This window comes from Clarias gariepinus, chromosome 28, assembly GCF_024256425.1.
Source record: "Clarias gariepinus isolate MV-2021 ecotype Netherlands chromosome 28, CGAR_prim_01v2, whole genome shotgun sequence".
NCBI classification, from domain to species: domain Eukaryota; kingdom Metazoa; phylum Chordata; class Actinopteri; order Siluriformes; family Clariidae; genus Clarias; species Clarias gariepinus.
The window spans coordinates 15,552,672-15,656,057 of record NC_071127.1 but is presented as its reverse complement, the minus strand read 5'-3'; the positions used below and the strand labels follow the sequence as shown (position 1 = coordinate 15,656,057).

The 103,386-nt window shown below is 37.6% G+C and overlaps 5 protein-coding genes across 8 annotated transcripts; 2 read left to right on the top strand and 3 right to left on the bottom strand.

Moving 5' to 3' along the window:
• Nucleotides 1-5,046: 5,046 nt before the first annotated feature.
• LOC128515710 (uncharacterized) lies at nt 5,047-26,012 on the bottom strand. The gene is made up of 8 exons (XM_053489844.1): nt 25,795-26,012; nt 24,169-24,420; nt 13,008-13,094; nt 10,312-10,532; nt 9,983-10,157; nt 7,659-7,764; nt 7,381-7,432; nt 5,047-5,099 (listed from the first exon to the last, which is right to left on the bottom strand). The coding sequence occupies exons 2-8, from the start codon at nt 24,301-24,303 to the stop codon at nt 5,093-5,095; spliced, it is 783 nt and encodes a 260-aa protein (XP_053345819.1). The 5' UTR covers nt 24,304-24,420; nt 25,795-26,012; the 3' UTR covers nt 5,047-5,092.
• Nucleotides 26,013-28,137: 2,125 nt separating this feature from the next.
• si:dkey-240h12.4 (death-associated protein kinase 2) lies at nt 28,138-52,841 on the bottom strand. 2 transcript variants are annotated; one of them, XM_053489948.1, is made up of 12 exons: nt 52,744-52,841; nt 44,252-44,405; nt 42,783-43,004; nt 41,306-41,444; nt 40,526-40,655; nt 38,775-38,823; nt 38,292-38,318; nt 35,006-35,158; nt 34,155-34,200; nt 33,956-34,045; nt 32,746-32,832; nt 28,138-31,438 (listed from the first exon to the last, which is right to left on the bottom strand). In XM_053489948.1, exons 2-12 carry the CDS (start codon nt 44,311-44,313, stop codon nt 31,358-31,360), a joined length of 1,086 nt encoding a protein of 361 aa, XP_053345923.1. In that variant the 5' UTR covers nt 44,314-44,405; nt 52,744-52,841; the 3' UTR covers nt 28,138-31,357. The 2 variants fall into 2 exon arrangements, with proteins under 2 accessions (XP_053345923.1, XP_053345922.1); XM_053489947.1 differs by having other exon boundaries at nt 52,726-52,838.
• A 12,379-nt stretch (nt 52,842-65,220) lies between these two features.
• si:ch73-109i22.2 (uncharacterized) lies at nt 65,221-77,555 on the top strand. 2 transcript variants are annotated; one of them, XM_053489963.1, is made up of 9 exons: nt 65,221-65,556; nt 68,556-68,761; nt 71,261-71,424; nt 71,593-71,682; nt 71,765-71,945; nt 75,011-75,280; nt 75,370-75,712; nt 76,552-76,739; nt 76,843-77,555. In XM_053489963.1, the coding sequence occupies exons 1-9, from the start codon at nt 65,529-65,531 to the stop codon at nt 76,990-76,992; spliced, it is 1,620 nt and encodes a 539-aa protein (XP_053345938.1). In that variant the 5' UTR covers nt 65,221-65,528; the 3' UTR covers nt 76,993-77,555. The 2 variants fall into 2 exon arrangements, with proteins under 2 accessions (XP_053345938.1, XP_053345939.1); XM_053489964.1 differs by having other exon boundaries at nt 65,222-65,556; nt 76,555-76,739; nt 76,843-77,553.
• A 500-nt stretch (nt 77,556-78,055) lies between these two features.
• On the bottom strand, nt 78,056-85,287 carry LOC128515790 (translocon-associated protein subunit beta). The gene is made up of 6 exons (XM_053489965.1): nt 85,199-85,287; nt 83,662-83,822; nt 81,239-81,337; nt 79,270-79,378; nt 78,867-78,944; nt 78,056-78,526 (listed from the first exon to the last, which is right to left on the bottom strand). The coding sequence occupies exons 2-6, from the start codon at nt 83,820-83,822 to the stop codon at nt 78,416-78,418; spliced, it is 558 nt and encodes a 185-aa protein (XP_053345940.1). The 5' UTR covers nt 85,199-85,287; the 3' UTR covers nt 78,056-78,415.
• A 2,765-nt stretch (nt 85,288-88,052) lies between these two features.
• Nucleotides 88,053-92,646, top strand: LOC128516068 (uncharacterized). Of its 2 annotated transcripts, none has more exons than XM_053490367.1 (6): nt 88,053-88,083; nt 88,573-88,695; nt 88,872-88,915; nt 89,101-89,489; nt 89,569-89,703; nt 89,821-92,646. In XM_053490367.1, the coding sequence occupies exons 2-6, from the start codon at nt 88,622-88,624 to the stop codon at nt 90,220-90,222; spliced, it is 1,044 nt and encodes a 347-aa protein (XP_053346342.1). In that variant the 5' UTR covers nt 88,053-88,083; nt 88,573-88,621; the 3' UTR covers nt 90,223-92,646. The 2 variants fall into 2 exon arrangements, with proteins under 2 accessions (XP_053346342.1, XP_053346343.1); XM_053490368.1 differs by having other exon boundaries at nt 89,569-89,719; nt 89,821-90,027.
• Nucleotides 92,647-103,386: the final 10,740 nt, after the last annotated feature.

The following is a 103,386-nucleotide window of genomic DNA, read 5'->3' as shown; positions in this document are numbered from 1 at the left end:
ACACTACCCAAAATCATATAAATATTTTTTTATAGGTTCTGGGTACAGGAATGCTGGTAGAAGCATGCTGAGACTAGGAGACTGTAGTGGGTGGAAACACAGGTAGGAGGTCTGTCAGTCATTTTTGGCATCAACCACTTGGGAGGATGACAGGCCAAAAACACACACACACACACACACACACACACACACACACACGCACGCACCAAAACTCCAAAAAGAGTTTCTGATCTTATAAATGACTGTAAAATATGTCTAGCTTTGTAGATTCTGCTTTTTCACAGTGATATACTTTACATCACCTACACACTATTGTCAGTATAAATCTGTAGGTCTACGTTTAAAAGCCATTCATTCATTAATTATTAGTATTACAGACTGGATTCATCCTTGCCACGAGCTTATAAGATTCCTAACATATTATTGTAACAGAGTAAAACGTTTAAGGTGGTGTCACCAGCACCTCGGCTCATATTACACCTACAGCTCTCTCTCTCTCTCTCTCGCTGTTTTTAGTGAACGCAGTGTGCTGAAGGTTGAGCTTCCTTTATGTAATACACTTTCAAAATTGCTAAATGAGAAGCTCTGCTGTTAGATATCAGCACGACTGAGCTGTACGAGTCGTGCTGCAAATCATTCAGCAAAAACTGTGGGACGGTAAACAAACAGCATGTTTGTGTTTATTTTGTTTCTTTACTGTATGTTGATCTAATGAGCGTCATTAACCGTATTAATGCGCTCGCATATGGAGGGAATCAAAGGAGACAGGCGGTGCTGTTTGCCGAATTACTGTCACGTTTTTAACATAACATATAGGAGTCACTGTTACCGCATAACGCAGATTATTTCCCAATGTATTTATTCCTTATATTTTAAACAATACCAAAACAAGCTTACGATTAATACAAAACTGGGGTGGGGGGGGAGTTAAATTTCATCATCTTTCTTTTTTAAGAAATGAGAAGCTGCACACTGCATCAGTTAGGATTAAAGATCAGTTGCCAGCTGAACCACATTAATCACTGCAGTAATTACCCAAACCAAAGACTCTTAAGTATTTGCTTATTTAAATCCAAATGACCTGAATGGACTACAGAGTGTGCGCTTCCCTCGCACACGCAAGTGAAATATATGAGGGTGAGTCAAAAATTAGCCGTATTCTGGCTGCTTTCAGAAAAGACAAAGACATCATTCTTGAAAAATTGCTTTTCAGTACACTTCTGTCCATCTGTCAACAGGCTTGTATTTCCTCATTAAAAAAATTTTAGGCATGTCCGTGAGCCAGTGAATGCACCGCTGTCTTCCCTTCTTCATCAGAAGTGACTCTTCGTCCTCGCATGGCTGCTTTCAGGGGACCAAACAGGTGAAAGTCTGATAGCGTGAGATCGGGACTATAGGTAACAAGGATGCTTTAACATCTTGAAACAAAGTTTTTGCAGAGTCTCGACAGTGTGGGCAGAAGTGTGCAGACGTGTATCATCAGGCAAGACCAAGACGCCCTCGGATATCAGTCCTCTGCAATTAATCCAAAGTTCAGGCTTCAGCTCTTTAATAAGTGTCTCACTGTAACAAGCACTGTCGATTGTTGAACCTTTTTCCTGATAATGTTTCCATAATTGCGCTTATGAATCCCAGAAAACTGTAAGCATTAATAAATAAATGTATTTATACATTTACTGTATATCCCAGATGATGGTTGACTTTTAAACGTCTTCTCGGTGGACGATTGAGGTTGTTTCCGTTCCATACTCTGCCGAATGTGACAAATCCATATTACTTTCACCTACCTTGGAATACTCTGCCGAATGTGAGTCTCCTCCATATTACTTTCACCTACCTTGGTATATCAAAAACCGATATCGAAACGCTTCTGTTTATGCTCTTTTGTGAGTTGTTTCAGCACCGGGTACACCTTTAGACCGCAAAAATATAACAAATCACTGCACGCTGCTCTTCTTTCGCACAAATCACGAGTTGGAAATCCACCATGCTCTTACCGTAGTTAACAAATGAACTGATGTAACACATTCACACCAGCACAGCAGTGACTGGAAAGAACGTAGCCTTAAATGTAAAACGCTGATAAAACAGTGCGGCCGACGGAAGTTTTAATATTAGCGGATCATTTTTGCCCCGCGCTTGTAAATTGGTTTAGCACATAAAACCCACATCATATGCTGAAAATCCTTTTGCTCACGTTAGTAAGTTACATAAAAGGGAGGGGGGGGGGGGGGGGGGGGGGGGGGGGGGGGTTGTACCCTTTTGAGGTAGTAAAATGGTGCCTTTTCTTTATAAGCCTACAGGTGGCGCACTCTAAACTATTTACACATTGACAGGCAGCACAACATCTGGTGTTGTAGTCGCAAAAATTATTTACTGTGTTTATTCAGAAGTGTAACATAATCGAAAAAAAAAATAATAATAAAATCATTATTTATAAGATCGTGACCGCGATATAAATGGAATCATGACCCAGGTATTGTGATGATATCGTACCAGGTGGTCCCTGTCGGTTTAAATCCCTACAGGTTAGTGGTGTCAGGGAACAGAGTTGATATAAACTCTAATATTAAAATGGTTCCAATGAAGCCAAGCTTTTCTGCTTCGTATGTGAGCTGCTTCTGAAACACTGACTTGTTTTACATAATCATCCTTCCAAATTACTAACACATACTTCTGATGACTAATTAGTGCGCACAGGCCTTCTCCTCAATACGCTGGATTTTCAAACAGGAACTGCAAATAGGCAGACATTACACATCTGTCTCCTCACACATGCTCCTTTTCCCCTCATAAGTCCTGGTGTTGTTGCTTTTGAGGTCGGATCAAGTGTTTAACAGCTGATGTGTGCGTATGTGTGTGTGTGTGTGTGTGTGAGCATGAAGTATAGGGATGAGGAGGAATTAAAATAGATACACAACAAAGGAATCGCTCTGGACGTCTTGTCACATGCTCTCCCAAACAAACACAAGTCTATTAAATGTGATTGAAGAGATTTGTAACATAAATCATGTTGTAATTTATCACACAGAGCTACTGTAAAATAAATTCTCTATTAATCTTACACTAGTCTTGTTGTGTTGTGCCAGTAGTTCTGGCAATGAGAATCTAGTCCCCCGGTGCCTGTGTGTGTGTGTGTGTGTGTGTGTGTGTGTGTGTGTGTGTGTGGTGTATGTGGGTGTATTATGTAAGAAGCAAAACTGCAACAGGTTATACTGTTACAGGAAAATAATCAATGGTGAAGTGGATTATTTTCCAGTCGCATCATGTCCAACACTGTTCCATTTCTCTTCCATCACAGCAGCGTGCCAAAGCTAACAATGTTTATTTTAGCTATTAAAGAACAGCGTGTCATCTTTTATGTAATGTCTGTGAAACGAGTTAGTTCCTGTTTAAATTTGGCCAGCGCTCCCTTAATAAGACAAAAACCACAGCTTGTCAAGTGACTGAGAAACCACAACGTCCCCTGTCCCCAAAGCGTTCCTGTCTGGAGCGACTTATAGAGTCGTACTGTAGCTTTACCTGTAAAGCACTGAAACTGGAGACTCCTTACAATGAAGCTTTACAGAAACCTTCCAAAGTGTTCATGGAAACCTTCAAGAGCTTGGGTTCTGTGTGTCTCCTTCATAACGGATCAGATTTCCTGTTGACTGACTGTTGACCTGAATGCTTTTGAGCTGTCACTGCTGAGGCACTTACAAAAATCTTTCATACAGCGAGTGAAGCAAATACACTCCGATGGCCAAATATGTCCCTGAACGCTAAACTACTAAATAGTAATAGATACTAATAGATATTTCTGTACATGATGTGTGTATGAAGTAAGCGGCAGATTCATATCTTCTGGTGACACAAAAAAACTCAGCTATCTGTGTCGCTGTTATCAGGTTAGAAATCAATGCAAGTCTTCACAAGTCTTGATAATTCATGGGAAATAGTGAGGGACAGTAGGGTTTTTTTGTGTACAAAAAAAAAAACAGTTTGTAATGCTTCAGTGTTTGGATACCATCAAAGTAGAAAGTTTCCTCAGTACTCGGACTGCCTGTCTGATTCACGTCTGAAACGCTGGCCTTCCAGGAACTCCTTTAAAGGCTCAAACATGTGGAAATGGCTTGGGGTGAGGTCAGGACTGTACAGGGGATGTGTCAATAACTCCCAGCCAAGTTCCTGAGAATGATTATGGGTAGAGTTCCCACACATGCGTCTCTTCTGCATGTAGGCTACAAGTTATCCATTCATTTAAATGTATCAGGTGTTTCACCTGCTGAATGTTAATGGGAACGACTTTAGTGGCCCCCTGGGGGAAATTACATCACGAGTCCCAGTTTGACTTGAACAGAAAAGCTTCGTAAGCTAAAAAAAACCTACAGTAAATTACAGAAAGTATATAAAGTTTGTGTGGTAAATGACACTAAACTAGTTGGTTAAAACTCCAGGACAATAGGAGCTTGATAATAGAACGGAAATTCAAATGGAAGAGGTTTGAAACCCACCAGCTTTCATGGTCCCGCTCTTAATTATTTATTTAAAGTTATTACAGCCCAAAACAAAACGATAAGAATCGAGCACTCTACTCTACACGAGTTTTCATTGAATTACAGTTGCAGGCTTGTGAGAGACACAGGACTCCACATTTAGGCTGTTTAGTGAAAAGTACACACATTTCTAGCTCAAACAGAAGTTTCTTAAAAATCTGGCTTACACTCGAATTCCATTTCTTAGTCGATTTAAATGAGTTTCCTGCTTGCGGTTGCAAATAAGCATTATGAGTAAGAGCCTGGTTTGCAGACAGGAATGAGTAACTGTCGTTTTGACTCATCAGTCAACTGGAGAAGTGAACAGATGAGGTGTGTGTGTGGGGGTGTGGACATGTGTGTGAATGAGAGAGGGCATACAGTATTTCTCGTTACTCTTACTGTATTCAGTGTTATTCTGCCCACTGCTGGTAAACACCAGTATTACAGTATTATTTTGAGGTTGTACCTTCCGACTGGAGGTCATCTTGCACAGGAAGCTGAATGTTCGGACAAAAGGGTTGCCTTTATCTTCATCCATTTCTCCATTTGTTTCGCTCCCGACATCCCACCGAAGATTACGGTCTAGACTGGGACGGAGAAACTTAAAGATAATCCAGGGATCTACACCTAGCCTAACACTGTCTTGCCTAGAATAATTGATGTTACATATTAAAGTTGTTATCAAACTAAAATGACATCACATCTAAAAGACAGGCACCCCAGGAGCAATAATTTAAAAAAAAGGCCCGGTCCTTCTAGCTTCAGGCTCCTTCTACTACTATCATACATTATACTCCTACGAAGAATATCATTTCTACTACAATTCGCTAACTCCTACGATTCCTTTTAAAAATAATTGTTTTTACAAGTTGATACAAGATCTAATCTTGTTTGTCATTTAGAAATGTTATAAGTCATAACACTGAAATATGCCATATTTAAACTAGTAGAAGAGTATGTGCTATTAAAGTCTTTTCCATTAGCATGACATGCTGTACTAAAGTAGGAGCTCATTAATAAAAATACATAAATTCCCCCTTCAACCTATCTTTACTAGTTACTCGATAATCATCAAGTGACTCCAAGTCAGTGGAATAACTACATCTGTTTCTATTATTAATTCTAGTACTTCTACCCATACCAGTAAACCTGCTACCCCAATTCATCTATACTTATACTACTAGCTCTACCCCTACTAGTAATACTGCTAGTACTAATCTTACTAGTAATACTATTTACTAACTATGATGAAACTCCAACTATCATTACTACCTCAACTCCTACTAGTAATCCAACTGTCTACCCCACTAGAAATTAATACTACCCTCTCTATTCCTACTAGTAATATTGCTACCACTAATCTCACTAGTAATACCACTAACTTTCACCTAGCTCTAACGCTACTACCACTAATTAAACTATTTATACTACTACATCTGGTGACACAACTATGTATACCACACTAGTAATGAATACTACAACCTCTACTCCTGCTAGCAATACTACTACCTCTACCTTGACCAATAATACTCAACTATTACGTCTAATTCAACTACAGTATGCATACTGTGCTCATACCTTTGCTTTTACTATTAATACTGCTACTTCAAATCCCACTAGTTATGCAACTGTCTACCATAGTAATGAATACTTCAACCTCTACTCTTGCTACTCACACGACTACCTACAGTATACTCTGATCTCCAATCAAACTACTGATACTCAGTACCTCAACTCTTCCTACTACAAATACTAATATATCTACTCCAACTATCATTACTACCCCGACTCCTACTAGTAATCCAACTGTCTACCTTACTAGAAATTAATACTACCATCTCTATTCCTACTAGTAATATTGCTACCACTAATCCCACTAGTAATACCACTAACTTTCACCTAGCTCTAACACTACTACCACTAATAAAACTATCCATACTACTACCTCTGGTCCTGCTACTAACATTACTACCTTTACTCCTACTAGTAATACTGCTACTTCTAATCCCACTTGTGACACAACTATGTATACCACACCAGTAATGAATACTACAATCTCTACTTCTGCTAGTAATACTACTACCTCTACCTTGACCAATAATACTACAGTCTCTAGTTACTAATACTATTACCTTTAATTCAACCATAGTATACTAATACCTCTGCTTTTACCATTAGTACTGCTACTACTAATCCTACTAGTTATGCAACTGTCTACCATAGTAATGAATAGTACAACCTCTACTCCTACTAGTAGTAATACTATTAAGTCTAGTAATAAATACTACTACATCTACTCTTGCTACTCACACGACTACCTACAGTATACTCTGATTTCTAATCAAACTACTGATACTCAGTACCTCAATTCTTCCTACTAAGAATACTTATATATCTACTCCAAATATTAATACTACCTCTAGTCCTTTTACAAATACTGAAACCTGCAGTATTCCTTCAACTGATGCAGCTGAATCTATTCCTATTTCTATTAAATCTACTTCCGTTACGCCTGCTACTAATATTACTCCTATCAATACTTATCATTTACTGAGGGAAAGGAACTAACAACCTCTGCTTGTACTACTACTATTCCTACTACTGCCCCTCCTGTTTCTACTAATAATAACATTACCCCAACAATTTCTCCTACTAATATGATTTATTATTAATAGAATTATTACTAATAATTATTCCTCTACTCTGACTTCTAATACCGTTAACCTTGTCTTCTACTAATAATTATTTTACATCTGCTACTATCTACCCACCACTACTGATACTAAGATTAATCTTTGACTCTTGTAAGCTAAGTAACATTAACGGGAGCAGTAATATAATGAAAACTTTTCAGTTTACACACCTCTGAGTTGAACCACTGCCTTGGGAGTACAGGATGCTTTCTGCATTTTGATCTGGAAACAAAAACATATTGTGTATTCTAAAAAAGAAAAAACAACTAGGCTGATACATTCCAAATATTATCAGTGAAATTTGGTTCTTCATTTTTTAGAAGTTTAACTTTAACAAGCGCAATTGTAAAGACTAAAACTAGATTCGTTCCCCTGGTTCCACAGGTATTCGAAAGGACCTTTCGGAGTCAGAAGATCAGAAGGAAAGTGGAAAACAATGCTTCCTTACCATAGCAGTATGAGCGAGGACGAGGAGCAGAAGATTTGGGGGTGCGTCTCATCACGCAGAGGCTTGGAGCTGAGACACTGCAGCTGTACATCTGACTTGCCTGCTCCTAAATTTACAGTCCATTTAATTAACACACAATTAACCACACCATAGCAGTAGTGTATTCTGAAACCTGATTGGTCAGAAGGTGATTAATTTGTTTTAACAGTATGGCTCTGACAAAGAGTTTTTTTTACACATTTGCATGTTGTTAAATGTTATTTATTGTTAGAAAGTGATTGCTCCTTGATAATTCCCTAAACACGTTTACTAAGCCTGTTTTACAAAAAAAAAAATTAACAGGACCAGGACCAAACATTTTTGATGGTCGTTAAGATTAAGATCATTTAACTCATTGTGGTTAACCAAAGCTATTTATTTATTTATTTATTTTTTTTGTGACGTGGTAAAACTTAAAGTTAGATCCATTACTTATTCGATGATGACAGCCAGCAACAAGTGATGTAGCTAAAAGGTAATTGGGTTTGCTTGCGACTTTTCACTGTTTTGCCTCCAGATTCATCTCCAGTCCGGTCCAGCACAGTTTGTAATTCGCCAACACTTAAACAAACCCACTGAACCTGGAAATTAACAGATTAGTTGACTCAGCTGTGTTTGAGCAGAAGAATCACACCAAACTGTGTTGGACGTCGGCCAACAGTTGACTGGAGTCGAAGATCCACTTGTGTAGGGTCTAGAACCATTTCAAACAACTGTGATAATATGAACCGGCGTTTACGTAAATTGTTTATTTGTCAATATATTGTGTTAATGTTAATTTGCCAATGTTAAATACAATGGGACGGCGTTGGTATTAGGTTGGCATTAGTTTGCACAGTATGCTTTTGATGATCGTAAATAACAATGAGTGCCACAAAAAGTAAAGTTGGGAGTTTTGGGATCTAAGATGCTAATATTTCCACCGTGAGCATGAAGCTGTTGTATCCGTCCCGATCGAAATTCTAAATCCAGTAAAAGGGCAGTGTTATGCGAAAGGTTGTTAATTATCATAAATGCTCCAAATAAAGGTTATAATTATGTTGTTTTACTGTTGTATTTCCATTATTAATTTCTTTGGATCATTTGTTCAATGTTATCTCATCATCATTCTATCAAAGTCACTCTAACTTTCAAAAACAATGTTGTCCCAACTGTGATGTCACTATGACGATATTGCAACAGTCTTCCAGTGTTAGGGCTGAGATGGCTTCTCTAAGAGCTAATTACCAGTAAAAAAAAAAACCAGTGTTTTTCACAACCTTCTGGGCAAACCGTCTCAAATAGACATCATGTGTTTTCTCTACCTGCCAACTGTTGACCACTGTACATTTTTCAGATTTATATGAAGGTGGGAAATAATTATCTGCACTCTGGCTGTAGAATTTATTTTAATTAACTTTTAGAAAAGACGAAAAAAAAACAGGAATGCACCGCTGTCTTCACTTCTTCATCAGAAGTGACTCTTTGTCTTTGTAAGGCTGCTTTCAGGGGACCCAACAGGTGAAGGTATGATGGAGTGAGATAAGGACTATAGGGAGGATGCTTTAACACCTCAAAACAAAGCTTTTGCAGTGTGTTGACTATGGGCAGAAGTGTGCAGACATTCATCATCATGTAAGATCCAACGCCCTTGTATATCAGTCCTCTGCATTTAATCTGAAGTTCAGGCTTCAGCTCTTCAACAAGCGTCTCCAAGTTACGAGCACTGTTGACTGTTGAACCTTTTTCCTGATAATGTTCCAAAACTGGTCTTTGAGAATCCCAGAAAACTATAAGCATCATTTTCCAGCTAATGGTTGACTGATGTTTCCATTCTACGCTCTTCCGATTACTCTCTGGCTCATACTGATGAATCCGTGTCTCGTCACCAGTAATGATTCTCTTTAAGAAACTTTCAACAACCGAGTAGCGGTCTAAGTTTTGTTTGCTGATAAGACCAACAGAAGTTCTAATATAACCGGAGTGCAGATAATTTTTGACTCACCCGAGTAATATAGGATTACTGCAACATTTGAACATACTATATTATGTACTTAAACTGACTAAAAACCAAAGGAATATTTATTGCACCAACTTACTTGGAAGTAAGTTGGGAGCGTGAGCATTAGCATAGATTTCTTGATTCAGCTTTTAAAAACGTTTTTTTAAAAAGCGTGCTTAAATGAGCGTTTGTTTTTCCACTGTCGCGTTCATTGACCCCTAGTTCAAGAGGGCTTTGGGCTTCGTCGATTTTATTTAAAAACCTACAGTGTAAACAGTGTACAGCATTCACAGACAGTACACACCTCCAGTGATGAGCAGAGCTGTGGCTGTGTCTCAATCCCAGCTTCCTCTTCAGTAAGTGAGGACAAAGAGCCCTCACAAGTGACAGACTTGCGCATGTTTCTAGCTCTGCTGCAGCCCAGAGCACCACCCAGTACCAACGCCATCTCCTCCGCGTCCAGATCTTCCAAACTGACACTGCCAGTGTGAGAGAAAAAAAGAGAAACCAAACAAAAGAGGGAAAGAGGTAAAGTGGTCAAACCTGTGTCCGACAATATGATCCAATTAAAAGTGCACACTGCCATGTCCATCCATGCACAGTGGGTGAATAAGTGTGTGGGTGTGAGTGTACCTGCGTGTGTCGTTGGGTGGGTTTCCCTGCACGACTGCACCCGGCTCCCAGCTGTGCCTCCTCCAGGCATCGAGGTGGGCAAGGTGGCGTGTGGCAGGAGAGCGAAAGATCACGACCCCTGACCTCACAGGAGAAATGGGTGGCGAGGGGATTGTAGAGCATGGAGAGGGAGCAGGAAAGCACCCGTGGGGGTGAGGGGAGGAAGGTGGAGAGGTTGACATCTGGACAGACACAGAAGAACAGCAAGCAATAAAGTAGAAATAAATTGCACTGTTAAATTATACAATGCAAGGCAAGGCAAGTTTACAAGGTTCAAAAGTTGCGAGCCATGCCCTCTCTTTCTGAGCACCATCGTTGGACTCTACACACACAAGTCATTACACACACATGTCTTCCAAACAACAGTCACGTCCCCTGAATCTCTGAATCACATATGACATCAGTGATAGACTCATACTCAACAATGCCAATTATACCTCAGTTCTCTTTCCAAACCTAAGCCAGACACCTAAGACAGAGACCTTTAACCTCCTGAAACAAGTGTTTCCTCTACCCTGTGGTGGGTGAGTGAGTATATACATTTACATTACATATAGGCATTTGGCAGATGCTCTTATCCAGAGTGACCTACAAAAGGTGCTTTGAAGTTTCCATCATTGAGAAGATACGTACACTGGGTTACTACTGTAGGTTGCTAACTAAGTGCCATCAGTCAAACACAGTTGGGAAGGTTTTTGTTGGAGGGGAGATTACTTGAAGTATTGAAGAAACAGATAGGTCTTGAGTCATCATTTAAAGATTGTCAAAGACTCAGCTGTACGGACATCTATAGGAAGTTAACTCCACCAGCTAGGTGCCAAAACAGAAAAAAAGTTTGGATGAATGTCTCTCTTGATCCCTGAGAGATGTTGGGACGAGGTGAGCAATGCTGGAGGATCGGAGGAAACATTGTGCGGTGCGAGATGTGATTAGAGCTGAGAGGTAAGTGGATGCAGCGAGCAGCTACAGGAAGCCAGTGCAGGGACCGGACAAGTGGGGTGGTATGAGAGAACTTGGGAAGGTTGAAAACAAGATGATCAGCTGCAGAGGGCGAATGGTGGACAGAGACAGACCTTCCAGGAGTGAGTATCCAAACTCGTTACAGATGATCTAACCAAGATTAGGCTTCTACAATAAAGAACAAAAGAAAGAAAAACACTCGGTTTGAGGACACCATCATGAGTTGTGCATTGGAAACACTGAGATGTGATTCTGTCATCAAGATGTGGTTCCCATGACAACAAACATTGAAGAACTATGTTTAGGTTTTCCCTTTTGATCCTGGCTCTGTCCCCATTTAATCATTGTTCCTTGTTTTAGTGTCCTATGCTTCATGTTACAACTCATGTCTGTGATAATGCTGAAGACATTATTTGCCATTGTTACCTTAACAAATACTGTATCAGCCTTAATGACCATTTTTAAAATTTCTCCTCACTCACTCCGTAGGGTCACTAGTAGGCGGCTTCCCCTTCAGCAGGTGCACAAAAGGTCGGGGCCACTGGAAAAGGGCACAGCTGGATAAAAATCAACGTTAATGGATCTCAGGAGGAGTGTTGTTTGAGGTCCTGGAGGTCTTCAGAGTAAAGTCGCATGGCAGATGCTAAATGCGGATGGGTGGCATGCGAGTAGGGCGATGTAACACGTCCCAGGAACTACAAAGGCCATAGAATTAAGTGCAGCCGTTTGATCTCCACATGAAGGACAGCTGCGAAGAGATTGCACAAGCTCCCGCGGCACTCACACTCTTGTGTAGTGCCAGCCTTCAGGATCATCTCGCTGAAGAGGAAACAAGGCCGCTAGGCTTAATGTTAGGGCCGCCGATCCCAGCCGGGAAAGCCACCCAGCCGCTGGATGTCAAAAGGAAATCCTGCCTGAGGCCCTGCGCCCAATGGAGAGCTGGGAGGGGCCGGTTCTCCAAGACAGCGGGAGGAGTTGCTTAAGGAGCACGCAGGAGCCCCTGCCAATGTGGGCCCACGCTGACACTCTGAACGCCGCCATCACTGCTATTATGTCTTTATGACATAAACTTATCTAATGAAAGTAAAAACATTTATTCATAGTTTTTTTTGTCTATATAGCTTGTTGGGTCAACACCCACACAAGCCAGAGCAAGATTCAAACCCGTAACTCTTGATATGTTTTTATCTACAGCGCCTGCTTTTTTAGGGTGGTCTTCCATCCAAGTACTAACCAGGCTATATATTTTTTTTTTAGTTTAGTCAGCTATTATGATTTATTCTTTTACAGCTTGAAATACTCAGAGAAAACCCACAAAGCACTAAAGAACATGCAAACTCCATGCACGCGCACAAACCCCAAGACAAGAACCTTTGACACTGGAGGTGCGTGGCCACAGTGCTAACAACTACGCCACCTCAAGGTAATAAACTGATCAGACTGTATACTACAGTGGTGTATGTTTATTGTGGTCAGAACACAAAAGAATGCTGTTGTAAAATGTTTATTATCCTGTTAATAACTCGTACATGTACAGGATCATCACACCTGTACGTCAAAAGAAAATTATTTCTACTGTTGTTCTATTGTTAAATAAACTATAAACATAAATATTGAACATAGCATGGGCAATAAGGCACAACATCATAGAGAAACACACACACTCACACACACACGCACAATCACACTCTTCGTACCGTGTCTTTTCGGAGGGGCGACTCATCGGGACCCATTCTCAGACAGATCTCCAGAGCTCCCCCTACAGCTCCCGCACCGCTGTGACCCTGCAGGTTAATACAATATTGATATCAAATTCCAGTTCCGTCACTTTTTGCGCCAGTGGCTGGTTTGAATCAACAATAAAAAACCTACTGCTAATTTTTTTTTATTCCAGCGCTAATCTGAAACTTAACTTCAAATCAGTCTGTACTACTTCGTTATCAACAGGAAGTGATAAAGCTCCTCATCAGATAATCTCAATGACAAATAAACTCAAGTCCACTGGAGCATTTCTCTCAGTAATAAACCGATTATCTTTCTTTACGCCAGTAAACACAAGATCAGGTGATCTGCTTCATCTCTTCGTTGTGTCAATAGAGAAGTGTCTGAGAATCACAAATGCCCAGAGCTATCACATGCACTCATGCTGTTACAGTTTGTTAACATAATAAGGGTGTGCACTTATAGCATTCACTCAATAACAATGTATCAACTCTCTAAAATGTACTATTTTGCAACAAAATCACATCTAAAAGTATTTGATTCATTTTTTACAAAGGTAATTTTCAATGATGAGTTGTTGTTTTTTACTGTTACAGAAAAAAAATCTGTAGCTTAGATTTTAATTTTTATTTGCCATATAAAATATAAAATATACAATTTTGTTACAATAAAATAAAATGTAAGAATGTAGAAAAGAAAGATCTGTATAAATAAACTCACAATAATCAGCAGTACGAGATGCTCATGGAGTGTGAAATGAAAAGATGAGCAGCGGTAATATTGTTCACCTTTAAAGCATCTCGAGCAATGTTCAATCCAGAAGACAAAGAGGATGCCTCGCAAGTCTCATGTGCCCAATCTTCCATCATCCTTTCCTCTCTTGCACTTTGTCTTGTCTTTTTTTTATAGCTCTAATATAGATTTGTTAATTTAAGCAAGTTTAGTTTAATTTACATTTAGGCATTTGGCAGACGCTCTTATCCAGAGTGACTTACATTTTTTTATCTCATTACACATCTGAGCAGTTGAGGGTTAAGAGCCTTGCTCAAGGGCCCAACAGTGTCAACTTGGTGGTTGTGGGGTTTGAACCTGGGATCTTCCGAACCGTAGTCCAATGCCTTAACCACTGAGCTACCCCTGGCCCCATAATAATTTATGTTGCATGGTCTTGGAGGAGCGTTGTTTTGTTTCACCGTGTACTAAACTGTATATGGTGGAAATGACAAAGCAATTAAAAACCTACTTGACTTGACCTTTAATCCCTGACTCCCACCCCATTGAGTGCATCATTTACATTATTATCTCATTATACTGTACCTGTGAGCATTAGAAGGTTAAAGGCCTTGCTCAAAAGCCCAACAGGGACAACTTGGTGGTCATGGGATTTGAACCTGGGACCTTCCGAACCGTAGTCTTGGGTCATGCCTTGACCCATTTTGGCTTATGCCCTCGTCTAAGGCTACGCTCCATCTCCATGATCTACCTCAGACATTTTTCTATGTTCGCCCAGCTCTGCTTCAGACGTTGCCCCACTGGGCAGCCCGACCTCTGCCAAGGTAACTTCTCTGTTGTTTTGCTCCAGATCGGCCTTTGACATCACTCAACCTCCCTGCTCTGCTAAGATGTCTCTGTCACTACCGTCTCTCACTTTGCAAAGAATGTCGCTCCCTCCCTCTGGATTCATGGAAAACCTACTTCCCCCTGGTGGAATTTGCTTCACCTTCTGACTCCACTTCACTTCACCCCCTCAAATTGCAGTGGCCCACACGCCTGGCTTGCATGTCGTGCCATGTCTTATGGCTTATCACCTCGTCAGCCCAAGGAAACTTATCAGCAAAGACGACTCCATACAAGACTGTTCAGAAGGCCATTTTACTCTTTTCAGAGCCCAGCGTTGGGAGTCATCATGATGGTAGTGGTAAATATTACCCATCAGCACCAGTATATAACAGCAGATAACTTGTTTAGCACCCATATTCAAGTTCCTGTTTCAGTGTCTTATTGTCCGGCTTGTTTGTTGTCATGTGTTTCAAGTCAAGTAGCATGTATAGTTTATATGTTTTTGCCTTTTTATGTTTTTAAGTTTCATATGTTATCACGTTTGTTCGTAACAAGAGATTTCCACTCGCATGTGTCTTCGAATCCACTAATCCCACAGTTAACAAGAAACAGCCAGGTACAAAGTCCTCCGTCTTGAAGACTCTCCCACGTCAGGACACTGAGAACTCCTTCGATAAATGCTAAATAAACATCAGCTTCCTTATAATGGAAGTTTCACTTTATCAACAAATTGCCACAGACACAGATTTTAAAAGACATCCAGAAATGCGACATCTGCTTTCTATTGGAAATAAACCCACCCATTTGACTAATACAAAGTTTGTTTGTGCTTTTTCTCATGCCTCATGTCATGTCAACGTGACTTCTTAGCACACTAACTAGCAGCACAAAATCACCCCTGAAACCCCCCCCCCCAACCACACACACATATACACAAACATACACAGCTACGCGAAAGCTATCATTTGAAGAATCGTGGGTTAATAAGCACGTGAGTATGGACGCGTGTGCATGCAAACTTGCAATGAGCACACCATTTAATCAGTCAGCAAACATACTGGCGATAAGCCTGTTATTACGTCCGTGCACACACAGATACAATCAAACACATACACACCTAGAGACAGAATACAGATAGATGAATAAAAGGCTCTTGGATAAAAAGTCTCACAAACAAACAATTAAACAAAAAACAACAACCATGACGATTAAATGTTTACCTTACTATAACGCTTACTGTGGAATGCAATTCAATTTTAATTAGGTTTAATTAGATTAAGTTTAATACAATATACTCTGCTAATTCAGCTAATTAGTTAAGTTTAACAATACCGAACATGCTAAATCAAGGACAATTATAATCAAATGGCACAAAAACAAATATTCATTTACTTCAGTAAAAGAAAACTTCTGCATTACTGTGTAGTTAAGGAAAACTATGTCACGATAATGTAATCAGGTTACCTCACTGTGAAAGCAGCCAGCATGCTTCTCCTTACTTCTCAACACACCCAATCTCACACTCACTATCTTTACCCCGGCTTATCTCCCCCTCTTTTCACCCTTCTGCTTTCTCCTTTCCTCCCTCCCGAATGCAGTCCCTCTTCCCATTCCTTCCTCAAACATTTGCTCTGTCTTCCTTCCCTGTGCTTCTCCCTCCCTCCCTCCCTCCCTCTAAAAATTCCTAAAATCTCAGCTGAATTTTAAACGAAAAGGCTGATGTTCTGACTCAGTATCTATTCCACAGGGTCCTGCATTTTGAATGCAGCCTTGCCTTTTCCCTAAACTTGATGTTCCACTTTAATACATCATGTTAGGCTGAAAGTCAACAACTTACCAACTTGATTCCTAGAAATGTTGCTTCTTCTTCCTGTTATTTTTTTTTCTTCTCCTCCTCTTCCTTTCTTTCTTTTCCTCCCTTCATTCACTATCCATCGATCATTGTTCTGACGTAACACTTACACCGGTGTCCCTCTCCCAAAGTGCAAACACTCGGTGGAGGCCATGATGTGTCAGGGCAAACTGTAAGACGCCCACAGTCTGCGTGAGTGTGTGTGTGTGTTCCAGGTCAGTTGAGCTTGCAGGTGCATCATGAGGACATTAAAGCTCCATTCATGACTCAAGCTACGCTTGTCTCCTTAGAAACCAGATTAGCATTGAAAACAGAGGCGGATGAATATCTATTTAATCGGGGTTCGTGTTAAACTGGAGCTCACAAACCCAGTGCTATTTTTTTAACCAGCAAGAGTTTCTTCTAAACCATAAAGCAAATTTGGGAAAACATAAGAGTAAATACAGTATATCATTAGTATCTGCTTACTGTGCTTCAGCAAACAGGGTGCCATTAAATAAAGGGGCAAAGAAAAGTTGGAAAAGAGAATAGGAAAAAAAAAACAAGACGAGCAAAAATTATAACTGCTAGCTATGTCTACGTTACGATTTTCTACCCTAATGTGATACGGATGTTTTGGGCGTTGATGGGCGAGTTTTGGCTCGCTAATCTACGACTAGTGAACGCAAAAGTCAAATTTTTGGGGTAAAGTCAACATGTTCAAGCGAGTTCAAGTGCCCTTCTTTAAGGTGTGTTACACCGCCCCCTATTGCTGGGTTAGAAAAAGATAGTTAGCTGGCCTCGAGGAAGAATGTGACAACCTTCACTCTCCCTTGTTGGTACCTGTTGTTTGACAGGGAAGAGCCATAAAGACAGTTGGGAATTTGCCATGAATAAATTAGGGAGAAAGTTGGGGGGTATTGGGGGGTGGGGGGTATTGGGAGTGTCTAAAGTGAAGTGAAACTAACCATCTGTTATGTCCCATAAACTTTCCCCTTCACCTCTCTGTAAATTTGATTCTCATACCGCCACAAAAATGGCAAACGTTTAAACAAAAGAAATAAGTTCGAAAAGAACCAGCGCTTGTTTTTGTTCCCCAATCTTCACTTATTCAGTCCGTTTTGTTGAATCTGTACCTGCACAGACTCCAATTCCCAATCTGATCTTCAGCTGTTGTTTGGTTTCCTTGTTCTACATTCACAGATGCTTTTCTGCTCACCGCGGTTGTAAAGAGTGCTTATTTGTTTATATTACTGTAGCCTTCCTGCCAGCTCAACCCAGCCTTCTCCTCTGATCCTGCTCAAAAGAACTGACGCTCATATGATGTTTTCTTTTTCTTCCCCATCATTCTACACACTGAAAAGTCTACACTGGAAAAAAACAACAGATCTGTTCTATGGGCAAATAACTTGCTCATGGTATGCATTTATTTGTAGAAAGAAGTATTAACGTGGCAAAACAGTAATACACAGTATATCTAGGAAATAGGCTTCGTACACTGGACACGCTGACAAACAGACTTTACTGAAAGTGTGTGAGGAAATCTGTTGCCTCAAATCGTTTAAGTTTTTTAACAAAGTTATTTTTTCGAAATTTTATGTTGTCTTTAAAACGTGCAAAAATTTAAGTAAAATGGACTAAATGTAAAAATGAGTAATTACTACTTAAAGCTAATTGTAGTGTATGTTTACACTTCAATTTTTTCATTGTTCAATTTTATTTATATAGCGCTTTTAATAATGGTCAGTGTCTCAAAGCAACTTTATAGAACTAAAAGAAATTTTTTAAACTACAATTTGTCTTGCCATTGCAAAAGAATTCAATTTTAAAGTCGATTCATATTAAACATACTATTGCAATGAGTGATAACCATTTAATAATAATTTATTGTATAATAAATAATAAATGTACGTTTGATTAAGTCCTTTGATCTTGAACCTAGTTCAATTCATCCACTATTTATTAGTATTGTATAAGATCACTGATTAGTTTGTGAAAAATTTAAATACTGATTTCATTTTAAAATAATTTTCAGGTGATAAATAATGTTTAGTGGATAAATACATTTGAATATAAAATGATACGTTTAATAGTTACGATTTAAATTGCGATCACAGTTCAGTATGCGTCAAAATAATCGCAATGCATTTTTTTTATCAGCTCTACAATTAACCAAATATAAGATTATTAAACCTATTTCTAGACATTTCTTCACTATTTTAAGCATACATTTTCTGTTCTATGGGCAGATAATTTGCTCATTATATGCACTTATTTGTAGAAAAAAGCAAAATGAGTGAAATTACATTTAAAAATGTAAAATTTTAAATAGTAATATACAGTATATCTAAGAAATAGGCTTTGTACACTGTGCGCGCTGACAAATAGACGTTACTAAAAGTGTGTGAGGAAATCCGTTGACTCGAATCATTTACAGTAGGTTTTTTAAGACTGAAGTTGTTTGTAATTTTATATTGTCTCAAAAACATCCACAAATTTAAGTAAAATGGACTAAACACAAACTTAAGTAGTTACTAAGGATGTTTTCACTACAATTTATGTTACAGCAGCTTATTACAGCACATTGAAACTCGCTTGACACATTCCAGCTTGTTATAAGGCAGAGTCAGCCGTAATACAGCATCCCTGTAACAGTCCAAGTGTCAGCTCGACAGTGTCGGGCTTGAACCCCCAACCTTGTTTTAACCGAGCTTATATTTCCAAACCTCACTTGTACACTATTTGTACAGTACATCTAGTTCAGTAGCATCCATCAAACAAGACTTGCCTGAGTTAACCACTGGCGATCTGAATCAGAGGTCCAGCCAGTTAAAAAATTATAACCATTGTACAATACATTACGATTGGTTCAATAATGCAATAAAAAAAAAGTTTAAATGTTTGCTTAAGTGGTTTGTAGAAAATATTTTGTTTTACCAACAGTGTGATGTAAGGTTTGTTGTAATCTTTAATATGTAATAGTAGATGTATTTGACTAGATTTCAGATATTTTTACTTGTTCAGTTGACATTTCTTTCCCTCTATTCCAGTATGTGATGTGGTGATTAACTGAATCTTGAAATGTGCATAATTTTAATGCATTATGTTGCTGCTATGTGTTTGGTTGCTAAATCTTTGCATAAATACAGTACACCACCTACTGTAGCACTTGCCTTCATCCACTATGCACCTTTTGCACTGTCCATAATATCTTCGCAATATCCGCGACGCCATCGGACAGCAGTCCTCCGCGTTTAAGCTGAATTTCAGGCTTTAACGAGCGCCTTTTTTCCTGATGATGTTCCAATACTTCTGGCCCTTGAGAATCCCAGAGAACTGTAAGCGTCGATGAATTTCCCAGCTGATGGTTGACTTTCTAACTTATTCTACAGGATGTTTCCGTTCCATACGCTGCCGCCGTTCACTCTTGGGCTCTCAGGTGAATGCGTGTCTTGTCACTAGTAAAGATTCTATTTAAGAAACGTTCACCTTCCTCCGAGGTATGGGTCCAGATTTTGTACATAGAAATCCAAACGTTTCTGTTTATGCTCATCCGTGAGTTGTTTCGCCACCTGGTACACCCTCAGACCACAAAATAAAAAATTACTGCACGCTGCTCTTCATAGGTGTAAATCACAAGTGGGGCATCCATTTTTGCTCAGCTACAAATAAACTGGTGTAACACGTTTACACCTGCACGGCACCGACTGGAGAGAGAGTAGCCTTGAACGGAAAGTGATAATAAGACGATGCGGCCGACAGAAGTTTTAATATAACCGGACCAGAATTTTTGACTCATATACTGCTTTATGTCCTATTTTAAATATCTACTGCACCTTCAGCAGATAAAACATATGAACTCATGATGTTATTTACTGTAAACAGGCCACTTCTGCACTTCTGGTTAGATGCTAATGGCATTTCACGTGTACTTTGCACAATGAATCCAATCAAATCTAATCTAAATTAACAAATATAACCTGCAACAACACAATCTACATGTGGTAACCTGTTCAACAACTCAGCTGACACGATCTCAGTATCCTTCTGACTATCATAAAAGCACTAAATATAGAGAAAAGTCTAGAAAAACTCACCACTCATCATCGTCCTCCCCCCTGACCCTCCAGTGGGTTTGTGCTGAGATTTTTTTTTGTGTTCTTCACCTCTGCTACAGTGGGTCCATCCCCCGGTCACCTCCTGTGCCGTCACTCGCTCCGTGACCGTAAACGCGCCCTCCCCCGTTCCTCTTTTGTGTAGGACTTCTCCCTTCTCTTTTCTTATTCAGTGAAAAAGAGGGCGAATGTTAACACTAGGGGGTCCTAAGTAGGTCTGCTAAAAAACGTTTAAAAAGTTGCTTTCATATAAAAAAAAATACGAGATCTTTTATTTAATAACTTAAAAAGAGTCGAGAAGAGTTCATTCATCTCGTTCTCATTCTCATCAAAGGAGTTCGTTAAAAAGTAACAATTCTTTTTTTTTTTTCAGACGAAAAAAACGGCATGTGGTGCGCACTAGTAGAGAACTGATCGAGAACGTAGGTCTACGCTAAAGTTCTTGCTCTGTCCTGGGTTAGGATCAGCTGCTTGGCCGTCCTTATGTTTTGACGCCTCTCCCACTTGTAAGTTCTCCGTCCTGATGCCAATAAACCCCCCAAGCGGCTCATTACCTCACTATCATTTCCTTTTACGGCTTTATCTCGGCTAGCACGCACCACACACACTTCCAAACACAAACGGTTCAGGGACACTATAAGCAAGAGATTTCCATGAACAAATCTGTTTTTGTTTTTTTCTCTTCATCAACTTTCTAAGATCAAATTTCCTATTCATCCCGTTTTCCCCCCCTAAGAGCTGGTAAAGAAAGGTTCAGTTTTGCAAATGCTGGAGTCACTAGTGAGAGTGCTTGTACTCAGACATGTTACAACCGAGTCTACTTTTATTGTCATTCCATCCATAGACGGGTGTCGAGCCGAACAAATAGAAAAGGAGCGAGCGCAACAAAAACCCAAGCCGAATGCGCGGCTACAAGCAGACACATGATGCGTGATAACTGAAGTGCATGATGATTCAAATGGAAAGGAGTCATGTTTATCACGTTCTCTTCTGTTCCCGGCTCGATCCCTCGTTTCCTCTGGAGCTGAACTCTTAACTTAGTCTCTCCATGAGCTCATGCTTTTTTAAATACTGTAGGAAGCTATCACTCACATAGCAGGAGGTTCAGGCTCAGATTTAGCTTTAATAATGTAGCATCTCACAAATGGAAACCTCAAATTAAACAATTTCTGGCTAACAATTGTTGTTTTCAAATTAAATCGTCATGTTTAGATAAATGGTCGATAAATAATTGCATGCATGATGATTTAAAATAATTAGTCCCTCACAAATCTACTGTAATGAACCTGACAATTTATAATAAGTAAATTGTTATATAATGTGTTATTTTTCATATTCGGTACGCAGCTTTAATATAGCAAACAATATTAAACCATATAATAAAGGTTTTAATATTATTATTGGTGTCATCTAATGGCTGAATGTATGCTTCCATGCTCAAAACTCAAAAAGTTTTACATGTTAAATCCAATCAAGAGATTTATTTCAAAATAAGCTGAAAAAATATATATATAAGAGCCCACTGCAAAATAATTCTTAATTTTAATTTAATCATTTTTTTCCTTACAGATGCATGTGTTGCTGAGAGGATCAGTTTTGTTTCATTTTTTTTTTTAGGAAATGTTGACAATATTTCTCCTAAATTCAAAATATAACCATTGTTACTTAGAGTGTATATTTAAAGGAAATGACATCATCACAACACATCAAAAATAACCTAAGATTATGCTGTATTTGCAGGGCTTAATAACACAGATAAAAAAAAAAAATGCAAATAATTTTTAATTAATAACATGTTTTTTATGCCTTCTGGCGTGCTCTCCACTGGTTCTTCACATTGCTGTTGGGTAACTTTATACCAGTCTTGATGGTGTGTGACCCTCCATCATCCTCTTGATGACATTCCAGAAGTTTTCTGGAGTAAATTTGTAGTGGTCTCTTTTTTTTTCCAGAGCTGTTTTTTAAGTACCATCATGAACCATTTATTTTTCTTAATAAAGCAGTATGACGCACTTTTCTTAGTTATTTCACCATGCTTGAAAAATCATCTTGTATATTCTCATTAAATAAGGAATAACGGTGGGAATTAGTGGATTTTTTTCCCCTCATCAATTGACGGAAGCCTGTGGTTCAAATGGTCAGTTCTCCCAGCATCTCAGTTTCGGTCCTGTCCCTTCACTGTCCACTATACAATGTTCTCACAGATCATCCTTCACCTCAGTGGATTCCACGTTCCTTTCCGATGCTTATGTGGGCAACGGGTTAAGGGCCTTGACCGAGGGTCCAACAATGCAACCCGGCATTGGTGGGGCCGAAACCCTGACCCTCCCACAATACATTAGTTCCTTAACACAACTATCAAGCATTCATCGTAATAGAGAATAGGAAGACGTAATGTAGAGATTTAATAAATACAGTTTAACTCCCAAGCTATGGATTAGACACATTATCCTCATGCCTGGACACTTCAAAAGTTGCTCAATTAAAACTTTTTGAAAAAGTTCAAAGGAAAACCACAGACCTGGCAACATAGCGATAAGGCGGTCTTTTGATGTTGTCAAGGACGCATCGGGACTCCTTACTGTTTACACTACAAGTGATGTGGTTACATGTGTCCCAAAGTTCCTCGCGTGTTCCCGAGCATTCAGGACATAAAGACCGGATTTTAAACATGTTCACACCTGTATCCGTTAGGGCTCCAACTACCTACGATGCATATTAATACCGTGCATGAACTGAGCCGTGGTAAACCTTAATTACATGGTTGCTACCTCTCTCTGGCCCCTTCATGAAGTCTAAGTTCCCCCACACAGTTTAATCACTGGCTCTTCCACTAGAAAAAAAAAAAAAAAAAGCTTCAGTTTGCACACACTGTAATGTCTTCACAACTAAATTGCTCAACGGCAAATGGACACAGAGACCGACAACAGATGTTCTTGTTTATGCACACACAAGTGTCTCACTATCCTTATGAGGACGTTTCACTTACATGATTACTAACACCAGGCCAAAATCTAACATTGACCTTATTACCTAATAACCAAAGAAAAAAGTATAATTCCCGCCTTTTTTTTTTTTATACATCTATACACTGTCACTGTTTTAGGAGGGTCTAAAGTCTGCATCAACTTTACAATAAATCTAAAATTATCGAGATCATCATACAAATGTTAATAATACACTAAGACAACCCGAGTAAACACAACATGTAGTTTTAAATGACTTCATGCTGGAGTCCGTAAACCATAGAAATGTAACCCTCTCCAGACCCTCGTCAGTTACTGTACTTCCTTATTTATATCTCTTTTTGAATTGCATTAGCTTTTTGAGATGTTTTAACGTGACTTACTTTGTCAGAAAGGTTATATTTAGATGACTTATTAGTTTCAGAAGATCTGGCAGTAATTAGGCCTGTGTGTGGCAGGTGAAATTTTTTCTTGGCTTTCGAAAAATCGCAGTTTATTCATGATTTAGCAATGCGATGAGAAAAATACTTTCAACTTTATTATGTTTTAACTTGCTGGTGCACCTTATCTACAGTTACTTAAGTTCCCACCTAAATACATAATCATCATGTACACGTACATAGAAACAGTATATTCTTATTATGTTTCAACATTTGTACCGCACCTTAAATTGTAAACAATGATTCATCAGTTTAGGCGACAGGGTCCGGGTTCGATTCCCGTCTCTGTGTGCATGGAGTTTGCATGTACTCCCCATGCTTGGTGGGTTTCCTCCGGGTACTTCAGTTTCCTCCCACATTCCAAAGACATGTGAGTGTGTGTGTGTGTGTGCCCTGTCGTAGATTGGCACCCTGTCCAGGGTGTACTCCGCCTCGTGCCCTAAGACTCCTGGGACAGGCTCCAGGCCCCTGCGACCCTAAATACAGGATAATAATCAGGTTTTTTTTTTTTTTCACTTTACCCTTTTCTCATTGTGATTTTTGCTTGTTGCTTATATGAAGGGCAATCTGTGAACCAGCTGCTGTAACATTACAATTTCCCTTTGGGATTAACAAAGTACTCAATCAAGCACAGGCAGTACTGAACCTTCAAACTTAAGCCCTAAGTGAAGTTGTATTGCAAAAAAAAAAAAAAAAACGAAGAGTAGAAACCAGAGCTATGTTTAATAGTGAAACTAAAAGCATTGTGGTAAGCACACAATGTAATGAGAACTCGAGGGATTAGAGAAAAAAGGTTATGTCCAGATTAACCCTATTACAAAGCAATGGGTGCGTCAGGGTAAAAAGAGAAGTGCATGTATAATATCCACCCACTGTACAAGTCTCTGGAGACAGTGTTATGATCCGGGGTTGCTTTAATCGCTCAGGTCTCGGCTCGGAAACGTTATGCGGCGATAAAATGAAGTCAGCTGACGTACTGAGTGACCAGGTTATCATATGTATGTTACGACACGGGAATACTGTCTCATCACTCACTCATCCTGTTTACAGGGTCACGGGGGGGTCTGAAGTCTATTTCAAAAGATTTAGGGCACAAGGGTGCCAGGGCACACACACTACGGGAACGGCAATTAGCCTAATCCGCATGTCTTTGGACTGTGGGAGGAAAACGGAGGACATTTATCAAGCACAGGGGAAACATGCAAACTTGGTGCACACAGACCCTGAAGCGGGACTCGAACCCGGCCCAAGGAGGTGTGAGGCAACAGCGTTAACCACTATAACACACACACACACACGAATCCCAAAAGGCCCTGGATGATTGAAAAAAAAATAGTAATGAAAAAAATCATTAGAAGAACAAAAGGGCACATTTATGACATCACAAACAGCATTATCAGAGCGATGACGTCATAGCTCTGGCGTCATCGTGCTGTGGTCAAAGTTCTCGGATCCTAATAATAATACAAATGACAATCATTTAAAAGTTTGTCAGCTTTTATTTTCTATAAACATCGCACATGAAATTCATGAAGTGTAGCAGTTGTCATGGTAACGGGTATTCCGCCTGGTGGAAAAGCGTTTTTAAGTTCATGATGTTTTTTTTTTTTTTTGTGACCTTTAGAAACCGAGAATCTGTTTACATTATGCTTCTGTACATTAATTTTCACTAGTGTTTAAACTTCCAGGAAGCTCGTTAAAGTATTTTTCAGACACGGTCTTCTACATGACACTGTAAAAGTGCTCAGTCACGCCTTTAGTGTCGGCTTAGTGTGTGCAAGTGCTAAAGCAGCATTTTCTGTCATTTATTTATATCGAATGTACTATTTCTAATGTAAGGATAACGTTACCTGTAACGCTTCTGGAAATTTCTCCAGGTGTCTCGTGCGCTCCCTGTGATCCCTCGTTAGTCCAGCGAAATGAGCTCATTAATTAGTTAGTTCATTCATTCATTTAAAAAAAAGTCCTCAAAAGCCGCTGAAAAGTATTCTTCTCCCGAAAAAAAGTTCTCTGTTCATGCTGTGTGCTCCTCTTCATCTTTACTTGAATAGAGCAGAGGAGGGATGTGTTTAACCACACACTATTTGTCGAGGTTGCCAGATTGACCATTACTGCTTCGAATCACACCTAACAGAGTATTACCTCAGAGTAATGAAGTTCATCAGTTAAAGCCCTGATTTAGTTTATCAGCATGGTGTCTATAATACATTCTTGAGAGCTGAACCAAAATTCAAGTAACTGTTTAAAAATTCAATAAAACAAGGGTAAATATAGACTATATGGACAAAAGTACAAGTACTTGTATACAAATGAAAGAACAAATACTGTCATTTGTAAATAAATACAAATAAAAGCAATGTCGTGTTCACAGTGGTTGATCTGGTGGATTGTTTTTCATGCCGTTATTTGATACAACAGTACTCTTGCTTGTGCAATATTGCTTAATTATGTTGTCAGGCTTATCTTGCTGGTCTCAACAAAATAAGAACATCCCTGTTTTTCTTTTCGTTTTTTGCAATATAGGACAAATCAGTCTATTGACTTATGTTCTTCTTCTTCTATTTACATGCAGAATAAACATCGTAAACTTAAAATAATCTGTGTAACATACAGTATGCATGAGTACTACATAGATTAACATCGCTATGGTACTACACATACCAACATAGTCACGTATGGACTTGTCTCATTTTGTGTGTATGCCCTGTATGTGTGTGTACATTTTTGCATTGCGTGATGTATGTAGATTTGGGGAAGCTGATATTATCCCAGGCAGATCTTTATTAACATTACACAGTATCAAACAATACAAGTCTGACATTTTACAATAAAAACAAACTCATGCTCTTAATTGCATCCTTACAATTTATGAATCGAAATACAAAAATAAAAGAATAAAGACAAAAAACAACAACACTAGACTCAAACCGCACAATTCAATACTGCTAAAGAAAATCCTGTAAAAGTAAAACTGCTGTGAAATTACAGCTTCATTAGTCAGTATCACTCGTGCATTACGGAAAGCTCACAATTTGGATTAAATTAAACACTACAAAAACGAATGAACAAAAATACACATATTTGGTTATATAGACATAAAATATATCATAAGAAAATAATCTGCTTAACATCCATGCAAAAGACCTGCACTTTTCAAAATGGAAGACTTTCCAAAAAAAAAAGTCCCTTAATACAGATCACTATTTAGCAAATTTGTCATTTTTAACAGTCCAGACTGAATAAGTGATTAAATGTATCTACTGTATGTCCATCTAAATTATAAGACTTGCCTGACATGGCTGATTTCCAGCCTGTTGAACGATATCTTAAACAACACAATGTGTTAATTTTGTGATAAACAATGTACAGTAAGTGTAATAATTAAGATGAACTTTCATACCAGGTAAGACATTCTACCGTTACAGTGTACAATTAAATTGTATTGTTACTGTTAGGCGACATGGTGGCAGAGTGAATGGACAATTACTGTTGTGCTGTACAGTATAAATAATAAAATATTACCAAATATACCATTATATTTACAATTCAGTGTAGGCTTGCTTTGTCCGCTGTAAATATTCCTAATATACACAATATATGTGTTTGTTGCTTTAAAAAACGACTTCTTCATTGCATTACTTATCGCAATATACTGAAAATGTAAGCTTACTTACTATAGTCCTATAATTGCCCCCCATTAAATATTAACATGCTGTGTAACTTGCTGACTGTTTATTGTTTAACAATTGTCTGGTACAGTTATAAACTATTCCCAGTTTTCTGCACAACACTCCAGTCCACTAGGTGACAGTATTTCATCTTTTAACTGCCTGAAACTGCCTCAAAAGAAAGGATAATTTTGCAAAACAAGCGTATTTTATAGCGCTTGCAGAAAAAATAAATGGAAGCAGATTATATTTTGTGCAGAAGCTGCAGTATATTTTTCAAGCTATGTGGCAATTTTTTACATTTTTAGTATACTGACAAAAGATCAATTAAATTGCATAATCGATAGACTTTGCGATCCAGTGGTACCTCGGCATACGAAAGCCCCGCCTCACGAATTTTTGCCTTAAGAACTAAAATTTTGCAAGGAATTAGCCTCGGCATATAAAACGTATGTCTGGAAGCCGTTCAAAATTTGTTTGCATCGGTGGAAAGCCAAGTGAAATGTGGTTTTGTTTTTTGGGGGGGGGAATTTTGTGCAAGATTTAGTAGACAAAGCACTATTGATCCCAAGATTGTTAGCAAGGACAGTAGAAAGAAGAAACCAGAGTCAATTTCAGTTTGGTTTTTAAAGCAGCCGGTGCCAAGAGAAAATCATAAATTTAGGTTAAGTGATGTTTAATGTCTATTTATTTAATATTTTACTTCATTTACATACCATTTCTAAATGTTTTTGGTTGATTTTATATACAATGAACATGGTTATAGTGTTGGACATGAGTAATAAAATAAAAGTGTCAAAATAAATGCCAGGTTCCAAACCCAACAGCAACAACGAGGAACTTCAACAAGGCTTTGCAAGCAGTTCTCCTGGCTTAATCGTTAATATAATGCATTTAATCCACCCATTGCATATTGAGTCCATTTTTTACAGACGCCGGTCACAAACTTTTCGTTGGTCGTGATTTACCTACCTCTCCCCGGCCCCTGGTGTAAGCGATTCTTCGTTCTAGCCCAGAACAAAGTGCTGGTGCTGCCACGGAACCGTTTCTTTTTTTTCAGGTCTTAATAGAGCAATCAATATCTAACTTGTCTTTCGACAGCGAAGGCCTCTATGAAGCACACAAACAGCTGGACCACATCGCATTCGAGAACTTACAGATGGACGCTGTTATATTATATTAGGTCAGATCTCAACATAATAAAATATTTTTAAGATTTCGGTCCGAGCTGTTACGCAGAGCTTATCACAATCATGATCTAAACAATGGTGAACCTACTGATACTGACAAACAATCAGAATCTGTATTTCTAAAGCAAGGCAACTGTGCCAAATTCTGCATAATGCCAACTGCATTCCAGCAGAGTAAAACCACTCACTCGTCTCATTCCAGGAGGCAGAACAGCTGAACCTTTTCAGTTTCTGTTGCAAACCTGCAGCAAATGTTACATTTATTTCCCCAGTTGGCTCAAAGCAGTGTTTGTTTCACGCCCTGCTACGAACAAACAGCTTAAGAGGAAGGATACTAACAGACAGCAAGCACTATTCCACATAGTCTGAAGTCTTAATGCAATACTAACGCCACTATGCTGGTCTTTTGGCAAAGGAAAGGATTCAAAGATGATCCAATTCCAACTCATTTGCACATTGATCCATTTGGTCCACCATTAGTGTCTGGCAAAAACAAGAATTTGACGTACTAGCCTGAGGATAGAATAGCTCAACAAGTTGCGACATTATGAATAGACCACATGTCTGCTAGAATTATAGTCTTCCTTTTTTTTTCTTTTGAAGATTGATATGCTTTAATGAACATTCATTCAGTAGTGTAGGTTTACCATTGACGAAAAAAAGACCTGAAATATTTTAAAGAACAACTCTAACCAAACTAAGAATAGAAAAAACATCAGGTGGCTTTGCTATTTGTATGTAACAAGGAAACAGGCACATGAGAACATCCCTGGCGGTGTGGAATGTGAGTTACTAGAAAGACGAGACTGGGTTGTATGTAGTCCATGGTACAAAAATATTCTATCCGATCTAATCGCTGCAATAGTTGCATTGGGTTTAACGAGATACTGGTGATATTGGTTTGTCTGCATACCGTAAGTCAGGCTGTTTGCATAAGCTTAATTTTTGATTCCTGCCTAAAAGTTCGATATTGTGATGTAAAACCTAAGTGATGTTACCTTAAGTTACATTGTTCCCATTCACGCTAGTCCTGGGACCTAAACCGATCAGCATTCCACAACGGGCGGCTAATATAGGAATGCATAAACACACAGTGTGATAATCCTCAGCTGGAACTTTTGGCTTCGAGCCAAACACACACACACACACACACACACACACATATGAATAAAGCAATATTTCTTAAAAAAAAAAAATAATAATAATAATAAAAAGATGGTTATATTTTATGTCAGTTAAGGCACACAACTTTAAAACACGTCTGTCCGTTCCGGAAGGCATTTTATCAAGTAAAGGTTCCTTTGAGATATTCAAGTTTGGTGCTTTATGAGCACAGATGTCAGGACCCAGACAATTCCAGGATGTTCGGATCATATCCAATCTGACTCGAATGTTGACTTTCCTCCGGATTTTTGAGTTGTTACAGAAGTGAGGAACTCTTGCAGCCCAGAGAGAGACAGGATTAAATGCGATATTAACGCGAGCAGTTTTGGCACCATCGACGCACTTAAGAGACTTTGCTGTAGTCCATGTGTATGTGTACAAAAAAAATACAAGATATATCCGTATCGGCATGCATTCTAACTATCTGGCATTCTTACGAGTTAGAATGCGCAACAAACTAGCTGGCTAACTGGAACACTACGTATAAGCAAATGTTTTGATACGAGGTCGTATCGAAAGGTTTCAAGACTAGTTTCGTAACACGTCAACAGATGGCAACGCAAGATCACAAGATACAGGGAGCACCAATCTTTCATAAGTCAGCGTGCCAAAAGACATTGTTCTGTGTACATCGGGAGCTGGTGCTATACTTAACCACGTCTGCGTTTTCACAATGGACAGGAAGTTAGAACAAAGAGCAAATGTGAAATTGTGTGTAAAATTGGGCAAATCTGCCTTAAAGACCGTTAACATGATTCGGCAAAATGTTTACGGTGATGCTGCAACGAGTCGTTTGAGGTGTTTTGAGTGGCACGCATGCTTCAAGAATGGAAGAACGTCACTGGAAGACGACGATAGATCCGTTGAAAATCGTTACCCACCCTACTCGCCAGATTGTACAAAGTATTCTCTTGTAAACAAAGCAATCTTGAAACCTTTTTATACCACCTCGTATATGAAATATTTTTAATGTTGCTGTTTAAAATTTAAAAACATCTTCATTTGCTTCCTTGTTTGAAATGGAGAGCTCAAAAAGCTCTTATAGTCTATAGTGATTTGATGTAATGGCACTTGAGATGCTGTTTCCCAAAGGAAACAGGCGATGGGAAAAAGTTCTGGAGCACGGCTCTGGGGGTTTATGAGACGGTGACGTGTCCTGTGTCCTGGGCACATCAAGCTGAATCAGCTTTATTTATGTAGCATTTCAGAGGTATCTGTCTTTGAATAATCTTGCATATCACTTTAAAGAACGTTTTGGGTTTGGTCCACTTTTCCAAACTTTCGTCTCCTGGTATAGCAGGAAACGCTGTGGGTTCAAGATGAGTAGGACAATTCCTTCAGTCTGTAAAGCTTGACGCTTCCTGGTCTGCCCTGCAGATCGCTGCTCTATTCTAGGAAGTGTTGCTAAGTCGGCGCCGGAAGAGAGAGGCGGGTTTTGTCTCTATGTCTTCTTGATCACTCTCGCAGTCTCTCTAAAGGATGAGAATAAACAGACATGAGGAAGAAAAAGAGAATTGGAGAGACGGTAAGGAAAGTCAAATGCATTTGTTTTTTTGGGGTAATTAGTCGTAGTTTTAGACGAAACAAAAGTACAAATTTTTCAAGTAATCCAAACATCTATATGAATGAAAGAAAGGTTTCGTCTGTACATTGTTTAAAACTCGCTCCTTCAATGATCTCTTTACGTTTTATACGTTGGAGAACACAAAACCAGACCAATCTCTCTTTCTGTCTGTATGTATGTCTGTGTGTCTGTATGTCTGTCCAGCCAGATCTTGTCACAGCATCACACAAAACTGGCTGGACAGAATTTAATGTAACTTTGACAGTTCTTAGGTATCTGCCTAAAGTTCAACCTGCATCATAAAGGAAAGCAAAATGTTGAGTTAAGGTGAAATTATTAACACTTATGTGCCAGATTATGGGCAGTTATGGATGTTTTGAAAGCGTACTACGCATACATCATTCGTGGACGTGTCTTAAACCGACCGCTGGACAGAAATTTTTGGCAGTACTTAAATATCCAAGTTTAACCTGCAGCAGAAGTGAAGTCAAAATGTTGAGTAAAAGCAACGTTATGAACAGTTATGTGCCGGATTTAATAACTGCTTTAAAATAAGCTACAGAAAAGCTAAACTGAATATTTTTACTGGAATTAGTTCGTATTTTCACAACTAAAATACCAGCGTTGAAGTGGTACTGTACAGTATAAGTGAATTTTAACATGCTGTAGTAGTTTTAAGAGAAAAGTTTATCTTTTTTATCATCTTTATCCGTTTTACTTTTTCCATTCCTCATCTGTGATTCACTCTCCGATTACCGAACAGGGAGTGTATTTGGGTGACGACGAAAGAAGTACAACTTGGGCTTCATCCTGTAATAATATCAATATCACTGAGTACATTAAAGCGGATCAGCTTATTTTTAGCTTTAACTTTTTAACTATTATCTTTGACCGTCAACGACTGGTGCTTTAGCTAGAAAAAATAAGAATCAAGTTAAAAAAAGACACATAAACACAGATGAAAAATATAATGAATTAAAGCTATAATAGTATAACAAAAAAAAATAAAAATAATAATAATAATAATAATAAATATCATACAAATAGTTAAAATTCAAATTGTTGTTTTTATTTTAAAGTGCTTCATATTTCTTAATTGTGTTTGTATAAGACAAGAATTATACGGATTTATTAATATTTATACTTAAACAGCTGTAAAAGTATTTTTTTATATTATTATTATTATTATTATGATCACTTGTTTTGCCATCTTACCAGTTCTTGTGTTTCCAAAGCTGTAGGCTTACACACCAGCTTGAGCTTGCACAGGCGATTGCAGGCCGACACCATGTTATAGGACATCTACAAATAAAATACAATATTAGCAATTACAGTCAATTTTATATCAGAAACTACTGACCAAAAAAACATTGCTGTCGACTAATTCATCTCCGACCCACCAAATCACACCCCATATACAGTGACTACACCGTCATCCTAACATACAGTACACTTCTGATATAAATCAGCTTCAGCGCCTTGTTTAATCTATGTGCGTGTTATCTAACAGAACCATGACCTGGAGCCCCAAAGGTCAAAGCGAAAGTAAGGACAGCATTAGTCGAAGACACAACCAAGAGGCCATGGGGACAAACATGGGCTAGAAAAAGACAGAGCTGAACAAATACAACATGAAAAAGCTCAAGTGGGGTAAATATTGTCCTTAAGCAATGTATTCTATATATGGCTGTCAATAGTAACGCATTAATGCATGCGATTAATCTTGTGTTGATATTTTTTCTACTGCAAATTAATCATATGACTAAGTATGACCCCAATGGCTCCCCCATGGCTTCCCTAATGGCCATAATGGCTTTCCGTTTGATCATTTTAAAATTGCGATTAATCATGATTAATCACAACCAGATAAATTTTTTTTAATCGATTGACAGCACAAATTTATACAGATTGCAATTTATTTACATTTAAAAATAATATTCCATAAATGAGGTGACTTTGGTTGACGTAGACGCCTACAGCATACGCGAGGAGCGTTCGAGTCAAACCGGGACTTTTGATTGTGCAGAAGAACACAACACAGTCATGTGATTCAAAATAAAAAGCAATGAAACTTTTTTTGATTCAGTAGAGTTACGATATAAACTCCTTCTAACAGATCTGTTCTAATAATATTACTGCATACAGTTAAATAAATGTACAAAATAATCTCAGTGACTACAGTGATTTTCTTTTTATAGTTAACCCTCCACACCCTTGCAAAAGTGTGCATAAGGTGCAATTCCGATCTTAAAAACCTAATAGATATTGAACAGATTGTAAAACTGCTGAAAGAAGATGAATCAGAGAGCTTTATCTACCCAAGAAGTTAAACAGAATCGGCGTGCACACCTTCTGCAGGTGATGTTTACGCAAGTGGTGCTGTTGAATGTGTGGTGATTCAGAGCCAAGAGCAAACATGACCCACCTTCCACTTTCTCTTAGCGTTAAACATCCTAAAGTTCTTCATGTTGATGGAAGAGCGATTCCTCTTCGCAATCTGTGTCCTGGTCAGAGGCTGGAATAGACGTCATATTGAAACGTCATGTACCTGAGGAGATTATTCTCAGGGAAAATGGTGTGTGTGTGTGTGTGTGTGTGTGTGAGTGTGATGGGGTAATTCTTACTTTAATCCAAGGATGAATCAGGCATGCCTCGGCAGTCATCCTTTCACTGGATCACACACACACACACACACACACACACAAACATGACAGATAATCAACCATGATGCAATAGTAAACCTTAAAAATATCAATTAACGAAATCTCCTACATTTCCACTCATTTCCACTTTGATATGGAATATCAGCCCCCTGCTTCTGTGGTTGAATCCTAAATAGTATTAAATGCGCTAGGGTGTACAATCCCTTGTGATTCGGCCAAGGGAGTGGGTTCACTGGACAATTTTGCCTAAGAACACAGCCATGAATAAAGAACGGTACAAAAAACATCCTCCAAGAGCAACTTCTCCCAAACAAGAACAGTCTGGTGACAAACAATGCCTTCTCCAGCATGATGCTGCTCTTTAACCATATGGCAAAAATGACAACTAAGTGGCTTGGAGAACAAAACGTTGACATTTTGGGTCCATGGCCAGGAAACTCCCCAGACCTTAATCCTATGGAGAACTTGAGGTCAATCCTAACACAAACTTCAAGCATTGATTATGCAAGGATGGGCTTCCATGAGTCAGAAGTTGATTGACAGCAAAGGTTGAATTTTGAAAAAGAAGGGGCACGACTGCAAGCAACATCTACACCCTGATTACTGTGTAATAATACAGTAGCTTGCACATACAGAAAACAGTGACGACATCAACAACTGGTACACGTCATATTTTAAACAAACAGTATCATTTCTTAGTTTATTATCCACCCTTGTGTAAGACTGATAATAAAGTGCAGAACCTTACCGTTAAGCTAGACATTTCCTAACGGCAAGGATGAAGGATTTAAATGTTTGCCAGATTGTCTTACCTCTGCTCGCTGACTAGCAGTTTCTGGATGAAGTCTTTGGCCATACAGCTGGTTTGGCTGAAGTAGCGCGAGTCGAACTCGTACTTTAACTCCACAATGTTCTTCAGTGTCTCCTCATCTGTATCGCCTTGGAATGGAGAAAGGCCGCTCAACCTGGAGGAGACAATAAAGCATTACATCAATCTGAGCGATACACACCGAGTAACTTTGTATAAACCCTCATTCAATTCTTGTAATATAATTTTATTATATAAAATAATCTTTTCCCATAGAGGTGCATTTTTTTTTTTTTTTTTTTTGGCATTTCCTTAACCTGAGAATAAATTCCTACATTCCAGCATGGGTTCCACCATGAAGCTCAGGGTCCAGCACAGGTTGGTGATCCTTCTGCTCAATCACATTCGATTCAACTAATATAAGTGCTTCCTAAATGACGGATGGAAGGATGCTAGTTACTGTATTTAAGGGGTTGCCAGCTTAACACCCGATTGTCATTCACACACTATGGGCAGCTTGGGAACGCCAGTTCGCCTAATCTGCATGTCTTTGGACTGTGGGAGGAAACCGGAGTACCCAGAGGAAACCCACCAAGTACGGGGAGAACATGCAAACTCCATGCACACCGTCCCCGAGATGGGAATCGAACCCGGACCCTGGAGCTGCAAGGTGTAGTGGTAGCCACCGTGCTGCCTTTTAGATGATTACGTGTTATTACAAAAATACTGGATGCTAAAATCTCTGTAATGGTCGACTTTGTACTACATAATAAAATAAAAGGCATTAACAATAAACAAAATTTAAACCCTATTACAAGACTGAAAAATTGAAATATTGTACTTATTTGTTATAAATGAGGTTTGGAGGCTCACTTGCATTACCTGTATGGCCCACTAGAGGGCAGAGACTCACACCTTGTTAAGTGATTTTGAACCAGAATTTAACTTCTGACTGAATCAGATACTGTAGTCAGTAATATAGTAGAAAGTTTCAACATTCGATCATTTCTTCAATAGACAATAGTTATTAGGCGCACTTCTCCAGACAACCACAAGAGGTCACCTTCCCTAAAGACCTGCACCGTCTGCACACCTGTTTGCAATTCACCACATTTTTCCTTTTGTTGCGCTTCATCCGTTGTACCTGTCTATGTGGCGATTTGCAAGTCGTGACAACGTCAGTCATGCAAAGCGGAGGAAAAAAAAACCTGGATGCCACTACGAAAGTATGTCTTTTGTCTGCCCTGTCAGAGCATGTAAAGCTTATAATAATAAGCTACTTTAAACTTCACTATTAGAATTACAGGCCTGAGTGACTACTGCTACTGTTTCGCTAGGCTTTAACTATTCATGCAAGATTTTGGGCCGAAGCACCCTGTGCCATCGCCAGCCGGTTGCACCGCACAACTTGCACACATCACACACTATACAGAGCTAATGTCAGTTTGGGCCAAAAATATTTGTTAAGTGCGTGTGTGTGGGTGTGTGTGTGTGTGGGTGTGTGTGTGCGGGTTAATGTGTGTGAGAGTGAGGAAGACGACTGACGAGTAAATGTGTTTTTGCATGTTTTTGTGTGATGTGTGTGTGTGTGAGACATGTGACTTGTTACTGTGTGTGTGTGTGTGTGTGTGTGTGTGTGTGTGCTTCTGCGTGCGGGCGTGTGAGAGAGATGTGAGTGTTAAAATTTGTGATGTGTGATATACAAGATTATGAGTGTGTTTGTACATTCGTGCGTGTGTAGCGTCTGTGTGAGTGTGAGAGTGTTAAAATTGTGATATAAGTGTTTGTGCGTGTGTGTGCGTCGTAAGAGAGGTGTGTGTATGTATTCCTGTGGGTGTTAACATTTGTAATGTGTGCATGTGTGTGATGTATGTGTGTGTGTGTGTGTGTAAGAAATGTTTTTGTGTGTGTGTGTGTGTGTGTAAGATATGTTTGTGTGTGTGTGTGTGTGTGTGTGTGTGTGTGTGTGTGTGTGTGTGTGTGTGTAAGATATGTTTGTGTGTGTGAGTGTGTGTGATGTATGAGTGTGTGTGTAAGATATGTTTGTGTGTGTGAGTGTTAACATTTGTGATGTGTGCTTGTGTGTGATGTATGAGTGTGTGTGTGTGTGTGTGTGTAAGATATGTTTGTGTGTGTGTGTAAGATATGTTTGTGTGTGTGATGTTAACATTTGTGATGGTTACGTGTGTTCAATAGGCCACAGATGCTGGAAGTAAAACATCACACTATGATGTCACTGAATATAATGCAATAACATAAACACAGGAAGTTATTAATCATTTTTCAGCATAAGTTTAAGACATTACCATGGCTGACGCGTTTAAGATATCAAAAATCCCTCTACAATTTTGCCGCCTCAATGTCTTTAGATCACATCGGCCCAGTTTAATGACGATCATATAATTTCCCTAGGAGGAGTATATCAAAATCCATCGGGTGCGTTTTGCGAACGACCTAAAATAACCTCCTGTTGAGTTGAGCCCGGGACATGTGAACGTTGTTCGGCTCAATAAGCTTTAAATGTGTACTGAGTTTCGTGTGCTTACGTGAAAGTGTGTATAAGCTATCCAGCAAAATCGCGTGGGGGGGCCCTGGGGGCCCCTGGGGGCCACACGACTCTCAGGCATCCTGATGGCCGCAGATCCCAACCTGTCTGCCAATTTTCATGAGTTTTTGAGAATGTTAAGACCCCAAAAAGCCCAAAACGTGGAAAAATACATAAATAATCCTTAGAAAAACAAGAGGATCCTGCGCACCCTATAGTGCTTGGGCCCTAAAAATGAAAAATTGTATTTAACGACCAGCCTGCAGTACCACCACGGCCCACCAGGGTGCAGCGGCCCTCAATTTGAGAAACGCTGCTTTACACTCATCACAGTTTTGATCTGATTACACTTTGTAAACCAGGAAGGAGCTGCCAGTGAAAAAGATAACCCCAGGTCATCACATAGGCGTGAAAGTCTATAGCAATTGTAACTTCCCTTGAATGAAGCATGGAGTATTACCACTGCTTATTGAACTTCCCTTATCTATGTATAAAGAGTGTGAATTTTATGCTAATCTACTGTGAGAATGCCAGAGCACCCGGAGAAAAAACCCACCATGCAGACGGACCCGAAACGGGATTCGAACCAATCGTGCAAATTCACGGCTAATTTTTTTTACTATGCTCACTAAAAAAGTTTTCATTATCTAGAAGCATTATTATAAAGCATTATTCCGAACATGATTTTTGGCATTTGGAATTTCATTTGTGTGTGTTTTCAAACGGTAAGAAAACGTGTACTTACAGGATGTAAGTGATGACGCCGATGCTCCTGAGGAAAAGAAACACACATGAGAGAACACTCTTTCACTTCTCGCACCCCGGCTTCGAAACAGGTAGGACGGTTAAACAGAAGCAGCACTGAAGAAGTAAAAACATGCACAATACTTCAAATGTACAGGACGTTACTCACGGTTTCAAGTGCAAGGGATTGAGGCTGACTTCCCTTCGCAAACGAAACAGCGAACACGGAGTTCTTTTTGTTGTTGATGTTTATCATGTGTGTGTGTGTGTGTGGAGTGGAGTGGAGTGGAGATGTTTCAATGCTCTTAACGGTGCACAAAGTTAAGCTGAGGGTCTAGAAGGGAGTCAGTTTGGTGCAGACGTGGTCAGGTTGCAGCATGCCAAAAATGCTCTCTGGGGCACTTTGACACGTGTGTGTGTGGTGAGTGTGTGGTGTGTTTCTGTGTGTGTGTGTGTCACTGGGCATGTGTCTACATGTACATACCACATATCTGCTGCTGTATTAAGCGGCTGAAAGTTGATGATCTCCGGTGCTGAAAGGAGAAATAAATAGTGTCTCGATTTAGAAGACGGACTAAAGCTTTACCTCGCTCTTTAATTTTTAACCAAATGTAATATCTTAACTGCCTTGAAACCAACAGTGACTGTGCTTCAACAATCTTATCATCGTGATTATTATTCCAGCTTGCACGGTTCAACCTTCAGCTCTGGATAAAGAGTGAAGGAAGGCCAACAAGAGGTTCTCAACTTAGATCATCACTTAGAATTACGGTATCATGTATACTACTCCAGTATACTGTATTTAACAGCTATCTATCTATCTATCTATCTATAGACCCATATATGGATAGATATTCCATTATTGCATCCATCTATCTATCCATCCCTACTGTATATACTACACACATTGTTTTTCAATGTTCAAAAGTATAGTAATTGACTGTTTACCCAATAACTTTGTTGTTCGCCCTCTGCAATCAAGCATTAACTGCCAGTGGCAGTGAGTCTTTAACGTTGCTTTGGAGAAATTTTGGCCCAATCTTCTTTGCAGAATCGTTTTAACCCATCCACACTGGGGTGTTTTCAAGCGACTCAATCGGCCACACCAAAACCTTCATTCATTTTGTATTCTATGTTTGTTCTGCTGCATAACCCAAGTCCGCTTGAGCTTAACAGCTGGAACTGACGGCCGGATATTCTCCTTCGAGATTTTCTTGTAGAGCGAGAAATTCATGGTTCCATCAAAATTATGGCTGGTTGCCCACATCATCACGCTACCACCACCATGTTTGACTGCTGGTCTAATGTTCTTTATATGAAACGCTGTAGTAGGTTTACACCAGATGTAACAGATAGATTTCGCTTTGGAATTCTCCCACGTTTGCCCAGTCTTCTTCTTCTTATGGATGAATTATAAACTAAACATGGAACTTACATAAAGCAAGTGAGGCCTGCAATTCTTTGGATGTTGCTCTGGGTTCATTTATGAGCTTTATTATTTATTTATTTTTTTATAATTTTGGTATTATTTTGGTTATTATTTGGCTATTATTTATGAATGTTTTCTCCATTTGTCACTAATGTCCCTCAATGGTTCTCTGGAGTTCCAAAGACTTAGAAATGGCTTGGTAATCCTTTCCAGAGTCATACATGTCAATTACTGTGTTTCTCATCTGTTCTTGAATTTCTTTGGATTCATGTTGCATTTTTAGATCTTTCAGCATGCTTCACTTTGTCAGACAGAGTCTAGTTACATGATTTCTTGATTCAACAGCTCTGGCAGTAATCCAGCCTGGGTTTGGCAAGATGAAATTTAACTCAGCTTTCCAAAAATCACAGTTCACTCACGATTTAGCAAGGGTGCAATTACTTTTTCACATAGGGACAACTTTTTTTTCCTGAATAAATGAATTTTGCATTTTGTATTTACTCAAGTTATCCTTATGTCATATAAAAATCTGAATCATTCAAGTGACACAAATATGATAAAAAAATTAAAAACAGGAAGAGAGCAAATACTTTTTCATGTTACTGTACATCTCCATCAGAGACCTAACTGAATCCATTTTTCTCTTCCCGTTTCACTCCACTCATCTCTCACAACTGACCCTGACCATGTGACTTCCACTCATCACTATCAGACCTGAAGAACCCTACATACTCTTTTTCTTTTTTTCTTTCTCTTAAGGATGTTCACTCGATTAAGCACAATTAATCCTTCACTGTGCCACTTACCAATATACTGAGGGGTGCCTCCCATGCTCTTATACTCCTCTCCTTGTAGAAAGCAATGTGCCATGCCAAAATCGATGATCTTAATATGCGGATTGCGGGCATGCTTATCAGATAGCATGATGTTCTCAGGCTGATGGAAGACAAGAGAGTATATATATATATTTTCTTATGCAAAAAATAAAAAAAACCATTTCCCCTCACCAAACATGCAAGGATCTATAAATGTAGATGAGAGTCAAACTAAAAGCAGCCTCGTTTCCTCCTGACATCCAAACCCTCAACTGTTCTAACTGCTGCCCTGGTTGATTTTTACTCAATTCTTCGACTAATACTTATAAGACTTTACCTTCTTCTGAATGCTGATTTCTTATTCCTACTCAATATTAGGCAGGTGGTCATAATGTTATGGCTGATCTGTACTTTATTACTGTGTTGTTGTTTTTTTGGACAATAAATACCCCTGGTTTCTGTCTCTACATTTTTATTCCCATGACAATTAACTCTTCCTATTATTTTCACTTTCATTTCACTGAATGCCATGCTTTCATTTGAATTCCTGAATAATAAGCTTTAACATTCTTAAGGCTGTCATGCAACGTTTCACCACCGACATAGAAACCACCGAAAACAAATAACATAGCACATTCAGGTAGAGTCATGGCCAACTTAATATAAAAAGGTGAAAGGTGCTTTATAAAATCCGAGGAATTCTATAGAGATAATGTAGAACATGTAAGGCAAAAACAATGCATTGACAATGTTATTTCAATCACAAAGCACCTTTAAGTCGAAGTGCCCGATGTGTTTGCTGTGCATGTAGTTTATTCCCTCTAGAATCTGCTTGAGGAAGTCAATGGCGTCCGTCTCAGTCAGGTTCTCCTTCTCAGCGATGAAGTCAAACAGCTCACCGCCTCGAATACTAGAAGGAAAAACGATAGTAAAAGATTTTTTTTTAATCAGAAAAATGGTATAAATTAAATTAACAATTAAAAAAATACAGAACTGGTTATTTATGACCAATTGGACGAGAGGTATTCTATGAGTGCTGATATAGAATATATCATAACTGGGATGTTTAACTTATTTGAAGTCTGAATGGTGCACACGGACACCTCCCTCTTTTTAGGGTATTTGGTGCATTCCAACTGGAGAGCGCTAGCATAGCATAACGCTATATGTAGTATAGTATAATGTTATCGTATAGTATAACAAAGTATGAAACAAATATACAATATAGTATAGTACAGTATAATGCTGTAGTATAGTGTAGTATAGTGTAGTGTAGCGCTATAGTAAAGTATGCTATAGTATGGTCTAATATAGTATAAATTCTTAATTCAATTTATTTGTCACATACACAGCCATACACAGTATGTATAAGTCGACGTGTATAAGTCGAAGTATAGTATAGTATAGTATAGAGTAATATGGTATGATATTGTATAGTGCAGTATAATATACAGTAGTATGGTATAGTATGATATAGTATGGTATAGTATAGTACAGTACAATATAGTAAGGTATAAAACAGCATACAGTAGTATGGTATAGTATTCAATAGTATGGTATGATATAGTATAGTACATTATAATATAGTATACCATACAATATAGTACAGTATAGAGTAGTATAGCATGATAAAGTATAATATAGTATAGTATAGTGCAGTAGAATATAGTATACAGTAGTATGGTATAGTATTCAATAGTATGGTATGATACGATATAATACAGTATAGAGTAGTATAGTATAGTATTATAGTACAATATATATATTATAGTATAATATAGTATAGTTTGATATAGTATAATATAGTCTAGTACAGTATAAAATAGTATACAGTAGTATGGTATGATATAGTATATGGTATAAGCAAATGATATCTATAATTATAAATTTTGTAACAAAATCTGTTCTTAAAAAAAGAAATCATATTGAGATATTTATAAAATCGTGATAGTTAAAGAATCGAATCAGCCCCTAGGTATCGTGATGATATTGAACATATTGAGCACCTGTATGTCCTCAGATTTGTATATTTGCATTTACGCTGTTTTACTTCCAGTTTAATTTGTATGTAAATGTATTCAAACCGTTTTAAACCCATCCTTCTTATCGCCCCATGCACTTCCTCATCGTGCATGCAATAGCACTGCATTCAGAGCTTCCGTCATGGTAAAGTAGAACTACTATATACAGAACATCAGACTCTTTATGCTTAGAGATTTTGTTTACACACACAAACACACAAACTTACAGCTCTACAATAAGGACCACCTCCGCCTTGCTCTCGAACACATCTTTGAGGGCCATGATGTTCTGGTGTTGGAGTTTCTGCAGGATCTCCACCTCTTTCTCCACACTTGCCCTCTCCAGGCCCAGGCGGCTCCCCACGCCACGCTGCAGCTTCAGGAACTTTCCCGCCCACAGGATGCCGGTAGCCCGCTCACACACCTCACGCACCTGCCCGAAATGACCACTGGGGTGGCGGGAACATACTGTCAGTCAGTTCAGCTGAAACCAGTTCTCCATGTTCATACAAAGCAATGGCCTGACCAGGGAAAAACCCTAAACCAGGAACTTTTGTTCTATCAGTAAAACATTTCATGACTTGTTTATTTTGCTCTGTGTTTGACGTTGTCATGTTTCTTTCTTTATACGTCTTTTTTCTTTACAGCGTCAGTACCGGGTTGATGCAACACCGTTAAATACGTGACGATGGGATAATGTTGAATAAATAACGCCCGAATAGATTTTTCTCTGGTTACTATGGTAACAGCACTGCATGATTACCATCAGATCACTCTTGATGAGGAATATGCTCTTGATGATAGTAAATGCATGCCCATAAGAGCATCGAGCATGACAAATAATACCAGACAACAGGTGGTTTTTTAATCATTCATTCATTCATTTATTCATTCATCTTCTATACAGCTTATCCTGTCACAGGTTCGCGGAAACCTGGAGCCTAAAACAGGAGAGGCGGGATACAACCTAGACCATCCATCACATTGCACACTACGAGCCATTTGGGAACGCCAATTAGCATGTCTTTGGGTTGTGGGAGGAAACTGGAAAACACGATGGAAAACCCAACATGCCACAGACCCAAGGCGGGGATCGAACCCTGATCCTAATAATAATTATAATATTACTTTGGAACGCAGGCAAAGTGGTTAAAAAAACAAACCCTGCTTAATGTCTGAGATCTGTTCTGTGAAGCGAGTTTGGATGCCGTGCCAAGACAGAGGTAACGTTACAACATTAATAAATGCGAGACATGAGATACACACGATGTGTGCGGGAAGCTGTTTTGTCCATCAGGATCCCTGAAACGTAAGGGAGCATGGATGCAGTCGGACGCTGTGTGAGTGGATGTTAATCGGCATAAATGCTCTAAATAATGGTTCATTGTTTGGGTCGTTCGTTCAACATTATCTCAATGTCATTTTTATCAAAGTCATTCTAACCTGGACGTCTTTACAACGTTGTTACAACTCTATTACAATGATGGTCGTCCATCATTAGGGTTCCGATCAGCTCGACCCTTATAATATATACATATAAGGCATTATGAACATTACTATATGTCAGAAATTAGATGTATTACAGTTCCATACTCAGCTTATGACTGTTTAATGGTATGAAAAAAGTCAGATACTAAACTTATAAACTTACTGTACATCGCTATATAGAAAGCACATTAATATGGAAAATCCTTACCTGCCCAGGACGTCCTTGATTTCATACAAATCCTCAACATTATCTGGTTTAAAAACCGCCATGATTCTTCCTTTTCCTCTGTTTTCTTTCCTATTAGAGTCAAAGCCCGACCGACTACAGCATTTTTCCTGATATGAACACTGGAATGTTCAGTCTGAGAGAGAGACAGAGAGAGAGAGAGAGAGAGAGAGAGAGAGAGAGAGAGAGAATGCCTTTGTTTTTTTTCCTTAATGTAAATTATCTAGATACTGGATGAGTAACACCCATCACCCATGAGTTCAAATTAGGTTCAGAGATTTTAACATCATGTTCCAGAAAACAAAGTCATCATGATCAGGACATTTTATTCATTTTGAATCATCTAGAAGAAAAAAAAAAACACATATGAAGAAATAGTCATGCAGTCGTCACTGTCACTGTAAAAGTAAAAGCCTTTATCCTGTTTGTACAGTAACTTTGCCAACATTATTACAGATTACACAACGCAGCTTCCCGTGTAGCACAAGGGCGTGTTTGCTGATCCTTACGTAATGCAACCATTCCCCACATACTCTCACACTTCTTTCATTCAGACTTTGTGAGCGTTTTTTTTTTGTTTTTTGTTCTATGACGAAAAAAACATAGAACGAAATGACCAAGTTAGATCCAGAAACCCGATCAGCTGATTCTGAACTGAACGTTGTGTTTTTAGTGGCAACCTTTTATTCCTTTTATCATATATACACAAACATGATGTACTTTCGAACCATTTACAACTACACTACCTGTCCAAAGTTTAGCATGGACACACCGCTTTTCTACATCCACGCTCTTTCACCATTTTAATTTCGTTTTACATTGTAAAGTTTACTGTAGATTTTTGCTAATTTATAGAAAAGAATTTAAAAAATAAAGAAAGCACATGTACGTAGGTATTCACAGCCTTTGCAAATTGAGCTCAGGCGTATCCTGTTCCCCCTGATCATCCTGTTTCCCCTGATCATCCTTGAGATGTTTCTGCAGCCTAATTAGAGTCCACTTGTGGTAAATTCAGTTGATTGGACATGATTTGGAAAGGCACACACCTGTCTATATAAGGTCCCACAGTTGGCAGTTCATGTCAGCGAACAAACCAAGCATGAAGTCAAAGGAACTGTCTGTAGACCTCCGAGACAGGATTGTCTCAAGGTACAAACCTGGGGAGGGTTACAGAAAAATTTCTGCCGCTTTGAAGGTCCCAATGAGCACAGTGGCCTCCATCATCTGTAAGTGGAAGAAGTTCGAAACCACCAGGACTCTTCCTAGAGCTGGCCGGCGATCGGGGGAGAAGGGCCTTAATCAGGGAGGTCACCAAGAACCCGATGGTCACTCAGAGCTCCAGAGGTCCTCTGTGGAGAAAGGAGAACCTTCCAGAAGGACAACCCTCTCTGCAGCAATTCACCAATCAGGCCTATATGGTAGACTGGCCAGAGGGTCTCATCAGACCTGAGAATTTTGTTTCTCATGGTCTGAGAGCCCTTCAGGTGCCTTTTGGCAAACTCCAGGAGGGCTGCCATGTGCCTTTTACTAAGGAGTGGCTTCCGTCTGGCCACACTACCATACTAGACTGGACTCCCTGACTAAGGCCATTCTCTTTGATTGCTGATACAGGGTATCCCAAAAATGTTGACATCATTTCATAGTTTAACAACATGGCCAATTCTCACTCAAACAATCTAAAATTTTAACAAGCGACGTAAAAACTAACTAAGTTCAATGTTTTACTTTTGGATGTGAGAATGTGCTGTTGAAATGGTCACAATGTTCACCTGACTTGACACCTTGACTGGTCTTTATCACCCCCGCCCCCAACCGCCCCCTTCCTACAAGCCTAGAGGAACTCAAGCAAACAATGGTTGAGGCGCTGGAGAATGTTACATAAAATATGCTGTAGCGTGAAACTATTTAATTTCGTTTGCCTAAGGCATGTAGTTACTCTGATAATCATATATATACAGTATGTTTGCATTCATCCATCCATTCATCCAACACTTTTCCTTGGTTTTAGACAGGTAGAATTGATTGATCAATATATATAATTGTATAAGATAGATAGATAGAAAAAGGGTGATAGTTATAAGGTGTATGTGGTTAAAGCGGTTTAACGGTGTAGTGTAAACTTTAGCAGTGTGATGGTTGTGGGAAAGAAGATGGACCTGACCCTGCTGGTTCTAATGCAAATACTGTAATCCTGACCTGCCGTCCCATCAAGGATGTCCTCCCAAGTCACTCCCAGTGCACACTCTATGTATAGTACCTTCATCCCACACAAGTCTAACAAAGACTTCACAAGTACATTTTGTATTGATATAATAACGCAGCACATTTTCAATGAACATAATGTGACTCGTAGAACTCCTTCTTCTAAAATTGGGCGTGACATGCGGTGAATGCTCTTTTATTATCGTGGTTGGGATTGGGGGATTGTGTGGTTTCCACTCGCACCAGTGCATGTGCTCTGTGCGCTACAACATGATATGGAAGTGCATATACATTTTTATAGATCAGGAAACCCATATTTATTTTAATCCTCAGTGGTTTTAATGTTATGGCTGATCAACGTTTATTCATGTACAGTACAGACTTCCTGGTGAAAAAAGTCACACTTTATTGTTGATTACGGCGCACGTTTGCTGTGGCAAATTTTTGGCCAAATGCTTTTATTGATGTCGAGAGACTCTCTATATATATACTGTATATATGCATGTCGGTGTGTCTAAGATGCAGTCCATCCACCAAAATGTCTTTGGTTTGTCACACGTTCACCTCAAACCTCACCAGCTTGTTAGACAGTCTCTTAAATAGATTCTCATGCAGAATTTCCGGGTAGTCTATAAGCTGGCAGCTATCATCAAAAACAGGAAGCTATTCAGGAAGGTAAAGAAAAAAAAAGCACCTGTCTGATGTCTTCCTTTGAGAAGACAAGTAGATTTATATGGCACAACTACACACACACACACACACACACACACACACACAGAGCAGATGGCCAGAAATAAGCAGACAGATAGACGCATGGAGATACTGTACATCTAGTTGGATAATGCTGTTCCTCAAGACATTCAGACAAACAGACAGACAGACAGACAGACAGACAGACAGACAGGAAGGCAGGTAGACAGACAGGAAGGCAGAAAAACAGATAGAGATTGACTGACTGACTGACAGACAGACAGACAGGAAACCAAGCAGACAGACAGACAGACCGGAAGGCAGGCAGACAGATAGAGATGTACAGACAGACAAACAGACAGGAAGGCAGACAGACAGATTGAGATGGACAGCCAGACAGGCTGGCAAGCAAACAGGCAGGCACACAGACAGACAGACAGACAAGAAGGCAGGCGGACAGATAGGAAGGCAAAAAGACAGATTGAAATGGACAGACAGACAGGAAGGCAGACTGGCAGGAAGGAAGGCAGACAGACAGACAGACAGATGGGCAATAAGACATATAGGAAGGCAGAAAGACAGATCGAGATGGACAGACAGCCTGGAAGGTAGACAGACAGACAGATAAACAGACAGGCAGATAGGCAAGAAGACAGATAGGATGGCAGAAAGACAGATCGAGATGGACAGACAAACAGACAGACAGACATACTGTATCACTTTATAGATAAAGCATCATGTTTTCTCATAAATAAAAGTTAAGGGACGGTGTAATGCATCTCTCTGTATATGCATACAGACTTTACATTGCCTTTATCTCTGCTGTGCACCACCAGGAGCTGATAAATATTTTCCTGATAACGGCCCCAGTCCTCCTCCTCCCACTGGCTTCCTTCAGTCTCATAGCAGGAAGTCAATCACAACACACAACAATAAAGCTCATTCAATCAGATACAGTCTCTCTTAAGCCATAAACCACAGAGGAACAATTGCCATCAGACTGCTGAAGGACAGAAATTCTGAAGACGAGCCAACTTCCACCTACCCTGATTGAACTATCAAGCCGCCATGAACTTGACGTTAACGTTGCGTCAACAGAAGGCCAGGGCTACAAAAACATAATCAGAATACAAGTCGCTGTTTATAGAGTAGAGGCCTATAAACAGCCACGCTTCTGTACAAACATCCTGCAAGCTTTAAGACTCATTCCCAGCAAATGTCCCAGCATGCTTTGCATATCGTATTTTGCATACGGGTTATTCATTTATCTTTAGAGCCATGTGTACTTTCTATGGAGTTCACTGTAAGTCCATGCACCATCTGTTTTCAGTGTGTTCGGAGCCTTTCCTTTGTCTCTCACTAACCAGCTGCCACGACGAGAACGCTTTCAATCACCATACTGAAAATTAACCATTTAATCAGAGGCAAGGGTGAAATAATATTAGAATTAATTAATATTGGATATTAAATACTAAAAACAGCAGGTAAATGATTGATAAAAAAAGACTTCTTCAATGAAAAGTAGAGAAGGGAATCACCAGTCACCTCCCAAAATTATATCACCATTTTATTAATTCCTGATTCTTTACTTTATTACAAAAGCAAAAAAAAATAAATAAATGGAAATAAATTATGGAGTCGATGTGGGGATAAGTGAATACAAATATTTTTCACTCTTGAATAATTAATATGAAAAAGTAATTGCTGTGAAAAAATAATTATTTTTTTTTACATATTTTTCACACAAATGATTGAGATGAAAAACTAATTAATTAATACATTTTAAATTAATAAATAATAATAAATAATAATAATTTTATTTGCATATTTTTCACACTTTAATGACTAAGATGAAAAAGTATTTGCTGTGAAAAAGTATTTGCCTGATTTATTTATTTATTTGCATTTTTTCCCACACTTAAATAACTGAGATGAAAAAGTATTTGCCCCCTTCTTGATTTTTATTTTATTTTTTTTTTTGGCATATTTTTCACACTTAAATTATTGAGAATGATTGAAGTATTTGCTGTGAAAAAGTATTTGCCCCCTCCTGGTTTATTATTTTTTATTTTTTAAAATATTTTTCACACTTAAATGATTGCGATTGAAAAAGTATTTGCTGGATTTTTTGTTTGTTTGTTTGTATATTTTTTGCATAATTTTGTGTCACACCTAAATGATTCAGATTATTAAGCAAATGTAAAGGTTTTGACAGCATTTTCCCTTAATAAATCAAATCATGACTTAAAATGTGCTTTTTCTATTTAATCTTTGTGTAATATTCAAATTCGTTTGATCATCTGAATTATCTAAGAGTGACAAATATGGCAAGAAAAAAAACAGGAGGGGGCAAATATTTTTCACTGCACTGTATTTGTAAAAAATAAAATAAAAATAATAATAATAAAAAAAAAAATAATAATAATAATAATAATAATAATAAATACAGGTTAATATCCTGAAGTATTTTTTTATTTTTATTAGTTTAGAAGGTAAATTGTAAAAGGTTGGTACGGTCATGAATTCAGCACAGTAGTTTTCCCTCACGTGACAAGAAACAAGCAATGGTAAGGTGCAGCTCAGCACTGATCACAAGGTCACAGGGTCGAAGCCTCGGTACCACCTTGAGCAAGACACTTGACCCTCAACAGCTCAGATGATTAAAATGAGATGATTGAAGGACATGCTAGTACATAGAAATGCTAAACCCATCAGAAACCAATTGGTGAAATATAAATAAGACGCAAGCTGAATATAGCTTACCACAATGATGTGAAAGTACCGTCATCCTGCATGCAGTTGCTACATTTACTGTAGACAGAGTGGTGAAGTTTGAGTAACACATAGCAAATGGAGAAGTACTGAAGTGACACAACTCAGTTTGGAACACAACCAAGGTGCTTCAGAAGTCTGAATAAACACCGGCAGTTAGTGGGTTACTTTTTATGACCGGTGATGTGCCTAAAAAGGAAAAGAGGAAGAGCTTTCTATATATAAAGGACACACAGTACAGTACTGTGCAAAGGTAAAACAAATGCGACAGGCCGCAAAGTGCCTAAAGATACAATTTGATTTAAGATTAATAGTTTATGTAACAACCTCAGCAGCAACCTCATTTCCCCTCTCGTCTGTTCAAAACCGGTCCGCGTTCAGCATCCGCTGTATACTAATTAGAGCTGCACGATTAATCTGAAAAGAAATCACTACCTTGATTTACATATACTGTGTATATATATATATATATATATATATATATATGCAATCTCATTTCAGTATGACGGCGATTCACTTGCGTGTATTTCCCTGCATTCAGTTCACGCAGCAGTCACGAGTTCACTTATTTACCTGACAACAATCCCAAATTGCTCAGTCAAGGTCACTGGGGTGCACTCAAACAGTGCAACACAAAACACTATTAAATGACCAATCAGGCCAGAGATTAGCAAATGATTTGGTTAAACAACTCAATCTCTTCTCATCTCTCTTCCTCATTTACGGCATTCCGCTGTCACTCACATGACGTGTAACCTGCATGCTAAAGTACCGTCAGTATCTCAAAACAAAAGGATAATATCGTATTTGGTCAACCCTGGTGATTCCCATCCCTACTAACTACACGGCTAAACAGTCATTGTTGCATAAGATAAATAATTGGCTAAGAGGCACTAAACACATTTTTTCTGATCATGTTGAAGTTTAAACTAAAGTTAAAAGTTCAGTTTACAATCGTTTGGATGTTACAGTATATCTCTAAACCAGCTCACTGCACAGCCATTTATTAATGATAAACACATCTATTCTCATTCTTTAAGACTAAACAGTATGGGCACTAAACAATATTGTCTACCAAAAAAAAAAAAAATGTGACAAGGGTTTGATGTTTGATGTTTTCATTAGAATAAGTCCTTAGACGCTCTATCAAGTCTATGGGTCTCAACACACCTTTCCTTTCTTTTTAAAGATATTATGCAATTATTTTAAGTAAATCATCGAAAGAACCTTAAGCTATGTTTGAAATAAACGATGCTAGTTAACTACATCTTAAACATCAATGATATAAAGAAACCAAGTCTGGTCACCCATCTAGAAATTGAAAATATATTTAATTCAATTCAATTTTATTTATATAGTGCTTTTAACAATGATCATTGTCTTAAAGCAGCTTCACAAAAATGAAAGAATAAAAAAAAAAGAAAATAATAATAATATAATATAATAATATATACATTGGAAAAATCTTATATTAACGCCAGAGATGTGTTTTTTGAACAGTTAAAAGTTTTCACTGATTAATTTACTCACGCATCTGTATAAGGGTAGTGCGGGGCCTGGAGGCCTCTATCCAAGGAGATTTAGGCCATGAGGAGGGGTACACCCAGGATGGAATGCAGGGCACATGCAATTTGGGAATGGAAATTAGCCTAATCTGCCTGTCTTTGAACTGTGCGAGAAATATGCACCTTGCAAACAGACCTAGGGCGGGAATCGTACCCAGACCCTGGAGGTGCAAAGCAGCAGAGCTAAACTCTAAGCCACCATGCACCATAACTTTTGATCCAGTTATTTAAAATAAAAAAAATGTATGGGTGGGAATGGCATGGCATCATGGAATTATGTACGGTATTACAGAACTAGGCTTGAACATCTGCTGCTTCAGCTCCTAATCATTTTGATCAAGAGTGCCAAAAGATTTTTCCACTCCTTTCATCCCTAAAGTGACTAGAAAAACTTTTGCAATAAATTGTAAAACATGTCACTTAAATCACTTAAACTTGCATGTCAGGTTAGGTCCTATAGTCACCTGTGCTCTTAATTCTAATCATTAATAATGCACGTCCTACTTTAAATTCATTCGTCCAGTTGCAGCATGCACACCAACATCTGCACATCACTGGCTATAAGTAGTGTATGCATGCACATTTTTCTGCAAGTGTTTGCAAATTTCTCCCTATTGCACTATGTTGACTGTTGGGGTGAATGCAATTGACTATCAGTAAATAGTTGAATGGGATGAAGAAGGGGGAAAAGCATGCATAATGTAGTATAGTATAATATAATATAGTGCATATAAATAGATAGAGCAATCAGTACAAGTTAGCAAGAACAATGCAATGCAACAATGAAATTATATAATTTTAGACACAGCTGAGTGTACTGTACCGCCGGGTGATCTCGTGCTTTGCTTCTCACGCTTATGGTAATAAATTCAGCGCATGATCACGACTCGAACAGCTGCGTGACTGCGGAGGAAAGCACGCGACCGCAGGAGAGAAAGAAGGAAAGCCTTTTATCTTCGCTCACCTGGATCTAAAGAAGCTCCTGATTCACCACTAGTCATGCATTTGTTTTATATTGTATAATACTGTAAATGATAATGCACGAATGCAAACTTGTTTTTCTATTCGTATCCTGAATTCTGCAGCTTGCTACGATCCAGTCGTTTGATCAGTGGATACAGGACATCTGATCCAAGCACTTATTTCCGTGTAGCTCGTGCGTGATCCACTATACAGTACTACTTGTATAACACACACACACACACATGCAAAGAAAGTCACACTCACCCGTGTCTGAACACCGACCTGTAGAGCCTGACCGAGGTTCTGCGTTCCTCTCTGTGTTGCTCATGTGGATCCTCTAACAGGATCTGTGTCTTTTTTCTCTCTCTCTCTCTCTCTCTCTCTCTCTCTCAATAGTAACCTGATGACTAAGAGAGTGCGCGGGACCTGGTCGCGCGAGCGAGAACGCGCTTCTCAGCCCTCGTGCGCGCTCTCGTGCACTTCGCGGTAACTAGCGTCCATTACAGGAGGAGCTTCAAGTGAAAACATGAAATAGTGTGTGTGTGTGTGTGTTTAACCTCAAGCGTTTCCACACTAATATAGTAGAATATGCTACACGATATAAAGTTGTAGTTTATAGATTTAGTTTTCTGCTCTATGTTACAGATATTTACCTTCTGACTAACAGGAATACAAACAAGTCATTACTTCTGCTCAGTTTCATCATTTCAGTGTCCAACATGACTTAATGCTGTCTTTCACTATGTGTAAATAAAAGAAATATATGATAACCCGCCCCCACAGCAGAACCTCTAGAAAAATTAAATATACAGAACATACAATTAACGCTTTGATTTTATCGCTATTAGGCATTTTTCATCTTTTTTGTCTCCCCGTGCTTGGTGGGTTTCCTCCACGTACTCTGGTTTCCTCCCACAGTTCACATACATGTAAATTCGGCATTGTAGGACTGGCGTCCCCGAATTGTATATGTGTGTGACCTAAGATAGATTGCCACCCTCTCCAGGGTGTACCTCGCCTCATGCACTAAGTCTCCTGGAATAGGTCTCTATGCCCACCACGACCCTGTACACAGGATGAGCAGTATAGAAGATAAATGTATAGAAGATATATATACAGAACTAACAGAACAGTAATTGGTTGGCCTTGTGGCCTCGCACCTCCAGGGACTAGGGTTTGCATCCCACCTCGGGTCTGTGTGCGTGGAGTTCTAACAATTCTTACAGTCCAAAAACTGTGTGGATCATGGAAAGTATCCTGGGATAATTCATGACCCTCATGACGCTATATAAGCAGTATAGCAGATGATTGACCCCTGTATCTCACCATTTTTTTTTGTTTACATTTTTTTAATTAGCTTGTGTCCCTAAATTAACTCTCCCCACTTCTCTGAGGCAACGCCCACAATATTTATAACCGCTGGTCTCTCCTATAGTCACATGACTGTCCGGAAATAACACACACTTTTGGAGAAAAATCATTTAGAAGAAACATTTTATCATTGTACCAATGCCAATGTACACCCTGTTATGTAATTTAAAAAATATGATTGAGAAATACCATAAAATTCTCTCATTGGTCTTTGCATGGTAACAGGCTGCACAAGTAATAACAGGGCTAGCGTAAGTGGGCCAAATTAATAAATTGTTACAGCATAGTGACTATTAATTCCAAATAAATCATGCATATGATTAAGGATGTTCAAGCCACACTCCAAGCCATTTCCACATGTTTGGGCCATTAAAGGAGTTCCTGGGAGGCCAGTATACGCTAGGATAAGTGCTTTAGTGGAGCATGGGATTATATAGGGAAATAAAGAGAGTTGTCAAATAGTACACTTGTCAGGAATGGTACCACTATCTGATGCAAAAGAAAGCAGTTGCGCTACAGTGTATGTTGTGATGCAAACCTTGAAAGGAGGCAGCGTTACCTCAGTAAAGAAACAGAAGTGGAGAATGACAGAGAGGAAGGAAGCAAAAGTAAGTGTCAGACATCAGTGAGAAAGAAAAAAAAGACCACAGAGAAAGAATTGGAGAAAGAAGAAGAGGCAGTTAAGGGGTCAATCCTAGACAAACATTCAGTCAATGAACTCCTTTGAGAACAGACAGTCCTCCAAAACAGTAAATGATGGAGCGTCAAGGTTAAAATTACACAACTGAATGTCAAAGGTTAATATCAAGGTAATAACAACAAGTGACCATAATAGTACTAGTTATTATAGTCTTACAACATTATACATTATAATAGGGTAACAGTACTGTAGTGGCCTCTTTATATGGCCCGATTGTTAACCTTATTACCTCTGTTTTTGTTTATAATTTAATATTACATATGTTTAATATTAAAAAGAGATAAAAAAAAATAAGCTATTTAAAAATGGGAACAAATTCCACTGAAATTAATATTCATTCTCAAAAATGATATTACATTCTCCCCAAATTAAAATGTCTTTTCACAAAATTTGTTTATTTTTTTGCTTAAAAATTTTTGAAAAAGGGCTTGCCCTGGACTGCCGACCCAACAAACGGTCCTGACCTGGGCCTGTCATGAACTTCACCAGTTTCTTTAAATCTTTTTCTTATCTTCTCCACTTGACATTTTGATACATTAAAGATGTATGCTACCTCAGCGAAAGTCTTGGTCTTCAGGTTTTTGATGATCTGTGCCAGCACTTTGGTCTGTGGTTGACTCCTTGGCATGCAGTCAGGTCAGGATACATTTCAAGTAAAGGTTGGGTGTGCTGGGGTTCTTCTTCTACGCACCTAGGAAGGTGTTAATTACAGTATTTGTCTTTGGCGATTTATTGAATCCTTTTTGTCTAAGCAAAGTCTGACCTTTTTGTCCTAATTAAATAATTTAAAATCACGGCATGATAAGATTTTATTTTGGTAAAGTAAGCTTAATCTAGAGGCCTTTGCCTTTCATATAAGCCACTTCTGATTCCAAATGATCAACTAGAAGTCAAGTTATTATTTGTTGTTCCTACAACTTGGATAAGTAACAAGACTTTTGTCGGGGTGTGTATGTAATTATATATACATATATATGTACTGTAGTATATATATATCGACAAGACTGGTATAGCCAAACCTTTGGTCACTCGTGCCAATGGCAAACATTGGTTTCAATGGTGCCAGCAGCGAAAATATTGGGCTGTGGAAAATGTGAAACTTGTATTGTTCCCTAATGAGTCCACCTTCACTGTCTTTCCCACAGTGGATCAGTGATGGTTTGGACTGCAATATCATGGCATTCCTTAGGCCCAATACTTGTGCTAGATGGGCGCGCCACTGCCAAGGACTACCGAACCATTCTGGAGGACCATGTGCACCCAGTGGTTCATTGAATCCTGAAGGTGGTGTCATGTATCAGGATGATAATGCACCAATACACACAACAAGACTGGTGACAGAGTGGTTTGATGAAAGTGAAGTTGAACATCTTCCATGGCCTGCACAGTCATCAGATCTAAATATTATTGAGCTACTTTATGGTGTTTTGGAGGAGCGAGTCAGGAAAACGTGCTCACATGCTGACCTGGCCACTGTTCTGTAAGAAGAATGACTCAAAATCCCTCTGGCCACTGTGCAGGACTTGTATCTGTCATTCCCAAGACGAACTCATGCTGTACTGGCCGCAAAAGGAGACCCTACACCATACTAATGAATTATTGTGGTCTAGAACCAGGCGTTTCAGTTTCATTGTCCAATCCCTTATATGGTTATACTAGTCCAAGTTATTTACAATTGCTGCATATGAACTAAAATATAAAGACATGCACAAAGTAAATAGATACCCATACTTTTATTTAATAACTAATGTGCACCAAAATTTGTCTTCATTATTTGGTTCCTTCTTTTGAAATCAGAACACATCCATCTTTACACAGAAGCACAGAAGTGAAAATTACAAAGAAATATTAGATTTTTTTAAAAGGCTGGATTGTTTGTCAGTGTGAGGGTTGAGCGTCCTATGGGGAAATGGCTAGCAATCGCAAAAACCCCCTTTATACCATTACCAGAGTTCTAAGCGAGTTTAAAGAAAAAGGGTAAAACATCAATTATGTCATGACTTGCAAAGAATTAATAACGAACAAGAAAACCTTACTTGCAGAAGAATTTAACAAAGTTTTGGGCCACACATTTTATTATACCAATAAGGGTAAATACTTCTTGCATATTTGTGCATTCAGTAGCCACTGTAGATAGTAAACAAATAGCTAATTTGATAATCAGCGCATAGAAAAAAACAGGCACATTACACAACTATTTTATACTGCTGACAATGTTAAAAATTCAACTTTTTTTCATACAATAATACGTTTTAAATAAACCATGTCAGTGTTAAAGGAGTGTTTTATGAGTAATGCACAAAATCTCGGGTCATTCTGAAAGGTTAAACAGTACATACAGTCAATACTAATATAAATATACTATAAAATTATATATACAGTATATAATATGTATAGTCAAAGTATGTGGACAGGATCTGAACTGAGCATCATATCATAATCACAAAGTTGGAAGCATGCGGTTATACAGGACGTCTCAGCTAACTATGTCTGCATGGACCTTGCTTTGTCATGCTGGAACAGGTTAGGCTTCAATCCCCTATTTAAATTACAATTGAATCTAAGGAGTCGAGGCCAAACCTGTTCCAACATGACAATTCCCCTGTGCACAAAGCGAGCTGGCCTTCTGGCCCTGCATCACTACCTGACCTCACTAATACTCTTGTAGCTGAATGGACACAAATTTTCACAGCCACACCCGAAAAATCTAGTGGAAAGCATTCACAAAAGATTACTGCATTTCCTGGAGTTTATTATAACTGCAAATCCAAATCAATGTCCATGGTTTTGGAATTAGAAAGACTTAGGACGATCGGGGTGTAATAACCTGAAATAAAAATGTAAAAATAAGTTAAAGAAAATATATATATGATTAAAATGTATCCATAATATATATATATATATATATATATATATATATATATATATATATACACTCTATGGGCAATTTGGGAACACCAATTAATCAAATCTGCATGTTTTTGGACTGTGGGAGAAAACCAACCAATCACTGGGAGAACATGCAAACTTCATGCACACAAACATGGCCGGGAATCAAACCCTTGACCCTGGAGGTTGCGAGAGGCGACTGTCCCAATCACTACACCACTGTGTCACTTTACAGAAAACATGCATGCAAAACAAGATATTACAATATATTCTATCCTTTGCATATTTATTAGGCGCATCTAGAAAAAGGTACTCTGTTCAGAGACAGATAAAGAGTAAAAATTATAAGGTTTGTAGGGTAGTGGGGTTAGGGTTATATTGTATATGGACCCATTTTTACATCTATAAATAATAACCCATTATACCACTATCATGTTTTTTTTAATTTTTTAATAAATCCTAGTCTTAACATTATTTAAGAAATCCAGTTGAATTCGGTGCTAGGTATTTGCATACAAATATCACTATTTACTGTGTGTTCTTTCTTGTACAATATTTCAAACTGTATAATGTACTGATGTGTTTACTAAAATGACTTTTCAGTAAAAACTAAAATCCCAGCTTTCACTTTTAGTTATGCTCTTATACAGGAGCTAAATGACTTCCCAGGGTCCTTGGGTGATCACAAAGCACCTTATATGGGATCGTAAGGTACCTCTGATCCTGACACGGGTCTGTGTCGCTGTGGCTACTCCCTCCATCTGGGCCTGATTCATCCTGACCTTCTACTTCTGCTTGGAGCTTTTGCACTTTGACTCACCTTCTGCTCCTGTAGAAGTTTCCACATAGATACCACAAAGATTTTCACTTCCCAAAAACAGTTTTCTGTAGGGGATAGTTTCATCTGGATGCTGTAGATTCGAACAGTATCTAAATAAGGGTGCTGTAATCATAAAGACTTTGCTTATGCATATTGCCATTCTTACAATCGCACTACAGAAGATGATGTGTTCCCTTTTTTGTGTCTTAAACCTCCTTTCTCATGTTTTCTCAGGGAGTTTTTCCTTTCCACGTTTGCATTTAGCTGGCTTATTTGAAGCTATAGATAAACAATAGTTGGCTCTAAAGCTGCTTTAGAGCAATATAATAAAATATTTTTGAGTGTATGGATAATTATATAGCCAACGCTCATGAATTATCAAAGTCAACTGAATACTAGAATTTATTTAGTGACATCATACATTAAGCTAAAGGATCACTCACTCACTCATCATCATCTGTACCACTTTATCTTATTATTTAAGGTCGTAGGCCCTGGAGGCTTTGGCAGGAGGTGGGGTACACCCTGGGCGAGGTGCCAATCCATTCCAGGGCATACACACATACGCACTCTCATTTACACACTGCAGACAATTTGGGAATGCCAGTTAGCCTAATCGGCATGTCTTTGGATGGTGGGAGGAAACCCGGAGCAAGCTCAGGGAGAACATGCAAACCCAAGGCACTTAATCTTAACTCCAGTTAACTGGAACTGGAGGTAATGACTAAGCCACCATGCCGTCTTTTAAGCTAAAGGATTTATTTGGTAAAAACAAAAGGTTTAGAACATAAACAGTCTTTGACATCTTGTATATTTAAATGTTGAGATTTGGCTTTGTGTGGTATTAGAAGAGCAAAATTATTCCTTGTTGTCCTGAGTGATTCTAGGAAATTTGTCTAGGAACAGAGTAGTAACAATGGAACACTGCCATCTAGTGGATAAACTGAGACAGTACAATTTATTACTTATGGACAATCTGGAACATAGTTTGTAACAGCATACATACAATCCTGCACCCAAAGAGCTTTTAGAAATGACAACATTCTTACACTAACTACATTAAGAAATATGGAAAATCCTGAACACAAAATTTTAACAGCATAGTTATTGTTTTTACCGTACACAAGGCGATTGCAACATTACATCATCAAACAAGGAAAAAAAAGATTTTAAAATAATTTAGGTAATTATTATTATATAAAAACTTTATAATAATTTAAAGGTAGCAAAAATTCATATTTTTTTCATATACAATGTCACAATGTCAGTTAAAATTTAGTAATTCAGTGCTATAAAGTACACACAATTCCTGTAAAACTGAAAGCCATATTGTAAAAATTTTAACCACAAAATCTATATGACGTTGTTGTATTAGTTAACTTCAAATGCATTGTAATTTTTTTGAGTCCAGGATTTGCTAAAGTGCCTTGTTATTAGAGTAATCAGTCAGATTTTGTAAAGATGAAATGAAGTATAAACTTACATTGGATCAACACTGGGTCTAAACACTGGGTGTATTAGGTTTTTGTTAGTTAAAAAAAAAAAAAACTTTAAAACTGAAAATTGTCACAAATAGGAGAAATTTCAATGGGAGAAGGCTCAGTTTAAATTAAAGCAAACAAACAATCAAACAAAGAACAAATTTTAACACGCAAAAAAAAAAAAAGACTAGCTAGGAAAGTTCGAAAGAACTTAAAGAGTACAGTATTCTGGCATATTTAGGCCAAGTTACACCAAGCAGTGTAGGTCCCCAAAGATCCCATGTGATTCCACTATATAATTCCAGTATATGATGCACTTATTTTATATCTCAATCTATCTTACAGACTACAGTCCTGTACACACCTTCATCCATCTACAGATTATCTGTACTGCTTATCTTTTGTAGGTATACAGTATACATGCTGAATGGGGTGCCAATCCAGGGCAACAACAGGGCATAAACACACACACACACACACACACCCCACTTAGTAAACTGGAAAAGGTATAATAAGCATGTCCTTGAAACTGAATGTTCAGCAGGAGTAACCTGCTTCTTTTTATTTGGCCTACTATCAACACCAAACGAAACCAGTGTACCAGTTAAAGCTTGAACTTGTGATGGGAGTTGATGGAAAAGCTCGTCTGACTTACGCTGACAGTCACAATAAAGGCCTGTTTGTTGGTCTTTCGGCAAAGGGTCGCTACAGCGGCACCATCCGACCCACACACACGACTTGGCACAGGTTTTGAGCTGGATGACCTTCCTGATGCAACCCTCCCATTTCATCTTACAGATATACTGGGTAAGATATTACCCTAAATACTCACAAACTGGCAGCAATGCTCAAAGTGATGTTTTTATGCTAGTGTTTTGATTATACTGTAAATGCATGATGTGTGATTCTGAAAGGTTAAAATCCAGCTCAAAACTGTTCGTAAAAGCAGTTTGACATCCATCAATGCTCTAATTCAAAATACAGTATGCACACAATAAACATTTTTTTAAACTATGGCAACAAAAACGAACAAACCATGGAGTGTTCTAGTCGCTGCTATAATCCTCATATCATATTTTAACTTGGAAATGTGTACAAAGAAACAGGTAGCAATAGACAGGGACATGTACATGATCTGCAGGTCAATGTCAGGTCCATGTGGGACAAAATAATTCCGTTCAATTCAATTTTATTTGTATAGCGCTTTCGAAAATTCTTATTGTTGCAAAGCCGCTTTACACAATCAAACAGTCATACACTACGTGGCAATTTGGGAACGCCAGTTAACCTAATATGCATTTCTTTGGACTGTGGGAGGAAACCTGGGTACCCGGAGGAACCTGAGGGTTTTGTAATCAAAATGACAGTATAAAGACGACTGAATAATGAATAACGCTCAGGGTTAAAATCTGAAGCACTTTAAATAACCTTCGTGTTTGAAACGTGCTGTTAAAACAAAGCTGGTGCGACTTAGTTAGGAGCAACAGTTCAAAAAGATTGGTTCTGTCAAACACAGTATGTCGACTTAATACCACGGTTTAGCCACAAGGGGGCGCCAAGTGTTATTGTTCTCTCTCATTGAATGTCTAATGTATGTGTAAATTCTTATTGACCAGTTTCTCGTGCCCAAGTCTAACCACTGTACTAGTCGGATATCTTCTTCTTCTTTGTCTTTCGGCTGTTTCCTTTCAGGGGTCGCCACAGCGAATCATCTGCCTCCATCTAACCCTATCCTCTGCATCCTCTTCTCTCACACCAACTAACTTCATGTCCTCTCTCACTCCATCCATAAATCTCCTCTTTGGTCTTCCTCTAGACCTCCTGCCTGGCAGTTCCAACCTCAGCATCCTTCTACCGATATATTCACAATCTCTCCTCTGAACATGTCCAAACCACCTCAATCTGGCCTCTCTGACTTTATCTCCAAAACATCTAACGTGGGTTGTCCCTCTGATGAACTCATTCTTGATCCTATCCATCCTTGTCACTCCCAAAGAGAACCTCAACATCTTCAGCTCTGCTACATCCAACTTTGCCTCCTGTCTTTTCTTCAGCTCCACTGTCTCTAAGCCGTAGAGCATCGCTTGTCTCACCACTGTCCTGTACACCTTTCCTTTCATTCTCGCTAATACTCTTTTATCGCATAACACACCTGACACTTTTCTCCACCCATTCCAACCTGCCTGTACCCGCCTCTTCACCTCCTTTCCACATTCCCCATTGCTCTGGACCGTTGACCCCAAGTACTTAAAGTCCTGCACCTTCTTTACCTCTGCTCCCTGTAGCCTCACCGATCCTCCTGGGTCCCTCTTATTTACACACATGTATTCTGTCTTGCTGCGGCTAACCTTCATTCCTCTGCTTTCCAGAGCATACCTCCACCTCTCCAAATGTTCCTCCACCTGTTCCCTGCTCTTGCTACAAAGCACAATGTCATCTGCAAACATCAACTGTACTAGTCGGATATGAGATCTAGTAAAAACTCACCCAAACGTACAACCGAGACATGTATATTAAGTTAGATTACATAAACTATGGGCAGTTGTTACTCTTTGAGAAGCTGTTGAAATGAGATTCGTTGCCATGCAATAACAAAATAAAATTAATACACGTGTACATCCAGATAGCAGATCCTTATATCCTGTGACTGTAATGAATCTACACCAACAAGAACCTGTTTGGGAGTGATGGCAAAGTTCAGACCTTTGGCTAAGACCTCTCTCTGCGTATTAACTCTATTGAACACAAATATCAGGGTCACCAGAGAAGACACCAAGGACAACAGTTTGGCCTTCCTGGACTGTGCAGTTCTCATAAGGAAAGATATGAAACTAAAAACAGAAGTATACCTTCACCTGAAGGACAAAGGACACACATTCATGGATGAAAATGTACAGATTTCGGACAGAGAGGATAGATGGTTCGAGAGTGGGGTGAAAGAAGCCATCTACCTATGTGCAGGTGGAAAACTGTTCTCTAAACAGATGTGGAGGTCTTCAACACAACCTGTCTCTCATTTTTCATGCTGGTCTTTCATCTATCCCAAGGAAGATTAAGTCATCTTCACACGTCCACCAAGAAAACCACATTTATGGACTTCCCTTACTTTTTCTGCTTGTTACACATTAATGACTCTTTGTAATCTCTGTCTATTGTCTTCCTAACAGCTCTACTCTCTAATGACCCTCCATCCTATTCTCACCTTTTCCATTTTAATTTCAGATAATTTTCTATCATTTCAGATAGGAGCTGATCCTTTGACCTTGGAGGACTTAAATACGAGGATTTCTTCTTACCTTAGACTGAAGAAGCTTCTTGGATGAGAAGTCCAGTTGGCATGCCTCATCTGTAAAGGGATTGTTTAGGTGAATGTCTTTTTCATAAGAATCATGATCTTAATTTTGACCAAAAAGAATGGTGGTTATGATTTTCTCCATGATCAAAGTCTTAACTGAGGTCAATCAATCAATCAATCAATCAATCAATCAATCAATCAATCAATCAATCAGAGTCTGAGTTTTGCTATAAAGATAATAAAGCCAACAGGTTGTTGTTGTTAGGCTTTCGACTTTTCCCATCGAGGGGCCACCACAGTAGACCATCCGATGCGCACAACAAATTGGCACGGGTTTTACGCTAGTTGTCCTTAGTGACGCAACCTTCTTTTTAATCCAGACTTGGAACCGACACTGCGTCCACTGGCTGGGGTAATTTATTATATTAATAACAATGATCAATAATTAAATATAACTCTACTGTATATAGAGGTGTTTAACTGCGGAAAAACTTGTGACATGCTGCTGTGATGAAGAGACATATCAAGATTAATTATGTGATAAAGTGCAATCACAGTTGAATGATTATAACGTCAAGTTACTAAGTGTAGAATTGAGGAAACTGCAAAATCTTCCAAGTTGCTTTATTGCTTTACAAACTTCAGACAAAATTTCAATGGAATTGACTTCATGGACACATCTTGTTTTGTTAGCATGAACATAGCAAAAGTCACAAGACTATACAGATTTTACTTTAAGACAAAGCATATTAAGCAATACACTGTGTAATAAGCCATAATTAACATGCATGTCCTTTTATCCTTCTGTTGAGATCTTTCACCATGACTTGGCACATCCTTGGTCAATGGAGATGACATGGGTTTGACTTGGGTTGTCCTGCTGAATAAACCCAGTTGCAACCAAGTTTTAATTTTCTGTTTAACGTCGTGGGGTGAAGTTTCACTACCTCTAGATAATCCTCCTTCTGTTTGCTAAAGTGCACCAACCTTTTTTCCAGAACCTCAACATGATGTTGCCACCCACATACTTCACAGTTGGGATGGTGCACCTCAACTTAACAGCCTGACAGTTTTTTTTTCAGCATGCATACAGTATCAGTGATAAATACAGTCAATCAGTTTAAAATTTGTTTAAAATGATAAAATCAGCCTTGCTAACCACTGGTAGGTGAACACACACATTTTCACCAGTTCCTTTGATATTATCTTGGGGTTCAGTTGGAACCTTTCAGACCAAAGTTCATTCTTCTACTGGAGTTCATTTGTTCCTCTTTTCTTGTGGTTGTGTGTTGCAGTTCGCATACAAGGTGTTTGAACAGATTCTCAGACAGATTTTTATGTCAATAATTTTTACATTTTTGAAACTTTTTATAGTTTTAAACGATAATTTCATGAAGCTATATCACATTGTTTAATACTTCCACTTTAGACACGCTACAAACTGTCTATAGCTGTGTCAGGAAGTGGACAATCAGTTGATTTTTCAATAATATCGCAGAATCAAAGTGTATATATATATATATATATATATATATATATATATGTGTGTGTGTGTGTATACGTGTGTATGAAATATATATTGAACATCAACACCTATAAACTTTTATCATAACTTAAAACCCAAGGGGGACACATCTGTCAAGGCAACACAGCATAGATCCACAATAATAATAATAATAATAATAGTATAAACATTTGATTATAAAAAAATTATATTATGATTATATACTATTATAAAATTCTAATTTATTAATATATGATGCAAAACAGTAAATTTAGTAATCAAGTAAAGAACTTGGTTTGTGTAAACATTTGTGAATTCGGATATAGTGAATGAAAACTCTTTACCCAATTATTGTTTTAACAATAAGTAGACACCTTAACCGATTGGCCCATAAATATGAAGGAAATGTGTAAAGTTGTAAAAAACTGAGATTGAATGAACAATTGATTTTAATATAATTGAATGTATATTTTTTTCATTATAAAAAACATCACATATGCACGAGATCAGAAAAAGTTCTACTTTATGAAACCAGCGAAAAGTTTTTTCCCCTTCCCTTATGTTCTCATTGTTGTCTTCCTGTGTAACACAAACTGTAACTCTCTCTCTCTCTCTCTCTCTCTCTCACACACACACACTGTCTCAGTTTTTCTATCTCTCACAAACATATCCTTAGTTACATGCAGACGTCAGGAGTTCATAAATGGCTGTACTGGGTAATAATCTGACTGTGTTGTTAAAACTTCATGGTGTACAGTTTCAGTTCATTAACTAATAACCAGCTCGGGGACAACAGGAGCTGTTTTATTATTATTATTTTTTTTGCAACAATAATTCTATACTGAAATGAGATTCAGAGTGTATCACTGGTTATTTCCTTTTCTCTCTCTCTCGCTCTCTCTCGCTCTCTCTCACACTCACACCCCCACATGCACAGTCTCAGTGACGCAAAAACCACTCATGAACAGTTGATGAGCTGACAATACCCTAGCATCCTGTCTCTGAAGATGGACTTTGACTATCAAAAAATTAAAGGTCAGTCTCTTTTCATCGATTTACACAGATTAACGTCGTCACAGTGCAGATCCGTAGCGATCCTCAGGCATCTCAGAGTCTAAACATGGTTCTGTGGTGTGTGTTTTACCACCATTCTCTTAGATGTTTCAGTTTCTTGACAGCGACAGTGTTATTGTACTGTAGCTTGTGGTATTCCATGCTTTAGTCACATTGTGTTCCGTTCAGCATTAAGGTCATGGTATAAGCATTAAGGTTAAGGGCTGTGAATTTGACGGATAAGTGCTGTAGATCTTACGTTCAGATCATTTTGGTAATAACAGGAAACACTATAATAGCATGCAGTTTCATTTATTCAAGCTTGTTTAATATATATTTATGCTTTTAAACAGTTCTATATGTGACAACACTGTGGTTAAAGAGAGATTTGGTGTTTCCGTTCTACGGGCCATTTTAAGATTCAGGACAAATGTGAAACTATTGTGTCTGTTTAAAGGAGGAGATAAGGTCAAGTCTCTTTGTGATCAAGCTGAAAGACTGGAAGAGTTTACAAACCTAAACGAGAAAGAAAGTTTTATTCAATATGTGCATTTGAGATTAAGAATCATTTGGGATTTTGTTGTTTTTTTATGTCAGAAATGTAACAATTAAAAAAATATTTTCATAGTTTTAAACAATAACTTCATGAAGCTAAATTAAAGTAAAAAATAAATAAATAGAAAAATCATATTATATAAAATCATATTATAATAAGATTATATATTATCATAAAATTATTCTAATAATATTATTATATATATCAAATATAAATATATAATAATATAACGCAAAAAATCCATTTAGTATTAAAATTTATGTACAAGTCTTTCTTTTCCTAAAGTGTAGACATTTCTCTTGACGCTTTAGGCATCAAACTGTGTATTTAGGTTTTTGAATATGTCAGATATAATTATTTTTATCTACATTTGACCACAACCGGAATATGAGAATGACGTCGCAAAAAAGTAGAACTTTCACAATTATTATTTTTTTGGTCATAGGAACATCCAGAAAAACACATCATCATGTGTATCTGTTCTATTTCTTTGTCTATGTGACCCATTTTTTTTTTTTTTTTTTTTTTTTGGGCGGTCATGTTTGGATAGTTGGTTAAAATTAGGTTGTGCTAAAAAAAAAAAAAAAAAAGATACTGTATGTCACTCTGTCCTGCACAATCCTAAGCTTTATATACTGTATCTTTATTAAAAAACAAAACAAAAAAGATTAAAATGCTCTGAGTTTTAAGATACAGCCTGGCTTATTGCAGTCACAAGGCAGGTTGTCGGTGGTTTTGAAATGGTTTATTGATTTTTTCTAGAATGTCTACATAAAGTGTTATCACACATTTTAACCTCAATTTCAGAATTGAGCACTAAGCACTCACAGCAGTATTTTTAAAAAAGGCACAGCGCCAATAACGTTTGTGTTTACTACAAACTGCAAACCTCAGAGTATTATGAAACGCCATGAAACACTACTTCAATCTTTGCTTTATACCAGGCATAGAGTCAGGCATATGTTTCTGTGGTCAGCTTTTTAACTCAAGAAGCCGTGGCAGCCCTTCATTAGAGTGGTGAAAGGAGACTTTCTTAGTTGCTTGGTATAATTAGTCCCAAATGAGGAACTTCTCAAGACAGCGGCACTGATGTTGCCCTTTAGGTTGGAAGTGCATATTTCCGGCTCAAGTGTTCTGCATACTTAAGAAAAACATCCTGAATGGAACATGACAGCTTTTTAAAGAAAAAAACTTTTTATGAACTTTGATCGAGATAAATCATTCAACTTATTATTGCTACATGCCTCGTTAAAGATATTCCCAAAATACATTTATAAATATTACTTTATATGTTCATTAAATATAAATTCCTATTATATATTATTACAAAACAAATGTTAATTGACAGTAGCTCACAAGACTTATATATGTTATAACCTTACAGTATATGCTGAGGATCCAGGTCAGAGCCCAGGACGCAATGGTGGCTTAGTGGTTAGCACTGTCGCCTTGCACCTCCAGGGTCCGGGTTCTATTCCCAGCCAGGTTCAATTCCCGCCTTGAGTGCATGGAGTTTGCATGTTCTCTCTGTGCTTCTCTCTTGGGTTTCCTCCAGGTGCTCCAGTTTCCTCCCACAGTCCAAAGACAGGCGGGTTAGGCTAATTGCCATTCACAAATTGCCCCGTAAAAAGTCTCCTGGGTTAGGCTTTAGGCCCCCCATATAGGATAAAGTGATACAGATTGAGTCAGTGAGGTTGGAGCCCCACCCCATTGGGGGGTTGCCACACCACATACATAGCATTGCTGGAAGCCTGGATAAAATGGTAGGGTTGCATCAGGAAGGGCATCCAAACCTGTGCCAACCATGGATTGCATAGTCTGCTGTCACGACCCCTTGATGGGAGCAGCCAAAAGAAAGGTATTTATATGTTGTATACACTAGGAATGGGAATTACCAGTGAACACCTGATAGGATATTATCATAACACCACATTTTTATCACAATTTTTTATATTGCAAATATAGCAAATAATTTGCTTCTACCATGCAGGATGCCATGCTGCCTGCCAATGTGTGAATAGTTTAGAGTCCACCACTATAGGATTATAGAGGAATGGCAATGTTTAACCACCTCAAATACAAACACATTCATAAATAAAAAGATATAATCAATAAAAAATTCTTTTGAATCAATGTTTTCCTTATCTCTAGTATATTCTGTCTGTAGTGCATTGCCAAAATGTTTTGACCAAATACAATTATAACACATTTAAAAACATTTATGGCAATAAAATATCACCCTACTGTATATATTGTACAATAAAATTGTAATAAAATTCAATTCAATTCAATACAATTTTATTTGTATAGTAGCACTTTAAACAATTGTCATTGCTGCAAAGCAGCTTTACACAATTAAACAAAATTTTGGAAGTTTCTATAAAAAATAATTTTAAAAAAAATGCAATTTAATATTATTTAATAGATGAGGAATCCCGTCAAAGGGAAGAGCGAATCAGCTCTGTACCAGCCCTACAGCCAAAACCCCTGCCTCGACCATCTACTGCTACAGAAGCTCCATCTACTCCTCGGAAGCCTCCAATCAAACCCAGACGAAGCATCAAATGCCGTCCTATCGCACAGCCAGTCTCCATACAACCACAAATCCAGGACAACCAGATGGAGGTTGAGGTAACTACTATCGTCGATTATTATGAACATTGCAGTCAATGCTGATGACATATTATGGATTTGGAATGTAAAAATATCTGTTAATAGATATCATACATTTTTCATATATTGATATGAAAATATATGGTTAAAATGTAGATCATATTTTTCTTTAATGGCAGCAAACACTTTCACTTTTTCACTTAATTAAAATTTTAATGTATATTACAGATCTGCGCAAAATAGTCCACATTTTAAACATATTATATTTATAATGAAATAATTATGTGCTTGGGGTCTTTGTCCTGTTGGAAAACAAACGATGGTTCCACTAAGTGGAAATCAGATGGGATGACATGTCATGCAAAATGCTGTGGTACTGTAGATATGCTTGTTAAATGTGCCCTCAATTTTGACTAAGCCACCAACAGTGTCACAAGCAATAGAACCATCTATTGACCCTCTCTATGTCAAATACATGGTGGTTAGAACCAACAATCTTAAATTTGGGATTATCAGACCAAAGCTCAGTTTTCATTATTTGTGTTTCTTGGCCCAAGTAAGTCTCTTCTGCTTGGTGATCTTCAAAAGTAATGGTTTCTTAGCTGCAATTTGACCATGAAGGCCTGACTCACGCAGTCTCCTCTGAACAGTGGATGTTGAAATCGCTTGAATCTGAGGTGCTATAAATCGGTGGTTTCTGAGGCCGGCCATTCAAGTAAACTTATCCTCTGTAGCGGAGGTAGCTCATGGTCATCCTTTCCAGAGATGGTCCTCATGGGAGCCAGTTTCATCTTAACGTTTGATGGTTTTGGTGACTGCGCTTGGGGATATCTTCAAAGTTGAAAAGTTGACGGACTGATGTTTATTTCTTAAATTAATGATGCACTGTATTTTCTCTTTACTTAACTAAATGTTTTTTGCTGTAATATGGATTAGTACAGTAGTTTTAGCAGCAGTATTGACAGTGTTTCCACCCTTCCTCCGCACAAGACAATCAATGGTCTAAAACACATTAAAAGGCAAGATATGTCACAAATTAACTCTTGACAAGGCACACCTGTGAATTAAAAACCATTCCAAGTAACTCTCTCATGAATCTGATGAAAGACTTTGGACAATCTAAAATATATAACATATTCTGGGTGGTTTAACCATTTTTGTTTACTACATAATTCTATAAGTGTTTTTTATAGATTGGATGTCCTCAGTATTAATGCACAATATTGAGAATAATAATTTTTTTAAAAAAGTAAAGGAGAAGGCGTGTCCAAACTTTTGACTTCTATCATCTTTGAGCAAGAAATGTGATGAGAAAAACATGCAGAATGAGGATGATGGGAGATGACTGAAACACTTAGTCAAATCATAAACTACAGTAGAACTCATAGCTATGTTTAATAGTGAAAGTAAGCACATTTCCACACATAGTGTGAAGAGATTGGGACTAAACAGTGGTGTAGCCTCAAGTTACAATATGACTAATTGGGAAAAAGGTTTTAGTTTGCTATAGGGAGCATAAAGAATGGACTGTTGAGCATTGGACAAGGGTCATGTGGTCTGATGACTCCCGATTCCATGATCCCCTGTTCCAAAGTGATGAGTTCTTCACGGTAAGAAAAGAGGCAAATGATCATTGTTTGGTGCCCAATGTACAAGCCTGCGGAGGCAGTGTTATGGTCTGTAGTTGCTTTTGTTTTGGATTTTTTTCTTCAATGAGGGCACAGGCCAATTGCAAGATGGCATTGTCAATATTTATCAAGCTTAAATTGTGAAAGATTGGTTCAGGAAGCATGAGACATCATTTTTTACACATGGATTGGCCAAATCAGAGTCCAGACCCTAACCCTATTGACAATCTTTGGGATGTGCTGGAGAAAGGTTTACACAGCGGTCCAACTCTCCCATCATCAATACAAACTCTTGGAAAGAAATTGGATGGATAAAAAATGTTGTGACATTGCATAAGCTCATAGAAATAGTGCAATAGGTGTAATCAAAGCAAAAGGCAGTCCAATTAAATATCGGAGTGTATGCCGTTTTTTTTTGTCTGGTCAGTGTATGCATGTAGCCATTTTGAAGATCATTATTGCAGTGTGTATCTCAACTGATCTGAGGTCTGTATTGACTTTGATCTACTATACTTTGATATAGTACTTATGCACAGCTTTGTAGTGCTGCATGGAAGTCATAAAATAAAACTGATGCACCAAGCTTCTCCAAGATTGAGCATGCAGTCTCATAATGTCGGATGACATTATATTGCTACAGAGAAATGATACATGACTTAAAAAAAAAAAAAGAAGCAAAGGACAGTGAGCTGTGAGTGAGCGCGCGTTTGTGCAAAACCACTTTGCAGTGTTATGAAAAAATACATTGGAAACCACTGCTGCTCTATTCCTATTTTTAACCAGATTACCTCATCTAGAGGCTTCACACGAATAAAACTGGAGAGGTGGTATAAATCTAAATGGAAAATGTACTAAGTGGGGTGTGTGTGTGTGTTTGTGTGTGTGAAAGGAACGGAAGCGAATCGCTCCCTCTCAAGTGCTGAACCCTACAGGGCCTCTGGATGCTCAGACTCCATCTCTACAGGCGCATAACCTGCTGTGGTTTCAGAGAACGCAGCTGCCTCGGCTACCAAAACCCGTACCTTGTTGGCTCCATGGCTTCGCCACACGCAGGTTCTCTCTCTCACATCAGTTCCTTACACTAAACACACCCACTTTTTTACAGCAGTGAATGCCGCAGCTACTACAGGTGCAGGCATCCAACCAACCACATTTAGCGATCACATGCACCATGTCCTATTTTAAACTACTACATACGTTGATGCTTTTTTTTTTTCACAGGGAAGCAGAGCAGCTACTGCAGGATAAGCAGCAGGGTTGTTTCCTGTTGAGGCTCAGCGAGTCAAAGGTTGGCTTTGTGCTCTCTTATAGGTATGTACCCATATGTAAGCATGTCCTTTGCAGCTACACGGATACACTCGAATCCGCGGATTAAAATGTCATTCGATTCCAGAGGTACAGACAAGTGCCGTCACTTCATCATAGAGCAAGACTGCGATGCGTCTGAGATGGAGAGTCAATACGTCATAGCTGGAGAGACCAGCAAGCATTGCAGTCTGGAGCAACTCATCAACTACTATACCCACAATCCAGTGGGGCCTTTTAATGAAAAACTCACTGTGCCTTGCGTGCAGGTAGGATTCTGTCCACACATGCAAATTTCACTCACTCACTCGTTGTCTATACTGCTTAATAATATATACAGGGTCACAGGGGGGCCTGGAGCCTATCCCAGGAGACTTGGGTGGGGTACACCATGGACAGGGTGCCAATCCATCGAAGGGCACACATACAAAAACATTCATTCACACATTATGGGCAATTTGGGAACGCCACGGGGAGAACATGCAAACTCCATGCACAGAGAGATGAGAATCAAACCCAGACCCTGGAGGTGCAAGGCAACAGTGCTAACCACTAAGCCGCACCCTCCATCACTCCTACTTAAAAAATATAAAAATATATTATTTAATCATTTAAAGTCAACATTTAGCATCCCGTTTGCCAACTATTGGCAATTACACAAAACGTTTTATCCAGAAAGGGCCAGTGTGGGTGTAGGTTTTCATTCCAAAAAAGCCAAAGCCATACTTGTGCCATGTCCTGATAAAAATCAAAAGCTGGTGGAATCAGGCGTGGTTCCGGTTTTATCGCTATGCATGGTAGAGGCAGTAGTGGTTCAGTGTTTTAAGGCTCTAAGTTACTAATCAGAAGGTTAATGGTTTGAGCCCTTAAGCAAGGCCCTTAACCCTGTCTGCTCCAGGGGTGCCGTACTGTATAATGGCTGACTCCTAACAAAGCTGGAATATATGAGGATTTTTTTTTTTTTACTGTGTTGTAATGTACAGTATATGTGATAAATATACCCATTAAAAAAATATGCCCCCTAAACCCATTAAAACAAGATAGTGGGTAAGATCGGATTGCCTAATCGTCTCTGAATGGAAGACGATTTTTACCTTAAAAGGACATGGTTTTACGAGTTTTACTAATATTGAAGACTGTAATGTTTTAAAACAATTTGGAAACTGCATAAACTGTTCTTTTTGATGCTCCTCGATCTTCAGCTTGAAGCAGTGCTTGTTGTGTAGTTCAATATTTGACCACTAGGATTAATATACAGTATACTTAATGTTTGTAATGAAAAACTTTTTGTTTTTCAATTCTAGTTACTCAAACAGGTTATATATATATATATATATATATATATATATATATATATATATATATATATATATATATATATATATATATGATGTACTGTGTAAGAAATCATGCAAATGTTGAGCCTCTGCCCAAATGCATTAATGATGGAACCATAACTTTTTTATTTTTTTGTTTTGCTGTTTTTTTTTTAAAATAAACATATATAGGGTTCAGGATTGTGCTGTATAGAGTGGGCAATGTAGGCAATATGATGAACTGAATGACCAAATACTACTCTTTCACAGCTGAAGCAGGCAGACAAAACGTGTAAAAAAAAAAAAAAAAAAAAAAAGTTAAGTAAAAAAAACACAATTATGATTTTGTGGCTGGTGAAATTTTATGCATTAGAGTAAAATTGTATGTAATGAAATGACAACCTGGCTCACTCATCTTCTATACTGCTTTATCCTATATTCAGGGTCACGGGGACCTGGAGCCTATCCCAGGAGACTTAGGGCATGAGGCAGGGTACACCCTGGACAGGGTGCCAATTTACTGCAGAGCACACACACATACACCACAGACAATTTGGGAACGTCAATTAACCTAACCTATATGTTTTTGGACTGTGGGAGGAAACCCACCAAGCATGGGGAGAACATGCACACAGAGATGGGAACTGAGTCTGGTCAGGAATCGGACCCGGACCCTGGAGGTGCAAGGCGACAGCACTAACCACTACACAACTGTGCCGCCAGTGGCCTTCAGGCTGATCTCTTTAATTACTTGTGCAAGAAATCCTTCCTGATCCTCCAGAAATTATTACATATACACCATACTATACACCACTTTGTCCTTCCATGGCCCTTTTAAAGAAATTCAGAATGAGGGTGATCTCCGTGCACCAGACCTCAAGCTCTTTCACTTCCTTTTTGTTAGTTGTCTTATCACTGCTCAAGATGAGCCTCTCAAAAATGGTGTTAATGATGCAGTTGCTATCATGTTAGGCAAAATGTTTGAGCACATTTACGGTATATTAGAGGACACAGGAAGAAGCATATAGGGGTTTCTAAAGTTCAGCCTGCATATAGAATGAGAAATGACGTGAAAGACATGTTTGCTTCTGATTTCAGCTTTATTAAAGTGAACTTTGACAAGAGAATGAACAAACAAGGCTGTGGTGTCTTGGGTCAAACAAATGCTTATTATTATAGAACTGACGCACTGGACTAATTCTGTGCTGTTTTCTTACTGTTTTTTTATGTATCTGGAAAGTAATTTGTGGGGAGCATAGGGTCTGGGATTGATGAAGCTCTAGCTTTTGGGTAGCATCACTGCCTCAAAGCTCCAGGGTCTGGAATTCAGTCAACACTTGGGGTACTGTCAGTGTAGAGCGTCTCAATATCCTTACAGGTTTCCACCAAGTTTTCGGGTCTCTTGGTTAAGACAAATTGACAATTGGGGTGAATGTGTGCGTGTATACAGTGCCTTGTGATGGCTTGACATCCAGTCTAGTACGTATTACCACACTACACCCTCACCTCCCATACGCTCTGGTTCCTCCACAACCCTGACCAGTATGAGCATTGACTTGAAATGAAATCGGATGGGCCTTTGCATGGCACAGTGGTGAAGGGCTTGCCCTATTATCTGGAGATCGCAAGTTCCATTCCTGGGTGATGGTGTAACCTCTTGGAGGCCTAGAGAGAGCTGATTGGCCGAGCTCCCTCTCAAAGGGGAGGGATGAAAGGTACTTAGTGCTCTTACATTAATTACGGCTCTACAGCCTATCAGGGGCGATATACGTGATAGTCTTCAACCCTCCCAACTGAGTGGTGGTAGCCTCAATGTGGAGGAATTGGATACGACTAAATTAGGGAGAAATTCGGGGGGGAACTCCCCTCCCCCCAAAATGAAAGAGGTTCTACTTTGGAAGGTGGCAATTGAGTCCTGAATAAGGTTCTACTGAGGTAGTTGCATTGATTCAAAGGATGGGGATTTATCATTTGTTCTTGTGTATCGATTGATTAACTTCCTTTACTTTCTCTTCCAGGCTAATGGCATCTTTGAGGATAAATCCAAGCTGGAAGTGGGAAATAAAACAGAAAGTGGCGAAGAAAGAGTTGCCACTCCAGGAATTAGCCAAGAATACCCTCCTATGGGCTCCACGGGGCAAGATGTCCGTCCTGCTGCCGCAGATTCGGCGCAGTATGCTGTAGTGAGGAAGGCTCTAAGGAAGACTCACTCTCTCTCTGATTGCATGGTTTTATCTCACTTGCTACCTCTTGTCCCAGAAAACACAGAGCGAGAAACCAAAACTGAGGTATTACCTTACAGTCCAAACAAAAACTATCTATTAATATAGTTTAAAGTGAAAGATATGAACAAAAAAAATCTGTTTCCACCTTTCAGAACGACACACCAGAGTCTGTGTTTGGAACCGCAGACATGCGTGGTGGTGGCGATGTGGCCCACCCTGTGGATGCCCCCTACGCACGTGTCAACAAACCCCAGCGTCCGCCAGCACAACCTTCCTCCGTCAACGTCAACGGCAGCGATGCCGACACCAGCTTATGGGGTGCGTCAGCAGCCATGGACTCCGAACAGTTTCCCAGTGTTGCAGCTGTAGCGGAACAGAAATACTGCAAACTGGAGCCTATTCATACATACGAGGAGGCTCTGCACACGCGTACACGTGACAATCAGATTGATTTCTACGCAGTTGGACGGCAGAGGGAAAATGCAACAAATGCAGGTAAGAAGAGAAGGATGGTGGAGAATTGAAAAAGAGATAAGGGGCAGGATGTAGCTCAGTGGTTTAGGTGTTGGACTATTACATTTAGGCGTTTGGCAAACGCCCTTATCAAGAGCGACTTACATTTTTATCTCATTATACATCTGAGCAATTGGGATTAAGGGCCTTGTACAATGACCCAACAGTAGCAAGTTGGTGGTTGTAGGGATTGAACTTGGGATCTTCCAAACTGTAGACCATTAGCTTTAATCACTAAGCTACCCACTACTGATCATAAGGTGCCAGGTTCAAACCCCAGCACCACCAAGTTACCACTGTTAACCCTCAAACTGCTCTGATGTACAAGGAAATGTAAAAAATATATATAAGTTGTTGTAGATAAGGTAGTCTGGCAAATAAAATAGGTACTTAAAAACAGTTTTATCATCTTACTGTGCTTGAAGTCTACTGTAAACATCAATTGGGTTTTACACCTTCAATTCACAGGAAGTCATTACAGGACCCGGTTTGATGTGTACACCCCTCGTATATGTAAATGCATGCATTAACATAAACTGCTGCTTTGTTCTCGGTGCCGTGCAGTTATGGAAAATTCACATCAGCACTTTTTTGATCAGATGTGAGACTTCAATAGAGGTGTGGTGTAAGTCGCATATAGACGAGCACATTCTCATTATGAAGGCCATCATTTATTAAACGTTTCATGTAGTAAACTTGAGTTTAGCTTGTTTTCAGATTGTTTAAGATGCCCAGGTGGACTGGTTCGACTGCAATTCAAGATTAGGTCACAATTCTAGACTAGACTTTATTTCTGGTAATTTATTTCTGTTTGTTCCCAGCAGCGATCCCTGGCAGTCATGTCTACGCAGAAGTTAACCTTAGAGGAACAAGAGATGACACACTATTGGCTACTTCACCTCCTCATGCAGGCACAACATTTATTTCTGCCCAATCCTCCATGAGGCCTAACCCTAGACTGCCCCCAAGACCTCCAAATGCTCCAGTACGAGCCGAGGGTGGTAGTCAGGTATGATTCTTCACGCTCTACCAATATTATTAGACTTGATTAGACTAGCCGAGTCTACAAAAATGGACAGTAATAAATTCACAAAAATGTTCTTTCTTCACAGAATCCTGCATTTTCAGCAATGAGGAATCCACCACCATACCAACCCGAGCAGGCTCTGCCAGAAAACGCCGGGTCCTCCATATACGAGCAGATTCCAGAAAGACGAAACAAACCCAGACCTCCGTTGCCGCCTCTGAATCCCAAACGCTGACTCGAGGTCCACCATCAGTGTTGTTGAAGCCTCTCTACTACCAAGAACAGATTTCAAACTAAATGGTATTACAAACTTACAACAGAAGCCTACAGGAATTACTCCTTTTGATGTATATGTGGTTGCACATTAAGTACAGTACATGCTTAATCTTATCCTTCGACTTTTGCGTTTAATGTTGAATCTGTTTGGCTGCAGAAATATTTAGCCCGAACTTTAATTTAATGTCTTGACAGCATCTTGAGTCTTATTTACTACTATCTATGTAAAAGAACTGTAAATAAAGAGGATTTTTATAATACCATACAGTAGATATGTGTTTGTGGTAATACTAAATTAATATATGTATGTTTACAAAGAATTTTATTAAGGAAAAATTCTCAGCTATACCAACATTCACAACTATGTTTACTTACAACTTTTAAATGTTGTGTCTCCTAACAGTCCTATCTTTAGCAAGTATGCCAATTACACACGACAAAATTGTTTGTACCCTTCGGTCAATGAAAGAAAAACTCACAGAAATAACTTTAATCTGACAAAAGTAATAAATAAAAATTCTATGAATGTTAACCAATGAAAGTCAGACATTGCTTTTCAACCATGCTTCAACGTAATTATAAAAAAAAACAAAAAAAAAACTCATGGAACAGGCCTAGACAAAAATGGGTCATGGGTCTTGCAACATGACAGTGACCCAAAATACCTGCTGAGAGGTGCAAAAAGTCTCATTGACAGTTATAGGAATCGTTTAATTGCAGTGATTGCATTGATTAAATCCATTTTAGTTCAGCACAAAAAGATAAATACTTATTGATTCTTCAAACAAATTAACAAAGTTTTAATCCTAAACACAGCTTTAAAGAACACTATGCAAGGTGGTTACTCCAGTTTTAATAGAAAAACTAGCATTTCTTCCCACTATAAAACCATGCTGCATGGGAGGTCTTGCAGTGTTGCCTCAAGCGGTTGCCTGAAGCTTAATTAACCAGTAGTCTAAATATATGCATAACTTAAATGCAACATAATACCTGATCTGATGAAAAAGAAAAACTCAGGTGTATTTTTATTTTGTAAAAACCCACTTTTATTTGTTATTTCCATTGTAAATCTCAGCAGTAATAAATCAATTTGTCTTTAAATGCTTGATCACAAACAACAACAAAAAAAGGTTGCCTCATAGCCTGGGATGGCGATCGATGAGTTCTAAAGAAGGAAAGAGGACCTCGGTCATTCTTCCGAACGGGTGGAAAAAGAAAGAAATCTGGCCGTCCCGTAAGAACTGTCTGAACTTGAATCCATGGTCATGTTACCCCCAATATGGGTAATAAAATGATTGAAAACCTCTGGAAAATTTTTTTTATCAACGTACATTCCTACCCCTTTCCTTGATTCCTTTTGTAATGCTTTAACCCTACACATATTAGTTCTTCTTGGTCTTGGGGGAGTCGTATTTCCTCTTGCTGGAGTACCAGAGGAGCAGCGGGATGCCAATGGAGGGCAGAGTCATCACACCAAAAGCAGCCCAGTCCAGCTATAGGAAAAAATACAAACATATTGCACACGTCTCTTAAACTCTTGCAGTGAAGTATTTAAATGCTAAGGCTGGTTAATATTAAATATTATTATTATTATTATTATTATTATATAACCAGGAACATTAACACTGGTATTAAGTCCACATTAACGTAAACTTAATTAAGCCAGAAACTTTTTATTTTATTTCAAGTTATACACAAAAGGCTTTGAATTTTATACATTTTATGGCTTGAAGGTGTGATGGAATATTTGATCTGAGACACTGAGAAAACCTTATCTGAGAACTGATATACAGTAATAAAACAAATCAAAACACAACAAAACAAAACACTTACATAATGTGGAGAAAAGCGTCTGTCAAACTCCCTCTGGGCCAGAATGCCTCCCTGACCAGGAGCGCTGGTGTAGCCAACCTTACAATAGATTAACAAAATCCTGATTATTGTACAAAATACTGCATTAATGTTTTACCATTTGTACAGATCTCACAAACAAAACCCATAAAAACATGCTGAGTATGAGTATGTTTACATTCTATTATAACCTATTTAAAATCATCAGCGATAAATGAACAGTAGTAGTTTTACACAAAACACATGTCCTTGATGTTGTTGTGCTAAAAATATTCTGTTGGTTAACCTCAACCGGTTATAAGATATCCTGTTTTCAAGAACTGTGAGCACATTTTCCATTGAAAGAAAAAAATAAATAAATATATTGCTAGAAGATAACACTTACCACAACTTGACCTCCTTCTTGGGCCAAGTAACTGACGGTGGCTGAGGTAAAGTTGAAGTAGCCGGCTTTCAGTGGACGCAGAACGACTGTATGAGACACATTACTGGCGCTGAGAGTGAAAGCGAGTCACGGAACATGACCGATCATCAGTGGACTTAAAACAGACTATAGTGCTAAATTGGTTAAACAAACAAACAAACAAACAAACAAACAAATCCTAGCACAACCAATTACCCAAAACGACAGACATGTTACCTTGAATTTTATGACGTTATCTTGATATCACTTAATACTCATAATAAGCACCAACTTCTCTCACACTCATGCAGAAAGCGCGAAGCTTGCAAATTAGAACCTCACCGCTGTGAAGCGTGTAACAGTTTCAAACATTTAGCTGATAAGAACAAAGAGATCAAAGAACTCTGCATATAACTCTCAAGATAAAAAAGCAGCTCATGTCTGTAGCCTCATTTTACATGGTCCTCTCTGGGGGAAGGGTGAAGACCACAGACACACACAAAAAAAAAAAACGGCCTTTCATCATGCAGACCGTTTTGAAAAGTTTAGTTTCTCTTTTTGAAGTTTTTGTAAAAAAAATTGTAAAGAAAAAAAAAAAAAAAAAAAACTCCTCCCAAAAATATATTAAACAGTTGATGTGCCCATGACTTCGTTCGTGTGGAATTTAATTGCACACTCATAAGCATCCGTAAAATTTTGGAATGAACTAAAAATTTGGTGTTAGCGTAAAGTGCACAGAATGAAGGTGTAAGATCGTGTTTATTAAATAGATTTCAATTGCACATTCATAAGCATGTGCTTAAAAAAAAACAAACATACAGTGCCATCTGTTGATTTTTGAGGTGAACTAATGAGGTTGATCTTTTTTATGATATAAGGGCGTGCTCTATTTAAATGTCAAATTATATCTTCTCTTCCGTTGGCCGATTGTGACGAAATGAAACCTTTATTTTATCTCGAGCTCGGCCAAATAACTATACTGTTAAAAACTCATTAAAATTTATTCTGTAGTTTTTACATGACGCGTGCACAGACAGTCAGTCAGGCAAAAAAATCAAAAACCATCTTGATGTGTTCTATTACTCATCTTATGTCCTTACAATTTTTTTCACAAATATCAAATTTACAGACAAGCCAACTTGACAGTTTCATTATATGTAATAGATTAGAGATTGGGGAGGGTTCCTCTATAATCCTACAGGTGGCGCACACTAACCTATTCACAGACTGGCAGGCAGGCCCCTGTGGCAATAGCGAGGCAGAGTCACTCATATAATATGCACGCTTTAATTTAATCGCTAAATGCTTTACGTACACTGTTGCAAATAGTTAAAAATTTATTGATGAACTTAATTTTTTTAATTAAAAATAATAATTTTACATTGAGGGGTTTCAGCCGTCTTGACTGTGATCTGAAACCAAGGTTTGCCCTCAATGCATCTGTTAAATATCAATCAATTAATTCATATTAAAACCAATTAACAATTTAGTAATTGTTAGTTTTTCTAGCGTGTTTATTTATTTTGTTTTAAATCCTCTTTTTAACTACGTTGCTTCATTCATTTGTCTCACATGACACATTTATTGGGATTGTGCCGTTAGGACTGCTTTAAAAAAAAAAAAGAAAAAAAAAAGGTTATTATTTTAAGGCACAACCTTGCATCAAACCATCTTTCTGTACTAACATCATGGCCATGAAACAGTGAAATAGTTAAAATAGCACAGATCTACTTGTCTACGGATCTACTTGTCAGTGATATTTTAGTGGTTAAATCTGTTGTCACTATAAAACGAACGCACTGAAGTGTAATTATTTGTGTCAGTGAAGTCTTGTGAAGCCTGTATCGGGAAGCATCTCGTCTAATATCACGGCTTAACATGTATCGTTTTATACAGCAAGAGTACAAGCAATTAAGATTATGATAAAAAAAAAAAAAAAAAAAAAGGATACGGGGCGATGCGGTCCCACTTCACATTAAGCATCCCGGAGACGATGCCAAAATCCTCAGGAGGAAACGAGTCGTCAGAGAGCTCCACTTCCAGTGCGGCGCTAGAAAGACAGATCATAGAATTACATGGAATATATTGTTTACTATATTTAGTAATCGTATATATATATATATATATATATATATATATATATATATATATATATATATTATTCTACACAAAAATGACATAAATCTATACCTACTTTGTACAGCTGTTTTCTTTTTTCCTTTGTTTCTGCTTATTTCTTTATATATTTTCTATATTGTGTATTTTTTATGTACATTTATTTTAATTTAACTTTAATTAAATTTTATTCTTTCCTGGTTAAATTCACCTTTTATTTTAATTAATCTCAGTGGTTAAGGCATTGGACTACGGTTCGGAAGATCCCAGGTTCAAACCCCACAACCATCAAGTTGCCACTGTTGGGCCCTTGAGCAAGGCCCTTAACCCTCAACTGCTCAGATGTGTAATGAGATTAAAATGTAAGTGGATAAGAGCGTCTGCCTAAAATGTATGTATGTATGTATATATATATATATATATATATATACATACATACATACATATACACACACACACACACACACAGTGAGGTCAATAAGTATTTGATCACCCTGTGATTTTGCAAGTTCTCTTACTTAGAAATTAATTAGAAAAATCCGGACATCACACTGCATGATTTTTTTTTTTACAATTTATTTGTGAATGTGGAGTGTAGCCGGACTATTTAAAGGCAAACAGGTCTTTAAGGGTCAGAAATCAGGCTGATAAGCAAGTGATCCAATACTTATTTGACACAGTAATTCACAAATAAATTGTTTAAGAAATCATACAATGTCAAATCAACAATCAAAAGTTTGGACACACCTTCACTCATTCAATGTGTTTTCTTTATTTTCATGACCATTTACATTGGTAGATTCTCACTGAAGGCATCAAAACCATGAATGAACACATGTGGCGTTATGTACTAAACAAAAAAAGGTGAAATAACTGAAAACATGTTTTATATTCTAGTCTCTTCAAAGTAGCCACCATTTGCTCTGATAACTGCTTTTTTTTTTTTAAGTACATAACTTCACAGATAGATGAAAAGGTGTCTCCAAACTTTTGGCCTGTACTGTATATATGTATATATGTATATATATATATATATATATATACATACATACATACATACATACATACATATACACACACATACTACCATTCAAATGTTTGGGGTCACTTTCTAACTCCATGATCGTTCCTGATTTTTATTTCTTTCTACATTGTAAAAGAATGCTAAAGGCGTCCAAAAAAATTAATTAATCTCCTTTGAACAGTTAATGGTGAGATGTGTCTGCTGGTTATGCTTCTGTAAAGACTTCATAACGCCTCTAATCTGAGGTGCTGTTAATTGGTCATTTTTCAGGCTGATCACGCATCTCATCTGCGGCAGAGGTAGGTTTTGGTCTCGCCCTCCTGGGATGGCCTTCATGAGAGCCAGTTTCATTATGGTGCTTGACGGATTTTGCAAACGCACTTGGCAATACTGTTCTTGCAAGAACTATTACAGAAAGGCTGACCTCTGTGTCTTAAAATAACAACTAACTGTTGTTACGTAATTACCTAATTCCATATGTGTTATTTTATAGTTATAGTATATATTTATTTTATTATTATTATTATTATTTTTTTGTGGGAAACAATAATCATAAACACTTGGTGAAGTAAAATTCATAGCTACGCATGTGCAGTTGTAAAAGATTTCCATAAACACACAGAGTTTCATGACAACTCACAAGATTGGGACTAAACAGCTGTGTGGCCATAAGAAAACCACTTATTAGTGTGACTATAGCTTCAAATTGCTATGCAGCACGAAGACTGGACTTTGGAGCAATGGAAAAAGGTGAAGTGGTCTGATGAGTTTAGATTGACCGTATTCCAGAGTGATGGGCGTCAGGGTAAGAATGGAAGCTCATGATACATAGTGTCTACTGGACAAGCTTCCGGAGACAGTGTTATGATCTGGGGTTGCTTCAGTTACTCTGGTCTGGGCGCAGTAATGTCATGGCAATAAAATGTAGTCAGCTGAACGACCTGAATGTACTGAATTACCAGATTATCACATGCATTGAGTTTTTTTTGTTGTAAAAGTTCATTTAAATAAAAAAAAAAAAATTTTTTTAAAGGAGTGATTCTGGGAACATGAGGAATCATTTTCACACAACAACTGAACATCAAACTTCGTGTTGTAATCAAAGCTAAAGGCGACTAAATCAAATCTAAGGGGCTGCGACATTTTTTTTTTTTTTTAAAGGCACGGTTGAAGAGAATCAATTTCCAGATTGACTGTAATCTATGTAAAAGTTATTGACCTTACGCGGGCCGTACCTGGTGCCTACGTTGTAGATGTTGTACTGCAGCGTCAGGTCTCGGCCCTCCACGGCGTAGCGATTTAGCAGGGACTTGGAGGCGAGCAGTCGAGCTCCTTCCTCCCCGGTAGCCACCAGGGCCAATGAGGCGAGCACAGCAAATACACACAGCGCCCTCATCTTAGGGGGGGTAAAGAGAGAGAGAAATACACATCTTTTATTAAAAAGAGATCCCAGGCAGCCCTGATTAATTTTTTCCTTATTTTCGGAAACTGTCATATAATAAAAGTTACTATATTTATAAATCTTTTTTTTATACTTGGTAGGCGGCCTACATCCTCACCTGAATTAAATTCGAAAATCAACTAATTTAAGAAACAAATTTGCCTATAGATATTTTCAAATTATTTTTAATTAGACTCAAATAAGAGGATAGATTAAGAACAAACAAGCCACACACCACACACCCTTCATGACTTAGGGTTTCAATAATTAAACAAACAAACAAACAAACAAACAAACAAAAGAAAAATCCCTGAAGAGATTTTAAATTAATAAGTTTTATGTCTGAACAATTTCATCCTATGCAAAAAACTTATTAAGGTGGTCATTAAAATTATTATTATTATTATTATTATTATAGTTATATGGCTATCAAAAATAAAATCTACTGCTCATAATCATCTGGAGGGGAAACAAAATTCTTTAAAGATGGGCAAAATCTGTCCATTCGCTGAATAAAACAATTAATTTATTATTATTATTAATAATAAAATTTTCCACAAGCCAACATAACTAGCATACAGTTGGAAAACCATAAACACAACAAAACTACATTTCTGTTTTTAACCTCTTGAGCCGCAGATTGCAGTGATCATACGATCATCACTAGTATACTTATAGACAGAGCGAAATATTTTACACAAATGGAAGGAGTCTCCAGTGTCTAAAGTGAAGTTTCCAGGTTTCTCAGGAACATGTAAAGTCAGGTTTGTTTGTCTTACAAACATCGTTGATTGGTTTCCTAAAACATCATCATGACACTTATGGTTTTACTCCCCTGGTTAAACTGGAAACTTGACGTCCTTTTCTTTTTTTAAGTAAACCAGCAAGTTAGAAAGCTAGAGAGTTTAGAAGTATTAAAAATACATTGACTTTTTTCTATACAGATGACTCTGTATTGTTTCTGTACATCATGTCATCACATACAGAGACCCTGCACAATAAAAAAAGGATGAAACATTTCTACACATTTAAAGACAAGGAAATTTAACTATATATTTTTATAATACACTGATAATATTCAACCCTGATAAGAATAAAAAAGATTAATATGTTGAACAGCTCAATGCTAACAGTGTGCGCTTACGTGGACTTTAGCTCTTTGCTAATCTCTGCAGAACACCATTCATTCAGCATTAAATTTCCCTCAAATTACTATAACAAAACCTAAACCTTACACAAACCCGTGTAAATAAACATATATAAGTCGAAAAGTCGCATTACAGTTGGTAGAAATATAAATAATTACAGATTAAATCAGTAAGTTACTGTACCTCCTTCTGTTAGGTTCCTGGTCGGTAAGGTTGTGAAGAGCCACGCATGCGCAGTCGTATTCATCTGCACTCAGACATGACGAGTCTTTGGGAGGTTTTTTTTTATTTTTATTACTATTGTTGTTGCTATTATGGCGCAGAAAATAGCACACTGCCATCCAGTGGTTCGGAGGGTGAAGTGAGGCAGAACACCGCCAACACTACTAATAGTAATACAGCATGTTATCCACAGGGGGTCGCCAAAGTTTCATCTGTTGCATTTGGCCGACTCAGACAGACAGACAGACAGACAGATAGATAGATAGATAGATAGATAGATAGATAGATAGATAGATAGATAGATAGATAGATAGATAGATAGATACTTTATTGATGTGTTATTCTTTTTGGTTTTATTCTTATGAAAGAAATAATAGCATGGTGAAAAATTTACATGTGGTTCGTCTGAGGTTGTTTTTTTTTTCATGATGATTTCAAGATTCAAGATTCAAATAACTTTATTAATCCCAGAGGGAAATTGCTTATGCTCGGTTACAGGTGCTCACAGTTGTTAACAAAGAAAAGGTAATAAAGGTAATAAAGGTAATAAATAATAATAATAATAATAATAATAATAATAATAAAAAGTTCCTAAAACAGTAAGTACCATCAGAATATGACTCAAGACCACTTGTAAGTATTGCACAGTAATCTAGTATATGTATGTAATATTGTATTATTATATGTAATCTTGTATTGCATCTTTTATTGGGGAGTAGTATTGCAGTTATCATATTATTAATATGGTAAGTGTTAATGTCCTGTTGTGTAACAGTTAGTGAAAAATCCACATACATGTGTGTATGAGTTACAGAGAAGAGTTGTAAACCTTTTTGGCCGTTGGGAGAAAGGATCTCCTGTGGCGCTCTGTGGAACACTTGATAGTAATCAGTCTCTGGCTGAAACTGCTCCTCTGTTCAGTGAAGACACTATATAGAAGGATTGTTCAAAATGGATTGTACTTTGGATAGAATCCTCCTCTTTGCTACTATTTTTCACTTGCGACACCCAGGCCTAATCACTCCCAGACCCTTTGAACAAAGAATTTCCTTAAATAGAACCTGTCTGACAAAGTGAAGCATGCTAAAAGATTTAAAAAGCAATGCAATAATCAATTAAAAAAAATAAAATAAAAGAACTTATAATTGACATGTATTATTCTGGAAAGGGGTTGCCAAGACATTTCTAATGCTTTGGGACTTAAGGAAATCACAGTAAGAGCCGTTATGCACAAATGGAGAAAATTTGGAACAGTGGTGAACCTGGTGAGCTCATAAACGAACCCAGAGCAATATTAAAAAGACTGGGCAAAAATAGGATCCATAGGCGAGTTCCAAAGCAAAAGCCACTGCTCATCAAAAGGACACAAAGGCTCGTTGCACATTTGCCTATACCACAGACTTTTGGAAAAATACATGTATAAAGGACATCATACCATCAGTCAAACATGGTGCTGATAGTGTGATGGTCTTTTGCAGCTTTAGGATCTTGAAGACTTTCCATAATTTAATGCAACAATGAATTTTGCGCTCTACTGAAATAGAATGTCAATCATCAGTTTGTGACCTCAAGCTGAAGCACATTTGGGTTATGCAGCAAGACAAGCACACCAGCATGTCTACCTCTGAATGGCTCAAAAAAGACCAAATTTTTGGTTCTTCTTACAAGGTTTTGCTGTGGCCAAATCAAAGTCCTGACTTAAATCTGATCCTTAAACAGGCCGTTCATGCTCAAAAACCCTCCAATATGACTGAATTAAAATACTGCATAGAAGAGTAGAATTCCTCCAGAGTGATGTGAAAGACTTATTGCCAGTTTTGTTTGATTGCAGGTGTTGCCGCCAAGGATAAACAACCAGGTATTAGGTTTAGGCGCAATTACTTTATTCATATAGGGCCAGGCAGGTTTGGACAGCTTTTTTCCCCTTAATAAATGAAATCATCATTTAAAAACAGTGTTTTTAATTTACTTGGGTTATTTTTGTATAATATTACAATTTGCTTAATGATTTGAATTATTCAAGAAATTCAGAAAATTAGAATATTGTGGAAAATTACAATATTGGAGACTCGTGGTGTCACACTCTAATCAGTTAATTAACTCAAAACACCAACAAAGGTTTTGAAAGCCTTTAAATGGTCTCTCAGTCTGTTTCAGTAAGCTGGCTGGTCACAGAGTGCTATATCCAAGCACATGAATGAATAATTGAATGGAAGGAATAAATGTGTTAGGGAAAAAGTGCAATTATTTGTAATTTTCTGAGAAATAAAAAGAAATAAAGACTTCAAATATATTATTCTGTGTGTAATGAATCTATGTAGTATGAGTTTCACTTTTTAAATAGAATTACCAAAATAAATCAACTTTTGGATGATATCCTAATGTGTTGAGATGCACCTGGCTCTACTGGGCGCGCATGCGCAAATCATCGCAAAACCTTTGTAGGTTCTGGACAGGAAACAGAATTGAGCAGTTCGTCTCATCCGTATTCTGGTTCCGTGACTCCCATAGCCGCTATGAAGTTATATTTACATATATAAAACAAACACCGTAATTATAAATATTTTATTTATTTATTTATTTTTAATTGTAAAATTTAAATACTTTAATTTTTTAATGAAATTAAATTGTTACAATCTGTTTATGTAGATGTGTTGGCGGTCTTTGTTTTTCTTTTATTTCTGATCAAAGGAACGAAATGAAAAAAAGATTCGTTCATTTTGATGAACGAGATTCAAGTTTTATTCAAGGAACCGAGTCACCAAAATGATCCGATCTTCCCATCACATGGTGTGTTTACGCGCCTCGACGCCATTTTACTTCCTGAGAGCAACAAGTACTGTTGCGTAAGTCAGTCTAAGCTTTTTATCTTTCTTGTTTTTCTCATTTACTGTTAAATCTTGTTTCTTTGTCTTTTTTTAGTTAGTGAAATTTGTTGTGGGTTTTAATTATTTTTAATTTTGATAAACATGTTTTTGTCCCTGTGTCAGCCTGTGACGACAGTTAATGTGGATTAAACCTCTTAATATTCGTAGAGTAATAACACATCCTCCCCCAACAAATGTTATATAATGAATATATAAGTCATAAATTATTTTTATTAATCTTTTTTAATCTTGTTTAAAAAAAATTATATTCATGATAAAATTCTGTTAAAGTTTTGCTTTCATTATTACCACCAACTGTACAATTATCTCACTTCACGCTTCCTGTTGTGAACATTATATTTAGATGTTTATAGAGTTTCATTTAGTTTAGTTCCTTCTTATTAAAGCACTGTTTATTTTTTACATGTTTAAATGATCTCTTTTTTTTCTCTTTTTCTTTCTTACCAGATCATCTATTTGTGCATTAATCAAATTAAAAGTGTCAGGGAACAAATAAATGTGTTCTCACACTTTTCCTTTGATTGCGGCACAAGTAGATGATCAGGTCAGGATGCCACCGAACATTAACAAGTAAGTACAGTTGTAATGTCAATTGCATACACAAGTTATAAAACTTTTTACAAACACAAAAATGTGTATATATATTTAGTATAACCTATGAACAAAGTTTAAATTAAATGTTATGTATTTGTTTGGCACTTTTAATAACGGACATCATCATACATTATAATTATTATTATTTACAGATGTGATGGCTTTGAAAGTGAATTAGCTGGACTCTACACAGAAGGTAAATGTAACTATCAGCTGACATTTAATAAGGGTTTTTTACATGCTTAGAATTTTTAATACTTTAATATTATTGTATTAATATGCCATCAAAATTTAATATTACATGTATTTCATTATAATAAATGTATTATACTAATTGCAATGTAATTTTTAATTTCTTTATTTTTTATTTATGCATTTAAGGTGGTCATGTAGATCTTGATAAAGTTGCCAATGTTGTACAAAGGTACAGCGGTACAATAATTCCCCTAAAAAAGCCAAAGAGTTACAGTGTTCGAGTGTGTGGTCAGGATGACACGGTCTATGGTGGAAATGAGGAACAGCTAGAAGCCTGGAAAGATTTCTACCTACCAGAAAGAATGGAAATGGTGGTTATTGGTGCGATTGATGATTTCCCATGTGATGCATTTGGCCTGCAGTTAGTTCTCTTGTTGTGTGAAGACGGAAACATCTATGCTTATGAAGATGAAGTTCTCCACCTCGTAGCAAGAAATGTAAACGAACTGTTTGAAACTGGCCTTACCTTTCCTGGACTAGAATGCTACAGACTGGGGGAATGTTTCGAGGACTATGTGAGAATTCATTTCTAGAATAGAATTTTCTATTTGTTTTGTAGATTTACTTGGTCTATTATGCTTTATTTATTTTTAGACAGAAGAAGAATACAATGAAATCATGGAATCTGATGAAATGAAGAAAATGAAACAGGAGCACCACAATTTCCGCGAAACGTTAGAGCTTGAACTACTGGAACTCCTAGAAGACTCTCAAACCACTGAATTTAAGGTGATGCTCACTGCAAGTAAGAATGACAAAAAATATAAAGATAACCCATTGCAGTGTCCAATGCAATTTGTAAGTAATTTTCATATTTTTAAATGCTCCTTTTTTATTTATTTCCAGGATGAGGAGAAAAGCACAGTCCAGCCTAAGATGAATTCAGACACAAAAGAGTGTAATAAGGTTGTTCTCTACAACATGCAAATTAGTCACTTTTGCACAAATGTACACAATTACTTTCCCAGGAGACTTAGAGCAAGAGGGTACACCCTGTACCCCTGTTCCTTGTTCCATACAGACAGTGCAGGTATTTGGAAAACTCCATTTAGCCTAATCTACATATCTTTTGCCTGTGGGAGGAAACCGGAGTACCCGGAGGAAACCCACCAAATTTGTGGAGAATATGCAAACTCCATGTACACAGACACCGAGGCGGGAATCAAACCCAGACCATGGAGGTGCAAGCCAAAAGCGCCACCGTGCCGCCTTACACAAGAGGCCCATTCAGGGCATCTTGTTCATTAATTGCGGTCAAAAATAATGAATACAAAAGAAAATATTGAAACAGTTTGTACTGTTTTAATTGAGACCTTTATGACTTCTGAGAAGTAATGTTAGGAAAATTAATATCACAGTCCACATAATTTTTTAAGTACTTAATGGTGATTTGATTCAAAACTAAAGGGCGTTCTCTGAAAGTATACTGTATGTACAGTGCATTGCATAAATAATCACTCCCACTCTTGAACTTTTCCCTCATTTTTTCCCACATTTTCATGTTTATTTTAAAACCACACTACAGTGTTTTAAAGAATCGCTACAGTGTCATGTAATAAACATCCCTGTTCTTGGAGGGATCCAGAGTTTAATAAAGGTAAAAAAAAAAAAAAAAAAGAAGAAATAATTAAAACAAAGATTTATTAAAACAAGTCTAGGACATAGTCCTGCAAGTGTATCAATCAGGGTTTGCTGGTTTAACAAATATCCCTTATCAATAACTAAAACTAATGTATTTCATGTTCCCTAAGAAACTCTGGAGTACACCTGCCCATTTATACAATTGTCTAATCAGCCAATTATAAGGTTGCAGTATGAATCAATGAATGAATGATCCTGCAGATAAAGTTTAAGCGCTTCAGGTAAAGTTCAGACAAAACATCAGAATGAGGATAAAGTGTGATCTCCGTGACTTTGATTATGGCTTGGTTGTTGGCACCACGTGGGCTGGTTGATTATTTCAGAAACTGCTGATCTTCTGAGAACTTCTCAAGTACACAAACCAGATCCATGGAACAGCAACTACCCTGCCACAGCTAAAGTAAATCCTTCAATATTTTAGGGGGGAATGTAATCAGGATTTAGAGAACATATAGAGACATTTAGTCTAGAATAATCTCCAATAAATACACAATCTAATATATATTGATTGAACCTGCACATGTACACACTTACATTAGAGCACACTCATAAAATTAGTAGGTCATATTTCCTTAGTATTTGGTAGAATTGCCCCAAAACTGTTTCACTTGGGCCAGATTTTTCAGGTATCCATCAACAAGCTTTCTACAATAGTTTGTTGAATTTTGGCCCATTCTTCTTGACAGAACTTGTGTAACTGGGTCAGGTTTGTAGGTCTTCTTGCTCGCACTCGTCTTTTCAGTGCCGCCCACAAATTGTCTACAGGATTGTGATTAGCGCTTTGTGATGGCCACTGCAATACCTTGACTATGTTGTCCTTAATTATTTTACATAATTTTTTAATAATTAATTACATAATCTTATCTTACATAATTTTTTTTTTCATGCCATCTATTTTGTGAAGTGCCTTTATAATCATCCACAGGTGTGCTACCAGTGAACTCAAATGGAATCAAATAACCTATCAGTAGTTTCTTAAGCTCATAATGAAATCACCTCGTGTTTTCTTTTTGTTTAAAGACACAATAAACTGTGTGTGTATTTAAAAAATTAAATTAATAAATAAACAGAAAGTCTCCCCGCTCAATTCTGACATTTAACAAATGCAAAAAAAAAATATATATTTATTGATCTAAAACAGAAAACATTTAGTCTGATTTAATGTTTTACAGTTTAGAAAAAAATGTCTTTTTCTGAAGTGTATGTAAATATCTGGTTTCAACTGTACTAGTATATGATGCTATCTCACTGTATTGCAGTATAGTAGACTGTTATGTCTATAGCTGTACTAAGTTTCCTGTTGCATTAATTTATTTGCTTACTCAATCACACATCCTTCTTAATTACTTATTTGTTTAGCTCCTTTGCTGTAGAACCCTTCATATTTAATCTACTGAGACCTGGACCCTACTATTGTGTACATTTCAATTTCCCCTTTAGCACTTTACAACTATGGACTCAGATACAGTAGAGAAGTTGTATTTGGGAGAAAATGCCACAAGAGGTTAAAAATCTTAAAACCCAAGCAACACAAATACATGCTGGCAGCACAGCATGGGCCAATGACAATAAAAAAAAACGTGTTTATACAAAAACCTTGCTGGCGTGTGTTAACAGGAAGGCTTCAGACTTCAAACTGTGTATTTGTGTTTCCGGATATGTCAGATAGAACGGAAGCTATCATTACTTTCATAAAGGGTCAATTTTACCACTACCAGAATATGAGATGTATTAACTTTTAAAATATATTATTTTCTGGTCATAAAGACAACCTAAAACAACAATAAGAACATGTGATCATGTGTATCGATGCTATTTCTTTGCTATTTGAGCCATTTTTAAAATTTCTGCTCAGTCATGTTTAGGTAGTTGGTTAAAGTGAAATTCATTTAATCATATTGCTTATTTTTTGCTGGAAAAAAAAGGATATGTCACTCATTACTCTGTGTACTGAGCTTTATATATGTTATGTATAAAACCATATATGTAAAAAACATTAAAACTAATGGCTAAAATGCTTTGAGCTTCAAAGGCTACTCTAAGTGTTATACTTCACATTCCTTAAAGAAGGAAAGGGCATATTAATATACATATATATATATATATATATATATATATATATATATATATATATATATACTTACAGTGGTGTGAAAAACTATTTGCCCCCCTCCTGATTTCTTATTCTTTTGCATGTTTGTCACACAAAATGTTTCTGATCATCAAACACATTTAACTATTAGTCAAAGATACACAATTAAACACAAAATGCAGTTTTTAAATGATGGTTTTTATTATTTAGGGAGAAAAAAAATCTGAACCTACATGGCCCTGTGTGAAAAAGTAATTGCCCCCTGAACCTAATAACTGGTTGGGCCACCCTTGCAGCAATAACTGCAATCAAGTGTTTGCGATAACTTGCAACGAGTCTTTTACAGCGCTCTGGAGGAATTTTGGCCCACTCATCTTTGCAGAATTGTTGTAATTCAGCTTTATTTAAGCGTTTTCTAGCATGAATCGCATTTTTAAGGTCATGCCACAACATCTCAATAGGATTCAGGTCAGGACTTTAACTAGGCCACTCCAAAGTCTTAATTTTGTTTTTCTTCAGCCATTCAGAGGTGGATTTGCTGGTGTGTTTTGGGTTATTGTCCTGCTGCAGCACCCAAGATCGCTTCAGCTTGAGTTGATGAACAGATGGCCGGACATTCTCCTTCAGGATTTTTTGGGAGACTGTAGAATTTATGGTTTCATTTATCACAGCAAGCCTTCCAGGTCCTGAAGCAGCAAAACAACCCCAGACCATCACACTACCACCACCATATTTTACTGTTGGTATGATGTTCTTTTTCTGAAATGCTGTGTTACTTTTACGCCAGATGTAACGGGACACGCACCTTCCAAAAAGTTCAACTTTTGTCTCGTCGGTCCACAAGGTATTTTTCCAAAAGTCTTGGCAATCATTGAGATGTTTTTTAGCAAAATTGAGACGAGCCTTAATGTTCTTTTTGCTTAAAAGTGGTTTGCGCCTTGGAAATTTGCCCAGTCTCTTTCTTATGGTGGAGTCGTGAACACTGACCTTAATTGAGGCAAGTGAGGCCTGCAGTTCTTTAGATGTTGTCCTGGGGTCTTTTGTGGCCTCTCGGATGAGTTGTCTCTGCACTCTTGGGGTAATTTTGGTTGGCCGGCCACTCCTGGGAAGGTTCACCACTGTTCAATGTTTTTGCCATTTGTGGATAATGGCTCTCACTGTGGTTCGCTGGAGTCCCAAAGCTTTAGAAATGGCTTTATAATTTTTACCAGACTGATAGATCTCAATTACTTTTGTTCTCATTTGTTCCTGAATTTCTTTGGATCTTGGCATGTCTAACTTTTGAGGTGCTTTTGGTCTACTTCTCTGTGTCAGGTAGCTCCTATTTAAGTGATTTCTTGATTGAAACCGGTGTGGTAGTAATCTGGCCTGGGGGTGACTACAGAAATTGAACTCAGGTGTGATAAACCACAGTTAAGTTATTTTTTAACAAGGGGGGCAATCACTTTTTCACACAGGGCCATGCAGATTTGGAGTTTTTTTTCTCCCTTAATAACATAAACCTTCATTTAAAAACTGCATTTTGTGTTCAATTATGTTATCTTTGACTAATAGTTAACGGTTTTTGATGAGCAGAAACATTTAAGTGTGACAAACATGCAAAAGAATAAGAAATCAGGAAGGGGGCAAATAGTTTTTCACACCACTGTATATATAAACATACTGGCATCAAAGCCAGTACTACCCCCCCCCCCAAAAAAAAAAGATGAGATGAACAGGTATAAGACAGAAACAAACAAAAATACATTAACAGTAAGGAATCATTTCAGTGACTCGGTGCTTTGAGTCTTGTTCATCAAAATGAACAAATCTTTTTTTGAGTCATTTAGTTTATTTCGTTCTTTTGATAAGAAATAAAATAAAATGTTGCATTTTCAATAAAAAGACCCCCAATACATCTGTACATACACAGGACGTTTTAATTCTGTTTCCTGTGTACTGCACTGCATAGCGTCTATGGGAGTCAAGTGACATAAGAACGAACGACTCGGAGTAAAAGAGTCATTGAGAAAGAATCGCTCAATTCTGTTTTCTGTACATAACCTACAGAGATTTTGCGATGGTTTGCGCGCCCAGTAGAAAATAAACGAATCGCTCTTTGAGACTACTCGTTCTTCTGAGTCACGTTAAAGATTTGTTCAAAAAGAACGAATCGTTTATGAACGACCCTTCACTAACACACAAATCCAGGGCGATTCATGCAAGAAAGATGATTTTCACATTCAAAGTCCATAATACACTCGTCAATTTTAAACATTCAAAACTTCTGTACATAGTTTGTGCATTTGTAAAACGTATATTATAAATATATATATTCATTTTGTGCATGTCAGTTTTTTTGTGAATATATATATTTTTTCATGCACGTGAATTTAAATACGCATGTGTGTCTTTTGTGTGAATTATTAATGAGACAATTTTGCTTCCATATTAAGGGTAAAAGTTGTTTAAAATTAATAATAATAATTATAGCAATGAGTCCATTTTGTTTTATAAATGTTTATAAGTTTTACTTGTTTGACACGAAGGAGTTGAAATGTAGTTTGAGTTTGGCTGAAATTAACTAGTAGGGTTAACGTTAGGCTTCTCCTAAATTTTGTTCCAATGCCTTAAAAATATTTACAAATCAGTAGCGCAGTTTCATGCTACTGCAGGAACATGGTGTAATAGATACGGGGCTCCCAACCCTGGTCCTCAAGGAACCCGGCCTAATTGTTTTCCAATTATCCCTGCCTTTACGACTGTTGGTTACCTGGATGAGGTGTGTTCAGTCAATCAGTAGCTGGAAGATATCGTTTCAAAAGAGATTGGTGTGGGGTATTACCAGGGCAAATCAGCAGTGCGTTTGGTAGGGCAAGAAGAGCTTGGAAACATGCAAAGCAGGGGGCTTTGAGTACCAAGGTGGGTAGTCCCTGGACAGTGATTGTAGAGGTGCTGTTGTAACTGCTTGAATTGACTTTAAAGCGAGATGTTTAGTGAAGGATCTTTTAAATTAAATTAAAAAAAATTAAATAAAAAATCTATTTGTCAAAACCAGTAGCTGTGAAATGCAGCCGATAATAGCATACCAGTATGTTTTAATGATCCAGTAAGTTTTACTGTCCGATGTAGCCTTTTGAGATTTTTCAAAAAGTAAATTACCTGAAAGAGACTGTGAAATGTTAAGCAAAATGTAGGAGGAGCTCAAGAATAACATGGGCTGGCGTCTGTAAACGAATGTTATCATGGATGTCTTCAGTAACTACTTAAAAAATATTTTGTAATTTTAGATTTGCTAAACATGTCCTCTGAGTACCATTTGGTTTTACAATTTTTATATTTTATTTATTTAGTTAGTTAGTTATTTTTACATTTTGAAATAGGTGGCACCAGACCCTCAAGAAGCGCTTACCCCATGTCAACAGCAAGTAAGTAATATTATATGTGGTGTGTTTAAAAGACTAGCTGGTAAAATAAAATACATATTAAGGCTAAGTTAATAAGCATTCAAAGTATGCTGTCAATGTTTGTTAGAACTATAGAGAAACAAGACTGCTAAATGATTTATAATTAAACTGCCAAGCCTAATGTCCAGCATAAACACAAAATGTGACAGCAAGTGTCACATTCAGAAATTTTAGTAGTAATGTGTACAGCTTTGTGAACATTAAAATGTACTGATTTTGCTTCCAGGATTCCAAAAGGAGGTTTTTGCAATGTTGTTCGACCTAAAAGAGGAACTTCACAGAGTAGCTGCCATTGTGGACCCTGCAATTCATCATTATCTATAAAGAGACTGGATTCAGAGAGTGACCTGAAATCCTTTGAAGAGTCAATCAAAGATGAGGAAAAGAAGTCGATCTGCGTAAGTTTTAAATGTGACAAATGGAATGTGTCCCTTTTTAAAATATCATATTACAGATTGTAGTGTCACATTTAAGGTACAGCAACTGTCCAGAGTTGGTTTGTTGGATTGTGTTAACAAAGTAATGAACAGGTATTTATTTCACCTTTTGTGTGTATTGCTGCATAATTTAGAACTAATAGATTTTAAGACAATGGGTCAAATGATCTGGAAGTTATTGGAATAAAAATAATAAAAAATAAATATGCAAAGTAATAATATGCAAAGTCATTGTACACCACCATGCATTACATTGACACAGTAACAACATTATTTATTTAAACTGTGAATGTATATAATATTAATATTATCTGTATTTCAGTCAGACAGTAATTTGCAGGCGGTCCCTAACTTGCGCAGTAGGCGAGGTGCTGTCGCCGGAATCTGAAAACTGGAGCTCGAATAACCAACGTCCAATTTCAAACACTCACCACGGTGGCCTTGTCTTAGCAAACAACTGGCACACCCACAGGAGAAACTATTACCCAACCAGCCAGAAGACATTCAGGGTGAAATTGCAATGTGTTTTTGAGCACACAGCTTATACAGTAGGCACACCCATTAAAATACAGAATAAGTAAGTGATATGACGGCTACAGCGCACAAGGTTTAATCTGGTGCTTTGATTACTGTCTTTGTTCTCCCTGTGTTCATATGGGTTTCCTTTTACTGTCCAAACCCTGCGGATAGGTGACTTTGCTACACTAAAATATCCATATGTGTGAATGTGTGTGCACATGATGCCCTGAAATTGTGAGATCACGATTTACTCATGGCTTATGTCCAGTGATGCTTTTGTCTAGACTATGCTTAGATGATGTGATGCTGCTTCCACTTCCTCTCTACTGATCCAGCACTGCTGACTGTCATGTCCAACCTCATAGACATAAATGCACATTATTCCTAAATTCTAAATCATTTTATATTTTCTAAATACTAGAATCTTATAACCTTACATTTAAATTCCGTAAAATGCTCCTTAGCATTCGATTTAATAAATTTCAAACTGACTATCATTAATGATGGCTCAATAGAAGAGATCTGCTTTAATATTTAGTATTTGAAGACCAATTATAAACTAATTGTATCTATTACAACAATATCTTTTATCTGAAGCTTCCTAAACCTGAAGGGCCAAATACTTCTACTATACTTCTACTTTATTCAAATTCAAATGATTTTTTTTAAATTCATTCATTTTTTTAATTATTTTAAAAGTTTACTGATCAATTGTTTTAACTTTGGACATTCACTTAAGAGACTGTCAGTTTGATCAATTCAAGGATGATACTTTTGCAAGGAACAATGAAATGCACAAAAAGAATGCATTTGTTTACTTGTGCAAAACATTTACGAAAAAAAAAAAACAGCCATAGTGAGCAGAAAAGCATCTCAGAATGCACAACATACTAAACCTTGAGATGGTTTAATTGCAACAGCATGAATACCACACCAGGTTTTACTCCTGTCAGCTAAGAGCATAATACATTGGTCTGTAAAAAAAGAAAGTTCTCATTATTTATTTGAATGCCAACCTTGGCAAGCTCCATAGATGTTCTTTCGTTTTTCTTTTCAGTGCCTCTAAATTTTCCATCAGTGTATTTACTCGTGTTAGTTGGTTATTAAAAAGAAGTTTGCTTAAACACTGATTTACTTCTTCTTGGTTTGCATCTTTTAAATTAAACAGCTCTTTACATTTTAAACATGGACATTATTTCTTTATAAACATTGTTTTTCAGTCTCTAATGTATGCCTGACATCCTAATGACTCTGGGAACGTTAGACCATCACCAAAACCTTCTGGAGTAAATGACATGATTGCATGAGATACAAACTCGTGCCATGATTCAATACAAGACAGGGCGATCATAATTCTCTTTGCATTGCCTTTTCTGCAGAAAAGAGATGCCCCAAAATATGTCAGTGGCGTTGAATCTGAAATGGAACCTGAATCAGAACACACACAGATTACAGTCGACTCCAGTGTGTAATGCTGCTCATGTTTGCTGCCTGGCTTGTAGAGTGGATTTGGAAATTTTTGTTTTTTTTCAGCAGAATCAGCAGCTCTTCTTTGACTTTCTTTTCGGTATGATAATGTTTCTCCATTTAAAGTAAAAAAGGAAACAACAACGAAATAATCAAATGGAACTGAATTAAAACCTAAAACATTCAGTATAACAAATAGCTGTATAAATAAAAGGGTATGTTTATTGTGCAATAATGGTTAGAATTCACATTGGTTCCCTTTACTGGACAGAGAGTCCACAACTTCTTTACAGTGAAAGTCTGATTTCTTTTATATAATGTTTATGTATAGTGGATATAAAGAAGAAAAACTGTGTGGATGCACAAGTATGAAAACACCTTAACTCATACTTTACTAATGTATACTCAGCAAAAAAAGAAACGTCCTTTGACTTTCAACTGTTTTTACAGTTGAAAGTCATCTGCCTTTGGGCATCTTTCTTTGGGTGTTTTTCACAGTCGGGAGACAAGTCTCTTTAGTTTCCTGCGTTTTTAGAACTGTGACCTTAAATGCCTACTTTCTGTAAGCTGTTAAGGTCTTAACGACCATTCCACAGGTGCATGTTAATTAATTGATTATGGTTAATTGAACATGTATGAAAAACATTGTTTAAACCCTTTACAATGAAGATCTGTAAAGTTATTTGGATTTTTACAACATTATTGCTGAAATACACAGTCCTGAAAAAGTATATGGTTATGGTTATGTATATAAATACAGCACTCATCCTTTTTGGTTAAGGGAAGGTGGCATAAAATGCCCTGTCAGTCTTTTTAAGTAAGACTTTTTTTAACTTAGTACATCTTAGTTTTTAAATTTTATGCCACTTTTCCTTAAACACAAGCTGAGTGGTTACTGATCGGATTGGTGAAAGTTGACACTTTTGGGCCCATGGGCAAGGCTTTTAAACCTTTCGACTCTAAGGGTGCCATATCATGGCTGACCTGCACTCTGACCCCAGTTTCCAAACAAGATGGGATATGAAAAGACGACGGTGATCAAATTTTAGAGGTCGTATGTGCAGGACTGGTTACAAAACTCTAAAAGGAAAAAAAGTCCCTAAAAATATTGTAAGGATTTTTGCTTGTTGGCAACTTCTGTATGATGAATTGTTGATAAGAATAAATATAAATTTTATTCAAGGAATCCCTGATTCTTTGTGTGATGATGACCTAATGGACTCTGCCAGTAAGACGAAGTGGAAAAGTCTTTTACAAAATACACCCAACACCGAAATCTAAGCATCATCTATCTTGGTCAAAATTAGTTTTTTCAAGGTAAGGCTAGTAGAACAATCAACCTGAACACAACTACATGGTTCTTTTTAAAAACCCAAGAGACAAATAACAAATCAGCATACTGGCTCATCAGTTGTATCCGTGTAACAGCAAGTATTTTTTAGAAAGTTTTCAAGATGCCACCGCTAGACCATACTAGAGGTCTGCGTGGGAATGTTTTTTTTTAGTCCCGCTCCCGCGAGGTTTTATCCCGCACTCACCCGCTCCCGCTATATATCACTCTTTGTTCACCCGCTGCCCACTTTTCATAATTTTCTTCCCGACCCGACCGCTCCCGCTAAATGTCTATCTGTTTCCAGAATCTCACATTTAAACCGAAAGAGAGGGATAACAAAATAACTGTAGGTTGTACAACAATTTATTTTATTTAATTCTTCTTGTCAAGAATGGTTAATACGGAAAATGTGTTGCAAGGGTAAAAAAATGTAGAAACAATGTACAAAATTGTAGCATATTTATTATTTTTATTCAAAATATAAATGTGACATTTTTTGTCAACACAGTAGCTTAGGAAAGGTGTAGCTGAAAACTAAAAGTACATCTGCCAGATATGCTGTACAGAAAGGACCTCGGGAACGGTATATTATTAGACCGCCTGAGCTCGTCTAAATTACACCAGTTTTCGACCGCTACCACATTTTGTTTGTAAATTTATTTCCGCGCCGCAAAAAATCTTGTCGGGTCCAAATGCAGACCTCTAGACCATACGGTTATTTATTGGTTGATCTAAAAGCAGGCACGCCAGAAGAATTACCTCTCCAATCAGGGGTGTTTCCACAAGAAAAACTAATTGTTTACGTCCCCAGCAGAGAAAGGATATACAAAGCAGTGATCAAAGCAGTCCGTTTTTTGTAAGAGCATTCCACGGGAATGTTCACCGGAATTTTACCGGAAATGGTTTTTTAAAATCAACTCAGTTTTACATTTTCGTTTCAGAGAATTTTTATCCGAAGTCCCGCTTTGACTTGAACACCACTCGTAGATCAGTGTGGTGATGTATATTAGTCCAAAATGTATGCATTTGAACAAAAGTACTATTTTACCAGTCTGGTTGACTCTACAGTAACAGTCACACTTGTACTTCTATACCATAATTCCTTTTTTAGGTGCCAGCTTATGGGATGGCGATGTAAGCTCTGCACACTTGTCACATCATCAAAAGGAATTTAGATCATTATCGAATGAAGCATGGTACTGTTGGTCATGGATATTTTGTGTCCTGTGTCCATTTAAACTGTCATTGCTTTTTTAAGACCTGAGAATGTCTGCACACACATTTGTATGGATCCCACAGTTTGCAGGAAACTGAAGTGTGAAGGTGTGCAATATTTCAGATATAAATGTGATTAATTAGATTCTAATACAAAAGTCTACTTTCCACATATTAACTGTATAATACTTGTATCTGAAGTATTGTTTGTGAAACTGTTTACTAATAAGATCAATTCAGCTCATTGTTTATGATCTTGTTACATGTCATTGCAAAGTAAACCAGATTGAGTTTAGACTTCATGTCTTATCAAATTTGGCAAATAAATGTTTAATTAAAATGGTAATGTATGTATTGTTTTTTTTTTGTTTGTTTATAATTTGGTGTCATTAGATACATTGACCTGAATTAAAATACCACTTGATTAAAGGATAAATATAGTTTTAAAAAATTAACTGTAACATATTAATTCTGTGATTGAGCAGTATGGATTGAATTCAGTTAAAATATTTAGTAAATGTAGCACATTTGTTTGTTAAATAACAGTCTAATTTTCATTTTTTTCTACCTTGCATTTCAATTATATCTACTAAATTATTTTACTAATTTTCACTTGGGGTAACCATTGCATTAACTTCTGATTTTTCATTACATTTACTCAATTTTGTACGTCATTGTGCTAAATATAGATATTCAGGTCTACTTAATTTTTTCACTGACTTGTACTCAATTTATGAAGTATATGATTTCGCAACTTTTATATTTACTTAATATTTTTAAGTGTAAAAATTTAGTGTACAGTGCAGTTTTATTTTTTAGAGTGTAAGAAATAAATAAGAGTTGTGAGAAAAGTGATGCTATAGGATAGTTAACAACTATCACCTTTGCATCATTAGCAATGTAGGTACCATCTGCATTCACAATTTTACACGATAGTTGTAAAAAAGTGTTTCGTAAATCATAATAAAATTGCCGCTCAACGCGATAAAAAACTCATTTGGTGAATTGTCCGTCAGAGCAGAAAGCGGCGGTATTTCGACCTAAGCGTATTTTTCAATGCTCGTTTGGGTATAACAGTAGCGTGAAAATGTCCCATTCTGACTTGGTACACTCTGAGGATAGATTGTGTAAGAAAGCCATGATGTTACAAAATGTTCAGCAGCTTTCTTTTGTGAGAGATGGGTCGATGCTTGTTGCCTCTCTGCTTGCTCTTTTTCACACTGCTCTTGATTTTAGTTACCTTGCGTCTTTTATTCGGAACAGTGTGTCGATCTCCAGGGGGTCTTTTAGATTTTTTACGTGCAATCAATGCTAGACTCGACCCATCCTGATTTCCAGTTTGAGCTTTGTTTATAATGTTACTCACTACATCACTCACATTACGTTTGGCTGCAGTTTTTAAATGAGGTTTTGCGATAGCAAAATCCCCTTTTTATGAATGGAACCGCCATTCGAAAAAGACCTCGTAGACCCGCCCCATATATGGTAGGAGTTCCGTAATACCCTGGCATGCCATTTCCTGCCTGGGTCATGTAATATTAGATATAGGCCTGCGGATCTATTTAATCCCTATCTATCATTTTTACAGATGGAACAAATGCATAGCCGGTCTGAAGAGTAGTTTAGGTACAGTATAAACTTTCCGTAACTGAAAGGTATAATCTTGCTCTGATCAGACTTGACTTCAATTACATTATCGGTAATGTGGTTCTTGGTGTGCGATACGTAATAGTGACAATTTTTGTTGTTTTTACCCGATATATGTACGCATCTCAGTAACCGGACAAAGCTGTCACCGACTTGTTGATACTTAATAATGTCCGTATATACATACATTGTGTAAAAAACCACATGATTTGGCGCTTCTTGATGGGAGAATGTCAACGGTTTGTCAGGTATCAAACCAAGCATATAGGCTAAGTTTCCACTGATTTTAAAGGTATATGGTGTTATGCTCTCCATGCGTATTTTATTTTTCATAGGGTTATAGGATATCTCCAAGTTTTAGTGTTTTTATAGGTTTGTTAATTTCATTAACCAGTTCTATGAGCCTTTTATAATACCCATAACTGATATAAAAAAATGGCTATGGCTATGTACTTTCAGACTAATGTGACATAGAGAGTCTTGCTGTGATAATAAGTACCAGCTATGGATATACTGAACCTCTGAAAGTTCTCAGTTGCCTTTAAGATCTGTTGGCTTGGCGAATTGAGTAGTAAAGTGAGAAATCTTGTTATTTGGATAAATATCCATTGATGC

What these genes read in the sequence shown, in the direction of transcription:
- LOC128515710 (XM_053489844.1), bottom strand. Translation starts at nt 24,303, where the DNA reads ATGTGGGAGGAAACTGAAGTACCCGGAGGAAACCCACCAAGCATGGGG. An exon ending in CGCCCCTCCGAAAAGACACG is followed by an intron (nt 10,533 to 13,007) that starts GTACGAAGAGTG and finishes GTGTCTGTCCAG; the next exon opens with ATGTCAACCTCTCCACCTTC. An exon ending in TCCTCGCTCATACTGCTATG is followed by an intron (nt 7,433 to 7,658) that starts GTAAGGAAGCAT and finishes TTTTGTTTCCAG; the next exon opens with ATCAAAATGCAGAAAGCATC.
- si:dkey-240h12.4 (XM_053489948.1), bottom strand. Translation starts at nt 44,313, where the DNA reads ATGGCGGTTTTTAAACCAGATAATGTTGAGGATTTGTATGAAATCAAG. An exon ending in CTGCTAGTCAGCGAGCAGAG is followed by an intron (nt 34,201 to 35,005) that starts GTAAGACAATCT and finishes TGTGTGATCCAG; the next exon opens with TGAAAGGATGACTGCCGAGG. An exon ending in TGATTCATCCTTGGATTAAA is followed by an intron (nt 34,046 to 34,154) that starts GTAAGAATTACC and finishes CGTCTATTCCAG; the next exon opens with CCTCTGACCAGGACACAGAT.
- si:ch73-109i22.2 (XM_053489963.1), top strand. Translation starts at nt 65,529, where the DNA reads ATGGACTTTGACTATCAAAAAATTAAAG. An exon ending in TGACTATCAAAAAATTAAAG is followed by an intron (nt 65,557 to 68,555) that starts GTCAGTCTCTTT and finishes ATTATTTAATAG; the next exon opens with ATGAGGAATCCCGTCAAAGG. An exon ending in AGCGAGAAACCAAAACTGAG is followed by an intron (nt 75,281 to 75,369) that starts GTATTACCTTAC and finishes TCCACCTTTCAG; the next exon opens with AACGACACACCAGAGTCTGT.
- LOC128515790 (XM_053489965.1), bottom strand. Translation starts at nt 83,822, where the DNA reads ATGAGGGCGCTGTGTGTATTTGCTGTGCTCGCCTCATTGGCCCTGGTG. An exon ending in AAGTGGGACCGCATCGCCCC is followed by an intron (nt 79,379 to 81,238) that starts GTATCCTTTTTT and finishes TTTCACTCTCAG; the next exon opens with CGCCAGTAATGTGTCTCATA. An exon ending in AAGAAGGAGGTCAAGTTGTG is followed by an intron (nt 78,945 to 79,269) that starts GTAAGTGTTATC and finishes ATCTATTGTAAG; the next exon opens with GTTGGCTACACCAGCGCTCC.
- LOC128516068 (XM_053490367.1), top strand. Translation starts at nt 88,622, where the DNA reads ATGTGTTCTCACACTTTTCCTTTGATTGCGGCACAAGTAGATGATCAG. An exon ending in ATGCCACCGAACATTAACAA is followed by an intron (nt 88,696 to 88,871) that starts GTAAGTACAGTT and finishes TATTATTTACAG; the next exon opens with ATGTGATGGCTTTGAAAGTG. An exon ending in AGCTGGACTCTACACAGAAG is followed by an intron (nt 88,916 to 89,100) that starts GTAAATGTAACT and finishes TATGCATTTAAG; the next exon opens with GTGGTCATGTAGATCTTGAT.